The sequence below is a fragment of the Sinohyriopsis cumingii genome, unplaced genomic scaffold (assembly GCF_028554795.1).
Source record: "Sinohyriopsis cumingii isolate HCF-2022 unplaced genomic scaffold, ASM2855479v2 utg000273l, whole genome shotgun sequence".
In the NCBI taxonomy this organism is placed as follows: domain Eukaryota; kingdom Metazoa; phylum Mollusca; class Bivalvia; order Unionida; family Unionidae; genus Sinohyriopsis; species Sinohyriopsis cumingii.
Genome location: NW_028315884.1, coordinates 95,246 through 239,424, shown reverse-complemented (window position 1 = coordinate 239,424; position 144,179 = coordinate 95,246). Strand labels below are relative to the sequence as shown.

The window sequence follows — 144,179 nt, the reverse complement described above, 5'->3', positions numbered from 1 at the left end:
TCAAGCATTTGCATCACAGCTGAAATCAGTTATAAAATGTTGGAAATATAATACAGTAAAGACAAGCACTTTAGACCTTGGGCCCCACATGTGAATGTAATTATTGTACAGTGTTGATACCCAAATCATTCATACAATCTTACATTTACTTTAAGGACATAAAATGTACTACTTTCAGCATTGTCACTAATAGGTCTGTATTATTTTGGAAAAATACAAGTCCTTTTAAAACACCATCCATATCTAAAAATTGCCATAGGAATATTCAATTTAAATTTGTCCGAAATGTGTTTCTTTTATATGTATTCATACATGTGTATCATTTCTGTATTGTTTAATATATTTTTGGTTCCAGCCGCTTTGCTAAATACTTGTCTTCAGTTATCATCATATACATATTGCTCTATCCCATGAAATGGCCAATTATATGCCCACCCCGTCTTAATAGTTCTCTATGTAGATGACCTCAGTCTTAATAGTCCTCTATGTAAATAACCTCTGTCTTAAAATCATACATGTGGATAACCCGTCTTAATACTCCTCTATGTATATAACATCAGTCTTAATAGTCCTCTATGTGGAGAACCCTAGTCTTAACAGTCCTGTATGGGAATAACCACATTTTTGTGCAGAAATTATTGTTCTTCTTCAGCTACAATGACCATGACCACTGAGGTTTCGGCTCCAGAATAAATACTGATTTTGCTACCCACAATGTTTAATTTAGGTTTTTGATGTAGAACTAATGTTTTCCTCTTTCAGTCAAAGTGACCTTGACATCTGACTTCAAAATTCGCTAAGCGACCACTATATGTTCATAAAATAAGTTAAACTTTTCATATTAACGAGGACACCTTTGCATATTCATGATTAGATCTTGCATAAGATGACTATTTTTAATTTGCTTTTATGTGCTAAATAATTTCACAAAGATACAGGACATATATATATATATATATATATATATATATATATATATATATATATATGTATCAGATCCTAGAATATCACTGGCTGTATGATATAGCACATTTATGTGAGATCTTAGCATATCAAGTGACATATTAAATGAACTTAATTTCAGCAAGATATAAAATATATATGTAAGATCTTGGCATATCATTGACATGGTAAATAAAGTTCACAGAAATTATCCTTACATTCAATTGGCTTTGCTTTCAAAGAAACTTTATATATGATGTTATTTTGATGTAGCTTGTTAAGGAGTCTAACATCATGTGAATTTGACTTTGAACCAGATGTACCCATACTTACAAGGTTGTCTTTTGTCTGACTGACTGAACCTATAATCAATTTAGAAATCAACATGTGATATGCTCTGACTTGGTAAATAAGCTTTATATTATTAATGTATTTAATGGGTTCTTTCATAAGGTATGTGTATATTAATAAGGTAGCCTTGATATGCCCTAATAAGTACAAATAAATACATACCTTCACTCTAGTAAACCAGAAAGTAACGGTGAAATTATGAAAAGGCTAAATGAGAGATCAAAATGCAACAATTAAAATATCATACAAATAGGAGTGATTCATGCAGGTACAAGAGGCAGCAATACCACAAACTTCTTGGTTTTATGAAAAGTCCCTCTTTGGAAATGGTTGCTAATTAAATATTAAAGGAACATTTTTAGACAGAGAAGACAATTATTATGCATCCTTTTCCTGTAAGAAGAGGTCAAACTCATACCATAAGTGGGAAATTAAGCCAAGTTTCCTGATCGTCCACATCTGGGTTATGAATGAGAGTGAGAATTACAATAGGAACAGAAGCTACTGATTATTTTGGCAGAAACCAATGTTGGCAAAGATGAGAAAGCAAATCATAGCTCCTTTTCAACTGTAAATAAACCTCTTCTATTGACAAAGCTTAGTTCGAACATTCATAAGAGGGCTTTTGATAATACCCAAAGGAACACATGAAAGATTCCTTCTAGGCATCAATATGTGGGTCTGTGGTCTCTGAAGCTGAAAATACCTGATGAGATCAGAAACCGAAAGTGTTAGAAGAGGCTGCCCTGGAACCATTAATAGCAGAAGTAGACCATTCGTTCCTAACAAAAGAACATATGCATTAAAAAGGGAGACAACTATGTTCAAACTATTTCTAGCGGTATCAGTTACAGAAAATTAATCACTCTGCATTTTAAACTCCAGAAGTTGATTTATCTGCAATTCAGTAGGCAACCTGACTTGAAACTATCCTGGTAGATTGATCATTTGTAATAAGCCAAGGTGTAAAATATGTGTATTCCATAGGAAACACCTTGTATTGCAATGAAAGGTCCCTAGCTCAATGTTAAGCTCCCGGTCTCATCTACCAATACATCACGTAGATCATGATGCCATGGGAGCACATAGGAAGAGGGGGTACTAGGATGAAACAAAACTGACCTAGTGGAGAACCTGCAGATTTCTTTTTAAAGGTAGGAAGGTGTAAACATACAGGAAATCACAATTCAGACTGAAATTATCTGCAGTCCAGGTTCTCTGATCTGGTACTGGAGATACATAAAGAGAGAGCTAGTTGGTCATTCTTATAGCTAACACGTTCACTAGTGGTCTTTCCAGAACTGAATTTGTATGGACTATTATATGAGAACGACATGGCCCATTCTAGATAGTGTGTTCACCATGATTTTCATTTTGTATGTGTTGTGATGGACTTTGATAGTGATATTATCCAAGACTCCACATCCCAGACTTCTATGTCACTAGTTGTATACACACCTTCCTTAATTCATTGAGGCTGGTTACTACTGACAAGATAATCGTAATTTAACAGTGCCATATGAGGCTTGATACACCCCTGGAGGGCTCGAAACGCTGCCATCATTTCTAGGTTGTTAATAAGATTGATCACATCTTCCTAAGACCACAATCGCTAAAGGACTACCATGTGGACTCCAGATTTACACCCCAATATGAGTGTATTGAATATTAATGGAGAAATGAAATATGGGTTCAGGAGTGTGGAACTGGATTCTGCTACCATCATTAGGTAGCAACAAAGGGTACTCAGGGGATAAGAGATAAACAATAAATCTATGTGTAGTCAGTCTCCAGCTTGCTAGCAGCAATAACTATGAAGGGCATAAATTAAGTTTCCCAAGAAAATATATGGGGTAAAATGAAGAGAAGCATTGCTTCACTAAGCAATGTGCAAAATCCATACAAATTGGAAGAAAATTGCATTGAAACACTCAAATTATGAAGGGACTGGGAGAAAATAACTAAGTTAGTACCAAAAATGCGATGATTGAACAAAAATACATTGAGCAACATTGAAGTTCAATAGGTTGAAGTATGTTGACATGTGAAGTTTTACCTTCAATCCAATAACAAATACAATGGTATGTTGGATATGACTAAAGAGTTGGACTGGGATCATGTTCTGTTCAATATGGGTCTGCAATTACTAATTGGAGGGGGATATTAGTCTGGACTGAGGTCTTAATCCAGAAAAGAAATCAAAGCAATAGTATTGTCACACTCTATCTACACATCCTGTCTCTATGTGAAGATTACAGAAAAGAAAAGTATGATTTCATGATCTCTTTGCCTGAACAGATATGATATTTTTATGAAACTTTGGCCTTGTATTTATCCTGGTTTGATATCATCGTACATTTAACAGCCTGTAATTCAAGTTAACAAAATGGGATTATATAAGTTGGCAGCTTGTCATTTATCTAGACTGTCATGTTTTAACTCAAACCGTGGACCATTTTTAAGTGTAGATGTTGGAACTTTCACTGTAGGTACTGCAGTTCTTGACTTGATGCAGCAGTTGCTAAAGACGTTGTTGTAGATACAGCCTTGCTTGTCGAAGTAGTTGCTGAAACCTTAGTTTCTTAGCAGAAGAATTTAGAACATTTTCTGTAAGTGAGACACGAATTGCAGTCTGCCTTGTGAGTGCAGCACGTGTTGGAACCTTGGTTGTTGCCAGAGTAGTTGTTGGAACCTTGGTTGTTGGCAGAACAGTTGTTGTAACCTTGGTTTTTGCAGAGCAGTGGATGGGACCTTGGTTGTTGGCACATCATGTGTTGGAACCTACTTTCTTGGTACAGCATGTGTTGGAACCTTGGTTGTTGGCGCAGCACATGATGGAATCTTGGCTGTTGGCACAGGATATATTGGAACCTAGGTTGTCGGCGCAGTAGTTGTTTGAACATTATATGTATGAAGAGTAGTTGCATCATCAATTATTGGCAGTATAGTTGTTGTAGCAAATGCTTTTTGTGCAGTAGTTATTGAAGCCATGTTTGTTAGTACACTACATGTTACAGCATACCTTTTTAGTACTGCTGTTGTTGCAGTCTTGGTTGTGAATGCAGCATTTGTATAAACATTGGTTATAAACAAATTAATTATTGAAACCATGGTTATTGATACTGTGGCTGTTGAAGATTTACTTGTTTATGCAGAGATATTTTTTTACTCTGGTTGCTGGTGAGCAGATATTGAATCCTTGATTAGTGCAGCAGTTGTTGGAGTTCAAGGTTCATGTGCATCAATTGTTGCAGCCTTGTTCATAGGTGCAGCAGTTGTTCAAAATATGGTTGCTAGAACTGCCATTATCTTATCTTACATTATGAGTGCATCAGTTGTGAAAGCCTTGGTTTTATGTGCAGCAATTGTTGCAGCCATGATTTGTTGATAATGCAGTTGTTGAATTCTTATTTGTTGGTGTTACAGTTACTGAAACCTTGTCTGTAGGTGCAGCATATGTTGTTGCCATGGTTGAAAGTGTTCCATTTGTTGACCCATGTTTAAAGTGCAGTAGTCATTAAAGTCTTGGATGTTGGTGCTGCAGTGGTTGTTGGTGCCTTGGTTGAATACATGTTTCTATGTGTATATTTATCAGGTTGATGGAACATCGACATTGTAACGGCTATATTGAGCTGATTAAAAGTAAAATTATGAAAAACGTAAACATCTAGGTTTGAAGACAAACTTTGGAAAGATAACTCTTTCGCATTAATGAAAACATGAAATATTACATGAAAAATATAAACTTTACATATGTTCCAATTCTGTAAATTTTATATGAAGTAAAATATAATGATAAGAAAGGATGTAATCCTTCAAATATATGGTCACAATTTGTCAAATAAAGCACATTCCCTCAAAGTGTCCAAGTTTTGTTATGGTGCTAAGTCATCAAAACAATTCCGGCGTTCACATCAAATAACATGCCTTGGATTGTTGTGCATTGATAGCTGAATCCTTTATTGAGGGTGAAGCAGTTGCTTGTGATTTTATTCTTGATGCAACAGCTGTTGAAGCTTTGGTTGCTGAAGCCTGGGGTTTGGTAGACTGAATTGTTTGCACTGTAGTTGTGGCTGGAGCAGCTGCTGAAACTATGGGTGTTGATATCTGGACTTTTGGAGACTGAGACGTTTGTTCTATAGCTCTGAGCGCAGCGTTTTCTACTACCTTTGTCCCTGTTGCAGCAGTTAGTGAAGATTTAAATATGGATGCCTGGACATTTGGAGACTGGGATGTTTGTTCTGGAGTTGTGGGTGCAGCAACTGCTACTGCTTTTTTTGATACTTTGGTGGCTGATGTATATATTCTTGGTGAATGAGTTGTTTGTGCCACTGATGTGGGTGCAACTGGTGTTTGGGGTCCTGTTTTCTGTTCAAAAGTTGATGAAACTGAAAGAAAAAACATATTATGAAGATTATGTCAAAAAATAGCTATATTATTAAAATTAAAGTCCTAGAGTTGTATGATTATATAACTTGAACACAAATCAATTTTAGTTTATGGTGTAACTACTGTTATGTGAACATACTGCTGAAAGGTGTGGAGAAAGACCAATACTGATTACACAAAGATGCGTGTGATCAATATCAAACAAAAAATGATGCATGTGGCTACTAATGAGTACAAATTGATGTCTCTGATCAATAATGAGTATATATGTATGCATATGGTCAATTACTACATACGGATGCATGTAATCAATAATGTGTGTATATACGGATGTACGTAGTCAGTAAAGAGTACATATGGATCCGTAGTCAATAATGATTATATATGAATGCATGTAGTCAATAATGAGTACATATGGATTCACGTATTCAATGATGAGTACATATGGGTGCATGTAGTCGAATTTGAGTATATATGGATGCATGTAATCAATGATGGGTTTTGTATATGGATGTACATAGTCAATATAATGAGTACATATGGATCCATAATCAATAATGAATACATATGAACCCATAGTCAATAATGATTATATATGTATGCATGTAGTCAATATTAAGTGCATATAGATGCATGTAATCAATAATGGGTGCATATCGATGTACCTAGTTAATAATGAGTACATATGGATCCATAATCAATAATGAATATGTTCGAATGCATGTAGTCAATAATGAGTACATATAGATCCATAGTCAGTAATGAGTATATATGTACTCATGTAGTCAGTAATGAGTACATATGGATGTATTTAGTCAATAATGAGTACATATGGATGCATGTAATCAATGATGGGTGTGTATATGCATGTACATAGTCAATAATGACTACATATGTATCCATAGTCAGTAATGAGTATATATGTACTCATGTAGTCAGGAATGAGTACATATGGATGCATTTAGCCAATAATGAGTACATATGGATGCATGTAATCAATGATGGGTGTGTATATGGATGTACATAGTCAATAATGATTACATATGGATCCATAGTCAGTAGTAATTATATATGTACTCATGTAGTCAATAATGAGTGCATATCGATGCATTTACTCAATAATGAGTACATATGGATTATGTAGTTAATGAGTACATTTGGATGCATTTTGTCATTAATGAATACATATTGATGCATGTTGTTAATAACGGGTGCTTATTGGATATACGTAGTCATTATTGAGTATATCTCAATGCACATAGTCCTTATTGAATAAATAAAAATACTTTTAGTCTATAGTAACAATTCAATCTTCATATAATGCATCAAAATATGATGATGAAGGCATATTCAGTATCCAGTTTTATCTTGGATGATCAACATGCATTAAAACATGATAAAAGGAAACTCAGTATCCAGTTTTTCAAGGATGAACATTGTGCATTATACATGATCAATGTATATTCGTATCCAGTTTTATCAAGGATGAACATCATGCATTAAAACATGATAAAAGGAAACTCAGTATCCAGGTTTTCAAGGATGAACATCAAGCATCAAAACAACATGATCAATGAATACTCATTATCCAGTGTTATCAAGGGCAAACATCATGTATCAAACAACATGAGCTAACAAGAGGTACATATAGTCACCATATTATTGACTTGGATAGTTGACATGACAGTTTGTAAATGCAAAATCACACACGTACTGAAGCTGTCCAGTTCAAGGAAAAGTGTGGAGCACATAGCTGCTAGATCACATATATGGTATCACTTGTTCTACATAATCATAAAATTATTGTGGAAATCTCACTGTCCTGGTACATTGCCCTAATTCATAACCTATAAACTGCTCATAGTCCAACCCTTAAATATATACAGTCACTTAAAATTACAAGGTGAATTAGTGATGTCCAAAATTATGCCATATATACCTGTGTGCTTTCTGTCAAATTTGATCAAATGTCCGTTAAGCTATTTACATTTATCATACCTTTTTGCAATGTGGGTGGATTGCCATCATATTAGCAACAACGACTATATTGATGGATGGATTGGCATGATGCCTATACCTATACTTGTAGGTGGATTGGTATGATGTATATACTTGTGGGTATACTGGCATGATGACTATACTTATGTGTGGATTGGCATAATGACTACAGTTGTGCGTGGACCGGCATGACGACTATACTTGTGGATGGAATGGCAAGATGACAATACTTGTATGTGGACTGGCATCATTTTAAAAATGGCAGCTATACTTGAAGGTGGATTAGCATCATTTAACTATGGCGACTTTACTTCTTGGTCGACTGGCATCATTTTGAAAATGAGGACTTTACCTATGGGTGGAATGACATAATTTGAACAATGATGACTATTCTTGTGAGCAGATTCAATGACGAATATACCTCTGGGTGGTCTGGCATGATGACTATAAGTGTGGGTGGATTAGCATGATGACTATAAGTGTGGGTGGATTAGCATGATGACTATAAGTGTGGGTGGATTGGTATGACGACTATTCTTGTTGGTGGGATGGCATAATGACTATATTTGGGGTTGGATTGACAGGATGATTATATTTGTGAGTTGACTGGCATGATGACTATACAGGTAGATGGACTTGCATGATGACTATACAGGTAGATGGACTTGCATGATGACTATCCAAGTAGTTGGATTGGCATGATGACTATTCTTGTGGGTGGACCGGCATGGTGACTGCATTTGTGAGTGGACTGGCATGATGACTATAATTGTGGTTGGATTGGCATGATGACTATACATCTTGTCGGATTGACATGATGACTATAAATGTGGGTTGATTTGCATGATGACTATACAGGTGGGCGGACTGGCATGATGACTATACAAGTGGCTGAATTGGTATGACGACTATAATTGTGGTACAACTGTCATGATGACTATATTTATGGGTGGTTTGGCATGATCACTATGCAGGTGGGTGGACTAGTATGATGACTATAAAGGTGGGTTATTTGACATGATGACTATAAAGGTGGGTAGACTGGCATGATGCTTATATTTGTGGTTTGATTGGAATGATGACTATACTTTTGGTTGGATTGGCATGACTATACTTGTAGTTTGATTGGCAAGATGAATGTATTTGTGTTGGATTGGCATGATGACTACACTTGTAGGTGGACTGTCATGGTGACTATACTTGTAGTTGAACTGACATGATGACTATAATTGTGGGTTGACTGACATGATGAATATACTTGTGGCTGGATTGGCATGATGACTATACTTGTGGCTGGATTGCCATGATGACTATACTTGTGGGTGGATTGACATAATGGCTATATTTGTGGTTGGATTTGCATGAGCATTATACTTGTAGTTGGATAGGCATGATGACTATACTTGTGGTTGGATTTGCATGAAGATTATAATTGTGGTTGTATTGGCATGAAGACTATACTTGAGGGTGGTTTGGCATGATGACTATACAGGTGGCTGGACTGGCATGATGGCAATACTTGTGGTTTGATTGGCATGATGATTGTACTTGTGGTTGGATTGGCATGATGACTATACTTGTGGTTGGATTGGCAAGATGAATATACTTGTAGTTAGACTGTCATGATGACTATACTTGTAGCTGAACTGACATGATGACTATAATTGTGGGTTGACTGACATGATGGCTATACTTGCGGGTGGATTGACATAATGGCTATACTTGAGGTTGGATTTGCATGATGATTATAATTGTAGTTGGATTAACATGATGACTATACTTGTGGTTGGATTTGCATGAAGATTATAAGTGTGGTTGGATTGGCATGATGACTATACTTTAGGGTGTTTTGGCATGATGACTATACAAGTGGCTGGACTGGCATGATGACAATACTTGTGGTTTGATTGGCATGATGATTTTACTTGTGGGTGGACTGCCATTATGGCTATGCTTGTGGGTGGATTAGCACCACCATTATAGCAAATCTAATAAAACATCATACCAGTATGGTATCTGTCAAATTGAGTCAGATTGTTTTTAATGATTTTTTAGATGATGTCATTTCAAGGATTTTGCTTATTAAATTAATCACGTCCTAATTAGTATTTGTTTTTAGAAGCGCTTATGTGATCATTGTGTTACCATTAGTATTTGTGATGTTATCATTAGTATTTGTGTTATTATCATTAGTATTGTTATTATATTATCATCATTAGTATTTGTCATATTATAATTCGTATTTGTTTTGTTATCATTCGTATTGTTATCATCATTAGTATTTGTGTTATTATCGTTATTATTTGTGTTATTTTCATTAATATTTGTGTTATTAGCATTAGTATTTATGTTATTGTCATTAGTGTTTGTGTTATTAGCATTAGTATTTGTGTCATATCATTAGTGTTGCTATTATCATTAGTATTTTTGTTATTATAAACAGCATTTGTGTTATCATCATTAGTATTTATGTTATTGTTATTACTGTTATTATCACTATTATTTGTGTTATCATCATTATTATTGTTATTATCATCAGCATTTACGTTATTATTAGTATTGTTGGTATCATTAGTATTTGCATCATCATTATTAGTATTTGTGATAGTATCATTAGCATTGTTATTATCATTAGTATTTGTGTTATTATCATTGGTATTTGTGTTCTTATCATTAGTATTGTTATTTTCACTAGTATTTGTGTTATCATTAGTATTGTTGCTATCATTAATATTTGCGTTATTATCATTATTATTGTTATTAGCATTAGTATTTGAGTTATTATCATTATTGTTTGTTATTGTCATTACTATTATATAATTAGTATTGTTGTGATCATTTGCGTCTGTGTTATTATCATTAGTATATAGTATCATTAATATTTGTGTTATTATCGTTAGTATTTAAGTTATTATCATTAGTAATGTTATTTTCATTAGTATATATATATTATTATCAATATTAATTGTGCTCTTATCATTATAATAATAATACTAATGATGATAATAATAATGATAATGATAATAATAATAATAATATTAATGACTTTGTATAGCGCCTAATCTTTAGAAGCTCTAAGCGCTTTACAACATTAGACAACACCTATATAATAAGAAACATAATAATATTATTACAAAACAAACAACATGAAATTAGAAAAACATTAAAAAATAGAAAACATGCTGAGAATACTTCAGATAGCAAACATTATTAGGTCTTTAAATTTGTTCTTGCAGTCGAAATAAGTGAGTTTTGAGAGCCCTCTTGAATGTGATCACTGTGTATTTGTGTCTAAATTCAGTGGGCAATTCATTCCACGTTGTTGGGCCCTGGTATGCAAAAGAACGCTGTCCATATGACTTTGTTTTCATAATGGGAATAATGAGTGTACGATTGTCAGAAGAGGAGCGTAAGTATCTTGCTGATGTGTACTTATGGGTGAGGTCAGATAGGTATGTTGGACTAGAGTCCGACAGTGAAATGTAGCACAGAGAACAAATTTTATGTTTGATTCTGGATTGAATGGATAGCCAGTGTAGGGTACAGAGCAGCGGCTTGGTGTGCTCTGATCGTGGTACTCTAAGTATGATCCGAGCAGCTGTGTTTTGAACCTTTTGAAGTTTCTGGAGTAGATATTGAGATGAACCAGACAGAAATGAGTTACAATAGTCTAGTCTTGAAAGTACTAATGAACACACAAGTGTTTTAGTGGTATGAACTGAATGATATTTGCGAATTGAGCTGATGCTTCTCAGCTCAAGATACGCAGCCTTGCATACGCTTATGACATGTTAGTGCAATGTGAGAGTACTTTCCAGAGTAACACCTAGGTTTTGTACTGATTGTGTGAATTTAATGTTGCGTTGCTGATATTTATTGTTTGAGGTCAAGGATGTGAATGAGAAAGTATTTGTATTGTGATCAGAATGGCCTCAGTTTTATCATCATTCATCTGCAGCTTGTTACAAGTCATCCATGATTTCACATCAGAAATGCACCTCTCTACACCTTGGATGGTAGCATCAACTTCAGTTGGGTGGCTAGATTTGTATATTTGGGTGTTATCAGCGTACAATTGGCGAGACACTGGATGATGCTCTATGACACTTGAGAGCGACTGAGTGTACATAATTATTATTGCTAGTATCATTACCATTGTTATTATCATTAGTATTTGTGCCACTATCATTAATATTGTTTTCATCATTAGTATATGCGATATTATCATTAATATTTGTGTTATTATCATTAGAATTTGTGTTATTGTCATTAGGAATTTTGTTATTATCATTAGTATTTGTGTTAGTATCGTTAGCATTTGTGTTATTATCATTATTACTTGTGTTACTACCATTGGTATTAGTGTTATTATCATTATTATTGTTATCATTATTATTATTATTATTATCATCATGCGTATGGTTATTATCATCAGTAATTGTGTTATTATCATTATTATTTTATTGTTATCATTGATGTTGTTATTATCATTGATGTTGTTATTATCATTAGTTTTATTATTATCATTAGTATTAATGTGATTATCATTAGTATTGTTATTATACTTAGTATTTCTGTCATGATCATTAATATTTGTGTTATTATCATTATTATTTGTGTTATTATCATTAATATTGCTATTATCATTAGTATTTGTGTTATTATCTTTGTTATTTTTGTTATTTTCATTGGTATTGTTATTATCATTAGGACTGTTATTATTCTTAGTATTTATGTTTTGTGTCATTATCTTTATTATTTGTTTTATTATCATGATTGTTTTTATTATCTTTAGTATATGTGTTATCATCATTAGTATTTGTGCTATATCATTAGTATTTTTAATATCATCAGTATTTTTGATAGTATCATTAGTATTGTTATTATCATTATTATGCTGTTATTATCATTAGTATTTTTGTTATTATCATTAGTAGTTGTATTATTTTCATTACTATTCGTAGTATTATCATTAGTATCTGTGTTATTATAATTAGTATTGTTGTTATCATTATTATATGTGTTATTATCATTAGTAATTTTTGTTATTATCATTATATCATTTTTATTGTTATCAGCATCATAATTTGTGTTATTGTCATTAGTATTGTTATTATCATTAGTATATGTGATATTGCTATTAGTATTTGGGTTATTATCATTATTATATTTGTTATTATCATTAATATTTGTCTTAATATCATTAGTTTTTGTGTTATTGTCATTATTATTGTTATTCTCGTTAGTATACGTGTTATTATCATCAGTATATGTGCTATTATCATCACTATTTGTTTTATTATCATTAGTATATGTGTTACTATCATTAATATTTGTGTTATAATTATTATCAGTGTTATCATCATTAGCATATATGTTATTATCATTATTATTTGTGTTATTATCTTTAGTTTTATTATTATCATTATTTTTGTTATTATCATGGGTATTTGTGTTACTATCGTTAATATTTGTATTATTGTCATTGGTGTTGTTATTATCATTAATAATTGTGTTACTATCATTAGCATTTACGTTATTTTCATTAGTATATGTGTTATTATCATTAGTGTTTGTTTTTATCAATATTATTGCTACTATCATTAGTATTTGTGTTACTATGTTTAGCATTTGTGTTATTATCATTAGTATTGTTATTATCATTTGCATCTGTGTTATTATGATTAGTATTTGTGTTATTATCATTTGTATTTGCGATTGTGAATCAGAATCCATGAAACAAGTTTCTAAGAGGTTCATGACATAATGGTTTTCTTCAGATATGGTTGAAATCTTTAAAGTCGTTTTAGGAAGAAGCTGTAATCAGCAACTGTAAATTGATAACAGATTATGTGATCAAACATGCCATACAATCAGGAGAACTAAATAACTACCTGTGGTCTGATATTTTTCTTTGATTTCCGAAAGAAGGTTTGCCTCCTCTTCTTCTAGCATTTTTTTTAAATGATCTTGTTTTGACAGGTCCAGGCATTCCTTAAACTTTTCATAGACATCTTGTGTTCTTTGTTGGATCAGTTGTATGAGTTTGGAGATCATGTCATATGATGTTTTCTGCTCCTATGAAATTACACAAAGGAAATAGTGCTAAATGATTTTTTGAAAGTCATTAATTTGAAAAAGATAATGTAACAATGCAAATATGCAAAACAAGATCCACTTTTATGAACCAAAACTGAAAAATAGACTTCAACAATCTGATTCACTGAAATCTGCTTGACCTGATACAGACCAATCATATGTCCCATGTCTAGACTTTAATTTTCATGTATTGTCTGAATAAATATGATAAATCTAGTACCCATACTACCTTATGATGTATGAAATGTAGTTGCAGGTGTCATGGCACATCGGTTAAAAACTACGGAAGTCACATGTGCAAAAAGAAAGGCATGTGACCTGACTGTGTACGTTGCTTGAAGGATCGAAGGCCTTATTGATTAAAGAGATCAATGGATCCATGATGTGGCCACTGTTACTTTCAAGGTAGATGAAGCATGAATGCAGAAGCTAGAAACTTCATCGAAACTTCTCTGGACATCATCGGGTTAAAGACAATGCAAGTGATAGCAAATCTTCACAAATGAACCGGTGAGGTGATAGAATGGCCCCCTGTACTACCGTTAATCTCCAACCATTTGCTATGCTTATAACCTATTGTCTTGGTTCGAATAATAACGTGGTGTCAGACTTGTTTTAAACCCAGGGTCAATGATGAAAATATTCCATGCCTGTCCACTGTACTTCCACAATTCCTGTTAAATATACACCAGCTGCCAGTTCAAGATTTTGGTGCCAGATAAGCATTATATGGTATAACGGTACCAATTGCGCAAGTCCAGGTGGGCGGAGCTTAAGGTGTATGGAAAATTGCATTCAGAATTAAAGAACAACACTAGCTGTGATTGGTGCATTGTGTAAGAGTTGTACTTTCTGTTTGGCTTAAAAGAAAGTTGAGCCTCTTGGCAACATGTGAGTTTGTGTTAATTTCTATCTAGATCATATCTTGTATTTTTTATGATTTTTTAAAAATATGGTACACATGGCTGAAAATGTGCTTGTTGTGACTATATAACTCTTACCCTTCTCTAGTTCCAGTAGAGTTATCTCTCTTAAATGCAATGGAGTACCTGGTTATGTCATTGTCAAATTGACAATCTAGCATTGTTCTATATGACAGTGTGTGACATGCATGCCCAAATAGGACAGAAAGTATATTTATTTCACAAAACATTAGCATTGAGGTATATGGAAAAACAATTGGTACCGTGATACCTAAAGGAAAGGAATAGTCTCACAGTGTATCCATAGAAACGCATACATGTGGGCGGCATTTATGAACTATACTAGTTTGATGTAGGAAAACAAATGTGTGCTGAACACTTTTAGTCAAATATTGAAAGTTCTTTAAGAATAAAATGTATGAAATCTTCAGAAAATAGCACAAGATGGCTTTAGATGGGGACTTTTGATAACTATAGCTATGATAGATATAGGCTTGTGTTACCTGATGCCTTTATGTATGTGCTGTTACCTCCTAGATTGGAATGCATGCAATAAAATAAGTTATGTAAACATAATATAGTTGATTTTGGCCAAATATTGGCTATTTTACCTGCAAAAGATGAAAAATAATGCGCACAAAAACAGCTATCTTGTTCTTGTAAGGCATGCCATAAACCAGGATAGAGAACACTCTAAGTACATAGATCACTTGTACCATGTGGGATATTCTGGCATGAGTAATTTTTTAGGTAATTTATTAAGGATATGGTATTCCTTCCCATTTTGATTTGAATTGTCCTGCTCTAATTGTCCTTTTTCTTTTACACTCTCCTGCTTTGAAATTGTTCATGTAGTTAGTCCAGTTCTCTTGCATTCCCTTTTGTTGAAGAAGCAGTGAATACCAACAAACAAGAACAGTTTCCTTAAGTCAGCATTTGTATAAGCCCAATTATAATCTACTATTGACTTTCAATTAATCATATTTCTTTCTGTCAAGCTGCTCTTGTGGAATTTCCATGTTTGGTCCAACATTACAGAATGATAACCATTTTAGTCACACAGTGCGTATTCATTACATTCAAATCTACACTGTTCTTGAAACTTTGCATCCCATCGCAAGAATGCAAATTGGCATGAGATGATATCTGCATGGTTATGGAAGGCTGCACTTTACATGCCGGCATTGTAGAAAATATGAACTATGTGATATGAAAGAGCTGCGTCATCTTAGAAATTAAAATGACATGACTCTTGAGGTCTCCACTAAATATAGGAGTCTAAATGTTAGGTTCTCACTTTATCAGTAATGTATTTTGAGATAATTTAATTGCAATGAAGTTAATACAGGTTGTTGATGAACTCATCTATATTACATGGATAATGTATTAGAGGTTACCACAATTACATGGATAATGTATTAGAGGTTACCACACCTCATGTATGTCATTCAGTTATCTCCCTTACACCAGTCATAATATTTCAAGGAAATAAAATCTCACATTTTCAGTGACTGGTTATGAAAATAAAGAGAAGATTTGTGAAGTACTATATTAGCCCTCAATCTTGATGCAAATGTAAGTAGAAGCAACTTAATAATTTCTCACAGTAAAGTTTACAAGCTTAAAAACTGATAAGGTATGTTCTGCTTGGATCTGAGATAAGTTTCTCTCTATCTTATGCCAATTATTATTAAATTCTTATGTAGAAGAAATATACTTTATATGTATCTATATTATCTAAATTATTCACCCTTTTATACTAGATGGAAATGAACACAACTTCACTTGAAATTTGGGTACCTGTAAGGGATGTTATAGCACAGTTGCCTTTGGGCTGTCCTTGGACCTGTTGGGCCCTGCCCCATATATTTGTCCAAGGCAAGGTCATGAAACTTTCACTTCTCATTTTTCGCATTGCTGATTTTGCCTCATTTAATTCCTTTATCATAAGCTACCTCTCCCTTTTAGATAAAGACTTTCCTCCTATTTTTAACTCCATTTGATGTGCTCTACTTAGTGTTTATATTTGGTATTTTTCTGTATTTTATTCCCCTGATTTCAACCCCCAATCCAACATAACCACTTAGAAGCTGCGATTTACTATGTTTGGTGACTGATTGGCTTATTGAAACAATTTTATTCACATTACAAAGGAGGAAAGCTTACTATTTGTGTTACAAAGAGGATGGGTAGGTGGACCTTTGTGTGAGGACTGGTGGTTAGTGACCTCTTGTATCTGCAGATACTGTAAAGTGGTCAAAGCTTATACTTTATAATAAGATTGGGTCATGTCCACCTGTCTCTGATGTTAAGTTCTGTACCTACCAAACAAATATAAATTCCTTTCTTTTAGGTGAATTGTACATTTTGAAGTAGGACAGGTACATACTATTTGGTACATTGACCTTTGACCTAGTTATTACATAATATGATATAATGTGATTTATCCCATATCACCTATGTGAAGTTTAATAAGTGCTGATATGAATAAGATACAACTCATAGTTGAAAGAATTCATTTTATTTCAAAAGATGATTTTGATAGTGAAGCAAAAGTATGAAAACATTAGTTCAAACAGCTCAATGAGATTTCTATACACATTCATATAACACATAGCTTAGTACCTCATCAAACTGTTTTTCACAAGTGAGACTAAGTATATTTGTTTCTTATACAGTCCCGAACTATTTCACAGATTATTGGAAAAATTAAGGTTTGCTATAGGTATAACGGTACCAATTGCGCAAGTCCAGGTGGGCGGAGCTTAAGGTGTATGGAACATTGCATTCAGAATTAAAGAACAACACTAGCTGTGATTGGTGCATTATGTAAGAGTTGTACTTTCTGTTTGGCTTAAAAGAAAGTTGAGCCTCTTGGCAACATGTGAGTTTGTGTTAATTTCTATCTAGATCATATCTTGTATTTTTTATGATTTTTTAAAAATATGGTACACATGGCTGAAAATGTGCTTGTTGTGACTATATAACTCTTACCCTTCTCTAGTTCCAGTAGAGTTATCTCTCTTAAATGCAATGGAGTACCTGGTTATGTCATTGTCAAATTGACAATCTAGCATTGTTCTATATGACAGTGTGTGACATGCATGCCCAAATAGGACAGAAAGTATATTTATTTCACAAAACATTAGCATTGAGGTATATGGAAAAACAATTGGTACCGTGATACCTAAAGGAAAGGAATAGTCTCACAGTGTATCCATAGAAACGCATACATGTGGGCGGCATTTATGAACTATACTAGTTTGATGTAGGAAAACAAATGTGTGCTGAACACTTTTAGTCAAATATTGAAAGTTCTTTAAGAATAAAATGTATGAAATCTTCAGAAAATAGCACAAGATGGCTTTAGATGGGGACTTTTGATAACTATAGCTATGATAGATATAGGCTTGTGTTACCTGATGCCTTTATGTATGTGCTGTTACCTCCTAGATTGGAATGCATGCAATAAAATAAGTTATGTAAACATAATATAGTTGATTTTGGCCAAATATTGGCTATTTTACCTGCAAAAGATGAAAAATAATGCGCACAAAAACAGCTATCTTGTTCTTGTAAGGCATGCCATAAACCAGGATAGAGAACACTCTAAGTACATAGATCACTTGTACCATGTGGGATATTCTGGCATGAGTAATTTTTTAGGTAATTTATTAAGGATATGGTATTCCTTCCCATTTTGATTTGAATTGTCCTGCTCTAATTGTCCTTTTTTTTTTACACTCTCCTGCTTTGAAATTGTTCATGTGGTTAGTCCAGTTCTCTTGCATTCCCTTTTGTTGAAGAAGCAGTGAATACCAACAAACAAGAACAGTTTCCTTAAGTCAGCATTTGTATAAGCCCAATTATAATCTACTATTGACTTTCAATTAATCATATTTCTTTCTGTCAAGCTGCTCTTGTGGAATTTCCATGTTTGGTCCAACATTACAGAATGATAACCATTTTAGTCACACAGTGCGTATTCATTACATTCAAATCTACACTGTTCTTGAAACTTTGCATCCCATCGCAAGAATGCAAATTGGCATGAGATGATATCTGCATGGTTATGGAAGGCTGCACTTTACATGCCGGCATTGTAGAAAATATGAACTATGTGATATGAAAGAGCTGCGTCATCTTAGAAATTAAAATGACATGACTCTTGAGGTCTCCACTAAATATAGGAGTCTAAATGTTAGGTTCTCACTTTATCAGTAATGTATTTTGAGATAATTTAATTGCAATGAAGTTAATACAGGTTGTTGATGAACTCATCTATATTACATGGATAATGTATTAGAGGTTACCACAATTACATGGATAATGTATTAGAGGTTACCACACCTCATGTATGTCATTCAGTTATCTCCCTTACACCAGTCATAATATTTCAAGGAAATAAAATCTCACATTTTCAGTGACTGGTTATGAAAATAAAGAGAAGATTTGTGAAGTACTATATTAGCCCTCAATCTTGATGCAAATGTAAGTAGAAGCAACTTAATAATTTCTCACAGTAAAGTTTACAAGCTTAAAAACTGATAAGGTATGTTCTGCTTGGATCTGAGATAAGTTTCTCTCTATCTTATGCCAATTATTATTAAATTCTTATGTAGAAGAAATATACTTTATATGTATCTATATTATCTAAATTATTCACCCTTTTATACTAGATGGAAATGAACACAACTTCACTTGAAATTTGGGTACCTGTAAGGGATGTTATAGCACAGTTGCCTTTGGGCTGTCCTTGGACCTGTTGGGCCCTGCCCCATATATTTGTCCAAGGCAAGGTCATGAAACTTTCACTTCTCATTTTTCGCATTGCTGATTTTGCCTCATTTAATTCCTTTATCATAAGCTACCTCTCCCTTTTAGATAAAGACTTTCCTCCTATTTTTAACTCCATTTGATGTGCTCTACTTAGTGTTTATATTTGGTATTTTTCTGTATTTTATTCCCCTGATTTCAACCCCCAATCCAACATAACCACTTAGAAGCTGCGATTTACTATGTTTGGTGACTGATTGGCTTATTGAAACAATTTTATTCACATTACAAAGGAGGAAAGCTTACTATTTGTGTTACAAAGAGGATGGGTAGGTGGACCTTTGTGTGAGGACTGGTGGTTAGTGACCTCTTGTATCTGCAGATACTGTAAAGTGGTCAAAGCTTATACTTTATAATAAGATTGGGTCATGTCCACCTGTCTCTGATGTTAAGTTCTGTACCTACCAAACAAATATAAATTCCTTTCTTTTAGGTGAATTGTACATTTTGAAGTAGGACAGGTACATACTATTTGGTACATTGACCTTTGACCTAGTTATTACATAATATGATATAATGTGATTTATCCCATATCACCTATGTGAAGTTTAATAAGTGCTGATATGAATAAGATACAACTCATAGTTGAAAGAATTCATTTTATTTCAAAAGATGATTTTGATAGTGAAGCAAAAGTATGAAAACATTAGTTCAAACAGCTCAATGAGATTTCTATACACATTCATATAACACATAGCTTAGTACCTCATCAAACTGTTTTTCACAAGTGAGACTAAGTATATTTGTTTCTTATACAGTCCCGAACTATTTCACAGATTATTGGAAAAATTAAGGTTTGCTATAGGTATAACGGTACCAATTGCGCAAGTCCAGGTGGGCGGAGCTTAAGGTGTATGGAACATTGCATTCAGAATTAAAGAACAACACTAGCTGTGATTGGTGCATTATGTAAGAGTTGTACTTTCTGTTTGGCTTAAAAGAAAGTTGAGCCTCTTGGCAACATGTGAGTTTGTGTTAATTTCTATCTAGATCATATCTTGTATTTTTTATGATTTTTTAAAAATATGGTACACATGGCTGAAAATGTGCTTGTTGTGACTATATAACTCTTACCCCTCTCTAGTTCCAGTAGAGTTATCTCTCTTAAATGCAATGGAGTACCTGGTTATGTCATTGTCAAATTGACAATCTAGCATTGTTCTATATGACAGTGTGTGACATGCATGCCCAAGTAGGACAGAAAGTATATTTATTTCACAAAACATTAGCATTGAGGTATATGGAAAAACAATTGGTACCGTGATACCATATACTTGGCATCTAGTTGTCTGAACTGCAATGGCTGAGTGATAAGCACTATGTTCTGATGTCCGGATTGGCTATACCAGCAAAAGTAAAACAATATCAATTTAAAGGGCATGGAAAATATAAGCGAAAGAAAACACATAAACCAAACATTCAACACCAATTTTCCATATCAGTGATGCTTGCTCATAGGGGCAAGTGCGCATGTCACAGAGTGAATTGCCGTAGCTTCATAATGTGTGATTCCAAGTATGAAGAAAATACATAAAGGTGTTTTGGAAATACAACTTTCAAACACAAATTAATTAAACATAATCTTGTTTCTAATGTCATGTTGTGAAATGAATTGGCTTCTTTAATAATTATTATATCACGCATGATGAGACTCTGTGATGGGGTTTAACATGTGACAGTTATTAACAAATGAAGCAGCAAAAACAGAAATTAATAAATATTCTGTCACAGAAACCCAGCCCTCTCCATGCAAATAAAAGGAGGTGAACAAACATGTCAAGGAATGAAACGTCTTCATACCATAAACATATGTAGAATGAGAAAAAATGTATAGTATGGCACTGAACACAGGAAGAAGGAAACATTACATCTAGTGTGTCACTGAACACATGTAGGACACAACGTATAGTGTGGCACTGAACACAGGTAGGATGGAATATAATGTCTAGTGTAGAACTGAACACAGGTATAATGAAATATAGTATCTAGTGATAAGCTCAACACTAGTAGGATGAAAAATAAGGCTGGTGTGGCACTGAACTCATGATAAAATGAAAAATAAAGTCTGGTGAGACCACCAAAAGTACTGTTTTATAAAATCATTCAAAGAAAAATGAAGGTGCAAGATGCAGTAACATAACGACAATCATGGGCTTTGATTCTCATAACAACAAGATCTATTTTAGTGAGATATGGATTACATCTTTAATAGTCAAACCTTAAAACCACATAGAAATTGTTGCTGTCAAGATAGCAGAGGTACCAATAAATAAAGTTTTCTAGCCATTTTGTTCCCTTTGGATTTAGCAAGTAAAATAAAGAAAACAAGACCAAGTCCAATGCCTTAGTTCCGTTCTACACTTGCAATATTGTCCTTCTTTGACTTATAAGTAGAGTAATGGATAACTGTATTGGACGAAAGGAAAATCATTTTCCATTTTTATTTCGTAACAACAATGGTAGAAAAAATGATAACAGTCCCACACGTAAAAAGGATGCAACCAGTTTCATATCATATGTATTGGATCAACCAAATGTTTTCTAATTTTAATTTTTTTTTATGAGAGAATACATACAAGAAAAGAAACTAAAAATGTTAAAATCATATTCAATTTACAAATTCTGTATTCACTCTGATCAAGAAGCCTAAGGATTTTTAAGTATAAAATAATTTTTGTCAAATTCAATTTTGTATGATAATTCATTACATTAATGAAAATTATTGGGTCAGGTGATTTGGAAATGGACCTATTTCATTTTTTTTAAATTTAGTTAAAAATAGTCAAATTTGCAGGAACCAATATTAATAGAAATGTTATCAAGTTAAAATGGAAAAGTGTAAACTGTGGAAATTAACCTAAATTATAACTGTTATGCTAGATGAAAAGCAATACAATTCTATGATCAAGACACCTACACAAATAACACATCAGCATTATATTAATCTAACCCGTGCATCTCCTTGAATATGTGTCACACAAGAAAGAAATTGTTTTCATTTATAAAAGCAAAAGTTCAAGTAATTTTATTAAGAAAAAAAGAGACAGGCCTTTTTAGACAACACAACATAAGCTGATTACCTCTATATAACGTAAACGGTTGTGCTTATTGATCTTATTACATATTATTACTATATGTGAGATTATACAGCTGATTGCATCTGAAATAATTAAAAACTAAATGTGGTCAGAGATAACAACCATTACTATCTAGACTACTTAACTGGCAGTAGTTAGCATGACTTTGTGCTGTGTCATGTATGCACTGCTGTGGGTGACTTCACTTGGCTAATTTGCACAGAGTAAAGAAGGCAAATTGGAACAACCTAATTCATCTAAAGCTAGGTAAATCAAAGAGATGCATGATGCAGAAAGCAACGTTCCTACAGCTTGTTTCCTTAAATGATTAAATTGAACATTAATGATACACCACTCCCTCAAAAACACGCGCCCTGATAACTCGCAAACCTGCTTATAACGCAGGGTCAGGCATGGATCCCATTTTTTTTTAAACCAGAAAATTAAAACATTGATCCCAATTTCTTGAACTTGAAATCACAATCAAACTTGGAAACTAAAACGTTGATATATCGCTCATTTTATAGTCTATAACAGTATATAAGACCTGGAAAGTTTGTTCATCAGTTTGAAATTATCATTTTTTAATAAGGAGTCATATAATTGATTACATTTTCTTTTTAAACGGCATTCTTAGTATGCCATAATAAACGTTATGCAGGGAAATTTCAATCAATGAAAATGTCACTTACACCTAGTGAAGGCAGTACATTAGTATTTAAATGCCAAATAATTTTTATTAAGTGACATTTATGTTTTCATTTTATCTTTAAGTTCCCCATAAATGTTATTATCATAAATGCAATATTTATGTAAATGTAAAAAGTGCAAATCTACCTTAGCAGCTATCTCCAAAAGAGTTTCTCTGAGAACCTAGTTAAGTGCTGACCGTAATTTTATAAGTGACTTGCGGAAGTATTTGTTGTATTGTTGCACTGAATTGAAAGCTGGCTTAATCAGCAGTATCATGTTAATTGTATCTTTTGAATCAAATAGAGAAGGTGGAATAAAAGACAAATTAGAAGGCACGCAAATCCTACAAATTTAAAATCAAGCGGCCCCGGTTGTATGTTGGTTGAACTCTTTCTCTTCAGTTGAGACTTGAACACTTATAAATGCCACTGTTTATGTAACATAAACCAACTTAAATTAACCGAATACTTCATAACTGTGATCAAAGATAGCAAGATAACCAAGCGAAAGGAATACTTCGTGAAGTAAAGAACTTTGATATGGACAAGTGTGGTCAAGCACGTTTCATATAATTCCTGAACTGAAGGATGATAAGATGTTTCACTATTACTTCCGTTGAAATCACATAATCAATATTATACTGATTGATTGAACAATACAAAAATTGAGTTTCTCACGAAATAATTGTTGCTAGTTTTTGGAAAAAAAGGAATCTTGTTTGATAGTTTATCAACTGTTTAATTCCCTGCTAGTTTGACTCCCAACTTGGCACGAAACTGTTCAAAACCACTATAGCAACCATACTAATCAACAAACCAAAAAGCTGGGATTTAATACAAAGATTATTTCGCGTACATGTGATGGTTGTTGAAACCAGATGGAACAATCTTTCACATGTTGGACGTTTTGAATAATAAATGTTATTTATACATAATACCAAACCACTACATAAAAAACGTACCATTAACAATTATTATCGATGTGATTGTAAAAAGAGGATTCAGTCATTAAACAACCCAGTTCCATACGTCTCCGCTGTTTTCTCGAGGTCGAATCAGATTTTTTCACTTTTTGGAGGTTCCTCAATAATTCTAGCCCTCGCTTATAATGCGGTCTATGTTTGTGGACCCCACTGTGTGCAAGTTATCGAGGTTATGTGTACTTCGAGTGAAGTATTAAGAACAACCACATCAGCTGTATTCCATTGTCCAATGAATTTTAAAGACAAACACAATTTTTAAAATTGAACGTTAGTGTGATTGTAATTATGAGTGTATGCATACACACCTACATAGTGTGCGTGATGATATATGGCATATGACAATGCTAGGAGTCTACAACATATTGTTATTCAAATTTTGTTTAATTGCTATAAATATAAAACATTTAGTTTCTTTTATAACAATCTTATTTAATTATTTCCATTTGCTTTAAGATGATTTCCTATACATCATGTACCCTGATCATGCTAGATACCTCAATACACATATAAGCGTCAACAGCCTTCCCCCATGTCTGGACGACTGGCAGGTTGAAGCCTATACAAATACGTTATATCTTATGTGTTTTCATACAACATTACGTAACACCATTTTTACCAAGATATCAAGTACTGTCACATCATGAAAACATAATGACATATTTTCCATGTATTTTCATACAACATTTAAATGTCACTCTCCTTATCAAGATATAAATTCTTGTTAAATATTTAAAAAGTAATATGGTATATTCACCATGTATTTATATACAACAGTTCGGTATCACTCTCCTTACCATGATGTCACCTCTTGTCGCATCATCAAAAAGTTCTTTCTGCTGAATGTATATCATCACAGCCTTAACATTTAGATTCTTCATCAACTCTGGAAAGCATTGATTCAGAACAGTCCGATGCCATGATCCTGAAAAGAGAAACAACTCATTTAGTATGTAATTGCACATATCTCATTTATACTTGTCTAATTAATTGTGACAAATAGGAGGCTTAAAAGACTCGCCGGTGGCCTAGTGATCAGAGAGTCCGCCTCAGATGCGGGAGGTCCTGGGTTCGATCCTCGGCCGAGTCATACCAAAGACTACAAAAATGGTATTAACATCTGCCACGCTTGACGCACAGCATTAAGCGGTTAGTGTTATGACTGGTCGGTCTAGTGTCATGATATCGTGACTGGATGTGACATGATGCTACATCTCTACAGCATGATGCACCAGTGCTTGACATGACTATAAACGACCACACTGCAGACATAATAGTCGTACGACTGACTTAAAAATTAAAAATCCAAATCACACACACACACACACGTCTCTCGTTTTTTTCTTGTTTCTATTTATGAGCAATGGGGGTTACACTTGTCTCATTCCTGCTTTTATAATTAGCAAAGACCAATGGCAAGGCTACAGTTATATGATTCATACTTTGATAAATATATATGACCAATGGCAGGGCAATCAGATGAGGTCTAATGTAAGCATGTGCATTTTCCCCTTTTATATGCAAATGAAGCTCTAGTTGTCTGTTGAAAAGTAAAATGAAGGCACAGAAGGTTGATTTTGTCCTCCGGCTGTAAGCCCAGTTGCGCTTGCCCAGTTAGTTCTGAATTTAGCTGTAATAGTATTCTGTTGGAAATGAATTGATATATTATACATATCCTATTTGTTTATATTACGACCTACCATTTTGATATCAACAGTACGACAAAAAACATAAATTTTCAACTCCATGTTGAAAATATTTTGGGAATTTTGTGATAGTGATAAAAAAGTCAATCACCCTTGATAGTAAATTTTTGAAGTATCAAAAATGTGTAATGGCCACAAGCAACTAAACATATTATGAGCTAAGGAAATAACCTATGTCTGGTGGTTAATAAATATCAGATGTAAAAAAAATGAATGTTGTTTGACTAATATAATAGAAGAATTAACATAATTTTTGTATTGGTATATTATAAATAAAGGTTTGAAACTTATACCATGTTAATTTAATTGCTGTTACTACTGGTACTACTAAATATAAACTGGTACATATCATGAAATCAAGGTTTTGTGATGGGTGCCTGTACAATAATTTTCTTATCAGTGATTTTTCATTTCAAAAGTCTCCTTTTTGATAAATCATTTACATAATGCATGTGTTTTGCCACTCTAATCCTTCACGTATAGTAACATCTACACACATTGTCATCGCCGGGGGCGGATGTGGGAGATAAGCACCCACTTCCCTTGGATATCTCCCAAGGGCTTGCGTCTGATAGAGCCTCTAAAAACTAAATTCAGCTCCAGGTCTTCACAAGTGGCTGAGCCTGTTTAAACTGATTGCATAAGAGATAACAGGCGAGTTTCTGGCGCCCCAAAACCAAACCCTTCGGGCAGATGGGGCTCGTTAACCTTGGGTGGTCGCCAATCTAGGAGAAGGTAAACTCCGATTTCAAACCTTCGCTGCCTTGCGACTATACCCTCTCATGGGGAAGGCTAAGGAAGTAAACTCCAACAAAAATCCGGAGACGGAGTCCCTAATGCGACTTGGCATTGATTTCAGCGTCATCTGGGCAACTCCAGCGACGCAGCTGGTGCCATGACGTATCGGCTTGTCCCTTCCCTTGGATCCATCAACTGCGTGGAGAGGGGGATCAGCTACATGGGCAACATATGATTCTCCATATAACACTGCCCAGGCTTGCGCCCTGGAGAGGATACTCCAGCTTCGTTCCACAGCGTCGAGACAACACGGGAAGCAGTAGTTTACCAGTTATAAGTCACCGCTCGATTGGCGTAGAGACATAAGCCAGGGGTTGCTTCTGACTATGGGAGAAACCAACAGGTTTCACTGGACAAACTGGGTAAACCTCAGCCAATAAGGGGCCGTCCCACAGTTCGCCTGCCTTGCTGGGTGCATAAGGCTTACCTGGAATGTCCGGACCATGCTGACCAGGCTTTCAGATGATCTCCATACAACCAGTGCTGTTCGAAAGACTTCAGTCATCAACGACGAACTTGCAAGGCTCAGGTTGACATCGCCTCGCTACAGGATACACGACTACCATATTCCGGATCCTTAAGGGAAAAGAACTACACATTTGTCTGGCGAGGAAAGAGCGCGGACGAAGCGATAGAGTTTGGTGTTGGATTCGCTGTTAGAAACACTCTGCTGGTGATGATAGAACCCTGCCAACAAGGAAATGGAAGACTGCTATCCATCCGCCTCCACACCACAACGGGCATGTCAACCTGATTAGGGGTGCAGGTCTTCCGGAAGCAAACTGCAGAGATTAGCAAGGTAGTGTACTAATGAATACTGGCTCAAGTTCTGTCAGAGGAATGTACGATGGCATAAAGAAAGCAATGGGTCCCACGAAGAAACTGACAGCACCACTGAGCGTTGGATGGAATACTACTCCGAACTGTACTCCAATGAGAACCACGTGACCAATGCTGCCATTAACGCCATTGAAAACATCCCTCTCATTGCCGAACTGGACGAGAAACCTACAGTAGATGAACTGAAGAAGGCATTATATAAACTGTCCCTAAGTAAAGCCCTAGGGAAGGATGGCATCACAGCAGAACTCATCAAGATTGGATGTAGCTTGTTGCTCACACACCTGCACGACCTCCTCTGCCAGTGCTGAGACGAGGGTGCAGTGCCTCAGGACATGAGAGACGCTAACCCTGTGAAAGAACAAGAGCGACAGAAGCGACTGCAACAACTACAGTGGCATATCACTTCACAGCATCGTGAGTAAAGTTTTCTCACGCGTCATCCTGAACAGACTGCAGTCGCTTGCTGACAGAGTTTACCCAGAGTCGCAGTGCGGGTTCCGCGCAGAAAGGTCCACAATCGACATGATCTCCTATGTCAGGCAACTGCAGGAAAACTGCAGAGAACTACGCAGACCCCTCTTCCTGTCCTTTATATACATCACCAAAGCATTCGATCTGGCAAAAATTGGTTGTCCACCAAAGCTGCTAAGCATGATATAGTCATTCCACGATTACATGAAAGGCACAGTGCAGTACGATGGCTCAACATTCGACCCCTTTGACATCCGCAGTGGAGTTAAACAGGGCTGAGTCCTTGCCCCCACGCTCTTTGGCATTTTCTTCGCAGTCCACTCAAGTACGCCGTTGGGACGTCCACAGAAGGGACTTACTAGCACACGCGATCAGAAGGCAGACTGTTCAACCTGGCACGACAGAAGGCAAAGAGCAAAGAGCAAAGTGCGTGAAATAACCATCAGGGACATGCTCTTCGCAGATGATGCTGCTCTAGCCGCCCATACAGAAGCTGAGCTTCAGCGCCTGATGACCCACTTTGTTAAGGCATGCGATGATTTTGGGTTAGCCGTATACCTCAAGAAAACCGACGTGATAGTTGAGGACGCGAACCCCCAAAGCATCATCATCAACAGCAACGAACTTGAGGTGGTGAGTCAATTTATGTACCTCGGCTCTACCATCACCATCATCCACTCGCTCGATGCTGAGCTCATGAAGCGGATCGGAAAGGTATCACTAACACTCTCCAGGTTGTCGCAAAGAGTGTGGAACAACAGCATCCTGACCCTGAACACTAAGATCACATTGAACCGTGCCTGCTTGCTAGGCACTCTCATGTACACCAGTGAAACCTGGACTCTGTACGCCCCATAAGAGAAAAGACTGAGCGCCGCCTTTGACATGAGATGCCTCCGACGCATACTCGGCGCATGTTCGGGATCACCTGGAGCGATCGAGTAACAAACAATGAGGTAGTCGAGCGCGCCAAGATTCCCAGCATGATCACACTCCTCCGCCAAAGTCGCATCAGATCACTGGGCCATGTACGTCGGATTGATAACGTACGGATCCCCAAAGACATTCTTTATTCGGAAATCGCCTCTGGCAAAAGGTCAATCGAACGGACACATCTCCTCTTCAATGTTTCTGCAAGCACGACGCGAAAGCACTTGATATCGATGTCAACACCTGGGAAAAGCTCGCTCTAGACAGATCAAGCTAGCGAAATGCACTGATCACTGGTCTGAAAGCCGGCGAGGACAAGCTACACTTGTTAGCTGATGCAAACGATTGTAGAAGAAGAAGTAACAGAACCAACCAATACCAGACGCAACCTTCATGTGCAGCAAGTACAGTAGGGCCTGCCACTTCCGCATTGTATTACATAGGCACAGCAGACGCTGAACAACCACCAACCGGGACATCTGTCATGGGCAAAGTTCCATCGTCTCTCGAGACCAACGGATGCCATCAATAACTGGGTATTTTATATGTCATTTTCAGAACAAGTTATAGTTGCAATGTCAATTGTATCATGATTTAAGTAAAATAACGAACACTGTATCCAGTGAAAGTCATTTAGAAGATCACATCATTGATATGCAACGATCTCACTCACAATCATACCCATATGTGATTTTTATTATATTGACCATTATTTTAAGTTTTATTGAAACTGGATCAGAACTATGGAATTCAGACTGGTAGCAAATAATGGTTAATGGTTGGATGATGGATGATGCATAACACATCATACACAATGGACACTGGGATAAGGCCTTACAGTCAGGTAAGTTACAAATGCAAGAGTAGTAGCATTAACAAATGTGTTAGTTCAACACTGCATTCAGTAAGGGCAGTAACTCTTGGAATAAGTGGTTCCAAGTGGACCTGATATTGCTCACCTGGACAACGTATAATTAACACATTTATCCAATACAATCCCATCTATACGGATTTGACCACGAATTTCAAATGGAAAGGAATATATTAGCAAAGTATGAGTCTTCAGAATACTTTCCCGATCACCTCTATAATATATAGGTCTCAAAACAAACATTCGTCTTTCTATCTATAACGTATAATATATATAATATACCGACAAAGGGAAATAACTCCTGCATATTATCACCCCTTGCCACCTACATTTGGATCAAGTTTAAAGCTGAGTGAAACATCATGCAATTCCAGGCTGGGAGGCTATCAAAGTATTGTGACTATGTACGTATTCCAGGATAAACAAAATGTATTAAAGAAAATTGATTACTCCTTGAGATATATTTCAAGTTAATTCTAGGAGACTATGTAGTGATTCCAAATTCAACAAGCCCTGACATGGCATGCATAACTTTTATTTATCTTTTTGTTAAGTAGGCAAAATCAAATTGACAATGGTATATGTTTTGTCTAATGCTGAGATATATGTACAAAGAGGCGTTGGAATGCGTTCTGTACCTGAAAGCTATAAAGGACGCTGGTATCTGAGTATCAGAAACGCTTTGAAATTGCCTGGAATGTCCATCTGCAATTTCCTTGAATGTCACGTGACTGGAGGGTAAGATTTAAAGAGGGACTGTCTTTCTTATCATCAATATTGACTGAGGCCTTGATCCTGTATTCCAGTGTAGAAGATGGAGGTGGTGGCCATTTTGAGTTTGATAATACTCGATAAATTGCCTGTATAGGCACTATAAACCAATACTCAGTTCTCTCTATGGTGGTATTTGAGTGTGAGCTAGAATAAGATTATATCCACACAGTGTGAGTGTATTGTACTGGTCGTGATCAAGACATACACCTGTATAATACATACATTTAGGTAAAGGCAAGGCTTGGTCGTCTTCTTAAAGGCTGTCATGATATTTTTCTGGAGGGTAAGCTGTGAGTAAATATCTAGCTGTATTTGTATGATGTAGTTGTTGGAAAGGTAAGAACAGCTTGTCGAAATCAAAATATGTTGGTACAGGAGTAGATTGTATGGCCAGTAGTGTAGACGGCAGCATTACTAGCGAAGTGGTAATGACGGATGAACAGACAGATCAATCAATATCATCACTGGAAAATTACAGGCCTGACTTTATGTGGTATGGTATGCTATACAATTAATAAAAAGTATGGATCATGGTCCAGATAGCTAGATGGTATGGTCAGTAACCGTGTCGGAAACATGCTGAGGTCAGCTAGATGGGATGGTTCATTAAATTCATTGTTTAATCTCATGCCCTTAGACTTAAATGTCCTAACACCATGCTCCAACATGTGGAGGTAAATTTGCCCATGGGGCTACATAGCATTGGGTTGTATTCCCCGATAGTGTTGAAATTTTGGGCAGGGACAGAAGAAAACGGAAGGAGGGGAAAAAGTTGGATTGAACTTAACAATATTGTCATCACCTGCTGTACCAAATTACAAACGTATAGTTCCAATGATGGTATGGATGGATAAGTCGGAGCCCCCTCAAAATGGGGGATGGAGGTCAACATTTAACTGCTCATAGACTCTGTATTATGATAAATACTCAATACATCAGTACTCTCACATTTTTTAAACTTTTTCAGCACTGTCAACTACACAGTGTCAGACCAATTATAGCATACGTGCTGCTTTTTATGTTCTCAAATGACAAGGAATAAAGAGAGAAAAAATACTGTTCAATGTTAACAGTTACTGAGGTACCCATTATGCTAAGGGTATTAAACATATAGACAACTTGCTGAAACATGAACTACAGATACATTTTTATATTCCAATATACCAATAAGATCCATTCAGTCAGAGAATGCAGAGAAGAACATTCAAACAAATATGGCCAAACGAGTAGTAGCGAGTTGATTGTTGGATGATGGATGATGTGTAACGTATGATGCACAATTGACACAGGGGGGCACTGTAAGGCCTTACAGTCATGTCTTACAGTCAGGCGTTACAATCAGAACTTGCAGTCACACCTTACAGTTAGGCCTTACAGTCAGGTGAGCTACACAGTCAGAATATTTTATATTAAACACTGCATCTAGCGTAAAGTCACTAAGGACATGAAGTCTTAAATAAGTGGTCCCAAATGGACCTGATATTTCTCACTAAAATACAATAGAATTATCAGCTAAAGCATGAGACGTTGACCAATCAACCTGGGTGCTTTTTTGTTGAGGTTTCTCCAATTCAATAATAGTACCATATAACGATTGGACAACTATTTAAATTTCCCATACAAGTTAAATTAGCGAATTTTTGTCAAAATGTGCATCTTTTGATATTTTTATATAACCAGTATAATTATCTATTTATCAACTTTCATAGCAAATCATCAAATAACATCTGCCATAAATATAAAATCAGACGCATGACTTTCAGAACATGACAAATCTTAGATAATAAGATACAATATAACCTCTTTTGTTTTGTATTGATATCACTCATTGTCAAACTTGTCCATGATCTGAGTGAGGTAAGCATACAAATGGCAAACAATATGGTAGCCAATTACATGGTAACGTCATTAAAATGCAATGATCTCACTCGTTATTAAACTCGTCTCAGATTGTTATGGCATAAACCTTTATTGCAAGTTTTCTCAAAATTGGATCGTATTAACTCCAGAGTGATAAGCCATTCTTGATGGTTGGCCAGTCAGTAATACGTTACACAACTGACACAGACACATGCCATCAACTCATAAATAATTGTTGTCTTAACGAAATTTTAGATAGGCACTGTATCCATCTGAGAGTCCAGAATACCATTAACTTAAATCCCGAACGACCCGATATTGCTTACCTGGCTAACGTCTAATTAACAGATAAATGCATGTGTGGTTGGTCAAGAAATATGGGTCAATAGGATGCATTCTATGGAAAATAATCCAATATAGTTACTCTATAGGTAATTTTATTTAAATTTCCAATATAATTACTCTATAGGGTAATTTTATTTAAATGTCCGGTATAATTACTCAATAGAGTAAATTTATTTAAATTTCCCATAGAACTTACTAACTCAAACATAATATAAAGGAGATAGTTGATTTGTTAAATGCATATCATTAGTTGATGACCAGTATATTTACCAACTTTGACAGCAATCCTTCAAGTACAATATGACTAGTTGTGCTAATAATATTGGATGCCACACAGATATACCAGAGAACACAAAATATCCTTATCTCAATAAAATCTTTTTTGACTTACCTTTATTGCTGTATTTGGAGGGTACTTGTTCTGTTGAGGCAACCTCGCCTTTCTCTAATATGCTAGATGTTTCTCCTGCATCTCTGACTTTAACAACAGTCTTTCCCTGATCAAGAAAATATTTGTTACCAGGAAATGTAAGGATTCAGATCATAATAATGACTAAACAAAGCAATTAGTATGACCATTTTAACAAGGGTTACCCTACCGTACATTCAAACAACATCTGATATACCCATTCTCTTCATTTCCATTTCTGGGAAATAGGAATCATACAACAAAAATGTAATGGCTTGCAGGTGGAAGCAGTGGAAGCAATGCTTAACACATTGTTGTAAGTTTTACCATGAAATTGTATGCAATAATGGATTTCCATTAAAGCATATATCTATGCGTTTCATATGCAAAATATGCTGTATGTACATCGCTAATAATATATATGCACGTGTACATATACAAATAAATGCTACATCAAGTAATTAAGGTTTGATGTCATCTTTAGAGGGAAGAAAGACCTTTTCCAAACATGTTTATGAGGTTCATTCACTGAAGTTGCGTAATGATGTACTCAGCAAATAGTCGGTCTAAGTGAATCACTCCTATTTTGTGATTTTATCTTAACAGTTTGTTTCTATCTAAAGTCACCATAAATTTGAATTATATACTTATGACTGAAAAATACCACACCAATGTTTACCATATGGCTTGCAAGGTACTCGAACCCACTTCTGTTCACTAAAAGGCATTGTACCCCACTGTTGTATATTACAAGCTACTGTACCCCATTTCTATACAAGTCACTGTATCCGACTACGGTACATTAAACTTATAAACTATTTGCAGAATTTACTAACTGTGCCTCATAAAAACACATACCATACATGAAAAGATGACAAGAATCCATGATAGTGATAAAGCAAATGTGCACAAAATGGGTAAAGTACATAAACCTAATCAAACTGTTCTAGGTTACAATAACAACAATGACAAATTAATTACCGATCATTTGCCTTTACACCATGTATACAACGCATTATATACTGGCCACTCCCTGAATTTTCGCGATTCAATCCTGATACAATTATAGTAATAATTTGATATACCAGTCTGTGGATTTCCAAAAACATTGTTTACATTCAGCACTGTTAACTCTGTAGACTGTCATGTTCCATGCATGTAGTGGATGTTCACTATTACATACTTATATTTCTATGACTTTTGAGTGAGTCGATACAATTTAATCTTCCCACCTCACGTCATGACATTGAATTCGGTGACGACATATAGTGCTAGGCTCATGACAGACAACAGTTTACTGATTCGTTTTCAGTGCAATGATTATGCGAAATGGAAAAGTCTAAACCATTCGCTGGAATAACTCCAAAAATTACAATGTGGAATTAAGAAGTCTAATTTATTCACTGGCATAACATCACTAATGATTACGTGAAATGAGGAAGTCTAATATAGTTCAATTCAAAATGTTGGTTCATCAAACACACCTTTGCAAAGTGTTGCTGCATAGACCAAAAGTCTGGAGGAATGGCAATCAGTGGGACTAGCTCCTATTAAGACTGTTGGAAAACAGTTGAAATCAAAACTCATTCATGATCCTGTAAACAATGTTATTAAACACTAGAATACAAAACTCAATAAATGTCTCATGAACGTAAAGATGCATAATAAATTGTATTAAAATTCTGCAAACCAGTCAGCAAGATGGTGATAAGAGCGAATAAATCTTGTAAATGTCATCAAGCATTAAATCACATCTCCTTCAAAATCTCATCAAAATAGGTTAGGTCAAAATATGTTAGCAAATTTGATTTAGGTCAAACAGTTCGGGGTAAAAAAAGGTTGCAGAAACAAAAGGTTGTGGGTAGGTAATCAGGGGCTATAACTCTTATAAACACTGACAGAGAAGATTGGAAATTTAAACTTTTGGAGGTCTCAGCGATATAAAGCATACACCATTTGGCTAAAATTCAACACTTTTGATTTAAACTATCTTGCAGACAACAAAAATATTGACAAACAGACAAACCAATGAAAAATGGATTAATGAGCAGAAAATATGGTAACCAAGTACTCCATCAAAATTATCAAGTAGGGTTGTAATAATTGTTTTATCTTGCATTAAAAAAACATAGAAATTATGGTGCACTTGAGTATTACCTCTTACTACTAGTTCTTAAAAAATAGCTTGATACCAGAACAATACATTTAGCGTTAGTATGGAAGGTGAAGGGAGATGAAATGCAAGAGAGATTGGTATATCTATACCTGACTACTGATCTTAACCAGTTCCAGGAAATCAGCTTATTGAATGTGAGTATTTCATCTCAATAATGCGAGAATTCAATAAATATTTGCAGAATATAAAGATATTTGTTGTTTTTAAGCTTTAAAACTAAAATTCTACAAGCAAACACACATCCGCACATATGCTAGTTATTCTAATAGACACCCTATTGGCAGTGCAATTTCTAGAGGGTGGATGATGAATACAGTACATCACTGTTTTACTGAAAACACAACATTGTTTTGCTTTTATCTAACAGTCGTTTTATTAGTTATGCATTGTTTTAATTATTTGGATACACCATAATGGATATATATATATATATATATATATATATATATATATATATATATATATATATATATATATATACATAATATATATGTATGGTTTACGTCATTATATTTACTACCCTTAATTCATTTTCGAAGCTAAGTTTATAAACTCTAGTACAATTTTATGTTAATGTTAAAAGCTATTTGCCAGTTATCGAACATAATTCTGTTTTGACAAATATTTAAGCAACATACTTGCTACAGGGATTAAAAAAGCCTCTAAACAATAACCCGAAAGTTTGATTGCATCTCCAGGGCACGTGTAAAGTGCAGAATTTCACAAGTAAGCTTGAATATGAAAACATGCTCAACACCTTCAAAATCATTAAAAACGGAAGAAAAGATTAACTATTATTGTCATGTATTAACCTGAATAGGCTTATCTTTTGTCAAGTCGCATGTGAAAAATTTTTGATACCCTTTCAGACAACTTCTATTAAACTATTTTCCAAACGTCTTGGGTTTCCTGCTGTGAGGTAAAAATGTGTTTTGTATTGGACTGGTTTTAAAATTAGGGTAGGTAGAATTTTTAAAGCATATATTATTATGATTAGTATATATAATGTACTAAGCATTGCAAGTACGGGTCTAAGCCCCCTCAATTAGATGCACATTTCAGGAGTTTTGTTTGAAATGCATTTTTTACTAAAGGGTGGAAAAGGTGCTAGGGTTGGCAACAAAAAATGGGATGGTTGGCTGACCGGAAACAATTTTGTTTGGCCTGGAGCAGTCACTGCTATTTTCAAAGATGACGGTGACTGAGAAACGACTGGAAGCTTTTGTGAATTTAAACCTGATCTTCCCACTCTTTGCATTTTTCGTTCTAGCATGGGGCCATCTTTTAGCAAGCTGATCCAGAATTACTTTTGTCTTGGCAGCTCTAGCCAAGTCTATTTATCTCAAATTTCTCAATATATTCTGAAAACATTATTATGACCTTTTTCTCCTAGCCAGCTCCACCGGAACGGATTTTTGTATTGACTTGTCATGGTTACTTGTATCAATACATTTCCCACTTTCAGCAAATTTCAATCCCGAAGAAGCCATGAAAAGATCTGAGTGTGCGAGACATTACTCGAAACTGCGTAATGAACGAGCCAAGCACTGAATAAGTCCCACCTTCACGGTTATCTTCTGGTATAATGTATTTTTTTTGTGTTTCATTACTTTCTTTCCTATTCGAATTACATCCAGGAACAAATATTCCAATTAAAAAATACGAGAATATAGTAAAACTATGAATTTTCCATCCCTGTTGCTACTTTCCATCCCTGTTGCTACTCAAACCATGATTATTAAATGAAAGAAGTTATATATGGATAGATCTTTAGAGCACTACTCTTCTTTCCTCAAACCAGATTTGTTTTTGTATAAAAGACATTACTTTTGAACTGATCATTAGAAGACTATTCTCCCTTCACCCTTCGTCAAACCAGATATTCGTGGCTAAAGGGCATTTAATATATTTTAGTAAACTAATCTAGTCATACTCACCTCATCCTCAAACCAAAATGCAAGCAGTTGTTGAGACACAAGTGTATGACTCTCATCATGGGCATGGCATACTACTTCTTCATACTCTTTGAGCAGCGGTACAGCAATCAGGCCATCAAGACTGTCCACATCACAATCAGGGCACTGTATATGTAGTTCAAACTCTAGACTCTGACCTAGTTGCCGGGATATGTTTGACAGGTTCACAAAAATGAACTGACTTGCTCCAGTGCACAACTTTGAAGATTGACCGATATCTGTGACTCCCATCCTAGTGACTCTGGCACATATGACATGGCCAATATAGTGTAGGGTCAGCCTGTGATAATGGTCAAGGGAAAACACACAAAAACCACAGTAGATTAGATTCTCAGTCTTCTTTTTGGCAATCGGCCATTGAGTTAAGCATGCACCAACAATCCTATGGAAAATTGGTGGTGGTAGAAACTTCCCTTTACTCACATAGCACAGAACGGATGTACTTTCCTTCTTAGGATATGGTTTAGGGGAGATAACTTCTTTTGGCGTCACATCACGGAGCATACATGGGGTAAGGTAGTAACCCTTTTTCTAAAAAAACAAGAAGGGTGGCATCCTTTCAGTACAACGAATCAAATGTAATTACATTTCCTTAACATAAATTTGCATGAAAGTTATTTGCGAATATATTGATCTTAAAAGTGCATGCCATGTAAAAGGAACAAAATAATCGGTATGACAATGCAAATATCAACCAGTACGGCTCTCCTATTTTATAACACCTTTTTATTCAACACGTTTTCAACATCAGCCAATCTATTCTCATAAATATCTACTGCACTTGATTTGGATATTACCAGAACATGTTTCTACAGCTAGAGTTTAATGCTAATTAGCCATTGTTAAACTCAAGCACTGAAACGGAAGATTATATATCGATCATTAGGTAGTATGATTTGCTATTGAGCGGCCAGAAGGACATGCCATGAACACTCGACGATGTTTCCAAAGTCATATTTTGCATTCAAGACCGATTGATGTAGCTAGAAAGACAATTATGCAGATGAGAAATATAGACTTTGCCACACAAAAATAAAACAGATAAAGATACGATCTCAAACAACACAAACTCATTAAATACTGTCAATAGTAAATGCTCATCATGTGAGTAAATAGTGTTTATTCTACTTGAATTGGTTAATTTATGAACAATTGTGTTTGTTTCAGACATCTTTGGATTTATGTCGATTACATACATGTTGTAGGCTTGATTTTCCTTCTTATTATACTATGTTCTGGGATTGCTAAAAGTGTGCTGCACATAATGTCGCATAAGTTAGTCGCTAATCATCATACGTAACTGATAATTTGAACAGAAAAAAATAATTATTGAATTGATTATAAAATCTCTTGACTACGCAATACATCTGTTCTGTTATATGTTTATTTCATTTCAAATTGGTACAGAATTGGTAAATATTTGACTGTGAGCCCCTAGGAAAAAATACAATTTTATCATCAGGCTGCATTGCCCGAAATAGCAATCTACAGTTATCGGGAATTGTTTGCGAGTGATTAACTTGATTCACATGTAGATATAAATTTTACCTGGCAAATATGTTTATTAAAATTAGATGCTTCTGTCATTTGTTTCATTGTTACTTACAATCTGATCTCATGTATAAGGCAATATGGGTTAAAATAAATCAGTCGAAAGCTCGGTGCATTGCAAGAGTGAGTAAGATGCATGGATATTACCTAAAGAGCACGAAAAAGCTCACCAGTTTACCTGTTCTAACCTGGCAGTAGAACTAAATCTTTGGAGAACTGTGGATGGTGTAGTCTTTCTGTATTGGAACAATTACTTTGTTCACATTTTGTCAGCAGCAGTGGTGTTCCATTCATCTATGTATATGTTACTCACAAACTGCCATAGTCATTTAAGATGTCACTCTGTCATTTATTGACTGTTAAATTCATTCGTAATACCAGATGCATGCAGCTATTTGGCAGCATTACCAATAATGTATAGAGAACAATTCTGTGTGATGTGAATATCTATTTACTTTCATCCTACATATTGTGTCACTCATTTGCTTCGTGTTCATTCGTAGAGCGTAGTCGATATTTTGTTCATGGTTGGTAAAAAAAATATACGTTTGCGTTTTATGATGGAAGTTAGTGATTGTAGAATAATCACCATTTCTTACGGAAAGGGTTAAATCTGAACATAGGTCATTCATTATCCTTGTCGTGACTTGTTGAGTGCATCTGCAAGTAAATGGTCATGTGAATTAACATCTTTTTCTGCATTTTATCAGAAAGACGTGTCCCCGTTGCTTGTTAATTCAGACTCAAACAGTAAGAAACTGATCCTTAGGGATATCTATTCAGGGTTTTACCTTCCCCCAGATTAGGCAAAAGCTGGTATGGACCCGACTATAGCATTATAACGCGGAAGAGCTGTACCAGGCAGTCTATAAGTGTTTTGCTGACCTCATTTATGGAATTATATGAGTTGACCCTCATTATTTGTTTTTAGCATTATAAGCATGCAGTACGTGTGTGCTAATTATTCATTATATTCACCAACAATCTCACAATTTGAATGAATTTAGTCGTCTAAACAGAGAGTATATACACTCAAGAATTGAAAGATGAACATCCAATTAGGTACCAGACCAGCGTATTCATATAATAACTAGTTATCTGTGATATAGATTATATGCTTATTAGTAAGTTTCAGAATAAAATTTTCTGAAACAATCAATGTCTGGTTGTAACAATCATAAATGATATCATGCCCAATTTCTCCAGAATATAACAGAAACAGAAATAATTTGTTCATTATTTGTTAAAACAGTTAAGCTCAAACCATTGTGATTATCAGGCACTGCGGTTGAAACCCTAGCCATAATGTCATCTGCAAATTTCCAGAGTTGCCACAATGGCAAGTGAAATAGTGCGTTGTACACCACATATACTTCGCTAGCCAAGCAGTCGGACTGTGGTGCAGAGGGCTAACTTTTGCAAAGTATGTGATAGAGTTAATAATAAAAAGTATCTGATGCAAACAGCATATTAAACTATTTTTAAAAAGGGCACATATTCCAAGTTTCAGTAACCTATATTTGCCAACTACGATTTGATCATTGTTTATGTTATAGCTCTTTAGTACCTTGTGGAAATCATTCTTATTTTTTCGTGTCCATATGAGCGAGACCTTTTAGTCTCAAAATAAGTATTTCATCTTCCAAAATACCAACTATATACCTTGCTTGAAAAGGTGCTAATATTTACAGTGACGGATTTATTGGCTCAGATACACAGAACTGTTCATGTTTTCTTTAAAAGTGCCCATTAAACGATCAATACGCAAAATTTGTGTGGCAAGTTTTAAGTATTTGACTAGCTGCTGAGCGGTATAATTTGCTGATAATTACAATGACTGAATTAGGACGCAGAAACACACAAAGATGAACACGTGATCATTATAATAATATATCAAATGATAAACTATCAACAAAACAGCAACTGAGGTTGCAGCTGCGTTGAACTAATGGATCAACGTGGATCCCGGCCGCATGGCGGCTTGCAATGACCACCGTTGCTACATGTTGATTCTGGCAAAGTAACTTTCTTACTGCAGTATTATCGCTGATGAAAATCAGACGAGGACACACCGAGTTACAACGTGATAAGACAATCGTTGAACAATTTAATCGAACACCTGCTGAGAGATTGTTCGGATATCAGCATGATTAAGACATTTCAACGGACACGAGATCTCATTGAAACCATCAATGCAATTTTGAAGAAACACATATCATTTGAGCGAATTTAATCTTTGTCACCGGTACTTGGTGATTGACGGTCAGGCGTTTATTTGAACCCACTGATGTTGAAAGCGGTACAAAGAGCAACCGATCCTATTTAGAGTGTAATGACATATACATTTTCCAATGTGGTAAGATGTATTGGCAGGCAGCAATGTACAGACCCGAGTCAGCGGCTCTTCAGCGTAGATTTGTACGTGAATAATTACAAGTAATCCCTGAAGATACCCAAATACCAGCAGCATGGATTAGCTAGTAAATGAAAGCACCAGCTCCAGGAACTAGTTCCAAGAGGCATGCGACCTGACGTCGATTACCTTTAAGATAGTTAAGCATCACATTCACACGAGTGTGGCCAAGACTACTATTGACTATGTCCACGTTAAATTGTCGTGGGTCATTGTACGAACACTGCCACAACATTATTGTGTTACAGCAGTCACAGTGATTGTTTTGTAACCCTTGATACTGCTAAGTATGCTAAATTTGACCATTGACATGATCCTGGACTATCCAGACATTGGTACCTGAGATTGTAAGACCCTAAGTTGAACAAATGGTTATTGCATATCCCAGAGTCCATGGGGATTTGCAATCACTCGTTGGCTCGGCAAGCGATTTCTGAACATCTACAGGGACAACAACTATATCGTTCAGAACAAGCTTTTGTTTCATCGACAATTTATCGCTTGACAATCAGTAGGAATCTCAACATTAATATTCTGTATTTGATGGTAACACAATGGCACACGTAGATCTCAAAATCTTTCTCTGTGAAGTGATATTAATTCACGTTGAAGTGAATCAGGATCTATTTCTCTAGATGCGTCGGTGAGATCGCTAGTCCGCCTTAGGTTCCAGACATCATAAGCCGTAGTCTCTGGAATTACAGCGAGCATTATCTCGCATTTAAACTTGTCAGGTTGTAGACTTATTAGCACTTTAAGCTCTCAGCGATTCATTGATGGCCTTGTGGTCGTAAATCATTTATTTGTGATACTCTACGGATTTTATTAGCCAACTACTTGGTGATTCTCCGACAAATCGAGGTGATTGACCATAATGGTCTCACATGATATCCGCCGTGGTTCATCCGTGAACAGATCACGTTCATTACCAATCACTACACATTTGTAATGTATTCTTGGTTACTGTGCATATCTCATCCCAGCTGATGATTCTAGAAACAAGGCTCTCACCAATGCGCTCGGTTATCATCGGCAGAGTGTTAAGTGCTATAGTTTAGGATCAAAACCGTATGTGAAATGTGGAATTGGTGTACAAGGACAAACGCAACTTTCCGTAGCGTGTGGTGGCAGAAAATACAGAGCGCTGAAACGGTAGGATGATTACAAAAATCATTTCTAGACTACTAATGGTCAGATCGATGGCGATCCGGTTGCTAGCAGTAGCCCTGGCCAAATACAGAACTTTAAAGTCTATCTTAAGTAGATTCTGAGTCTGTTTATTTTTCTCCAAAATCTGTGGCATACTTAACATGGACGGCATCACAAACGAGGTTCACATATACCGTCGATGTAATATTGAGGATACCTGGATACATGTGTCGCCCTGAATCATCAACGCTGTTGTAGTGTTTGGAAATCACTGGTGTTGACGCGTCTTTGATTCTTTTTACACGCCACGATGAACTTTGGAAAATGCTCCTCGATGATATAATTGAGGGATTTTTCCAACGTTTTGTTGTTAAATCATGCTGGCCTAAATTTCGGCAAATGATCTCATGTGATTTTAAAATGATTAATACATAAGTTCCAGTACTGTTATTCCCCGAGGACGTTATCGTAAAGTGATGTTGTTATAATAACCTTGAGCACATACTCGGAATCAGCTCTCACCTGGTTTAGAAGTAGTATGGTCGCAATGATCTCTGACTGCGTAGACAATCATTGGTGTGCTCATTTAAACAACAGATCGTCTGTAAATATCTATCATTACAAACTAAGGGCTCTTTAAAACGACGACTAGTATAACGTTCATTAGTGACCGCGTATACGACTGTATTGGTGGTGGGCCGCCAGTGATTCATGACCTTGATATAGCATCTAGACTCATTAGCGGTTCACGTCCGTATATAGGTGGATCCATTAGTGTATGTTATCAATGTTGAACACAAGAGCGGAACGCTAGCAGATCCTCTGATATATTCCTTTGAAGACACGAGTCCATATGAATCAAAATAAAAAAAAAAAACACCACGTTGACCAATAGCGTTAGCAACCCAGTGAGTGCCTGAAACAGAATGGCCAACGATATAAATGATGCCAATTCCAACACGATTTGGTTGTTTAAGTAATTTATCGCCCATGAAAACGTCTCTAAACTGCTTGATATCGAGTCGACAAGCAGGATAACGCAAATCAAAAATAGGCATTGGAAAGGCTTGTGCTCTCAGCTTGCTTAGGGAAACGTTCCTGGTTTTCTCAGACCTCGACCTTACCATGAGGCTTGAGACCCTGGTAGTCGTCGACCTGAGTCTCGTATTCTCGTGTTTTGTGCATATACCATGTCCTGTCGCTTTCGTCAATGCCATACCGACAGCAGTTCTAACAACATTATTTTCAGCTGATTTTGCCATATCTGGAGCTACAGCGACAATCAGCTCCGGTATAGCTGCAGAACTGGCAATATACCTCCCTTTGTTCTAAGACTTGAATGGCACCCGTAGAAAGGTGATGTCGCACACCAGTCTTTGATCGTTTGGCATCGTTAAAGTGTTTGAGATGACGCCAAGGCAGGATAATTTACTTGGGCCTTGCAACGCCGTTGATTTATGCGATATAATTGTGCCATCGCGGATGCCAACTGAAGCTTTCTAGTCTGACCAGAGTGTCAGAGGAGCATTGAAGTGATTGTGACAATATGTCGTGCTCGGCTAAATCATGTCATAATACTATTATTAAAAAATCCACTTTGCTGTTCACAATATGGATTGTCATCGGTTTTTACAAGTCAACAATGAACGTGAATGAATGCCTCAGGAGACAGGAGATCCCCTAATGTGTATTGGACTTGTAATTTGATTCGTGCACCTTGGCTTGGTTCTCGTGCTTCATTAGAATAATATTGATAATCACACACCGACACGTCATTGAGTATTGGTGCGCCCATGTCAAATGCGGAATAAGATAGGCGCATAAACATTATTATATTGTCTAAAATGATGTGCCATGGACGCAAACGTCGGCGACTACGAGCTAAACCCCTACCCGTTACCAGGATTGCAGTTATATTTCGAGCTTGTTCACCAGTGTTAACGCCGGTTATTTTCCTTCGATTGTTAATTTGCATATTGATGTATTTTTTTTACTGACGCATACTGACATCACTGTGGTGTTTGACAATTTTACTGGCTGCAGTGGGACCGCGGACGAGCTGCTTATTAACCGTTTGATATTTCCTAAAATGAATTGCTAGCAACATAACTGACTGTGCCAAGCGCTTTGTCACGAGCAACGTTGATGGCTTTAATTCCAAGTTGCTTTGAAAACGGGATCACCATTGGGGCTTCCTTTCTAAATAGACCTTGAACAACCTCGCCAAATCCATCCCCGTAGGTAACTCTGTATCATAGTGCTCTTGAATTTATCACCCTGACTATTTCAAAACCATGTTGAGCATTTTGTATGATTGTTATTTTCCTGTTACTGATCTAATTGCATAATTTAACGCTGTGTCGATTAGTCAGTTTGGTAATCATCTGTAATTTCATGACAAGTGCCTGAAAAACACTGATATCCATGATACCACCAGTGAATAATCCTGGTGCAGCTGCTTGATTGATGATTTCCGGGGAATTATTGCGGGCTCGTCGCCCAGCAATAATAATTTCTAGTTTTTCAACATCGGCAAGAACGTTATTGGAGCAGAATTTGTCGAGACTCTATGGAAGGGTTTGTTTTTTATGAAGTTGAGATAACCCACGAGTGAAAACAAACACTTCCCGTTGTAGTCTTCATCAATACCAGGAGGTCTAAATAGTATGTTTGGGAAGAGAATAGCTTATATATATTTAACGGCGCTCGTTTAACTTTTTCGACTTGTTTCGGAAACTTTGCACATTTATTAATATGCTCATCAGAGATTCTAGCATACAACGGGACTGTCGAAATAAAAAAGGAACCAAATTATTTTGTTGAAACACTAGCGGTGCTTGGATGTAATAAGTTATCACAGTTTGAATATCCAGATGCTTGAACCGCTATAGCTCTCTTTACAAGTCTGTATCGTCTTCCTCGGTAAATCGTTCTGGTGGTTTTGGTTTTGGTTTTGGTTTGCTGAAGCAGTATTCTACACTTCGCCGGTCTCCTCATGAACTAGTTGCATTAATTCTTGTATTTGTGGTTGAACAGCAGCTATCTCAGCTGGGGATTCTCGTCAAATCTGTTTAATAAGTCTGTTTTTTCTGCTATTTCCCCAGTTCTTTTAACGGTTTGCTCTAACGTGAGCAGAAGACATTTAGCATCTGTGACCAGTTTAAACAACTCTGCTAAACTTTATGCAAATCGCTCTCTGCCCTCCTCACGCTGTTGCAGCTGCTGTTTGAAGGAATCACGGACCGCGACATTTTTCATTAATCGCCTCTAGTCGTCGATCAAATTTACCTGTACGAAATTTCATGGTTAGCGCAGAATTACTCATCATTATTATTACAACGTCGATTTAATAACAGGCATGTCGCGGGCTTATTTTTATCCCCATGGTCCAACATAATGCCGCAAACACCCATTGCAAACAAAGACGCAAACAATCAACTACGATCAACCGCAAACACCCATTAAAGACGCAGACAATCAACTACGATCAACCACCAGACATTTCCCGTTCATCTACATCAGCAGGGAGGTACAGCACTGGGGTATACGAACCTCCAAACGCATCGCATTAGAGGCCTCACTTTATCATTCAAGTCCTTGTATTACCATTTTTGCTTCGTTCTCTAACTGGGTCCTCTAATTTCTAGACCTAATGGTCTCTACAGCCTCCCTGCTGATGTATGTATGTATGTTTAGATATACGATAAAAGCGTAACAAAGATAAATGTAAGCAAGTATAAAATTCACAAAATATTCATTTTTCTGCACTCTTTACAAGTTCACGATTTTTGTATCTGGAATCTCACCATGTGACCCATCCCAGCGCAAAAGGTTGTCTTCATTAGTTGTCATGCACAACATACAGAAGGCGCATCGTGAATAATCTATATTCACGAGATTGCAGGGGAATTGACAGTGGAAAGATAGTGAGGAAACCAGCTAGGGAACAGATGGACAAACAGTTGGACAACATCACAAGATAATATGTTCAATTTGATGGCAGGTGTATAAAACGGACAAATACTGCAAAAACAAAATCTGAAGTATAGCCAAATTATTTTAAATTGAATATTATATCATTTTGGAAGTTTCTATCATGACTAGACATACTTATAAAAGTATACTTATCATGCAAACTGACTGAAAAATTGAGCTACCCTTCAAAGATCCAATGTAGCCCAGAACATCAACAACACAGTGTTACAAAGGGACTAACATTAGCATGGCAAAGAAAAAATCCAGGAATTTAAGATTATTTATTATTTTGTAATTGCTGAGTGCTACTTCCGATACAATATTTTGAAACTGGCTGTTTTTGTGGACATAATAGATGTTAAGATTCTCACTGTGTTTGTTTAGGACCATCAAGGCAATACCAGAGTCTTTTGGTGGACAACCCATGTTAATATGACTTTCAATTTTGCAGATGTAATGCTAACAAATTAGATATCATTTTGCATCATTTTAATTAATAATACGAATTATCTTCCTATTTTACCAAAAGTCGTTTAGTTAAAGCACAATACTGATTTGAAAATCACATAAGTGGAGACAACAGGTGGATAAAAATAAGCATTAAAATAAAAAACAAAATCAAATCTAACCAATTTGCCGATTATTGTCTACTTGTCCATGAAGTTACAGTAACGTATATCAGATAGCAATAAAGTGAATAAAACCTGAGCAATTTCATCCTGATAATTATGTGGCAATATTTTCTGACGTATTTAGTAGTTCATGGATAGACAAATGTCCATTCAGCCATGTGAAAATGACTTGGAACTTTCATCCATCCCGGATGCATTACACAACCTTATGAGTCCTATATATTCACAAGAAAAATAAGATTATTTTAGTATTGATATGAATGTATATATGTCTATTTAAATATCATTGCTTTTAGCTTCTTTCAAAAACATATCTTGGCTTAGGAAAGATAAAACATACATTGAATCTGATCCTATAAAAAAGATTGTCCGTTGCAAATAGGTTCTTACATATTTAGTAGCTAATGGCAAGACAAACGTATGTGTCAAAGATAATTCCCGTTGGAATATCATATTCATAACTACTCAAATGCTTGTCAAAATGGTTTCCAGTGAGTGCACATAATGCAACGATACAATTAGATCCAATAAACAAAGACTTCCACGTGGTGTTCGTCAACATTCCAATATACACAGACATCCATTGTGTTAGACAACAATCCAATATACACAGACATCCATTGTGTTAGGCAACAATCCAATATACACAGACATCCATTGTGTTAGGCAACAATCCAATAAACAAAATCCAACACATGGTGTTAGTCAACAGTCAGATATACAAAGAACTCCGCATGGTGTCAGTCAACAATCCAATTAAAAATGTATCCGCTTGTAGTTAGGCAACATTGGCATGATGAAGGTAAATAGCCTATGCTTTAGGAACAAGAAAATTACGACACATAATCATAACAAACGTTGAAATTAATTCAAGCATGTAAACGACTGTTTATGTACACAAGGAATGAAACATGGCATTTTGCAACCATTAAAAAAGCCTGACATATAGTAAAGAAAGGTCCAGCACAAAAGTAAAGAAATAACCTGAAATAGGAAAAAAAATCTGGCACAAGAATGAAGAACCTTACAGAGGGAAAATACAGCATCGTGCAGTACCATCAAAGAAAGACATGCGTCTAACACATGAAAGTCCATATGTTTTACAAAATAAAATGTATGATGTAATGAAGGGCATAGGTACTGAACAAGATGAATGGCTTCTATAAACACTATATGCGTATGCCAAAGAATATTTCAGGTTGAAATAATGCAGAACTTATCATCAGACTGTCTTTTAACATACCTTATCCTCTCTGCCATCATCGGTATATGACATTGGCCTGGTAATGATATTCAGCTTTTCCATAACAAGTAATATATGCTCCTTATTGTCATAGAAATCCGGCTTTTCCTTCTTGGTCCATATGGCATCTATAAATCAAACGCTTGAATGCATTAACAGCAGTAATAACAATCAAGTAGGAATACGATTATTCATTTGAGTTTCACCTGAAAAGAATTCTTTATTGTTTTGTTTTTAGCAATTGTTTCTGCCTGTGAGTTCGACAAAAACTGAAACGTAACATAACAAGTGATATCAAAATGTTTGACCATAATCCAAGACCTTACTAGTATTTTATATCAAATCAAGCTTAAAGCTGATGGTACATTAAAATTAATTTCCAGCACATCCACATAATAAAGCAATAACTATGTCAACTGTTGCCATAATCAACATCCATGAAATCTGACAAAACAATAGTTCATGCACCAGTTGATTGGACTCCAATTAGTCATTGGTTCATTGTTTTGTTTAACAGCACTTGGCACACCTTAATGGCTATAATAATCAGTAAAAAATGGAATAACACGAAGAAGCAGCTGACCCAAGCTGTGCATATCAAATCAGGAACTATTGGAGTACGATCCTGATGTTCAATACGCTCTAGAATGTTACAAATGAAATGTTGACACCAACATGCCAGCCGTAAATACCAGTCAACAGACTAGGTAGTCCGTTATCGAACAAACATCCAAGTATCAATTGACTGGTTGTCACTGATCAATCAAACATCCAAGTCCCAACTGATTAACAGCAAGAGATCTTAAAGACCCTTCCTATGTCGCAACTGTATGTTAACAGTATTTCTCTCGTACAATTACTGTACAAATTTAAAAACTTCGTTGTTTACCTACTTCTTTTGAGTCATCACCATCATTTTCATGCCAGAACATATTTTATTTGCTACACCAGTTATAGTGTTACTCTTTTTCAACACTGTCATTCTCCTTTGAAGCGCTATCATAAAATAAATCTAGTGAATAAACATAATGTAAGGAAAATACAAAAGGTGTCCTCTTTTTCGTGCTAAAATAATTGTTTGAAATAATAAATCCTCCAACAAAGTGGAGAATTGTCGCCAAAATATGGTCCTCCTGTGCAGGTAATATTTATGTCTTTCTCATAGCCGAAAGTTACACCAGGTTATCAAAGTAGCGTGGGGATAGGTAAACATGGCAACTAAGTCTTAATTAACATTAAAGAGGTGACGGTCATGAAATATTGGTCCGTTTTGCACGACTGTGATGCAAAGCATTTTCACTGTAAATAGCAAGTTGCACTTGTTGAGATGACTCTTACGGTAGAGGGACCAAGTTGCAAACAAGAATACTGGATGCAAAGTAATAATCATGGTAAATATTGACTGGGTAATTGATGGCCTTTGGGTATTTAGAGGGTGGAGGGGATCCGTAGTTATTTCAAGACAAAATTAAAATATTTTTGACTGGCTTGCTTGTTTATTTCTGTCCATTCTTTTCTCTTTCACACTTTAAAACATGTTGGAGATTTGATTATATATCGTATATTCATGGCAGCTTCGGTATGTCCTTGAGAACAAACAAATTGCTCATATTTCCTCAGTCTGATATAGCAAGTATTGTACAAACTGGCATTAATTAGAACAAACCACACTTCACATCTTCTCATCATTTACAGTTAGACATTCCAATGCTACCTAAGCTGGTGTTATTGCATGTTTAAACATCAATATCATGTTGTTTTTTTTTCTCAACCACTATCTTTTACGATGTTAAACAACAGTTTCTTCAAATGTTAATGCAGATATGTTTTCTTTTCTTATCCAGTGTTAATGAAGTTATGGTTGGTCCATAGCACAAATTTAAAAACACAGTGAAATATTTTGATTGATGCTGAAATTCGTTTCCCCATTCTTAGTTATTTAGTCAACATGATTACCATAATCAAATATGACCAATATTTTAATCCTTTCTCCGGTGAAAAATATTATAAAAAGAATATTTAGCATTTTGTATTTTTGCAGTATGTCTGTCTGCCTGCCTGCCTGCCTGCCTGCCTGCCTGTCTGTCTGTCTGTCTGTCTGTCTGTCTGTATGTATGCATGCATGCATGCATGCATGCATGTATGTATGTATGTATGTATGTATGTATGTATGTATGTATGTATGTATGTATGTATGTATGTATGAATGTATGTATGCAGGTATGTGTGTGTGTGTTTTTGTCCTTGGTAAATGTTGATTCCACCTATTTCAGAAATCGAGGTGTTGTGGGATCAGAAAGGTTATAGTATATGACACCAGTTGATTCCATACACTTCCTAAATCAACGTGTTTTGGGATTAGTATTTTATATATTGATGTATTGTGGAATCAGTAAGGTCGAAGACAAATTAGAAGGAGTGTACATGTACATAATAATCAGTATTATAATTAAACTTTAAAAAATAATATTAAACCAGTATTAAATTATTCATTTATTCTGTTAAAACTACTATGAAACATATATTTGGATAAAAAGTGCACCTATTTTATGTAAACATTTTTACCCGGAAGTTCGGACATAACACTTTACTGGTAAACTTTTATGTCTGCTAAAAGCATATAATTTTGTCAACACCTATTTAATCCAAAAGGAGCAACAAGACTGTACTTGCAATGAATACAATAAGATGAGAATTATCATATATATAAACATGATAAATATATCTTTGTTCCGGCGATAAAGTCGTACATTAAACAGTGCTATTTTGAATCAATGTGAATATATTTGAGCCTGGTGAAGAATTTACATCTACCATACTACATTTACGAACCATACAATTCCTAATACCGATAGTAGACTATTTGCTATCAGATTATATTTTTTGCTGCGAACTATCTAAACGTTTTATATGGTCATAGCTTCAGAGCATTAAGTACAAATTGGTGGTGTTTATTCATGTTTTGCCGTTTCGGTCCTTATTAGCAGATTCCAAATGGTCATTTGGCCAAAAATGTGTGTGTGTGTGTCCAGTGTGTCAAGCGTCCCTATTTACCACTGGCGGTTCTAGCACTTCATTTTCATCCATCAAAACAAAATTCCTGAAACTGTGCATCTACTTAAACCGATTTTCCAAAACACTGAAGTACCTAGTGTATTATATACACTAATAATTATAATATGTATATATCACCAGTGAACACCTATTAATATATATATATATATATATATATATATATATATATATATATATATATATATATATATATATATTTGTTAACAATAACAAAAAGCCAGATATGAACTGCATTTAATGATTAAAATGTCAGACATATATTGATAAATTGAAATGTCAGACATATAACTTCCATTGAAACCTATCTATATCTTTAAACTTTTAACTTTATCAGTTTAATAAATTATTCAAAATACAATTGGAATCTGAAAATTTTACACACTTGATTTAACATATTTTTTAATGTTACTAATGTTATTACAATTACAACAACATCATCTGCTACTGCTACTATTACTGCTACTGCCAAGAATAATAATACCAATTGTGCTCCTCATGGGAATGCTCATTTATATTTCATTATAATGTAAATAGGCAACTCATTATTACTTATGAATGCCTTCCAGATTATATGGTAATAGACAACAGCAGTGATTATTGACATAACGAGACAGACACATTATTCAAACACACGTTACAACCAACATATACACACATGTTCCGCCACACCAATACTTAACTCGAAAATTAACTCCAAGACTCCACTATGAAGTTTACACTGTGCCAGAAAATATCATTGTATGTTAAGAATTATTTGAATAATTCAAAAATGTATATGACCCATCTTGGGATTTAAATTATTTGAAGCACAAATTAATTTTTTTACTGTATATTTATTAATCTGCAAGAGTATGTACAGATGTAATAGTTTCGTAAATTCCGTCTACGTTTGAATGCTTTATTATCAGAAGTCTTCAGCATAACAAGGACATTTTAAAATAAAGTATATTGAACCAAATGGTGTGAACATGGTCCTTACCATCAGTTTCTCATAGTGAAGTAAGGTATATCAGCATACTGAGAAAAATGGCATGAACATGATCAGAGCCATCTACTTTAGCATTCATTGGTTAGGATTTTAAGATTCACTGGGTCCACACAGTATCTGGATCACGAGGTGAACGAATAAGGGCATGATGATGGAATGCATACTTCCTGTGTCTTTAGAATACAAGTATCATGATGGGATGTCTTTATTTGTGTTATAATAAAAAGATGTGATGATGGGATACATATGTCTGAGTCATAAAAGTAAAGGCCAAACGATGGGGTACGCATGTCTGTGCCATACGATTAAAGGCGTGATGATACCTATCTTCTCTGTAATAAATATGAAAGTGAGATGATGGAATACTTATTGTAAGTGTCATAAGAATACAAGTGTGATGATTGTATACTACTACCTTTGTAATAAGGATAAAAGTGTGCTCATGGGACGTCAATGTCTATTATTATGAAATAAAGGTGTGATGACGTGATATATATATATATATATATATATATATATATATATATATATATATATATATATATATATGAATGTGTCATAATAATAAAGGTGTATTTGTTTGTGTGAATGTGTGTGATTTTGATGTGTAACGTTACCTTTGACAAATGTTAAGTCATATCGCGACGATGTCTGCAGTGTGTCAGTTTATAGTGATGCCCCGCACTGGGGTAGCATGCCGCAGACATGTAGTAAAATGTCCTACCTAGTCAAAGTATTCTGACATCAGGCCGATCAGTCCTAGCACTAGTATCATAATGTGATGAAGCTGTTAGTACCATTTATTAAAGTCGCGGCTGAGATTCGATCTCGATATCTTGCTTATTTTAGAGGACGTTCTAAATCTAACCACTAGGCCACCAAATCGGTTAGAATAAATATGTGATTATCGATACCTATGTTTGTGTCATAACACTAAAGGTGTAATGATTGGATACCTATGTCTCTGTCATAATAATAAAAGGTGGATGATGAGATGTTTATAGCTGTGTCAAAATTATAAAGGTATGGTGATGGAATGTCTATGTCCGTGTTAGACATTATTTCTTGAAGTTAAATAAAACAATAACACACAACATCATATGGAAGCAAATTTAAATGATATGAATGATGTTTTGATAAAACAGTTGCACGAAATATATTAAAAGGATTAAACTGTACCAACCTATGAGTTGATGAGTAAGTTTCCCTTTTTCTTTGAAAGCGTACCACTTTTTAGTGACAGTGGGGTTTTGCATAACGAAAGTCTCGGCAGTAATAAGGGACTTGAGGGCATCAATCATCCATTGTGGGTCCAGAACAACCTTCTCCCTCAATCCATCGGTACTGAAAATTAAAAGCAATCATACTGCATTACAGATACATAACACATCATTTAATACTAATGTTGTAAATGTCCCCACAGATACAGGTAAATGATACTATTTGTACAACCTGATTTCAGCAAGCAATAGAGTTAAAGTGTACTAAGGTATTTTGTAGTACAGTAGAGCTCATCTATATTTTCGGAAGCCCACGTAACGGGGTTGTGGAGGAGAGAGAGTAGAGATGATTAAGAAACAAAATTCCTCCATTATCCACGAGTCCTGATGGAGTTGCTACGCAGGCTAGCGTATAATTGCTCTGCGCAACACGTTTTCATGCCAAGTAGTTGAAGATGACCACTGCGGAGTGGACATGGTCTCAATAAAATGAGAGTGATTTACTCTATATGGCCCAAGCAAGTTTGGTCTTCAGAGGTTGAGAGTGATGCCAAATTGTCTACATCTTTATCAGATGCACCATACATTGATCTACATTGTTATCTTATGCACTATACACATTTCCTAATTCTAATAAAGATTATGCAAATAGATATGATGAAAATAAAATTTCAGATAATATTAACATAGTCGCAATGCCTCGAAAACTGTAATAATAATAATGTTTCGTTTTGTTCTTTTTAATTCACGAAAGGCGGATTAACACGTTTATAATAAGTACAAATATATGTAACTGCTTAAACATGAAAAGTAATCCTCTCCTTATATTCTCGATGGCAGCCGCTTCTGTTTAAAGCAAAATAAAAGTTTGAAAAATCAAAGTAAGATCTCGGAAATTGTGAATTTACCCTTAAATGCGAACCACGTGTTTAGTCCTTGGAAAGTAATATCCCTGTCACAAAGCTGAATATACATGTACACATCTATCAAATTTAGTTCAATTCTGACTGCATGTATACTTTGTGAGGTAGATCATTTAATCTATGGTTGTTTCCCACTGGGGTAATTTTCACTTCCTTCTGTTATCAAAAGATATAAATGTTTCAAATAATGTAACCCTTTGAAAACTAAAATAGTGAATTAGCTTGAGTAGATATTCAACGGAAATAAAGATAGTGACCATTTTAAAACACCCTCTTTCATCAGAAGACGATGCCATTTCAGCCTCAGAAAGAAACATTTCCAACACGAAGAATCTCACTTGGCGCATTGTAGTTTTCAGCTAAAATTATGGTCACGCCATTAAAAGCGGAAGTTTGTTAATTGTTTCCAATTAATTCGACATCATGTATTGTTGAAATGATAATGTGGAAAATCGTCCAGTCTTAAATGATCAACAAATTTAAGGCATTGTTACTGGTTGTATCAATATGTTTCATATTATTTAACCATTCTTGTAATGAAAATTAGAAAAACAAACTTTTGTCATGATAGAAAAAGAATAATTAGTCATATGAGAATGATTCTTCAATAACATATTGTGTAATATAGATCTAAGACGTTGCATTAGTTCAATGCATTTTCCTGTTGGTGACAATTTGAACATTTGGCTATTGAGACAAAATATAGTACATTCAAACCCATTTCTTGCAATGTTATTTAACCGATTTCTGAATTTGGCATAATGTCATGCAGCTAAGATGAATTTAGTGAAGGACATGAAATGTACTCCTCATCTCTCTCTCTCTCTCTCTCTCTCTCTCTCTCGACCGATTGATCGAAACAATGAGAGGTAGGTGTCACATTTACGCTTAATAAACATATTTTTACATACATGAATGACCTATCAGTAGCGGTAATACCAAGTGTAATATCTACATGTATATCACATTGGTTCGGGATTTTATATTGCTTTATTTGGAATCGTAAAAGCTTCATAAAGTAGTAATGGATATATTGTTAGTAGATTTTTGGCTCAAACAATCCTTGTTGTTAAAAACAATCCATCAATACTATGTTATATAGAAAATTCGATGTTGTTGCACTCTGCAGTGAGAAAAGGGCTAAGGAACGATAGACGTCAAACAATTTACAAACGCAATCGCATTTGTATTTGACTATTGTGAAACAAAATAAGGCCTGATAGTTATCGCATGCACGAGCACGGCCATATCAGGTCAGTGTTAGGGGTGTTTCGAAAATTACAAAAGGGCCCCAACTTTCCTCAAAAGGACATCAAATAAAAAATATAGGTATCTATTTATTCAAGGTGCTCATAACACTGAAAAAACATTCACAGGAATAAAACTATAGTCAAATTTCATGTGACAAATTCTGCGTTTGTGTGTGTGCACGTTTTTTGCTTTGCGGGGGGATAGAGGCCCTTATCCAGCCCTGACGAATTCTTAGTAATACCTTGTACTATTTCTTTGGACATCCGAAACAGATGTGATGTGACTTGAGACTTCTATTATGAAAGGAGTCATGCCATTCCTGTTCTGGTCTGTGATGCATCTTGTGATGAATAAAATAACAAAAATATTCCAGTCGTAAATAAAAATCTAGTCAAATAAATTAAAAGACCAGCCCTTGCACTAAATGTGTAGTTAAAATTTAAAAGATACCGTGGTTGAGATATTACCTGATTTGTAAATCAGAATTTGCTCATTGTTTTGTTTTTGTTTTGAATTGTTTTTGTTTCTTTTAAATAAAGTGCTTGTCAACTTGAATTAAATTATCTAACTTTTAGAAAACTATTTATCATAGACAGTGTAATGAATTTACATTGTTCAAGAGAAGATCAATACGTTAAGTCAGTACGACTTTGGTTCCGATTTCTTTGAGTTAAGTAAAAGTGTAATACTACTGCAAAATAAGTCGATGTACTTCCCTAAATGTATAGAATTGACAATACACCATTTATTTTGTATCGAAAATGAGTTCAACTGATTCTTGAAATTGTATCTGATAGTAAATCATGCGATTATCATCCATCGAATATTCAAATTTCAATCAGTAAATCATATGTTGTTATTGACGGAGCCATACTTTGAGCCACATGTTTCTAAAGGAGATGCAGGTAAATTCTTGAATAATATTGCTTTTTTTAAATTGTGGTATATAAAGAACACTGCCCCATTCGCTGCTTTACTTAAAACAAACCTATTTTGTGGTGAAGGAAATAAAAACATACCACAGTCGGAATAATACATTTGCCCCAGCAAATTAATCGCCAATCACATCCAGTACACGTGCATTCAGAATTGAAGTAGTTAGTAGTTGCTGCTTGTGTAAATGTATTTGCAATCTCGTAACAGGACCGTCACTGCTTAATGACGAAACATGTGGTTCTCATTCAAGTGTAAATTAAGCGTTTTCCTTTTTGCTGTTTGTGTTTTTAAAAGAGAAGCTGCTGCTATGTGCAATTAAATTGCCCATATCTTAGAGGTTTATTTCTTCACATTTACACAGTATAATAAATGTTTACTGTTCAAAAGAAGCTAAACAAGGTGGACCTCTAGTTAAATCAGAGTGTTAGTTTTCTAAATGCACAACATATTTAAGACTTTTTTCAAATCAATTTGTATTATATATATATATATATATATATATATATATATATATATATATATATATATATATATATATATATATATATATATATATATATGGTTCAAGTAAAGATTGGTGAAATAAATTTTATTATTAATCACTCCTGACATGTCGATCTTTTCTTGGGTGGTCTTCAGTGGTTGGCTGTTAAATGAAATTCAATTATATCGATCAGCCTGTCTACGGTAGAGATGCCAGCTGAGGTGAGGTGGCAATTTGTTAGTAATGTATTGCTCCGTTGAGGAGCGAAAGTAGATGGGTGAAGTCCCCCACCGCGATACGTTGGGTTTTCCGAAAATACACATGACCTGTACTGCACCATATTATCAATCATCCCGGACTTAAATAAGCAATATAGCTACAATGTATTGACCACGTTATTTGTAGCAACTTAGTATCAAAATCTCAGACTTGGATACAAAAATACATAATGAAGGAACAAAATGAGCCTGAAACAGCAATAAATCAATTTCCCTCAGTTTTAAAAATATGTTGTTCAGATTAATGGCTATAATTGGGATGGGTCTAAAATACTTTTTAATGCAGACCAGGTATTCATTATGGATTCAAAATAGTCTAATTTATAGTGTTCGCACAGGTTTATATAAAAATAAAAATCAATTCAAGTGCACTTCAATGCCATAACCCGGATTCTCAAGGAGTAACATACGATCATGACATAGGCTAAAATTCCTTTAAAATAATTAAAGTAAAATAATAGTAATACAAAATAACTATCCTAATTGGCATGTTCTAAAACTACCACTTGCACCGAAAAGACTAAATTAAATAAGAAACTAAAGCCGTAAAGTCCTCACAGAATAATCAGACATGGGTTGGGTTGAGTGGGAGGAAGAAACTTCTTACATGGAAATAAGTATGCTTTTGTGAGAGCTTTTTTTCCCTTTTAATCTCTATTCTATATTCCTTTGTTTCATCAAATGTTTCCTGAAAGCAGCACGGACCCCGTTTATAGTGACGACTCATGATTGGTCTGTCACTGGCTTTACTTCCTGGACCTTTAGAAACAATTAGTGAGCACAAGGTACGCAATTTACGAGGTAAAACAAAAGTTAAAAAATTCTTCCAGAGTGCATGTTCCAGGAAACTGCACAGGTTAGACCACTCACACACAAAGAGCAGACGAGGTGTCCATTTGCTGTCAACAAAAACTGTTGAACTCTGATCATGTGTTCAAAAGATGAACAATAAATGCACCGTCATATGGTAAAATACGTTATTTTGTTCTCATGTTTATAAAAAAATATAATTACATCTATATTCGAAGACACTTAACATTTGGGCATAATTCAAATATGTTCAAGGACATTTAAAGCCATTTTAAAACACAAGTGCATTCAAGGATATTAAAGGTGAGTACGAACCCTGTTATACAAAGAAATGGATCGTGTGCTAATTCTACTTTCTGCACTACCGCATACGTTAGTTTTGGATTGGCTATCTTCATTTTGGCTGATTTTGTTTAAACAAATACTTTCATGCGGCAGACAGTTGTGGGTATTAATTTAGCATGGGACGAATTTGTTTCCTAGTTTTTTATATCTAATCTCTCATTATGAGATTATGATCATTTGACACAGATAACAGAATAATGTCATCTAAAGTACAGGTCACTGTGAAATAATTTATTATTTCACTCCGTATAAGATAGGGTTAATCTAAACTGTTGTTTATTAAACTCTTGGTTAATAAAGAGTGGATTCAAAGACATTTCGAGATCAATGGACAAAATAATCCTTGTCTAACCTGAAGTAGAGGACTGTGCCCATCTCGTGTTGGAAACTAAGGAACACTTCCAGTTCTTTTCTGTCTTCAATCCTAATAGATTCTGACATAGTTTGATCTTCTATGAGGCTGAGTGCTGCAACCTGATAAGAAGAAAATTAGCCATTACATTAATAAAATCTAGGAACATAGGCGATAAATACATGAGTGCCAGTGCTATGAATATAGTTGGAATTTACTATCAACACGTTCAATTTGAACAAGTGGAACAATATTTGTAGACGTACAAATGTTGATGGCAAATATCATATTATGTGTTGGACAATATATATTTTCCAACTAATTTTAATCTTAGCTGTGATTCTGTATGGCAGTGTAGAACAGGAATAATAAAAGTAATAATATAAAAGAACTTTAGTTTTTTTAAACTTAATTGTCACGAAAACATTTATCCTTATTTAATGCGAGACTTTCCTTCCTCATTGTACCTTATGACCAGAAACTTTTAGTGTCATGATCGCGTTTTCCAAGGGGAACCATCTGGCTGATTTGTCCTCCCCCCAATGGGGCTGATGTGATGCCAGCTCATAAATTCTTTTTTTCAGGTCTTGTAGCCTGGGGTCACACTGGGTGTTATCAATGGCAATATTATCCATCAGGTGATATACAATCGGCTTGTTTTTGAGCATTTGGCGAATTTTCATGAAGAAGTCGTCAATGATCTTCTTTCGAAATTTCTGTGGAATCAATTGAAGTTTGTGACATTGGTACATCATAAAACAATATTGCATTATACATCCAAGACAGCTTTAAATCCACACAAATTAGATAATAAGAATCATGCACTTTTGAAACAATATAATGAAAACACTTGGTTAGAGCAGTTACACATTTAACATAATGAAATCAAGATTTTTCGTAACACACTAATACAATACAAACATGCATAGAAAAACCCCCACATGTGCGTTGATTATATTCAACAATTGTCAAGCGATGATCGGAATCGTAATACAGTAATAATCTACTCAAAGTTACCATTGACTAGTGTTTGATTCCTTTGCATGTTAATATGACAATAATCCCTTGAAAGTGACCAATTACCAGAGTTTGGTTACTTTGCATGTTAACATACGAATATTCCATTCAAATTGGCCAATGACCAGAGTTTGATTTCTTCAGATGAAAGTACTGTGTCTCTACATAGTCACAAGGCCTTTAGCCTGACATGTGTAGTGAAGACAATAATAATCGACACGCTTTCAGTATGCATATATCAATAAGTCTAAAACAGATACATTTTTTCATATCTTAATTTCATTTGCATCCCATTAACATTTTGAGTTTATCATTCAGCTTTCATACAATCATTTTCGTTAACATGTAGGATGTATCACTTTTAAATTGTTTTTTTAATTACCAAAGTCAGGATTTCAATAGTGACCATAATGAATGGATAGAACAACTGCTTTGGTATCTTCTTCAGTAAAGGTCTGCTTCGATAAAATACGAAGATTACTGCATTAAATTCAAAAGACATAAAAACTAACAATATAATTAGAATTGTGGTTAATGTAACAGTACTGCACTAAAACATTTGTTTCTAATTTCACTTTCATTTTCTTCATATAAGAAGAATCACAAGTGGGACGGATCTATCTCATATGAGTCAATGACACATATTAGCTTCTGAATTGTATTGCAACTGTGAATATGTTTGAACACTAAGCTGCTACAGGTTATATTTACACTTGTGCTGTATAGCTCTTCTTTTAGAGCGTGTTTACAAACAAGTATATATCAGTTCTTAAATGTAAAATGAGACTTGTTGCTGTATGTTTGGTCAATAGAAATTCCTTTTGACCTTGTATTGTTTGTGCGCAGGCACTGAATGAAATATATTGTTGCTCCGAAAATCAATTTTATATTTATTTTGACATCCCTACACATGCTGAAAATGTGACATACACTTTCTTGTCAGGAAATGGCCATCATTTATGAGAACATCATTAGCCTATGTCACTTAATCAACCCTTTACTACCTAGATCCAGATTGATAACACAGAAACCTTTAAAATATAATAACATCTACTTGACATTACCGTAGTAGTTACTTTATAGTAATCACAGACTCCTCACCCTCATCGACACCTACATGGAAACCAAATTAAATCCTACTTTTATAAAGGGTTTCTATTTTTGTTCAATGGCGAATTAATTGGACCCATGACTAGGAACTGTGTGTTCAGTTTTGCGAGGAGATTGTCCTTAATGAGCTACTGAATTTGTTCGAATTCTTTGCAAAGCCCAAAATGTGCTTGCTTCTCGTAATTAAGTTGAAAGTGTTGCAGCAGAAAATGGATGGCTTTCATTTCATTGCTAGATAAAAATGACATATATCAATTAAAAAAATTATGTGTATCTATTTTATTATTTTGAAAAGCTTTTCTGATTGTTTTTATATTGTTTATGTTTTTTATGCCCTTTTGTAGCCCACGTTTGGCCACATTGCATGACTGTGTCTGCCATATTTCTTTACATGTACACAATGAAGTTGGTCGAAGATATATGAAAGCTAACAACATAGGAGTCAAAACAATTTGGCATTAAACAATTTGCTACATGGGGACTGTGGTTCTGTTTATATTCATGAGATACTGTAGAAAGTGATGAACTGAGTTCTGATAGTAATGAATTCACCTTCTCAAATCTGAACAGTACAGTTGTAGACAGCTGGATCCACTGTATCCAAAAGAAACCCATGTAATCAGCGATACAGTTCTAACGGGCCTGCACGCCTTATGCCTAGTTCAACTGATTTAATTTCGTTTGGTTGCAAGGGGCCATAAAAGCCCAGGAGTGTTCACGGTTATGAAATACCCGATGTCATTACTATCATTGAAATATTTGATCTCGCTTGATCAGCTGGTTGTTAGATGGGGGTGGGATTGGAAACCAAAAATGCCTAAAGAATATAAGTATATCACATTTCATCAAAATGTAGCTAATCTTAGGTCTGCATATAATTTGATTATGCCACGATAGGAAAATAAAACCAGGTAGACAACATTGTACTATCTTTCGTCTCCCGTTTATTTCTGACACTCTATCCTCCAAATGTACTAGACATTGTGCTTATTATAATGTATTTAATATACACTTGAATTATTAGCTCTGTATCTGTGTCATGTATTATATATACCATCTACATATACCTCTGGAATCTTGTCCACATGTGTTCCCACTAGAATCACAGGAGGGATGCCATGTTGAAAGGATGATGCGCAGGAATATATGGAGTTCAGCCAGATTTCAATCAGGTCTGAAGACAGAACATAGTGTTACTTTACAAATGTATGTGTATAATAATAATAATAATAATAATAATAATAATAATAATAATAATAATAATAATAATAATAAATATATAATTATAATAATGAATATATAATTTACAGAGGCTAATTGTTCCTTCAGAATGATGGATTTTAACCAAGGTATGGAAGGTTCATGAAAAAACGAGCTGATAATAATCATCGTTGCTCTCGTCAAACAGGTAAGAACTTCTGCAGTAATATTTGCAGCATATTTATCCTTAAATTGAAAATGTTGGTAGGTCAGACGTAATGGATAAGGAAACTGAATTAAGCAATGTTATTTTCTTTCTCAAAAGGGTCAGATAGAATACTGGTAAGTACAATTATTTTTAAAGCACATATATTCAAACAAAGTACAAATATATAATTCGGAAATATATGATGTAGCTTGTTTGGGAATTCTTTCTTTTACTTTAAGATATATTGTTCAAATAGTTGTTGTCGGGTTTAACGACATGTTTCATTACAAGATATTATCATCATGGCGGGCAGTACAACTGGAGAGGACAATCCTGGTAAGCACCACTGACCCACGGGAATCTGATGGCAAGCTTAATTATATACCCACGCCCACATGGACAGGTTTGAGACTGCAGTAGTTGGTAAAGGTGAGTAATGTAGACCTCAGAACAAATAATACAACAGTTCAAGATCTACTCATGATATTGGTCTTGTTCATGAAATTAATGTTATTCATGAAAATAAACTATCTATCTTGATGATATGTGAACCTATATATTTACAAAGTTCGAAAAAGATAGGATCAGAAGTATAGAGACAGCTTGCTCGCCTTACTTAACTGGTGTAAAAGTTCGATGATCTATGCTCTAATTCCAAATCTGATCAAGATCAAATCAGAATTATGGCTTCCAAAGTTGCAACATTCTCATCCAATCAAATCCAAGATCCAAACTGGAACTAAAGTCTGTCAATCAGATGAAATACTATCTCATCGATATGTATAGATCTTGCTCATTATCAGGCCCCTTCTATATCTTGAGGATATAAACTCATGTCTTAGTTCTGATCAAAATCAAATCATGAATATGGCCTGCGCAGTGGTGGCAAAGTCTTTCATGCTAAAGTCAACCTTCAGAACTGTAATAATGGTAGTCTTCAGAAGCAAAAGCACTTCATTATGTCATGAAACTCGCTCATTATGGAAATTATCCATGATATTTTGATGATACAATCACATACTGTAAATCTGATTAAAACTGGATCAGAAATATCGATTACAGTTTGGACCCGATTTGTTATTGTCTGACGATAGACAACTAACAACAGACAATATAAGAGGGTGCACGGTGATAGGTTTACATATCCTTAAACTGACAACAGACAGCATACAATGACACTTGGCTTCCTATAATTACACCTATAAGCTTCCTCGGCCTGACACCAAGCAACAGAAAAAGACTGGATGCAAGGTCAAACTATAAGCTTATTTGGAATTACAACTGATGACAGAAAGATACAGAAGTCGCTTGTATATCCTTATCCTTTCTCTGATAAACTATTTTATATGACAGTGGTCTACAATTATATAGAAGTCATCTTCTTCAGACATAAAATATGCTATTTATTATGGATTTTGATGTGATGAACTCAAAACAGGACAATTAAAACAGTTTATTAGCTGCTGTTTCCAAGATATTTACGTTTTGAGATTTTTTGGTCTATGTATATTGTGTAGATATCAGAGTTTTGATCATAAATTGTAAACCATGGGCTTCTCATGTGCTTATGCAAGCTTTACGTCATAATATTTCACCCGTCCTGTTTATATAAAACTTTCAAAAAGAGCAAAAGGGTTATGTAAATGAAATTTATTATGAAACAAAAGGCAAAAATCTATTATGTATATATAAATATACAGTGTAGTCCTTATTCAGTATCAACACGGCGCTTCTTGGCTTGTGTATTGTGTTCAGTAAATGGAGCATCTCTTTTCACTGTCCAGCAATAGTCAACACGCAATAATGGGCTCAATTTGCCCTTATAGCTTTTCTCCGTTGTTACGATGTCCACGTGAAATAGCTTGCCGTGCTCCGCGGTTTGGTGAAAAATAATTTAGACGAGAGTCCAGAAAATGTATCTTTAGTGACATGTTGCAACCAAGACTTTTGTATGTCTTGAGGAGGTTTACCACCAACTCCCTGTGGTTGTCTGCCTTGTTGTTTCTGAGAAAATGTGTTCCCATTAACTTGAAGGCTTTCCAGTCCGTATTTTCCTTGCCAAGCAGTGTACTGTCAAATGCATCATCTCGAAGACGTTCACGAATCTGAGAACCAACAAAGACAGTTTCCTTTATCTTAGCGTCACTTAAACTTTGAATTTTTTCCATGGAGGGACTTGAAAGCTGTTTGTGTTTTGTCCACGGCCTTGTCCAGATTATTCATTAGACCCAGCTTGATATGCAAGGGTAATAACACAATCCTCCTTGATTTAAGAAGTGGTTGATGCTGAAATCTTTTCCTCCCAGGATCCAAATACTGTCGGAGTGGTCAATCTCTCCTGATGCAGTTGGAATCTCTCGCACGTATATCACATTCACAGTATTTGTGTATCAAGTCCGCAAACCAAACAAGAATCTTCAAATCGCCACGAAGCTGCCACTGAGTGTGGTCATTGTTTATGCACCATAAAAGTTGTTTCATGTTTTCATACGTTTCCATCACATGGACTACAAGAATAACTGAAAGTGATGGCAAAACATTGTAATTGTGCAGACAAACAGATTTAAGACTCGTCTTCGATGAAGCAATGAACTGTTTCTACTCATCTGTATCATGAACGATGTTGAGTGCTGCCATCGATGTTGTTGTTGGCTCCAAGATCATTTTCCATGAAGAAGATTTTGACAAGATCCTTTTGACAGTCTCAAGGAACATGAACACCCTAACATCACCTACCAGAAGAGTTAGTTGTTGTAGTCTGGAACCCAACAGATCTGCCTTACTCTTAGATAGTTCAAAATCCTTGACAAGGTCATTTACTTCACCTAGTGCTATGATGTGTGGTTCGTAGGAGGAGGATTGGAGACAATGTGGGTCATGTGACATTGATGGCTCAGGCCTAGATACTTCATCTTCTTCGCCTTCCTCGTCTGACTCAAGTTAGAACGATTCTGGTGCAAAAGGAATCTGATATCCTTCTCCTTTCGGTACTGGGCTTATAGCTGATGTAATGTTTGGATACTGCTAAGTCCACTTTTTATTCTTTAACACACCTTTCCTACCTGGAGGCAAGATGTAGAAGTAACAAATGCTGACATGCTCTGTTGGCTCTCTTCAAATCATTTACACTGCAAAAGGCATAGATATTCTTGTCCTGTTCAACCACTGGCAAAGATTTTTTTGCACAAGTATTGCGTCACTTGGGTGGAACCACATCTTGTCCTGATCTCCAAGTTTGCAACCAAACTAAAGGTCATATACTTTCCTAACCATAGTGGCTATTTAGCACCTTGTAATGCTAAAGTCATTTCATCAAAAACATAGCCAAAGATATCTGCATTGTTCACACAATTACAATGGATCTCTGCTCACATTGGCTGAACAGAAGTGTGTCTCTTTTGCAAAATATAATACTGGTACATAAGCGAGCATGCCGCCGTATGATTCCTAAAGCAGCTGATATATGGCAATTTGTTCAGTAGAGTGACGTAAGCTTAGCTGTGATTGCATCATTCATGAATTATGGGAATAACATGATGCAATCCATATTAAGCAATGCCAGATACAGATTGCATCATTCATTGTTTTGCCTAAAACTCAAGTACTGTTCACAGCCAGTCATAGGTTTATTCATAGATCCAGCTACAGGTGTATTTTAGTCATTTCTGGTTTAAATCGAGATCCCTCCGCCAATCCTAAATCAAGACAAAGGTCTTATATAGTTACCCAGTATGATATCTTTCAAACTAGAGCCACTAAACACTTTTAAGGATGATTTGCTTTCTCAGTGACACATAATTAGTAACGTTTGACTGCATTTTTTTCGGAAACGTTTGTACTGTAGACCAGGAATATGCCGAAAGGCAGTTAAGCCTAATCAGAATATAACTCAGCAAGAACTCACACATATGGGATTAATATCAAATCAATACACTCATTTCGAATAAGGCTTAATATCAAATCAATACACTCATTTTAAATAAGACCAACTATCAAATCCACACACTCATTTTAAATACGATATCCTTCAAAAATAACGCATGTCCCACTTTTTCAATGCAGAACCTGATTGTTCCTATTTCGAAAACGATTATTTTTAATATTTGCTTGCTGATCGATTAACTCCTTCTTTCAGGCAGGTACTGTACCTCGGTCAAACCCACTCCTGTATTTTTCCAAAAGCTCATCTCTGAACAATAGTAACATCAATAATCTGTACGATAAAGGCATTTTTAAAACCTGTGGACCTATGGAATTCAATGGATCTTATTGACTATGATACATCAATAAATTGTTGTATTTTGGATATATCTAAGTCTATGGACTCTACTCTCCACAATGCGTCAACGCCTTCACTTGTTGACGTTGGTACCTATGAAATTAAAGCGATACTATCGACTGCAATACCTCTCTACATCCACGTGTTGTCCATTGGACCAATATGATTCAAGGGATACTATTGCCTACGATACCTCAATACCGCTAAATGTTCATGTTGGGAAATATGGAAGTCAAATGATACAATTGACTACAAGCCCTAAATAACACCACTTGTTGACGTTGGGGCCTCTGTTATTCACTGAATGCTATTGACTATGATTCACTTGGAAGTATTTTTTGTATCTGAGCTTCAAGCTTCAGCTGCACAAAAACAAAACCCACGTCATTTCCTTTCTCGTCTCATCTAGCACATTAAATTGCTATTATCCTGTTCTACAATTTTGATCTTTGCATAGGTTTACAGTTACAATAATAAATCAAAGAAAGAGGATGTTATGTTTTCCTCATTGGTTATCCTGCTTATTTATAAAAAATATTGTATGTCATACCTTGCTATTAAATTTATTTGTGGATAATTTATGTTAATTTCTAATTCTAAAGCAAAATAGAAACAATAAAAATAAATAGCCAATACAATAGCTTTACTTTTTTAAGTTTTATAATTAATGTATTGCACTTCCACTTCAGACGACTGACCCTTCTACAGTGGAGATGCCATCAGTGTGCAAGCCGAGTCAAGGTATTGATTTGTAAGATTTGTATTGCTCCATCGCAGAACATTAATGCGCAATGAAAGTGGAAGGTATCACGTTACACACCAAGATGTATGATTTTCCGAAAATGAAAGTGATCTATTCTATATCAAATTCTAATTTAAAGCAAAATATTTTTTTAGGATACTTTGGCGAATTCAGTTTTAAGTTGGATTCTAGCACATCCTCAAAAACCAGTTGGGCGCTGGAACCCTGCATTACAGAACATGACATTTACCAATATGATCACTATTTGTTTCACATAGTGCATAGTTTCCATATTCATGCTTGACAACCCATGCAATGCCTTCTTAGCAAATTGTATGACATTAAATGTTGTTCCTTTATGTTGTACCAGTTTTCAGTAAGGTCTAACAAAATAGCATGTACTCCTATTGTCAAGCTAACAAACATGAATTATCATGTTCAGAAGTGTGAATCAAGTCTGGTGCAGTGACAGTAAACACTGCATTCAAATAAAACTTTTGCAAAGTATACTTGAACCTTAATTACTTCCAGTACAGTTTCAAAATATGGCATTCATCGTTTCTGCCATGTGACATGCTCCAATAAGCATATGATATCCACTAAACGTAATTGTTGCCCTTCCTGTCCCCCTCACACAAGAATTTGAATGTTCCATTTATTTCTTCTGTACTACTGAAATGCTTTAAGAGGTTTAATTTCCATTTCGTCAAGAAATGTCTCTAAGCGGACGCCATTTTAGAGAAAGCATTAAGCAAGAACTTATTAATGCAGAGAGTTTGCTTCATTACATACGTGCAGTTTACATCATATGAGGTACTCAGGTAATGTTAGTCTGGTTTTGTGACCTGTTCAACTGAATCTAATAAGAAATCCGGACCTGAATTAAACATGGTTAAGGCAACAAACATATTTTACCGTATTTTAAGGGCAATTATTTAACACTTACGGTAAATTACATGGGTTGACAGTATGCATATTTATCAATTTCAAGCGAATATCAGTAAGTGTACATGATAGTATCAAAAAGGTGGCAGCTTTCTTCTCCTTCTATATTTTGCTAGTGCATACAAGTCCGCCTGATAATTGTCCGTTTCTCTGAAGTGCATAAGAAATGCAGCACAGACCTGATGCTCTATTGATGCGAGTGGTCAACAAGCAGCAGAGAGGGTGAACAGACCACTTGCTAGAAGGTCCATGTTTGAAATATAAAGCTTCCTACCAAAATGAAAACTATAATGTCAATAAAGTCAAACCGAAGTGTCTCACCACAATTAAGAGTTTTTCTAATTGGGTGCGTTTATTTGTGTTACTTCATTTTTCTTCGTTCTTGTTTTTCAAATTTGCATAATGTTTTTGTTGATCATATACGGATGGTGCAACTAAATATAATTTATCCCACTAGGTCTATCTCATGATCAAATTAAGTAATAATTGCGTCTTACCAGACCTAGATGGGCCTTTGATAATTGCTCTGATATAATTTGGTAACACTGAATTGCGTTTGACTGGTTCTTGTTTTCGTGTCTCTGTGAAATCAGCGACATCAATGTTGTACAAACATAATAAATAATATAAATTTATATTGTGTTTGATGTAGAGCATCCACCCCTTCAAATGCATTAGCAATAATAATAACAAAAAAGGATCGCTTACAGGCAAGTGAAAAAAAAAATGAGGTACAAAAATATAAATGTATTTATCTCGTATGAAAACAGGTGGTGGGAAAATTAACAGGAACTCCATGAGCTAAGTATCCAGGAGAAAAACACCCTCCATGATATAACTGTTGTGCTCCTGGAACCCGACTTGATATCCGACTTCACCAGAGAGATCATCCAAGACGTGGAGATTATCCAAGAAACGCTCTTGATCAAGCATGTCAGGTTCATGATATCGCGTATAAAAATAAAGATTTACAACAATGACATATTGTAGATGTGAAGTTGATTCACTTGTTAAATTCCATAAAAAATATATCTCTCAGAGAAAAACTTCCTAGTAAAATCTGCGACAAAAAGTAGACTAGTATTAAAAGGCTGTAATTAATCAACCGATTATTAAAATAATGGAATCGATTTATTATAGTCCAAGAGGAATTTGGAGAGGCACATCAGTGATTAGTAAACATTCTGATGCAGAACTTGTCACACGTTCTGATGCTGCAAATTGGTTAGCACTACAGGCAATATGACAAGTTTGACTACCTCCAACTAAGCAAATTCAGTATGCACACATTGATAATTTTCATCAGACGGATATTTGGTTTTGCCACATGATGCTATTCAGATTGGTAGAGGTCAATCACGCACATACAAATACACATTAACTGTCGCTGACGTTGTAAGTATAAAGAAGCTGAACCTTTAACAACTAAAACAGCAGCTAAAGTTGTATCTGCTTTCGAACGTATTTCTCAACAAGAACCTTTGCGATGGCCACAATTGCTACAGTTTGATCCTGGCAATGAATGTATCTCTGATGAAAAAACATAACGTCGAAATCAGACGAGGACATATCGCATTTCGTCGTGATCAGATACTTGCTGAGCGATTTAATCGAATACTTACTATTTGGATATCAGTATGCAAAGGAAGTAATTCAGAAAGACAAGAGATCTCACGAATGGGTTGCAATATTATAAAGTATAAATGCTGCATTAAATAATGAAACTACTCGTGCGATTTCTATGAAACATTAATGCGACTGATGTTGTTTTAATGTCATGATAAATTCAGCGTTATGATTAATAGACGCGCTTATTGTCTTTTGTCACATTTTTTATAATAAACCAATTTTTTCTTACTATATCATCACTTTTGTCAGCGGTAGTATGATTATTATTTTCTGTAAAGTCTATGATAACACTCCGCGAGATAAACTAAGTTTGGCCATTTGCTACGATCATCAACCATCCAAACAACTTTATCAGAAATGGTCAGTCTTCATGATGAACGAATCGTCATTGCTCATCCTAGCGTCCATGGAGTTTTGTCCGTAGTTAACGCGTCTTATAGCAACACCAACAGGAACTAAAAGCAATAACATTTGAAACAAAAATTTGTTTCTCTGACGATCCTGGTATATCAACGTCCATATCTTGTCGTCGCGTATCTGCTGGTCGATAACACAATGGTATGGGTAGATTTGAATATTTTTCTTGATGTAACATAAATAAATGTTGTTGAAGTGTATCAGGAACTATCTTTCCACTTGTAACGTTAAAATCATTTGGTCTCTTTAAATTCCAAAAATTGTTTATAGGAGTTTCTGAAATTATCTCACACATTATTTCACAATGAACTTTATTATGTTGTAGTCTGATTAATTTCGTATACTCTCTTAATTCTGGATCAAGTGCTTTATGATCATCAGTTGCTTTTTCATAATAACCAAAAAAAAACTTTTTTTGCCATTTATGTGGGATCAATCCAACAAAACGAGGTGGTTGACCATGGTCACCGTACATTATTACAGCAATATGCTTGTCAATAACCAGTCAAGAAATATTTTTAACGTTCCTAATGAAACGTTGCATATTTCATCCCAAGCAATAATTATTGGAATATAGTTTTCGTCCATCCTTTCTTGAGTCGATTTATCTCCTTTCCATCGAAAGAATTTGTGATAAGTATATGATTTAACATTTCTTTCCAAGCAGATGAACTGTTTTATGTTTAGTTACAGGAACATATACCGATGTCGCAGATGATAATTTTAATATTTGATTATTTTTGTAATACATATCAATGAATCTGTAGCGACTCTAACTGCGGTATGAGGAAATCTATTTATCATCGATAATAAATTTATCGAAACATACGCTAACATTGAAGATCTTAAATGAGTAAAGTGCGGTGATTCGCAATCAATATAACTCAAAATTTAGCTAATTTTGTTCCGTCTGATAAGTTAACATTACATTTACCTATAAACGCATTTCTTTTCGTTGCATCAGTAATTATAAAATCTAGTTCAGCATCATCTATAATTAAAGTTGCATAATATTGTTTATGATCATACAATCCTCCTTGGATAAATTTGCCGATCTTGTGCGATTTTAGTCTCAAAATCAGTCATATCCGGTTTTCATCATAATTATGTTTATTCTGTTGTGATAACCAAACTTGTTTCTGTGGACAATGTGATATAATTGCTTCACTTATAACCAATATTTTTACATCGAGCATAGACCGTAATAAAACTATTGGAGCCCAATGTTTTTCTGAAAAATGTTTTCCTAACCAAATATAACAAACTGAAGGAAGACTTTTGGAAAATTTGAATGATTCGTTACAAGCGAATTCAGGCAAGTGCAAATCCAGTAATGGTCCATTTATCGATAGCCCGGATGTCTGTTGGATGCTTAAATCTTTTAAAATATACAGAACACTCTTCCATTCCATTCTGGATAACATTTAACCATATCAACCGAGAAAACATCCTTATAATCATATTTACTGTTCCACAATCTGACGGAAAGGTAAAACAACTAATTAGTATTTGTTAAGTATCAATGGTATATTTCAAAGCAAGATTTTTCATTTATTCGTGAAGAGATTCTGTACGATAAATATCTCCATTAAGTCTTACAGATTGATCATAATTTCCATCATCGGAACATTGAACAGCCACATGGATACAGGATCCTTTTTACTGATATTTCTGATAAAATCAAACAAACCATCATAGAAAATTTAACAGTTCAATTTTTCGTGGAGATATTTGATACAGCATTAGTCCCCGCCTGCGCATTATGATCAATAATTTCAATCAAAATTCCTTTCGATTTATATTTCGATTCGTACAAATCTCCCCTGGTACCGTTTGTACCAATATTGGAAATTTTAGTTTGTTTTCCTAATTCAGCGACGTCTTTGACAGACGCTCAGCTATCTTTAGCTATTTCTGCCTAATCATTTATTATTTTATGTCTGTTATCCGTTAAACCATTTTCACGAGTCGAAATGGTAAATTCGGCGACACAATTTAGCTTTGACAATTTCACTGGTTTTAGATCACAAACGCTGGGTTTATCATGTATATGAAAATATTGCATAAATAACAGCAGTTACAGGATATGGTCGTTCGTAATACGGTTGGTCAATACAAGTCTACATTCCTGGTTTGGAAGTTTTACTCAGTAAGGCGATTTTTTCATTATGAAGGACAGGGTCATGTTTGTCACGGATAATCCAAGTATTATTGTCCGTTTATGCTAATACAATAAACTTTACTCTGAAAGAAATATATTTGATCGCTGAGATAATTAATAATCGTCGCCGCTTGTTGGTCGTTCATTGTACCATCGGCAACACCTTCGATGTCGCGCATGATTTTGAATGTTGACCACACATGACATTCACCATCGTTGCGAAATTCTTCCATGGCGCCACAAATACTTTTAATCAGAGTTTTATTCGTCGGATCCACCAGACATTTTAATTTGCAAAACAAAAATTTTTATGATTAAAAATTGTTAAACCTCTACGTATATATTTATATTCAAAATTTCTTTTATTAAATTAAGCAAGTGTTCAGAATGGTCAGTAAGTTTGAAATAAATCCGTGATAATAGCAGATTATGACATTGTACATAATTCGGATTAATGGGCTCTTGTGCAATCAAATATCCAGGAGGAACTTGAGGTGCAAATGTAATTAAAATATATCCTTTCTTATCCTGACAGAATTTCTCGAAATCTACTTGATAGCTGCCGTCAATTACAGCACAAACAAGATTAACTTCGATCGTTGATATTATCTTAACAATTCCTGGTGAAATATGACCTCCACCGTACGGATCATTCATATGTTTGAGAATAATTGCAGCTTGAGGTGCTTTTCTTCATGCTTGAAGTATCTTAGGAAAATATTCATTGATAAGATCGTTGAGTGATACTATTAGTTCGACGGTTTTAAACACCACAAATTTTAATAGATCTTTTTCAGCTATTTTATACTGATGGAGAATTAATTGCTAAATGCACGGTATAAGTACTAACATTTATTACATCATAAATAGTTTGATTAGCACACTCAAGGTCTGACACAATTTGAGTTAAATGATGTTTTGTTTCAATGATTTGTTATTTTACGTCGTTATTGTAGTATTGTGGGATACTAGAAAATAAATTCCGTAGATCTTGAATACAGGTTTACGTTCATTTTTAATTTTATTGGCAAATGATTTAAGATCATCTTCATAAAATATGGAATAGGAGTTCTTGAATAGGCCTATATTTATTTATTGACATTGAACTCGGTACTATAGGAAATGTTGTATCACCAGGATGAATAGTGACTTTGTGACTTTTTTTGGCCCATGGATAACCATCTCGTTATTTGTTGATATTTATGAATTATTTTATTTAATAAAAAATCACGTCGTTGTGGTTCTGGTGGTCATTGATAATCTGGTGGAATTTCAGACCATCCCAACACACTTCTGATTAATGATTGACATATATCCACGGCATAATTTGTTGAGTTTTTTCTATCGCCGCTGATAATGTTGGTTCATAAACAGTGATAGCTATTTTAGAGTCTTTTTGTTTCTGTGCTGAACTTCATCATTTATTTGTTCAGTTTGTTAGTACTGCTGGTAATACTGACAAACTTCAAATCGGGAGTTCCATCCTGTTTATTTTTACAAGAAAATACCCGCGAACGTTTCGCCTGCAATACACCGAATGATTTTGATCTAATATTTTTTCAGCTATGTTATACTCGTAAATGCAATTTATTTTACTGGAATATCAGCTGGACAATTAACGCTAAATTCGGGATTGGTCGAGTTGCTGATATCATTGTTGTTTTTGATGGAGTTGTATTAGGTACGATCTGTTGCAGTAATTCCTTTGGCGTCATTATTATTATTATTATTATTATTATTATTATTATTATTATTATTATTACTGTTATTATCATTATTATTATTATTATTATTATTATTATTATTATTATTATTATTATTATTATTTTCTAAATCCCGATTTTCTAAATCAGACGTAGATTGAAATATAGTCATTTTCTCGTTGTAAATCTGAATCATTTCTGTAAACTCGCTATCTGATATTATTCAATCACTAAAGCTTGATGATATCAGTGATGAAAATTTAGCGTATGCTAGGGTTGCTGTACGTAATTATATTATATACTCATGCAATTGTGTATTTGTGCACGTGGATATTTGTTTTTGCGATGATATTGAGAACACCAGCAATTGTTTTGCAGCAGAAACACAAAATTGTTGCAACTGCTGGCGATGTCATTGTTATTGTTGATAGCAATACACCTGTTCCAGCGATAACAGTAGACGCCGAATACACAATGTCAACAAGAAAAACACGTCTGTGATATTCTGTTACTTTTAATGTATACTCGTCAACGATATTGTTTAGTTTGGCATGCCACTCACGTGCCTGATTGTATCTAAAACATTGAACGTTGATCAGAAAGTTCATTATTTTTTAAATGGGTGGGAATTTATAATTAATTCAAGACACCAATAATAAATCAAGCCGATTTATTTTTCTTTGGGTTCCACTGCAAATTTTTCTTCGTCTTTTTGCACCAACTTCACTAACAGAGATCCAGTCAGGAGTGGATATTGTAAACGTTGTAATGCGAAGTACTGCGAACCTGTATATACCGGTAACTTCTGCGCGATGTTTCAAAGATTTATTGAGCGGTGTCCTTAATTCTTGTCCAAACGCTACTGTCGGTATTTTTATATGTCAGCGAGTTTAATACCAATACATGCTGGCTTTCCAAAAACATCATCAACATATATTCTTTTGCGATATTTAAGAAATGTATTCACATGAGTAGTATAATCCTATTAAAGTGTTGTCATTTTATTGAAAATTGAAGCTGACGTGTTCATCATTGGGAGGTTTATATAATCGATATATTTGTTCGTTAGTGCCTCGTTGTGTGATTTTTGTTCTCCATGACCAGTAATTTTATTATTAAACATCTTGAAAGAACCAGTCATTATATCACCGGACTTTCGTACTGGACCAAGAATATTATCTAATATCGTTGACCTAACAACACCAGGCTTAATTTGTTTCATTACTATCAAACACAGCTATGATATTTTCAGTTGCTCTATTAATCCTAACGATACTATCTTGCAATGATAGATTACTTGTTTTTAATTGTCCATGCTTATCTTGAAATACAACTACTTCGTTGGGATCGACATTTGCAAGATTTAATAGTTCAGCTATTTCAACACTGGTCCGTTTACTCACATTTTCATGAATTATTCGTAGATTTTTGTTTTTGTTTAGAAGAATATATTCCGTTAATATTAACCATTATACATTAAGATCTGTTTAAAACAATTAGAGGCTCAAGTATACTCGTGCACGACTTTATGAGGTGTCGCAGTTGATGCATAAACAGAATCGATTACAGCAATTACTTCACGGCCACATATTGGCGGATTGGTTATTGTCAGTGTTGAAAATGTTGAATGCCAGATTAGAGTTTGAAGTCAGCCGTTGTATTTTAAAAATTATTTTGGCGACGCCAGTCAATACGAATCAAAATAAACAATTCTACGTGGATCAATCGCGCATGCAAAAACTTTATCACGAACAACGGCAATAGCTTTCATTTATAATTGTTTTGCAATTGGTATTGCGTTTGGAGCTCTCCTTCGAAATAAACCGTGAACAAAATTATCGATTGTAATACCGTAGAATGCTTGAAGAGTAGGTAATCGCGAATTCATCACTATGACCATAATCGGGCTACGTTAAGCATTATGTATACTCATCTTATCTTAGTCATTGTCTTTAATTGCTTACCCTTAATCACTGATTATAACCAACGATTTCATCAACGAGAGATCGATAAACATTAATGTCCATGATACCGCCTGTAAATAATCGTTGACAAATATGAGCTGCTTCATAAATGGGGAATTATTACCAGCTCGTTTTCCCCCAATCAAACTTTCTAATCTATCTACGTAAGAAAGAACACTGTTAGGACAAGAAATAAGACCACTTCCTTGAGTAGAAAAAACACTTCCAGTAGGTCCGAGGGGGGAGAGGGGTCAGCTTATACGTCATGAAATTCTTCTTCTTCTCGTTTTTGTCTAGCCATACATCATGTTTAAATGAACGAAAATTCCAGTCATCATCTCTGATAAGTTTACTCCTAAATATGAAATATATATCTTTAACCCAATCATCTTCACTCCAAAAATCAACATATCTAGGTTTTACATACTGTGATATTTGATAGTATCTAGCGGCCATATTTAATGTTTTGTCATATCTTGAATTTCTGATGATATTAAAAACTTGAGCCTCAAATCTATTCTAAATATCCGCTATTTTTGATTGTTCTTGGTTTTGTTGTAAAGTTTGAGGAACGGGTATTTGTCAAAGACTTTGTGGGGAAAGTTATGGTTTTTGTTTAGGAGATTGTGATTTTCGTTGTTGAGATGGCCGTGAATTTTGTGATTTTCGTTGCGGAGATTGTGTTTCCTGTTGTTGGGGTTGTAGTTGTTGTGGAGACGTTTTCTGAAAATTGATTATAATTTGAATAAAAGATAATTGTTGAGTGTATGGTTTGTGATCGTGTAAATCCTTAACATATCTTTTCAGTTTCTTGAGATATTCGTCATATCTTGCATCATCTTCGTAGATAGGGCTTTCAACTACTTTTATTCGAAATATCCTTTTATGCCAGTCTTTTGAAACCACATATTTGTTAGCGTATATGGGTTTCAACCGTTTATTTCTGATAGCCAAATAGACCGCAGCAAACGCAGCCAAATGATCTATATTTCTATTGTTGTATTCTATGAAAGCAATACATTGTTTATTAAATTTATTAATCATTTCAACTCTTTCTTTTGATGTTGATATTGGTTTTGGTTTTGCTATTTCACTCTTTATTTCCCCCTATTTAGTACAACATTTACTAATGTTTTCAAGCATTTCTTCTTCTCTGCCAGGAGGTTGAGCAGCAGCTATTACAGTTGGAAGTTCTCGTAGAAGTTCTCGTAGAATCCATTTTGGTTCTTTAGTTCTTTCTGCTATTTGTCCAGTTTCTCTAGAGGTCTGTTCTAACGTGGGAAGAAGACCTTCTGTACACTCTAAAACTTTTTCGGTTGCCTTCGCTGGCGGCAGTTTCACACGTTGGATCTCTTGCAGATTAAATTCTACTATAGAAACGTTATCCTTTTCTTTTAACATATTCCACCATGCCATTTCGAAAGAGGGCAGACTAACTCATCATAATCAAAGGGACTTTCTTTTCTACAAATGAAGTTTAATATATTTTGACCCTGATATTTTAGATATACGATTAATTGCCCAAGCCCTGTACCATTCCCCTTTGTGTCTAAATATGCTTTACTTACCGTGACCTTTACACAGTTTTATTCCCTCTGTATCAAGGACACACTTATCATCTTTTATGAGATACGAAACTTGTTGACTGAGATCTATGACCAGGAGATATATAGCACTTCTGGTCAAGAATGTCTGGTGAGTAGTGTAGAATACATTTGCGCCTGAAAAATCCCACAACTCCAACGAAGCGTGTTCCACAATACTCTTCTCAAGTTTGCTTGAATTTTTATCTGAAAGGAGGAAAATAAACTACAACAGTCTAAAAAAGTCCTTTCGAAATGTTGATTGTAAAGAGACTAAATGGGACTTCCTGGAGTTCATATTTGTCTGAGTAAACATCTGCACAAGATACTTTAAGCACTGCGTGAAGTTCTTTGCCATGACCGCTGACCTTGAAGCTGCTATCACGGATACATAATACCTTCAATTCCTTCAATCTCAAACTAAACCGATATATTCTGCTCTATAATTAGTATTTTGGAATTTAGCCAAAAAAATAAATCATTTAAGTAGCGTCACCTAATGCATCCTTCCAAAATATTCAAAAAGTGACTTAATACAAATTGATTCCGACTTGTTAGATTATGTTCACAAGCTACAAACCTGACTCAAGACCTTTGCCAGAAAAGTCAACATCAGATTGCTATCAAACAGTTCATATCATTAGGTATAATATCATGGTTATTTTTGCGATGTTTTAACCCACTGACGTGATTTTTAATCATTTTCATCACCTCTGTACTTTTTTATAGCAATTTTCCCTTTTTTAGGCAGACTAAAACAATAACAGTTAAATAAAATATAAAAAATAGCCATGTAAGGTCGTTCTTGTTTGTGATGATAAACTAGCAGTAGTTGTTTCGGTGATGAAGTTGGCCTTCTGAACTAGAATTAGTAGTAGTTGTTAATGTGATATTTTTTGTAGTAGAAGTAGTAATTGTTCAACCTTTTGAGTACAAGTCCATAACATAATATCATGAATGAAGTCAGTAATTGTGTTTTATATTCAGATTTTGCAGCATAATTTAGGGTTTTGTCTGATATTCATAAAATATAATACAACTTTAGGATGCACAATATTACTTTCTTGTCACTTACACATGCTTTTCGGAGTAAATTTGCTTTTTAATAATACAGAATCATTCAAATTAAAATTGTGTTCTATTTTAAATGATATGAACCTTCCACAGCGAATTTACACATCTGTCCAAGTTCACCAGATTAGAACACTGACAAGGTGACACAATCTAATATATTAGAGAATCAGAATAATCACAGAACGTTTTCAAGCTATGTCCCAAGGGTAATATTCCTTCAACCTTTACAATACACTTTGATTACTCTTTAGCCTTGGCCTTGTGAAAGGTAAGCACCAATTTTCCAATCGTCACAATGGTTTAAAAATAGACGTTTAACAAAGGAAATAATAATTTACCCTTAACAGCATCAGCGAGAACAAACAGACTACACAGATGGGTGCCGCGCAAATACACACTTTCCATAGACCAACATCTAATGTCAATGGCCAACATTAAGTTTATCAAATGGCTCACCACAGCAACTAGGAAAAACAAAACACAGAATTGCATAGAGAAATACTTCTCTTATTGCAAATGCCATAGGCACGCGCGTCTCTTCACCAGCCTGGGTGGCAAGTGATGTCGGGCTATTCTGTATGATCCACCGCATATGCAGTGAGCAGTATGCCAATGAAAACATGTTTGGTCTTGGATCACATTAGGAAGCATTTAGAGGTGTAACGAAAACTGCATAAACAATTATTGTCAAATACATACGCACGTGCATTGTACGGGTGGTTGGACCCATTTTTGGAGAGGTGTGGTCTAGGTGTTGAGGAACACTACATACTTTGCTAGGGTACTGCAAATTATTATAGCTTGAAGTTACTGACAAAGGTTTATCGTCTGAGTTATACAAACAGCACATACACAATGAGTAAGACAAGTATGAAGTTTCAGTCATTACTAAGAGAAAAGAGGCTGTCGTGTCAAATAGCCAGCCAGACGACTGATGCGCTTGGAGCCATCCATCTTGTAGCTATTCTGAAAGGCGATACGTTTCTCATTCACAACAAGTTTATCATTCAGAATGCGGAGATGATGACGAAACTTGGGGATGTACTGTTGTAAAGAAGACTCACCCAGGGAAGACAGAAGAGCTCAAGGGCTCAATATGGCTGGGATACGTAACGTAAAATTCTCAATGATATTGATAATGCTTATTCAGTGGCTGCAGTAGTATACAGCCTCTACCTCAATCATGAATCAAATCCTCATATCTTGAAAAGTTTGATGGACATAAATTGGAACTGTATTGGTCAGCATGTAGTAGAACACTTAATTAGGGATGTGGGTGATGCGAGTCTATGGTGCAGCAATCAGTAACTTGCTCGATCTGGTAAAGATCTCAAAAGTAAAACTTACCTGAAAGAAAAGTGCTGAAAGTAACATTAAAACTGCGCAAAAATTAAGATCGTATATAGATGAGCGCAATGTCGAACACCTTTTCCTGCACCTAGGCATAGTTAGATCAACATAATGATGTCCAATAAACATAATTGTTGTCTTTGCTGTTTTTCCCTACGCATCTCAATATTCATTTATTTCCGTACGTGTTGATTATTTAATATTAGTTTTTAAGAGGAGTATCGTCGTTTTAATGTGTAACGTGTGTTTGTTTATTTGATTGCTTATTAGATGCAATTGCCAGAAAATGTTTTACAAGCAACAGCTTGATAATGAAGGCATTTTGCATGAAAAGTTGTCAAAGGTTCGCTACTATTCTCCCAATCTATTACTGAGGGTTCATTTCAGCAAAATGTATGGTCAAGGTTGACAGAAATATCACTCACCACACATGATTTACACTGCCCTTCTGGACCGTTTTTTCTGAAAGCCACAAAGTTATCTCCATGTGGTTTGCATGTTGCTTCATCAAGCACTGCTTTGCTGTGATTTTTTAGTCAAAAGAGGCTTGTTTAAGCACCATGAGGTGACCGAAGCCTTTATATTGCAGGAAACATATAAAATCATAGAAATATACCAAAGCAATGAAATTGTCATCATAAGCAAATTCATAGCTGGTATTACAAACAGTTGTAAGAGCGTGATGTACTGGCTAGTTACTAACAAGAATGAGCTTGTCATTATTTTGTCTTGTGTTAATTTTGACAATGAATTCCACGACTATGTCATAATTGTACCTACAAAACAGCTCTTAGATAAATTACATGCACGTCCAGTGTTGAGAACGAGAAACCACTGCTCCCCCCCCACTATGAAACATGTCTAAGCCCTCGTACTTCCTATGATTAACGGGCAAATCTGACGTGCCAGGCTAAACAGCCCCTGAACCAATAATACACTGGCAATGCACCACCAATCCCGCATCAATCACAGACGATTGTCTGGCTGACAACATGTGCAATTTCTGTCTGACCCGTTATTATCATAACCCACCAACTTGCAAATTGATGTATCATCCATACTTTATTGATACCACACTCAAACCCATTTCAGCTTATTTCGCTGAAATGGACAAACAGAATGTATACCAAAATGTATCGGTCAGAAGTATATTTTGGGGGTTTTCATTTTGGACATGATTTGATTATAAGAGTAACTGTGCCTCTTTTGGGTGGATAGTACCAGTTCAGACTGTTATACAACAAGGATGCACAGCAGACATACATCTTGCACTGACGTTATGTAGATCGTGTGTAGCCAATATGTGGGCAGGTAAAGTTAATTGTGATTAAGGCAACACACACAAGTACTGCAATATTTATGAGTCAGGATATTCAGATTGCCACAACAAATAAGTGCTGAAATGCCCCTGGCGATCATATTTCCCTGCTAAAATTAAGTGGTGAAAGGACCTTGTTCATAACCTTTCTTACTACAGTTAAATGATGAAATGCCCCTACCGGTTACCTTTCCTTCGGGTCAAGTAGTATCATACGTCTTACAGCTTGCCGGAGGCAAAAAAGGTTATATATGAAAATGATGCATTCTGCTACATGACACTTATCAATCAGAAAATCAAACAGTATGTGGACGTGCCAACATAGGGAACGTTTTTTCTATCAGTTGGTAAGTGTGCCGGAGGGCTTGTTGAAGCATATTATTTATGGATCTATTGTTCTTAATCAAACTGAAGCCAACAATGAAGTTGATCTCTCCAGATCTCATAAAACCTCGTATCACATTCCTTACAGAAGAACTATAATGTTGATATAACTAAAACTGTAAGGCCCACATAGTTTTACATGAAATGATCTGAAACGCTGAATTCACGTTCTTACAATTACAGAATTAACAAAAATTACATGCATCAAGTAAATGTGGTTAATGGTATTTACACTACAGTGATGGTGATCTCCATAGGCAATGGTAGGGTAGGGATTGTCATACTGTCAACCATCATTCCTGCCTCTATAGTCGTTCTTACAGTTTAAGTATACTTTATATGACAGCCAAGTATGCTACGAAGTGTCTGTCATCAAGAGATGAACAGTCTACTGGCTAAAACAAAATCCCAGGAATCAAGTGGAGATCTTTTGAATCGTCATTTACATACATTCGCTCCAAGATACCTTATATATATATATATATATATATATATATATATATATATATATATATATATATATATATATATATATATATATATATATATATATATATATATATATATATATACTTTTAAATAAGACATGTTTTACATATTATTATATTAATATTTAACATGGATGTCTTTTATTGCTTAAATGGATTGTTCACTTGCATTTTCTTTTTTAGACCATATATTTTCTCTGCATCAAAATTGACATGTCATTTTATACAAAAAGCAAGAACCATTCAGTATAACCCTATCACTTGTGACTAAGCTATAATTAATAACTTAGAAACTGTCCCATAACCTTGGAACTTTGTTACTAAAGTCAGAACTTGGAAAACACAGGAAGCTCCATCTATTAAACTGAAGTGGCTAAGTTAAGGCCCTAAACGCATGATAAAAATGTTTTGGATTTGATTCACACCATTGTTCAGCTTGAATCGTCAGAAGTATGCATGGATCATGCACATGATCAAATTCTTATCAGATCTTGATGATAGAAGCTTATATACCAGATGTAAACTTAACAAAAATATGTCCTCAGTAGCGTTCAAAAGCTAAGGCAATATTATGCAAGATGACATCATGCTATTTGTGGACATTTCTCATAATCAAACTAGTCACCTCACTAAAACACATAGATCCTGGGAATGATCAAACAATTCCATGATATTGATGATAGCAAATTATAATCAGCAACATAGTCGCTATATGTTGGTTTTCAAGCTCATTGATTTAAATGCAAGATCACTTCATTAATATGTGTGAAGTCTGGTTAAAATTAAATTCATGTAAGATCTTGACTGTTATTCGTACATATAAAATCTGACATAAAAATTATACGGCAATATAAAAATGATGGACAAAGTACAAAGGACAAAATTTCATAAAAATAATGAATTTGCATTACAATCACTGAAGATTTAGCCGCCTCTGTGAATACAATGTTATATAATTAACGTATGTATTAAATTTCCTGATCATTTATCAGTGACATGGAATGGAGGATGATCCAACTAACTTCTCCTTCCCATCCCATTCTGGTATTTGGAGATTGTCACTACAACCAAGAATAAATATCGCACTATCAAACATGCAGTGAGCTGGGTCAAGTGGCACATGGATTTGGGTGGGGACAAGGTCTGTCAAGGTATATCAGAATTTTTATTTGTTGGTCAACTACGTTTAAAAAGCTTAGATATCCTACCCAAGTCATTTTAACTTTTAAACAAAACCATTACTGAGTGCATATTCGGGATTTATAGTCATTGATCTCTTTCAAACGTCCAGAAAATAAGATAATTATGCTTATCGTGCTTTACTTTCATAATATGCCTTGTTGCAGAAATGTGTCTGTAATGACCTTAATTATGGTATATTATAAATTACAATACAGGAGTGAAAATTAAATGTGAAACTATTGCATTAAGCGAAAGAAAGATATAGTCAAAATGTTTCATTTATTTCCATATTCCTGTGTTAGAAGAATATGCAGGTATTTTACCCTTGACATTTGACATGCAAGAACAGAACGTCATCCGTTCCATCCGTTATCAAACTGTAGTATTTATTGATAATATCACACGAATGGTTGTCCGATTTTTCATGCTCCTGTCATTCAGCATTTTTCTTGAGAGAATGCAACGTGCATTTTACATTAGTTCGCTTGTCATGACTCGGATTGGCCTGGCTTCTGTGGGATTTCGCTACTAATGAACGTTACTCTGTGGGGAATACATGAGATGTATTCAGAATGACTGCCTTAATGCTTTCGACTTAACTATTTCAGCTGTACAACCGCAATTTAATCACACAATAATTTGTACATGTGTGGGCCGTAAAACAAATTTGCATGAGGTTTTGTTTTGTACATTATAAAGAAAATGTGTTCAGCCTGAGGTAATTATTATTTAATGTAAATTTATTAACTTACTGTAATAAATACAATGTTCGTTCTTGAATATTTTTGTACTTGAATTAATTCCATGGTATTCCGCATAAATCCGTAAGCCTGAAATGACTTTATACGGTATTTAAACCTGAAATTTGGCAGAAATGATATGATGGTCAATCAATTTTCTTAGGGAAGCATCCCTATTTTGTGTCAGCAATCAAGCTCAAAATAGTATATACTAACATTTTCAGTGCTTCATCTTGTAGTAAATACTACTGATTAGATTATAGTTATCTCAGACAAGAGATGAAAGAGGTTTTGAACGTATACATATGTATATGTATTTTATTAAATCAGCATATCGCGTATACATTATTTGTGTCATTATCATCATGCAACCTAAATTTATTTGTGATAGAGTTGAAATGATAACCTACTGCAAATATGAAGATTTTAAATACTAAAGTGCTGATCAAACTTTTTAGAATTCAGTAACTGAATGATACAAATAATTAGAAACTGGATGAAATCACTCATAATTGCAGATAATAATAATTCCAGTTGTGGTACTCGAGGAAATTATTGTATTGATGCTTGATTTAGTTTCATTCGTTGGACCTGTACAAAACTATTTCATTAAACTAATTATCTTACAACACGAAGAAACGTTGGTTGAGCAGCATACTATTCCACATATATTGATTTAAATTAAACAATTTTGGAAGGTTAGTGACTATCTCCGGATTCTAAGTTGAAATATAAGAAAGTAATTTGAATAATTTGCTGAAATATGCTGAATATATTTGCTTTTATTGAGAATAGCTTAAAGACAAATGTAAGCCTGAAAGACTGGTATATGGCTTATCAGCAAACCAAGGTGAAAATGTAAAAATAAGTTTGTTATTTAAGAATGTATGTATGTATGTATGTATGTTTGAATGTATGTATGTATGTATGTATGTATGTATGTATGTATGTATGTATGTATGTATGTTATGGCACTTTAGAATAATAGTGGTTACATGGCGTCAATTAAAGAAAGAAACTGAAAACTGTAAAACTGAATTGCAAATATTTAGGAAGTTAAATTTTGTCACAGTGGCCTAAATAAAGGATATGCACAACATGTTTGAAAGAATGTTTAAAAATAACAAATAATTAGAGATAAAAGCAAATCCCTAACAAACACATTGTACATTCCAATAAAAGAACTTATTCTGGCATCGGAACTATGTGGTAAAGGAAAACACAAAATCGTGCATGTAAATAATATAACATATACTGATACAGAATCGGAAATTTAAAAGATGTAAAAATCAATTTAAGTATGTAATACTGAGTATAGTTCCCATTTAATAAGGTATATTGACCATCTATTTATATCAACTGGATGTTCGAAATTATAATATAAACGTTGCAAAATCAAAATACTGGACTAAACTAAAACTGTTGATTGCCAAGAAATATTCTTCTAACAATAAAATAATATTTAGAGTTGTCATGGTAATGTACCTGTTTCTGTTATATTCTTATGATCCTTATTTGAGTAACTCTTATACTTAACTAAAATGTTATATTCTTGGATTTTATGTCAAAGAATAAAAAAAGCTTGAAACTACCACCGCTAACGCCATTAATTTTACAATACTGAAGGTTAATACATATTGGGTTCACATGGATGGCATATATTTTATGCTGGTACTGAAACTGCATCAACTGGACAAATTTTAATGGTCTTCCTACCTGGAAGATATTTGACAAGTTTAGCTGAAATTGGTTGTAGGCTTTGTATCAATAACAAATACATATGCAGTTGTTCATAGATATGGGTAAATGCCTTCCTATGACTTCCAGGTTCTAAATTTATATCAATATCAAACGAGAAATTCACTCACTGTTATAAACCTATGGCACCAATTATGAAATTGGTGGAAGGGGAATGTAAATTTCCTTTCAGCAATATTTTGTTTTTCTTTGATATCATTATCATTTTTTGCAACTAAGCTGATTAATATAATTTAATCGTTCTTATGTACAAGCCAGTGAAAGAATCAATTTAAGACTATTTGTGGAAAGGAAGATTTTTATGAAATAAACTCCAGGGCCCACTACCTTTTCAACTGTAAATAGTTGATTCCTGATAGATAAATTATAAACTCTTTCCACCAGCTGTATAAAGACTGAGGAACTTCAGAAAATGAATGAATAAGCCATTTTTCCTGAATGATTTTTATAAATGTTTGTGTACGAGACAAATCATCAGACAAGAATATGACCTACTTGTTTCGTGTGTTTTCCACTCTCCAGTTGCCAAGGAAACTTTACAGCATTGCACATGAACATCTATCCCATCAGTGCTATGTCTCTCAGATATGTTTACATTGTTTCCCAAAAGGCGCTGGGTCAACGTTGTTTTTCCCGCCCCATATTGACCTACCACCATCACCCTGATATTGTAAGCCTTTTCCATTCCGTCATTAAGATCCTCCATGTATGTCTGAGGGGATTTTGAATCCATTTTCTGGACCTCTTTGGAGATGACGATATCTGAAATCAAACGATTATAACGGTTTTCATGATGACAATGAATGACCAATTCAAAATCAAAAATGTGTTACAAGATATTTTAAAGAGGAATTTTTATCCTGGAACTTAGTGGAGGAGTGTAATATTGGTTCAAGTCTCAGCTTAAGCATAATCACTAAGTATTTATTGAAAACATATGATCACAACTGGTAGAGGAGGAAACCTGGAAAACCCCGGGAAGAACCACTGACCCACGAGAATATACTGGCAGGCTTTCTCACGTACCCACGGTAGCCAAGTCTAAGACTCGAACTCACACAGAAATCCACGCAGACAGAAGTCTATAGACCACTCGGCTACTCGCGGCCCTGATGAACTATTTTGAGTTTTATGTGCGCATCCAAAGTTTGGCTTACTATCATATATTTTGTTTTAGTTTAATTACATGTATCTTTAAATGGTGATTGATCAATTGATTTTGTTTACTCGTCAACAACTATCGCTTCTAAAATCATAAAACCTTTATAGAACCGCTCCAAGAAATAATAAATAACGTGAGCATTTCAAGAAACTGATAATCAAGGTGCGATCCAAGAACTTACAACAAAATCAGTATTAAATATTCACAGACAGCTTTAGAGGTTAAAAAGTAAGTGATGTGATCTAGTGTAAACAGGATAGATAAAGTGCTATCAAGTGCTATGACGTCAGTAAGAAAGAATATCCCACTGAGTCACGATTTGTAGCTATGGGTTTCAGCTTGGAGATTTTGATTTTGATAATACATGCTTTTAAATGGTGGTTGTTGCATTTATTTCGCACCTTTGTCCAAAATCTTTGTAGCAAATTCAATGATGACGTCCTTCGACAATTCCTGCACTGTCAAGAAATCGAGGTGATCGCATTTAAGCCGGTTTTTGTCGCGTGTTATGATATAAGAGGGTTAAGAAGATGTTTAACTACAAACAAAAACCTAGACGGGACAATGTCGTCATCTATACACAATACTGGGAAACCACCGACAGGGCAAAAATGGCACAGTAGTCAAATGTATGGAAAGAAATTATGTAACTTCGAATATATCTTTTGTATTTTATTTCGATTTGTAAAAACACATATTTTCCCTTACAAATATGTTTTTTCATACACCTTAAAGACAGTAGAGTCATTGCTCTCAATTCAAATTATTTGAGTTAAATTTTACATAACGCTAAATTATAATTTTGAAGAAATGTTACATGCACAAGTTAAGAATAAAGTCTGTTACTCCTCCCTCCCATTTATAGTTCAATATCCATATAAGCGATGAATGCAAATGTGTGCGACGTCTTGTTCACACGATTGCACCTTGACTCCCCCTCCACTAGTAACAGTTCAATCCAACATCATCTGCCTTGATTTAGTGTAAATTCAAACAACCATTATAAAAGTTCAAAGTGATCAATACGTTTCGTCAGAAAATGTTGTTATGACAATTAAAGTGTAGACCACTCAAAAATTACGATTTCATAAACTTTGTTAAAATTATATTATGAATACATTTTTAAATATAATATGTTTTTACATATATATGAATAAATACCTTTGCGTGACCATTGTGACTTGTATTATAAAATGTAAATCACTTACCGATCATTAATAAATCAACTTGGGTACAACTATATAAGTGTTAAATATTGAAATATATCAGTATTCAATCTTAAAATAGAAAGTAGTATTTAAGACCAATACAGGACGAATACGACGTTAACACATAAATAAATATTTAGTTATTTCTTCCACTTTGATTTTATTTTGATTTACGTATCTGGTTTTATTTGACATATTTTATATTTGCTTGACTTCATCATAATGTTTTATTTTTAACATTTATAATTCACATCTGTTCCCAAAGGTGAATCTTAATCAATGAGAATTGTAAAAAAATAATATAGTTTTCCTTGTGGTCTGATGTAAAAGTTGATGTCAAACAAAATCGAATTACCTGGTTGTTGTAACCAATCCAGTTTATATCCATTGACCAAATTACTCCTCCAGCATGTGGTGTACAGAACTTCGTGCTGGTCATCATAGAATATGGCATAGGGCCTTGGTGAAACTTTGTGTATAGTCACTAGTTGACCGCTGTCTGTCAGCTGATGAATTATGTTAGAATTCCTATCACACACATAAATAAAATTCCATTTGTCAGTAGTTATTATCCACGGTGTCGTCAATTCATGATGTTGATACAAAAACTTTTGTTGGTGTGGATCGAAAATATCATATGCATATACGCCATCAGCAGTGGAGTCATCAGTCCAACACGAGATGTAAACTGTTTTATATTTTATGGCCAAGTGACTACTACTCCAATTGCCCCCTTTGCAAATCTTGCGATTTAAGTTTACATGTCCATCTGCAAGGGATACAAGACACCAGTTTAATATGTCGCCGTGTTCCCAACCGCTAACAATGACGCTGTTCTCTGAATTCACTTTTGCCACTGAATGACATGAATAAAACTGTGTCCTTACATCTAATATTTTGACTAGTTTTATGTCATTTAACGATTTCAATGACATGATTACAATCTTACAGACGGACAGACACAAAGCGACTTCCGTCTTGTTAATAAGACAGACACACATGGGACCGGACTCCAGTTCGCGTGTTGTAGACAGCAGTTTGCCATTACGACGACTGTAAAGCTGGAGATTCTTCGCATTGAAGTCTACGACCATTAAGGTATCTTCATGAACAGCAAGACCTACGTAGTCAGGTATACGGCCGGCTGTGGAGAAAGATCGACTTACATCAGGATCCGGAATATACAATATACAGATATAAATACTTTTAGTAAAACATTTTAACCGTTATCGTTATGTAATTAGAATTTGCAATATTATTAGCAGTATTATTATTATTGTTAGTATAGTTCGTTCCACAAAGTACCTAACTCATGTCACAGGAAGTATTCAAAATGAATTAGGTACTTTTTGCTGTATCTAATGACATTCAACTTAAAATTTAAATAGTAACATATTTGAAAAATTTGTTAATTTGTGTGGAATGAACTATAGCCAATACGTTTGAGCATAGAATGAAACGTATTGCCTTGCTTATGGTAAAGTAGGACCAAAATGAGTAGCGGTGATTTTACATAAATTTCAAGTAACTTCTGATAATTATCGTTTGATGTATGACAATTGTCAAGTTATATGCGGCACAGTTATCAATATAAACCACACGAGGTGATTTCCCCAGAGACTATTCTCACCCATAAGGAAATATTGTCAAGAGTCATATCATAGAAACTACTAAGATGCCTATCCTGTAATCATAAAACACACTTTCTCGGCATGTTAAAAACAAATATATAAGTTGCATTTACAATGACGGTGAGTCATGACATTTAGATATTAACATGGACGTATATCAACTTGACTCATACAAAGATACATAGTACTTTCTGCCCTTAACTTTCAACTAAGCATCCATCCATGAAGCAGCTCCATTTTTCACAGATTAAAAACTGTTGAGATTCCATGCCCTTTTTGATCGCAGCGTCCATTCCTCCCACCATTGACGTTGCCTCTGTATCACAACAGTGAAACACTTGAGATCAGCACCCAGTAGCCTTATGAATAATTAGTTGGTATGAATAAAAAAAAAAGATTCATGAATGCAATATGTTTTACCGCAGGGAGTACACTTAATCTAATGAAGACTTTCCTTGCATTAAAACTTCGTAAATGTTGGGATCCTCACAATATAATCATATATACTTATGCTAATCATACATTAATATTTACAACCAAAATAGCGCTTATTCCTATAGATTTATACCATAAGCATTGTTTAGAAATTACCATGATTCCTGGGCTGATAACCACATACAACTGACATATATGTTGGTTATGAAATGACAAATGCACATACACAACTGATATTTGCCTCTAAGGCAGTCATTATCAACACGATCGTGGACCTACTCACATTAGGTTTAAACTGAGGGCTTTTATTCCTAACGGGAAGACAAGGAGATAGATGTTTAACATACACAAAATTCAAGCTGTTGATTGAAGCTATATTAATTGCATACCTTTCCGTTTGTGTGTACCCCTATACTAATTTAAGAAAACACACGTCATTAAGGATATACAAATTATACAAAACTGAGTCATTTCATTCATCAGTTTATAATTTCTAACCTGATTGTCGCCATGAGGTCCCGTATACTATTAATTGTTGGTTTTTGGAAACAAACGGGATTTTTGATGCAGGTCTAAGTATTCAAGTGTCGACGTATTTAATAACAGAAACACTTCCATACATTTTGTAGATACATCTCTTTGGAGACACGTTTCCATAAGTTTCTCCTTATCATCTGGGCAGTTCGTTTTAGAAATATACAAACGAGTCATAGTAAATAACTGACGCAGACAACATTATTTTTAGTCAGTTAATGCTAAGGTCTTCTTGAAGTCAATCAGGCTAGGAAGTATAATCTGATGAGTAAAGTCACTACCAAGTGATACACAAATTTTGTACATTTTGCATATCATTGATGCTTTCTTTTTTTCAATCGGTAGGAGCTACAAGCAAAAGGACGGGTGTGCATAACAAATTAGTTACAAATTATAACAATATTTTTAAATTCAATTTTCAATTTTAAACCCAGTGACAAATTGCACAGGGGATAGAATGCCTGGCTAATGATGAACTAATTTTACGTAAAAGTGCAAAAATCTGTATGCAAATATTTTCTTTGAAAATGTAAAGCATTTAACATCAAATAGGCAAAATAAAATATATTAGAAAACATTGCAATGGCGATGCAAACGGAGGCAAACAATCAGCGATTAGTACAGACACTCGTTTATCTCAGTAAAAAAAAATACAGTTATTTAAAAAGTCACAACATGCACAAATTATTACAGAAAATATTAAATTCTGTTTTACAACCAGTGAAAAGATAGTGAGAATATAATGCCTGCTTATTGACGCATTATTTCCAAGAAAATAGAAATAAATTCGTAAATATTTCCTTTGAAAATATAAACCATGTAACGTTAACAATGTTTAGACAAAAGAAAAATGCAACATTACAGTTTCGACACAAACCAGAGTTAAACAATTAGTTCTCAGTACAGGCACTCGTGTATGTGAGTAAATAGATAACAGTTATTGAAAACACACACTAGTTTTCAAAAACTTAATACAATGGGAGTGGTTATTGCCCATAGTCCTTTTTACTTTCGGAAAAAAAGAAGCCCTACTAATAGCCATGGAACATTAACCAATATCTTAGAAACTTAATGTTAAATATATGGACTAAGTCTTCTTGCAATATTTGCCAATGAAGTTCAATATTAAATGTATGTACTACACACACTCCGTCAAGGAAAACTCATGTTGCAAGTAAACGTCTTCATTCTTTTTTCCTGTATGTCGTCTGCTAGAAAATCCAGTTAAACGATCCTGCTTTTGGCGCAACGACACGCTGTAAAGTTCCTTTGAACCTCCGATCCTTTAGTTCTATCTGATCAATAACCAATAGCACAACTATGCTGGCGGCTTAGCCTGAATCCGGACAGGTATATAGCTACCGCACATTGTACGCATAAGTATCATTGCATGCCAGTATATGTAGCTACCGACGCTATTTAAGAAATGGTGCAAACTGGTTTGTATTCAATTTCCATTATTCAGTAAATTGAATATGTAAAGAAGGGTACCATTAATGTATGATTGCATATATTTGCGTTTAAAATAAACATTTTTTGATAACAGATTCAACACAAGTTAAATTTACCTTTCATCTTTTTCTCCCCTTCAGATTGTGAATTATTCATTAAATGTATGCATAGAATGCTCACATTGCACCAAGAGTAGAAAAGGAACAGTGAACGTTACTTCATTGGTCTTATATTTCGAATCTGCTTGCTGCGTAGACAGGGTTATTAGTTTCTTATAACCTTTGGACGTTTTTGCATGTATTAAGCACCTTTACCAACTTAGTGTCTATGTTGAATGCAACGATGGCGAAAGATTATCACCAGGTACTATGCTCTGATAAATGCATGCGCTCAAGACCTGGTTACGTGTTGCCTTTATACAACTCTTACAGATATTACACCGTAAATTCTCTAGGTTTTTGTTGTAGAGAAGCCATTCAATCTTTCCCGGATGAAACCAATTAAAATATTGTATAGGTTTTGAATTTCTCTCACATATGTATACATTTTAATTACTACCAAACCAATGAGCAGCACACTATCGACAATTACCTCCACCCAGCTGAACTGTCATATGAATTAAATTCACATTCAACCATGTGCTTTAATTCATGTGTTCAACACATTCCGTCATACCCAATTTCATTTTACGAAAGTAAACATATCGACATTGTTCATTTGTATTTCAATCTCAGGTTCAACCATTGTGTTATGCGAGAAAGCATATAATTAGTTTTCAGTAAGTTGATGGTTCTTATATCACCAATCTTCAGACCATATGATTTTTAAAATAACTTGCAGTTCCATATAACATGTTTTAAATAAAATTCCATTGCCAGAAACACATTAACATGCTGCTTTGATACATGCTTTTTATTATCCTTCCACTAGTATATACAATGTTTTCCCCACTTCCCTTGATCCAATTAAAGATGGTCATTGAACGTATTATCATTTACCATCACCACCCTTCCCTTCCCTTAAATATGTAACACGCTTGTTATAAGTACCATTTATTCCTATCTAATGGAAATAACATTTCGCCATTTATGGAAAATTGACACTGGGGAATTGAGCATGAGCTTTTTGCGTTACATTATTATTTTTCCATGACATGAACATATTTGTTTACTGCGGAATACAGCAGTCCTATCTGTAAAAATCAGGTTAGCAGTTAAGAAACTTGAAAACCATTAAAGAACTTTCATCATACTATATCTCTTATTACCTTAGTTTAGAACATAAAGTAATGTATGCATACCTAAAGAGGTTTACCATATATAGTTTTTTCAAATTTTATATGTCATTTTATAAGTTTTGACTCTGAGTAATAAGAGGAACATTACGGTAGTTTAGCCATATTAAACCATTTATATTTCTGTTTCAGCCACAATCGTATTTACCTTTAATTGCAAGTGAGATATCAAACAAACCATACAAATCAAAATATGTAGGTAAACCAGGTAAAATCAGATGATTATATATATTGAACAGGTATTAAAAATCTGTTTAAGGCCAAGTGTCTCTGTTCTTATGATTTAATTTTATGCCAATTTATAATTTAGAATGAGACTGTTTTAGAACAAAAATTGTCAGTGTAATCGAGTAATTAATTAAAGTGACACTGTAATTGTAACTGAACATTGACGATATCATACAATTGCAATTGAAATTGAAGGTCTATATTTCAGTATTTGCTCATTTGCAAATCAATTACAAAAGTAAAGATAAATGTGTTTTTCAATTATAAACAAATTAGAGAAGGTGAAGATATACACATTATCTCATATGCTGTGTAAAAGGCTAATGCTGTGTGAATTAATATAGAACAATGAAATTAAACTTTAGAAATTAAATCTGTGCAGATAAATGATTTTAATTAGTCTACTATATGATTCAGACTTGGGTTCACTTACAACTTTATTTGTCATAGTATTTATACATGAAAATTACCAACATGGGCAATTGTAATTGTGATTGAACAGTCATATCTTTGACATATACATGCACATTAAAAATGTATTTGTAAATGATGAAGGTAATTGAAACCAAGACTCTTAAACACATTTAGTAACATTTTGTTTTAAACCGAAAACTATTTGCCCACGTATACAAACTGCCGTACTTGACGTAAATGTTGATATGCATATGCATGTTACTTTACATTTCATGTTATTAGAAGTGTTTTATATATAGGCACAAAATGCTTCCCTTTCACCTGCAAAATCAGGGACTTGTGTGTCACAATGTTAATAGTTTTCCCTTTGCTTTGCAAAATATTCTCACTTCCAGTATTAAGTACCAATATATCCAAATGACATTAATACCCTGTCAGATGACTGCATTCCAAAACATACCAAGGTATGGTTTGGTTCATTTAAAACCACACTCATGTATATATACATATATGCATGCAGCTGGCTTTTTCTCCTTTACCCGAAACAGGTAACAGTAACCCCCTTTTGCTATGTTTAGCAAACTTAAGATTGCATTGTCTCCTAATGCCTATCTGACTTTGCGATCTAAACTGAGTGTGCCGCATATATCAAAGGATGTGACTTATTCAGTAGCATTTTACTGACAACTTTACTGTACTGCTGAACCATGAGGAGGATACTCAGTGCAAGCGAAAGTCAAGGTCATCGGTTTATCACGTGTAAAGTGCAATGTGTATTCATAGGATGAATTCTAATCTGTAATAAGTATAGAGAAATGAAACTATAGATTTACTAGTGGGTATCAAATTAACTTTAGAGAAACGTTTGAGATAAAAGTTATCAACTTTGTTACCATATTCATCATCATCATCATTATTGTTAATGAGGCCAATATTCATAAATTGTATTAATACTGCAAAGGTTTTGAATTGATTACGGTAATGTGGGGGAATATTACTGTTGATTTTCTAACCTATGTTATTGTTTTTTGTTGTTAATCTTATATTTCCTGTTGTTTTCTTTATTTCATTCGCGAAGGGTTTTTCTTCTGTAAATGGAAGCTTTATTTATGAAACAGTTGGAAAGTATTTTGAGGAATGTCTCATGAGCAGGATCAGTGATTTGTAATCTTTCTTGTTTAAAATATCAAGTATTTGTTTTAAAAGAAATGTGATAATTATATGTCTTAGTCTCAGAAGATGATGTTTTGTAGCAAATTAAAGGCCACCTTCTAACTGACAAATGTGTCTAAAGGGATATAAATGTGACAAAAGAAAGGTTTCCTTGGCATCCGTCCGTCTACGGGAGACGATGGCGTAGCTCCAAAGTAAGTTTTTGTTTATCTTTCTTTCTAGCTCTCTGTTGAGCTTGTTTTATTTTTCTCTCTTCCTCTGCGTTTTGAACTCCATGCGTGACAGCTAGAAGCTAGCTGGAACGGTTGTTTGCACAGCTGTCCCAGTCGTTGACATTGATGTTTGCAGTCATCATATCCTTCTTGCAAACATCTTTGTAGCGCAGATGTGGTCGTCCAGTTGGTCGTGCACCTTCTGCTAAATCTCCATATAACACGTCCTTTGGAATGCTGCCTGGGTCCATTCTCTTGATATGGCCAAGCCAGCGAAGGCGCCTCTCGCCTCTCTCATGTTGGCGCGTTCTAGAACCTCTGTGGTGGGTACTTTGTCCTGCCACTGGATGTGCAGAATGCGCCACAAACATCTCAGGTGGAAGCTGTTGAGTTTCCTCTCGTGTCTTGCATAGGTGGTCCATGTTTCGCTGCTGTAGAGAAGTGAACTGAGCACGCAGGCTTAGTAGACACGCATTTTGGTTTTTTTCGGTGAGGTTGGGGTTGTTTCAGACTCTCTGGTTAGGTCTGGCCATCACTGCTGCTGCCTTGGCAATCCGGCCATTCACTTCCGAATCAATGGAGAGTGAGCTGGAGATGTTAGACCCGAGGTGTGAAGTTCTCGACAACTTCTAAGTTGTACCCATCAATGGTGACAGAGGGAGGGGAGTCTGCGTCCTGCGCCATGACGTTCGTTTTCTTCAAACTGATGGTCAGTATAAATTCCTTACAAGCATGGGAGAGGTGGCATAGCAGCTGCTGAGGTCCATCTTCCGTGTGTGATATCAAAGCTGCATAGTCGGCGAAGAGCAATTCACAGATGAGTACCTCTGTGACTTTAGTCTTAGCACGGAGACGGGCGATGTTGAACAGCTTGCCGTCAGCCCTGGTATGGATGTATACTCCCTCGCTGCAGTCCTTGAATGCGTACTGGAGAAGCATGGAGAAGAAGATGGCAAAGAGCGTCGGCGCAAGGACACATCCTTGTTTGACTCCGCTGATGACTGGGAATGCTTCAGATGTTGCGCCATTGAAGCACACTGTGCTGTACTTGTTTTCGTGGAACGACATGATGACAGCAAGCAGACGTGGGGGGCAGCCGATTTTCTGCAGGAGTCCGAAGAGTCCAGTCCGACTAACGCCTTCGTTATGTCTATGAAAGCAATGTAGAGGGGCATTTGCTGCTCGCGACACTTCTCCTGCAGCTGACGTAGTGAGAAGATCATGTCTACAGTTGACCTGCCGGCTCGAAATCCACACTGGGACTCTGGGGATACGCGGGAAGCTAGGATCTGCCAGCGCGTCAAGGCAACTCGGGATAAAGCCTTTCCGACCATGCTGAGGAGAGTGACGCCCCGGTATGTGTTGTAGTCGCTACGGTCTCATTTGTTTTTGTACAAAGTGACGATGTTTGCGTCACTTATGTCTTGTGGGATGTACCCCTGTTCCCAGCAAAGGCAGAAGAGTATGTGTAGGGACTGGAGCAGTGCCGATTTTCCGCTCTTGAGGACTTCAGGCGATATGTCGGCGCTTCCAGGAGCCTTCCCACAGGCAAGGCAATCGATGGCTTTCCGAACTCTTCCAAGGCGGGCTGTGTATCTAGCTCCTCCATGACAGGCAGGTCTGGAATGGAGACCAGGGCAGTTCCAGTGACATTGTTTTGGGTTGCATATAGCTCGAGAGAGTGCTCAACCCATCGCTACAGTTGTTTCCCCTGGTCTGTGATGACTTCGCCCGTCTTGGACTTGAGGGGGGGGGGGGCGGTCTTGTAGCGGGGGGGAGGAGCCTGTCGCCTTTTTGATACCCATATACATTCTTCTTGCATCCCAGGTGTCGGCAGCTGTCTGTATAATGTTGCAAAGGTTCAGGTCGTAGGTGTTGGCACAGCGGCGGGCGGTCTTCTGGGCGTTGTTCCTTGCAGTTCTGAGGGCTTGTAGTGTTATCGGGCTAGGTTCAGCCTTGTATGACATGAGGGCTTTCCTCTTTGCCTCAGTCATGGGCTCCATCTCCTCCCAGTTTGCCTCATACCAGTCGACATTCTTTCGCTCCTTCTTCCAATAAGCTGTGATGGCTGAATTGTACACAGAGTCACGGATATGGGACCACTTGGAGTCAATGGTGTCGTCAGGTGTCACTTTGGTGAAGGCTTCCTTCAGTTTGCTGATGAACTGCTGTGTTTTCTCTGGGTTGCTTGTACAGTAGGTGTTGATGCGTGGGTGACCCCTCTTCTTGGCGTTGTGCAGCTTCTTGGGTAATATTCGCACCTTGCTGGCCACGAGGAAATGGTCCGTGTCACAATCGGAACTGCGGTAGTTGAGGGTGAGGAGGACACTGGCCAGTTCTGCAGGCCTGGTGATGACGAGGTCTAGCTGGTGCCAGTGGCGTGAACGTGGGTGTCTCCACGAAACATAGTGGATCTCCTTACATTTGAAGAAAGTGTTGGTCACACATAGGCTGGGGGAGCAGCACATCTGCAGCAGTAGCTGACCATTCTCGTTGATCTTGCCCCTACCGCAAAAGACGAGACAGGTGGACCAGGCCTCATGGTCAGCTCCCACTCTAGCATTGCAGTCTCCTAGCAAGTAAAGGCTTTCATTGTTGGGGATACTGGATATTGCCTGATCCAGAGCCTCATAAAACTTGTCTTTCTCCTCATGGGTGGAGCAGAGGGTTGGGGTGTACACGCTGGAGATGTTGACCGATCCTAAGGATGTTGACAGTCGGAGGACAAGGATTCTCTCAGTACCTGGTGATGGAGGTTCAATGAAGGCGATTAGCGTGTTCTTTACAGCAAAGCCTACATCATGCTTCCTAGGTTCATCAGAGGGCTTCCCCTGCCAAAAGAACGTGTAATTGGCTTCCCTGATTTGTGCCGCTGTCAGCTAGTCGGGTCTCCTGGAGGCAGGCAATGTCGATATTCAGTCGGGACAGTTCTCTGTCAGTGACGGCAGTCTTATGTGCATCGTCGATCTGTTGTAGGTCAGCTGTCAATCCAGGACACATGGTCCTGATATTCCAGGTTGCAAAACGAAGAGATGGAGTCTTCTTATTTCTTCATTTAGTCTTTCCTGGTACGGAGTTTTGTGGCCTACTTGTCGAGATGGTTCTCTAAGCTTCACGCATCCAGTGAAGCAGGCAGGCCATGGCGGGCAGTACCTTGCTTACTGGGGGCTGCCCAGCTTGAGGCGGGCGGTAGCTGTCCAGTGAGACCTGGTGATCTCTCCCACGCTCAGAAGTAACCCCTGACGCCAAGCTCTACACCAATCAAGCTTTTACTTAGAACCGGTAAACTGCTACTTCTCGTGTTGTGCCGACGCCGTACGACGACGCTGGAGTGTCCTCTCCAGTGGAGCTATGAAGCCTGGGCAGGGTGGTATGGAGAATCAGCTGTTGTCCATGCAACAGATCCCCCTCTCCACGCAGCTGGTGGGCCCAAGGGAACGACGAATGCCGATACAGCTTTGCATCAACGGGGTCGGAGGAGTTCCCGGAATGACATTGAAGTCAATGTCAGACCGCCTTAGGGACTCCGTCTCCGGATTTTCTGTCGGGGTTTACTCCCTTAGCCTTTCCCATGAGTGGCTATAGCCACAAGGCAGCAGAGGTTTGGAATTGGAGTTTTCCTTCTCCTAGATGAGCTACCATCCACGGTTTACGAGTTACATCTACCCGAAGCACCTGGTTTTAAAGCGACAGTGGCCAGCCTTCACCCCTTCTCCTGTTAGTGTTAAACGTAGTCAGCCGGACTTCAAATCTAAGCCACTCGCGAAGTCCAGGAGCTGGATTTTAGTTGACAGAGGCAATCAGAGACGCAAGCCATATGAGGCATTTTTGGAGAATTGGGGCGCTTGTCTCCCACTCCCACCCCGGGCAATGCCAACCTTAGACCACAAGGTTAGACAAAAGACAAAAGAAAGGTTTACTAACTCTTAAAATGTATAACATCGTTATTTTTCACCCAACTCTGTGTCATTTAGTTACATATAAGAATGTTGATATATAAATACACACACATATACCTATCTATCTATCTAATATATATATATATATATATATATATATATATATATATATATTATTTTATATCAAATATTTTATGTCATACTGATAGGTGGAAATTGAGTAACTGCACCTAACCCTGCAATAATAGGTTCACTTATTTTTCTTACGACCTATGTAACGATGGCCGTGCTGTATGCTGAAAGAGTACAGTAACATGTTACATTGATTTAAAGGTGATACACACCATGATATGCATTTTGATATTGAGCCGATGGTCAACGGAATCTCTATAGAGACTGCAGGTCCCAAAATATATGCATCTAATTCTTTTTCCTCACCAAGCACCACACTTGGATACTAATCATCGATTGGGAAGGAGGAAGTATGCAATTGAAAATGAGTGCCATTTTAAGAATTTAAAATACAAATTAGTCTCTTTCATGTGAATTTCAATCCATCGGTCAAATTTAAAATGCATCGAAAAGTGCTTAGAATTTCTCAACTGAAACTGTGCACGTTTCCTAAGATAACAATACTTTAAAATTAAAGACGCGAGTTCCTAGATAACTTGAAATTTATAAAACGCGGTAGGGCTTCTTTATTCCTTATGCTCCCTTCCGAATCCCTTATATTTCAATGAATAAATAAATCTTAAGAATAAATAAATGAATAAACCGATACGCAATTCCCTAACGCGTCCTTTCATTATTGCTCTGTTTCAGGTATTGACCAATCATACTTTAAAATAGATGCACTCCTTAAACCCAAATAATAGTTTTCACTTTTCATTTAACAGAGATAAATCTGAAATGAAAACTAATGCTCATTATTTGGTATATATCCAATTTTTGCGACATGTGATAAATGTATTTAACGAGATTAAAATAAAAATAAGAATCTGATTAACAAGTGATACTGCATATTTCTTTCAAGCTTTGGACGGATTAGAGCATGGAAAACGTTCTTTGTTACGAACTAACTTTGGGGAGATAAAATGTTGAATGTCAATTTCTAACAAAGCCTAAACTGCAATTCTTAGAAAACATGAAGATTTGCATCATTGAAAAAGTCAGCGTCAACCCTAAAAGCAAGACTTGTTAATGATGCAATTAGCAGCGCACATGTACATGTTTATGTACGTCAGCGTACCCTGATATAGTTGTCATTGTGCCCTTTTGTTTTGCCTTTTTGCCGTTTTGTGTCTCTGATGACACTTCACAGACTCTACCCACCCCCCATGAGTTTCCAAGCGGGCTATATACTATATGCAAACCGTACGAAGTTTAAACATGAATAAATCCACGTTCTTGAGGTTGTGTATGGTATCGTAATACATCAGTGGCAGGCAGCTAATGAAGCTTGATGAACGATAGTCCCAGGATAAATAAATACTTTGTTTAATACATGATCTGGTTACAACAGATGCAGTTTTTGTTAAAACAGTTTATTTTTCGTGTTTTAAATTCAGAGAGCGATAAGCTATTCTGATTTGCAGCTGCTCTGCCGTTATCAACAAATAAGTGAAATAGTCCTAACGGGAGAGCAGGAAGTATCTGGTTGGTTGAATTACTATATATGCTTACAATTACACGAAGCTGTACACAGGCATACACAATAAAGGCGTATATTTCAATATTAATCAATAAGTATTTACTCCTTTGTTATCAGTTAACTTTTTCAGTGTCAGAATAGTGCAGCATTTTACGATATTGCATGCATATGCGCGACACGTGTGCTTCAAGGAATTACTTTCTAAACAAAACATGCACTCTCATGTAGTAGACATTAGGTTTCAGTCTATTAGATTTGTTTGTAGAGGAACTAAACAACTGTTTCGTGTATTTCAAAGTAAAATTGATTACCTGATGTGGAGTTTAATGAGTCACAAATCAAATTTAAAACAAGCACGCGAAAGAACGTGATACTCACAATGTCCACAACAAACGTGATAGACGCAGTATTGAAAATTATATCCTGATGATTTAACGTGAGAGATTCATTATTCAAATTGCCATTCTGATCATGTAAACAGTTATATAGGAGAAATGTTCCTAACATTTCGTTCATGGCACTGTTCAGACTATGACCAGTGATATATGTGGCATATAAAAATAGCACACCAAGACATGTTGAGGGTAAGGGCTATAGCATATCTGTCACATACGTACCATTTTCTAAGTACATTTGTGGGGGAAAGAGATTAAGGTCTTGTTTGAAAAGTAATAGCCTCAGAATCAATAAGCAGAGACGACGAAAAATTCTTATTTCAGCTTGGTGAATTATTATGATACGCCAGACGCTTTGCAATTTTCTGCGTTAACTTTGTTGATAAAATAATTCGAATTAAGGCTAGGGATAGACGCAATGAAACTGAATACAGTTCATAACATAAATAGGGAAACATGCAAGTGACCACTCAAAAACACTTGTGTTTTAGCTGGTAATAAGAATGGCAACATTATACTTTATTTTTGCATCTTGAATTTCGTCAAAACGTACTTTCTTCGTTCTGCAAATTCGTAATTACATGAACTATATCACGGGTTCTAAAGCTTGCTTACACATTTATAGAAACTGTACTGTACTTTTGACTACGTTCCAAGTGAATTTGACTTACTGCAATGAAAATGAAATGAACGTGAAATTTCACAGCGTCTTTTTGATAATTGCAATTGAAAGAGTTCATGATTTCCCACAATATGATTCCAAACATTCAATGACAGAACGAAAAAACATGCAACGGAGTCAGATTGTGCCCCAGGCATACTACTTAAATCACAGACATATGTATTTTGTATATAATTGAAATAACTAATGAATTCAGCGGAAATCGACAAAACATATTAAAATAAATTCATTCCAGATCAAGTGGAAAAAATATTGCAATGCACATTCATTCACAATATGTCTCTAAATTTCAAGTTCAAGTAGAGTAAAAGCGAGAATTCGTTTTGAAAGTGATGTCGAGCGCTCGACTTAGGAAGAGTTATGTGCGCATTAGTATTGTTGTTGTGCAATTATTTTGAAATACAGCCTAAATTCAATTACTTTGTTTCTTGTAGTATAGCTTTATAACTAAGCCATAGATGGCATAATAAAATGAATATAACAAATAAAGGATACAACATCTGCATGGAAAAAATTGAACTCTTCTGTCGGATGGTATGGCAAAATATACTTACACTTTTGCATCTTGAATTTCGTCAATATGTATTTTCTACGTTCTTCAAAGTTCGTGCAGTGTATATATATTGAAAAAGATTCGTTCATATTTTCCCGTACAAATGCAATAACATAAAACTATTGGATAGCCAACTCACACGTGCTATCCGAAGAGCATTGATAGTTCGAAATCAAGTTTTAGAGAAAATTTGTCTTTAATAAGTAGGAGACTATCTTGTCTGGTAATATCTGAGACATGAATGTAAATTTAATGTTTGTAAAATCGAGGTCAGTGATGGATACGTGGCACGCGTATTCTTTAATAGTGTCTGAAACTTATACCGACTGCCTATAATCATTGACTGTAAAACCTCACATTAATCATTCTTACAATTAGTCGCATGTCATTTGATGTTCCATACGGTTGCATGCGAGCAGTACTCAGGGATGGATCATTTCAACTTAGTTGGATAGAAATGAATTCAAGACACATTCTCCGTGAACTTATGGAATTATTTGTTAAGACGTATTAAAATTAGGCGCCTGAATATGTACACGATCATCGTGTTGTATTTCAAATCAAAATAAAAGACAATCTGTCTATATTGTTTTTACACGCGGTTATATAACTTTAACATAACTAAAAGTCAATGATACTTTGACACAACAAACGCAAAGGTGGCTGCCTTGGAAAATAATAACTCTGAGGTTGATATTGGCGTTATGTATACTGTACAACACATAAGTTAGTGTTACGTAACGGACCCAGTTCTCGACCTTGTCTTCAATGCGCATTTTAATCAAATCATGTAATTATCTTTGCCTATTACCGTTGATATTGAATAATACCATGCGCGTAAAAAATCGATAACTGCAAGGAGACATTTAAACAAACCAGATAGAGATAACGAAATAATAGCTAGGATTGAAGTGATTGCAGTTTCTGATCCTGGGAGAATACTAGAAACAAAAACAAACCATTGCCGGACTTTTTAATTAGAGAAGTTTTCCCGACAAATAAGAGTGCCTACTAAAGGCGAAAAGGGATCACACGACAACATAAATAAAATAGCTAAGTCGTGTGCGAAAAACGTGAGGTATTGAGACCCATATCTGCACTTAATCAACTTGCTCTGCCAGTTGCAATTGCAATGATACAACAATTAAAGCAACTTACTCGTGAGTGTATTATTCTAATACGAAGAGGTGTATGAAAAGCCGACTTGGTTTTGACTTTGAACAACAATTCATCCCACACCAGTCCCAAAGGCAAGAGGTAATATACGTGATCGAGTTTGTACACGTGCATGACACTATCAAGAAATTTCTCAAATATATCAGCGATAAAGAAGACTTTAGATCATGATAGTCACTTATGTTTTTGCATTCGAGTGTGAGCCAAATTTTGTTTGAGTACGCGTAATCATTTTTTGAGATACCTACGCGTGACAGCGATGAATTAAACATTTATATCGGTGGTAAATGTGTTTCAGCAAATTTGACCCAGTTACTTACTTACTCGCACGGGTAGACACGTTTTATAAAGTCAGTATATGAGACTTTACTGTCTTGTTCTTTCTGGTTTTGGTCAAACGCGTCTAATACTGGAAGTATGTCGGAATTGATGAGTGATATTGATTAACATCTGTTTCTTGAGGGATCACCCGTGCCGGGATTACTATGGCAATCACATATATGCGAGCGCAAACGAATTTGAAATGTGGGCGGATATGACCCAACCGCCCATAAAAGTGACATCATATATATATATATATATATATATATATATATATATATATATATATATATATATATATATATATATATATATATATATATATATATATCAGTGGTTCCTAAACCTTTTATAACCATAGCACCTTTATTTATCCTCAGCGCCCCCTATATTACCCTGCAAAAAGCGTTATTAAGCATTAACATTCCCCCGTAGTTAGCTACACCGTCCCACAGGGGGTGGTACTGCCGACTTTGGGAACCACAGATATATATATATATATATATATATATATATATATATATAATTATAATTATCAATAATATCTTTGAATTACAAATGAAGAAACCGTTGTAGGTTGGTGGTTTCAGTAGATTGAAACTATAGTAGCTTCGTAAACACATAAACCAAGACAACATCAAAAGTGACCACAAATAAGTCATTGAAGTTTAATTAAAATACCCTGAATATTTCCATGATGCAGTTTTCTAGTTGCTATGTTCCTGGTTATCCCTGGATCAGTGCGCGATCGTGAATTAATCCGGACTTAAATACAATGAATGCAGCAAACTAATACCAAGACTTAGGACCAAATACAAGTATGTACTGCACGTACTATACCTCCAGTTGATTGCTTGGATTTCGCCAGCATATATCAAACATATCCAGATGAATATAGATCTGAAAACAGCGCCAGATGAGTTTGATGAGGACTTTGTTAAGCTCATGAGCAATGCTCTGTTAGGAAAAACTACGGAGAATCTGCACCAACGATTTAGAGTCGACCCTGTCCGTGGCAGTGAACAATACTAACTTGTGGTGATTATCAATGTTGTACTTTGATAAGACACTGAAAAGACACTTGATGGAGGTTGGTAGTGGCCGAATCTATGGACCTGTTGAGAATTCATAGTTAAGTACTTTTCACATTAAAAAAATAATGTCCTATCAGCAAGAGACGTTCGGCCTCATTGAAAATCAGTATGGAAAATATGCATTAAAGCACAATTGTGGGCTCACTCTAAAACTTTCCAGCACAAATTTGCCATTGAAATGTCTCCATGTGATTGATTCCAACACAATTCACTCATCTAAATACGGCTAAACTCATGACCAGCTCTGTGACATTACAGTTATCAAAGTTAAATGCGCCACCAATGCAAACGACCGATGGAATATTTACATTCTTAGCAGAGATTCTATCGTTGTTATCTATAGCGGTTATAACTGTTTCAAAGCTGCAGAGTTAGGTGGTTCTCGCGAAGGTGAAAATCAAGCTGTTTGGTGCTGTCTTTGAGAGAAATGAACTAGAAACCTTAGCAAATGGTCGACTTCGTTTGTTATGTTAACGGAACATGTTTTCATACAGCTACAAGTTACATCTTAAAAATGAGCGAGTCTGCATCGTACTTCCTTATTATAACTGCAAGTAAAGGTAAGTGGTGGGGCTGAATGCTAATAAATGATAAGCGGCTTCAGTGGTTTAGTCATTAGCCAGCAATATAATGTATCGATTGAAAGGACGATGATGAATTATATACACTTGCCATATCATCATCATTATCTGTTGAAAATGAAATCAGATGGAGGGACGCAACATTTATCCGGACGGATACTTAACCTCTTTGCAAACCAGATACTTATAAAAATGGTACTAGCAACTGTCTCGCTTGACGCTCAACATTAGGAGGTTAGTGTCAGGACTAGTGGGCCTGGTGTCAGGAAAATTTAACTAAATTGGATATGATGCTACGTGTGTGCAGCGTGATGACCCCAGTGCTAGACATCACTATAAATTGCCGCATTGAAGACATAGTAGCGATATGTCTGGAAAACTGTTGTTGTTGTTGTGGGGCTTAACGCCATTTTTCAGCACACGATAGGCTGTACATGACGGCCAGTATTAATGGTGGAGGAAGAAACCGGGAAAATCCCGGTAAGAACCACCGACCTACGAGAAGCTACTGGCAAGCTTTCTCACATACCCACATTGGCAGTGATCCGTAACGGAAAGCGCTTTAGACCACTCGGCCACTAGGGGCCCCGACTGGAAAACTGTTAAAGCTACATTAAAAATTCCAAAACACACACACTTAACCTCTTTGGTGTTTGTGTTTATGATTTGTTTTATTATTATTATTATTGTAATCGATTTTGACCGTGGTGATGCGGTTGTGGATGCTATCATCGACAATAATTTTGCTGCACTTCTCCATGAATATCTGCTTCAAAGTGGTGTTACCAAGCCTTCTTATTGCAGATAATTTTTTCAAGATCAAGTATTAATTGACCGTTGGCACCACCTAAATGGACCAATGACAACTAGTGGTCAGCTTGGAATAATTAGTCTGCACGTAAAAACACTCAATCTCTTGAGGTACTAACAGATCCAAAAAACATTCCAGGAGTGGTATTCGCCGCTGTGACCACCCCAGTTACGCTCATCAGTGCATAGTTTAAACTAACATTGATTGCACTAAGATAACAAAAATCTCGACCGTTATTCAACAAAGGCATACTTGTTTATGCAACAGTTATTGAGCAAAAACAATCGTTAACTGCGAAATATGCAGTCCCAACTCTCGTGTTTTAAGTGAAAATGGTGACAATCCACATGTATGTACAATAGCCAGAGATATAAATTCCTATGAAATTTTCTCTAATTGTGTGACAGTTGCATCAGCAAAAAGGGCTAGAGCTGTGCATGCATAATTGCAGCTGCACGTGATAAGTCTGGACAGGGTATATGGGTCATGCAGTTAAATTACGATTATATTATTACTATGATGTCCAATATGAACATACCAGTGACCATTAAAAAAAAATGTATCATTGGTCCTGAATGCAAATAGTTTCATCTTGAAAAGATTATATTCTGGATTTCATGTATAATTAGTAATGCATTCTGCTCTTCTACTCTATAGTTACATTAAAGCAGTAAGTTGTACTTTTATATATGACATGTGTTTGATATTGTAAGTCTCTATTATATTGTCACAACTGGATTGTGAAGACACGCGTGAAATTATTTATATCTATCATTATGCAAGGAATTTTGTTCAATATTTGATACTATCTAGGGTCAGATTATGAGAAACAATACTCTTTCTAAATGCAACATTTTTGTCTAACCACTAATATTGTTAATGTAATATGATCTTACCCATTAGAGTGGCTCCTTAATTTCATGGTTAGTATTATCTGTGCCTAACTAATAATATGGATCATGTTTTCCGTATCTGGGTTGATTATTATGATCTCCGCCTACCCATTAGTGTGGATCATGTTATTAATTCTAGCAATTAAGGTGGGCCATGTTATATGTGTCTGGTCATTATGATAGATGAATCATATTATATGTACTAACCAAAACGTATATCATGTAATCCTAGGGAAGCTAGGAATGCTGGACAAAATTCTGCAAGGCTACACATATGAATACATGTTCAGCAGTCATAGACTTGTGTCATGTGACGTCACGCCAATAAACTGTATTGACGGCAATGTGTGGACAGTATGGGGAGGTAAAATACGCCATAATTCACTAAAGGGTAAAATAAACAGACTTGAGGCTTTTCAGCACCGATATAATGTGCACACATGTCTGCGATTTAATCGATAGTTTTATAATATTAAACAAACGATACACAACAATTCTGACAGAAGACGATATCGCTTTCCTGAAGAATATACTCACAATTTCTCGCTTCTCAAATGAATTATTATTGAAACTTATCTTTTTTGTTGTACATAATGCAAACTTTTAAAAGTTCATATAAATTCATTTAACTTATCATCATTTGAAAGAAAAATAATACTTATGAGTATTGATTAAAACCAGGTTAAGTAGAGACAACATGTGCTGCAAATTAAATCATTGTTATTTTATTTCCAAAAACAAATTGTATTTAACTTTATGTGACACCTTTCGATCATGATATTTAGCATAAGACATCTCAAGCAATATTCAAGGTATCAACTGGCATGCCTATTTCTGTAGATTATCATTTTACATACAGCTGTTGTGAAGGGACATTGCTGTAAGACTACCTCCCTCTCACTATACAGGCTTACATCGGTGACGTCATTATACAATATTTAGATATCAATTCATTTAAAGATTTCTTTAGATATCAGTTTACTAAAATAGTTAATTATGTATCTGAGCCCTTAGTTACCAAATCAAACTGAACTACGTCGTCTAGATTCAGACTCATTCACATGGTGAGGATATTATATAATTTATACCTGCATTTAATATATGTAGAACGCAATATATGTTATTGGCATGTTTGAAACATAATAAGGTTGACATATTCAATTTATCTATCACATACCTTCCGGTTTTAGTTGCAGATTCCCAGCTGCAGCTAAGCTGAAAATACCTTTGTGTGATCTTGATGTGGCCATCGTATTATTTTAATTCACTTTGGATATATATATCTATTGACTCTAGGAGAGACGATCCATCAGACTAATAGTTTAAATATTAGGCCTGGGCTGCAATAGACAAAGCATACATTTACAACGAAATCTTTGTACATAACAACTGATTACGATAATTTCTAAGTTCGTGTACATATAACAGCTTTTATATGAACGAATACTGTCTATGGTACCAATAGTAAATATGTAATATTAAGCCTGACAAAAGAAAATCTAATCTATAATATTGTCTTGAGAACTATGTGGGAAGGTATATTCAACCACCATTAATTACGCAATAGTTATGATAAGCTCCTACATACGTAGTGCAGTTCAGTGACTGATACTTGAAAGAAAGGTGAAGATTTAGAAGTATACTAGCATATTAAACATGTATATCACGCCCTTGTTTTAGTTCACTTGGCCGAAGACTAACTTCACAGTATGGCATTACGTCTGTCATCAGCCGTACTCGTTGTTGTTTGTCAATCAATCAATGTGAACTTTAAAGGAAATATTTATAATAAATCATCCCGTAAACCTAAGATTAACTCATTTAAGATAATAATTTCTCCGATTATAAATGAAGTTCAAGATTAAAACTAAATTCATGAAATATAAAAGTAAAAATGAATTAATAAATTGTTGTTATATTGCGTCTAACGCATGTTCTTCATTAATAAGTAATCGTATGAATTTTATTTTAATAGATCCATATCTTGTGTAAGTTGTGTTCGATTAATACCGCCAGGCATTTCTTTCCAAATATAGTAAGCGCAGAACGGAAATGATAAATTAAGCATTCTCAGAGTCATATCGAATAAGGATCAGCTAGTAAATTGTTTTAGTCCATACTAGATGAAGACGTAATAAGGATCAGCTTTAATTTTAATGAGCATGTATTATGTCTTCATCTAGTATGGACTAAAACATGATATTTTACTAGCTACTTTATTTAATAGATGCGTATAGCAACCTGAAACGCTGTGTCCGATCACATTCAAATTTAATTCCGAATGTGTGTGTGTGCGTGTGATTAGGATTGTTAACGTAGTTTTAACAATTGTTGAGTCATATCACTACACTGTCTGCAGTGAGGCAGTTTATAGTGATGTCTAGCACTGGGGCATCATGCCGCAGACATGTAGCATGATGTCCCACTCACTCATATTATCATGACACCAGCCCGACCAATCTTAACATTAACCTCTTATCCCTGAGCGCCAATCGAGGTAGCTGTTAGTACCATTTATGTAAGTCTTTGGTATGACTCGGCTGGGGTTCGAACCCACGACCTCCCGCATCCGAGGCGGACGCTCTAACCCCTTGGCCACCTAACCGCATCACTACGAATGTTCATTAGGTACAATGCAAGGTTGTGTTTGGACTTCTATCATGTTTTCCCTGTTTTAATTTAATTGCACAGCTGAAGCGCGAATGCATCAGAACTGTATTGATCGCAGAGGGTATTGATGATAATTTTTATTTATGTTAAACTGCCTGCTAATTTTACTAATTTTGTTATTACAGGAAAGCTCCATCAGAACTAAATACATATTATTGAACCTTTCAGTGACAAAACTTGTAAGACGGTCTATTTGGATAAAGCAAATGCAAGATATTTCAAGCAAAAGGAGGTTTGGTTTTTCACAGACGTATTGAGTGTTTGCCTTGCTACAAGCACATCAGAATATTTTCGCCGCAATGCTGATTTGGACAAAACCCAAGCATATACTAGCGGTTCGGGCAAAGAAAGTATATTCGAGGATTTTGAATTACCAAAAGCGGTTTTGATATAACAGTGTAAAAAATGCTTTTAACGTGTTTGTAATAAAATCAAATGATTGATGTGAGTCAGAAATTCGGGGATATTAATATGGTAGAGATATTGAAATTGCGCGATACAAATTTTGCAAACATTATTTACGTGTTCCTAAAACTGTTGATAATGCGATTATGTTCGGGAAGTGTGCATGATAATCAGGTTCTACCTCGTATTATATGCGGTATATTAAATACTGACAGAAAGTTGTAAATATGCCTTTAATTTTCTATCCACATTAATGCTATTTAATGTTTGAATATCAAATGAAACCAGCGGTGTTCCCTGGACTACACAAGTTAAAGACATGTTATATTGCTTCAGTTTTGCGTACGTCTAGTTAAACCAAGATGCTGGAGACGATAAACAAGATTATAGACTATTTTCGCAAAGAATTAAAGGTTTGACATTCCATAATGATATTATCAATTCACATAAATATGATTATTATAGCACATAAAAAATAAATTAGAAGCGGTATATTCACCTTGTGTGGATTATGGTATGTTCTTAGGAAATTATTTGCAAAGTTTATATGCTCAGTGCATATGCTTAAGATAGGCAAGTAGGCATATCAGGATTGATTCTGTTTGTGTTTGTCTTGCTTACGAACATTTAAAGAGATGCATTATCCGTCTCTAGGAATATTTATATAACACTTGATGAATATTAATATGTATACCATAATAAATATTTCTTACTATATCAAATTGGCTTTCCTTCTTGGAAAATGTTTGACAACTCATACTAATGGTATACTAATGTACATTGAGGTAGTAACATCTTTATAATATGCACTGATTATAGGTAATTATGTTTGTATTCTCCCATGAACAACACATTTAATTTCTTTACGCTATGGCGCACATTATCTAATAGAGCCTCTGGCCCAACTTAATAACTAAAGTAAATTTTAATTATTATTATTAATGTTAATAATAATAATAATATGTAAAATTGCTTTTCATAATTGACACAATTAAGCGTTGTGAATGGATGTATGCATGACGTTATGTAAATGTGTACAAGCATTAACAAGTTCCTTTGAAAGCGAACACGAGTAACTGAAATACTTATAGATGCATACATACTTTGATGTCAATGTTCACAAACACGTAAACACTTCTTTTAAAAGTGAACATGATCAATTATTATTGGATGATACATACAGCGATGTAAATGAGTAAAAACACAACATACAGTGAGGATAACATCTTTAGAAAATAATCTATACGCTTTTGTGTCCCAAATATAACCTCACCCCATCGCTGTTCACTACTGTCTACATATGAATCAGCCTCTGAATTACTGCTTGCAAGCAGTGGTTCGTAATATGCCTGACACGAGAATGAATAGCATAGGAAACACCGAAAAACAGTCCCATTATATAAATCAATCTTTGAATATGCACTCTCAAATGCAAGAGTAAACATTTACATCAAAATTTAAGTAAACAAAGAAAAGAAAACAAATAACACAAACAACATCAAGACATACACATTAAACAGGACATTTTTGTTCACGAAAGTAAAGACCTTCGTTCACAAAAGTTATTTGTGAGCAAATTGGAATATTAACGTTAATTGAATTTAAACGAAGAAAGACACTTTACTTAAAAGATACATTTTAACTTATTCTTGGAAACTGACAAATTATCTTTAACATTAAAAAATAGAATGAAATGTCAAAGTAGGCGAAAAATGACATATTTCATATAGTTGATGGTTGTGTTGCCTCTTTGGCCATGACAGATCAATCCCACTGATTCCATTTTGGTGCCACTCCAGCCAAAATAGCAGTAATCAAACCTTTACATAACTGTCACATGACCTCTTTAATAAATCCCGATATTTCATTAATAATTGAATAAACTGGGATTTCACATTACATATCAACTCCACTGATTCCATTGTGTGTTACCTCAGCCCAAAAAAATATAATAATGACACCTTTATACAACTGTCGTGTGGATCACTTTCTCAAGTCCTGAAATTTTTAATAAGAATTAAATAAGTCATGATTTAGAAATGTTGGATTGATAATTAAAATTGCACCCTATAATTGCATGTGTAAGGAACTTCAACATTGTATTAGACTATGATCGCAGTGATTACCATGCACTAACTTCGGATTATTTATTATTTTTTGTTGTATAGTGTGTACCCTTTTTATTAATTGGCTTTTCATTTTTAGAAGAATTAGTAAATCAATGGTAAATGCATTGATAATACATTTCAACTAATTTGTGTGCAATAATATTGAGAAATTCTGCATTGAGCGTCACATCAAAACAAGATAGGCGATTAAGATGCGCAATGGATGCAATCCAAACTTAGTCTGGGAAGAGAGAAACTTATCTAGATCATTCACCATCATTAACTCTCCCGATTCTGCCGCAGATAGTATTCTTATGCAAAATCAGCATGACATTTTAATATGCAATAAATATGATATAAGTAAACATGCCTTTTTCATAAGCAATCCAGGTAATATTATGTAGATATATTCTTTTAATATAAAATGTAGATAATACAAAACAAAGATGCCCTTAAAGAGGAAATCCAAAAGAAAACAACATAAATTTCCCCACGTCCGCTTAATTTAATATGCAGTTTTGGTTGCACCTACTAAATGTAACGTACGGTCGGTTTAAATTCATATACGGACTTCACAGAAATTCACAACATATGCGGACAGATATTATTAATGGTATTTGGTGTAGTAGTACATATACCATATAACAACACGTACTTTGTAAATGATATATCTATACATGATACTTACAAACTTTCAATAAATTCTTTATGAAGTCAACTATTTGAAATTTATTGTCCGCTCTCTTTGGTGTTGAGAAACATGTCTATATTCCCCAGATAAATTCGTATTGCTATAAACTAAACGACACAACACTGCATAAAAATTTTCAAGTATATAGCAACGGACTTTGTCATAAATTTACGTCACACATAGCTTCTTTTTTTTCCGGTAGAGGCATTTTAGTGCAACCTTAAAGTGTTATCTTGAAAAATGTGTATCTTGTTCAAGTTGATTAGTTTGTACATGATACGACGTACTTGTATCCAGGTATAATAAATATCTTGCTAATTTTGGATATGTTAATAAATATCTTGCTAATTTTGGATATGTTGGTCCGTCTCTGGATGTAGACGCACAGATCTAACATGATCGACTAGGTACTTGTACTTCAACGTTTGCTAATAATGCTACTCGAATTACTTTAACTCTTCTGGTCTAGAATAATGCCTAAATTTGACACTAATGTTCCTGTGCTTGATCTAAATTGCCGCATTCCATTTCCTTCCTATACTTGCGTGCATTTATATATGTTATATTAATTTAATTAAAGTACTGGGTAAATATAACACAGGCATAAATACAAATCTTATAATGATACTAAGTTTTGTTCTGCTATGTTGTCTTTAACTAAATCTTCACTTTACAAATTGCCTCGAAATCTAAATAAGAATTAAATAAATCAGGTGGTAAGTGTCGCCAACTGTGCAAATGAACTTTTGTCGTGTCATCTTACTTAGTGGGGATATGTTAATATATTATTCTAGTAACCGAAATATCAGCAGTGTTGTTTGGTATATTGTATATAATGCATTCACCATTTTTAGACTATTTAAATAGAATATTCGTTCGGCGCTTACAAAAGAAAGCAAACCAAGAACCTGCATTTAATTTCACGTGTGTGTGTGTGTGTGTGTGTGTGTGTGTGTGTGTCTGTGCCTGAGTGTCAGTCATATCGCTACAATGTCTGCAGTGTGGCAGTTTAGAGTGCTATCTAGCACTGTGGAATTATGCTGCAGACACCTATTTACGTTATCCTGACACCAGGCAGATCAGTCCTAACACTAACCTCATAATGCTGAGCGCCAAGCAAGGCAGATAAGTTGTACCATTTTTACAAGTCTTGGTATGACATTGCCGGGGATCGAACCGACGATGTCCCGTATCAGAGGCGGACGCTATGTATGTATGTATGGATGGATGAATGTATGTATGTATGTGTGTACGTATTTATAAACGTAGGTTTGTTCGAATGGATGGATGGATGCATACGTGCTTGTTGTTGTGGTTGTGGGGTTTAACGCCATTTTTTCAGCACACGATAGGCTATACATGGCGGCCAGTATTAATGGTGGAGGAAGAACCCGGGAAAAACCCGACAAGAACCGAGACTCGAATCCATGCAGCCAGAGGTGAAATGGCAGTGATCCGTAACGGAGAGCGCTTTAGGCCACTCGACCACTCGGGGCCCCACGTATGTGTGCATGGACGTATGCATGTATGTATGTATGTATGTATGTATGTATGTAGGTATGTATATATGTATGTATGTATGTATGTATGTATGCATGTATGTATGTATGTATATATGTATGCATGTATGGGTGGATGGATGGATGCATGAATGTATGGATGCATGCATGCATGCAAACATGGATGGATGGATGCATGAACTTACGTACGTACGTACATACGCATGCACCCACGCACGCCTGAGCAGACAATATAACACTTTAGACTTCATGCGATGCTATTGTAAAATGACCCTCAACACCTATTTATCAGATAAAACTCTGAATATCAAATGATCTTTGTTCGCTTTGTGATCACGACGGTAGTCAAAATAAGCTTACTGCTTCACTTAATAAAATTCCTTTGTAACTTATATCCGGGTGTTGGGCATATATCGTCAATACCGTGGGACAAGGACCATGAAGCATAAGTGCGAACAATATATATATATATATATATATATATATATATATATATATATATATATATATATATATATATATATATATATATATATATATATATATGACTGTTTGAAAATCTTCAACACCGTGAGTCATTGACCTAAAGTGTACGATAGTAGTAGTATATGGGGCCACCCTAGTGACATTGGGAATTAGCATTACAGAACCTCTTGGGCCACTCTAGCGACAAGGGAAATTTAACATGGAGAAAAACCCTGGGTCACTCTAGCGACAAGGGGAATTGAACATGGAAATTGAACATGGGAATGTCACCTGGGGATCAGTGGGAATTAAACATTGGTAACGTCATAGGTTTATAGGGTCAAAACCTTTTATAGGGTGAAATGTATTTGTAGGGACAAAGGGTTGATAGGGACAAACATAGACATACAGAAACAAACAAATACACATTCAAACACACAGAAAAGAGGACAGAAATATTCTAAAGAAAGACTCACAGATAGAATAGAGACTCGATAAAGAAAAGTCTGTTGTACGGGTTCAAAACATTTATTCAGGTACATATATATGCATGGGCTCTCTGGCCTGTGCTTTGGTCTAAGCACTATCCATTAAATACATAAACATTTGAACATAAAACAAACATATTTACGAGTTGTTTAGTTATTGACTCTAGTAAACTAATGTTTAAAATTAACGTTCACTCCTTTCTAAAATCACTTCATATGCAACGAATTTACATTAAATGTTCGTTTATAAGAAAAAGTTAAAACAAAACAAGTAACAAACAATCAAATAAGAGAAAGTTCGTGTTTGTCTCTCTATCCGTTACACACGTTGTTTAAAATCTGGTCAGCTACCACTTGTGTCCCAGCATAGATGTTTCCGATCTCGTATTCCCTGTCAGTCGTAAATCTGCTGTTACGTCCATCGTGCTAGGTACACTTATCGGTAAGCAGATCAAGAGCAGTGATCGTCTTCTTCCCATGGAGGTACAACATATGCCATATGAATAGTCACTTTTCCATCGGTGATGTCAAATTTTTCTCTCACCGACCGCACGTCTTCAATAGCCCTCAAAAGTTTGGAAGAAGTTATTTCTGCAGGTGTGCTAAATCCGAGACATACAGGCGAGTTCAAACTGTCGTGATACATAGATAGGCTCAAACGACCTTCATCTTTGACTTGACAATGACATTTGAGTTCCTCTAACAGTGAGTCAAGTAGATCCGTAATGAAACCTGATACTTCCTCGGCTGGAACGTCAGACGCGAAGTCTTTAAATTTCACCGTGTCGGTGTAAGTTGTCGTTCTAAATTTTCTCGAGGTCGCTGTCTGGGTCATTTGGATGCTAAAATACTCCTTTAGGTCTATTGAATCCTTTCCCTTCTTGAACGCACTTTGCTGTGACGGTATGGTGGTGAAAGAGGTCAATGATGTTTGTTCCTTCTCTTTTTTCTTCTGCGTAGAGTTATTCATCTTTCTCGTCGTTTGTCCTCGCAATGAAGTATCGTTCTTGAAAGTCGTCCCTTTTTATACTGGGTGATATCATCATGTCCATAAGGTAAAGTTTTGTGGTCTGGAAGTTTCACTGGTTGCACGTAGTTTGTCATGGCATTAGTACATAACAACTAAGATGTGGTATTGCATTGGTGATGTGATCGTGAGGCATAGAATCACACCCGAGTTTCTCGTTGGACTTGAGTCTTACGCTCTATACTTTCTGTTTGAAAGGATTCATTTTTGTCGATTGGTCTTGGTGGTGACAATGAACTATTGGTCTTGGACGTTGTCCCTTTTTATATGCTGACCAATATCGATGTTACCGTACGGCAACGTAAAGTGATTGGGAAGTCTCACTCGCTTCTGGTACACGATTTGATAGATTTTTTCCAGGGGTCGACTGACGATGTGGTGAGTGGGTAAACGTACAATCTTGTTCGGTTGGTGAGTGGTCACTTTAAAGTTTCCATCCTCTCCCGATTGCAAGGCTTCTTTCAATACCCCAAAGTTGACCACTCGACTGGTACGATAATTCAGAGTCAGTCCTTTCACTTTGCATTCCGTGTGCACTTCTCCTTGTTTGTCCCGGTATTGGTAGCCGTAATTTTTAGGACCGCCACTCGCGAAACTTAGAATCTTGTCGTCGGGGTGTTCCTCTGTCCAGGCTCCTAAACGGTTTTCTTCGATGTTAGGGTGTTGCTGACCCGGTCGATCGATGTAGATGCAACTGTCCGTGCCAAAGTACAGGACGCGTTCCCCTAACAGTTCTAAAGCTTCGTACAATTTTAAGCGAGCATGAGCTGTCACGTAAGCCGCAATGATGACATTTCCAAAAGGGTCGTATTGTACAAAGTCCAGATCTTCTTCGTAATTGACCAAGATCAAATTCTCTCGAACGACGTCCACGTGTTTCATGTATTTGGTTTTGTCGTGAATCATCTGGAAGTAGCGGGAAGGTTCTGTCAAATATTCCGTCTTGGGTAAACACGGTCGTTGTGCCATTTTACCCCACAAGCAATTTAACATCACTTTGGCAAACGATCGCCTGCCTTCGTTTTTCTCGATGTGGTCTAAAGAGATGCCTTCTTGTTCATAGTATTTCTCTTTGAATTGTATTTGGTCTTCGGGAGTGTGACACCAGGAAGGATAGCCGCTGGCTTCTTGTTTCAGTTTCAAAAAGGCATCCAGGTAGTCAGCGAAAATGCCTTTCTGGCTGGGATGACCCTTGTGGTATTGTTGTGTCTTGGGAAAGTGGCAAATTTCGTACACTTCTAACAGTTGGTATCCCATGTAAAGAGCTTTGAACAATTCTACGCTGACCCAGGTTCCCGTCAAGGCACGTTCTTCCTGGGTGTGCTGACAAGGTTGGTCTTGGTTGCACGTTTCGACACAAGTACGGCACAATGGAAACATCCGTTTGCCTTGACAATGGTGAGGTAAGACGGGATGGTATAGGTTCGTGGGAGGCAAAACTTTACACTTGATCAAGCCTTCGTATTTTCGAATACTTTTCAGGTCGATGTGTTCCGTTAACAATTGCGGGTGCCCTACAGGAAAGCGACAATATTTGCACACGTAGGGATACAGCGAACACACGTCCAAGTATTTGATTTCTTCTCCTTTCTCTTCGTCGGCTCGGTACAGCAAACAGGTGGCATTGGTCCTTCCTCCGTACAAACTATCCCTCGGGTTCAGCGGGTCCATGAACTGGTAACTTTCAACGAGGCATTTAAACTCGGCATCGGTTTTCATACGGTGATCGTACTCGTGTTCCCACATTTCCACCACTTGGTATCCTTGCTGTTCCAACTTTAGGCGCCGCTGACAAGTGTCCTGGTACAAGTCTTCCATGGGTCGTTGTAAAAACTGATTTTTAGTGCTACGATCAGGGTAACAGACGGGACATCCGTGAAATAAGCAACCGTTAAACTCGTACACGATCTTTGGGTTTTCTAAGTCCCAACCATCTACCGAATACGTTCCGGTGGTCTTTTCACCCCCTCCGTTGCGGGCATGCTGAATCCATTTGTTTTCCTTGTCGCACAAGTAATGTAACCAGCGTAGGGCTTTGACCGAGTATTGACGTTTGACAAAGTTGGTCGTTTGAGGGCTCATGACAGCCACGGTGTTTTCAGGCATGAATCGTTGTCGATACACTAAGGAACACGCTTTGGTAATGGTGCAAGCTTCTTTCAAAGGATCGACCCCTCCGTGTTCCATGAACAGTTCTCGAAATTTTCAACAGCAACGCCGTAAAATGTCCACGTCGGAACGACAATACTTTAGCATTTCTTCCTGAAAGTCGAAAGGGTCCGAGGCGTGAGCCTGGTACCAAGCGTAGAAAGTTTCTCGTTGTTCGGTACGCATGTTGTCGGGGTCGTAATAGTGAGCCTCAGGTAAATGGGGTAGAACGGCGTGTTGATTGGCTTCCGTATTGAAAAAGTGTGGAAAGTACTCTTTAGCCATTTCTGTCATTCCAAACGTTTTAGGCATTCGACTCAAAGGCATGGCCAAATAGCTCATCGAATCTTTAAACTGTACTTGTCCCACTTGCATGAAAATGATTTTGGCTCCGTTCAAAGTCACTTTAGGACGTTCGGTGCCATGTTCTGTATAGTATCTGAGAAGAAACTGTCCATCGTATCCGGAGAAATTGTGAGCCATCACCGTGGCATGACGATGACAATCTCCGTAACGTTCGATGTCCTCTTGGCTCCATGTCTTGTCGATGGGGTCTAAGACCCATCGAGCGAAATCGGCTAGCGTGTTCGGTCTCCGAAAGATTTTTTCACGTCCTCCAGGAATCTTGCTGCAGTGAGGGCAATGACTGAAGATAGGTTCTTGAATGCACTTCTCGCACGCTCGATGAGCCACGCAGAAATTAGGAATGTGAATGCCAGTCTCTTGCATGCATTCGAAATCGAAAAAGATGAAATTGCTTTTCTTCTTGTGACCATCCTCTTTCTCTGGTTGGGGTTGGTACTTTTGCACGTAGCATTGGGGTTTCAAGTCCACGATGTGATGACAAATGTGACATTTTTTTTTCCTGAACATACGTGTGCCTTGGTACTATTGGTACGTATGCCTTGTCCACACGTAGGGCTCAATCTCAAGAGTTGACAAGCACATTTCTGCTGTGAACCTTGCGTCTTCAGATGTAGTTGGTAACAGGCAGGGCTGACAAACGTGCGCAGACAAGCAGGACAATGCAATGGTTTTTTGCCCTTCCCTCAGACAGGGTGGAGTGGCCAAACATCCTGGGCATTTCGATCCACAATGTTTGTGTTGCTCTCGATTATTATAACCACGGTCACATTTCTCACAGTAATATCTGTATCCCAGGAATCCGGGGATGGCGGTAATGGTATCGAAATGTTCATCGTGATAATAGACATGAATGTATTTTCCGTCCTTAAAGTTTTGGCCTCGAAACAACAGAGGTCCGCGCACTTCTTGAGGGTGCACTTTCAAGGTGTAGCGTGGAGCTAGGGCATCTTGCAATTTTTGCATCTCAGGAATGCCACAGGGTGTGTCTTTGGACAGTCCGGCTTGTTGTAACAGGAGTTCTGCTTCATTTCGTTGTTTGGCTCGATCGGATCGTTGAATAGTTTTCCAGGTTCTTTTCCATTCTACCGTGTCGTTCTTGATGGCATAGGTTCGTCCCACCACGATGGCACGGGCTAAACACATCTGGTCTTGAGGGTTGTTAATTCGGACGAGACATGTTTTGGTGTTGCGAAGGTCGTCCACCAATAAGACCTTTTTGCGTCCAGTCCCTTGAGGAGGAGATACGTGGGCCATTTTCAGTGTGGCTTTACCATCGGTGATGTCAAACTGATCATTAGATTGTTGTACGTGTTGAATCTTGTCCATGACTTTGGAAGGGGTTAGTTCTGCGGATCTGCTAAACTCGATCCAAACAGGGGATTTCAAGCTGTCGTGATCTATGGATAGTGTCAAGAAATCGTCTTCTTTGGGTTGACATTGTCGCTTTAGTGTGGTGAGCAAAGAATCCCACATCTCGGTGATAAACCCTTCTGCTTTCTCCAATGGTACTTCGGACTTGAAATCTTTAAACTTCACCTTGTAGGTGTAAGTCGTGGTTCTAAGTTTTCTAGAGGGTCGCTTTTCCGTCTCTCGAATGTGATAGTACTTTTCAGGGTTAACTGGCGGACTTTGGTTTGGAGTGGGCTCTCTATGTCTGGTCGCAGACGTGGAAGGTGTTGGTTCAGGTTTGCTCATGTCTTCGTTTTGAGCGAACACTTCTTTTCGTGTGTGAGGCGATACGTCACTTCGCTGCCTCTTACGTTCTTCTTCTCTCTCACTGAAATCGTGCGATCGTTTCATCTCGATTGCTGATTCAGAAATGATTTAACCGAGTTCATTCTCTCCATATATACCCTCTCTACCTCTTGTTGTCACAATGACTTAGTATATTTCACAAGGGCAAGTGAAAGCCATGCATATAGGAGCCCAACGACAGCGGTGCGTCTTAAACACCTCATGCATCTTGATGACCCTTCGATTCAAACCCTACCACGAAAGAAAAAAGTTGCAAGAAAAAAACCCAGACAGTTGGTGTCTTCAAGAGAGCTAGAGACGCCGGCACTGTGTCGCTGAGACACGTACGTACTCCAGAAAACGACGCCACTCGACAACGTTGTCTCCTTCTCTCAGTCACTTCTACTTTGTCGCTGAATACATTCTACCAACCCTGTTTTAACACACGTTTCTTCATCTGATATTTTTAAAAAATATACTAAACGCATTTTTAAAAGAACTACCCTTTTTCGACAGCAGTGACGGCGTCTCCTCCTGCTGTAACCACTGTTGATGCACAAAGATGATCTTTCCTTAAGATCAAAATATGAGACAGAGCAAGTAAGTTGTGAAGTTGAGCGGAGGTGTCTAAACAACAACTGTCAAGCCCCTATGTTCCATTTCTGTTTGTGATAACAACTTGTGATACTTCACATTTTCTAAAGTGGAAATCTTTACAAACCGTACAAAAGTTATATGACTTTGGCTTCTGACAGTTGTACAGACTCTTCACTTTATAAGTGTCACGAGAAAATAGTGAATCCAAGTTTTACCATTTTCCAAAACCCCCACACACTTGCAACGTGACCAGAATCTGTACTGCTTTATTTGTGGATATCCAACAGACCCGTCCCAGCATATATAGCTAGTTAAGAACTGTAGGAATATCACCTCATTTTTTCAGAAATATCGAAGCTTTTATGTGTATCTTCCCTGTTCCACCCGTTATTAGTGCTTAGGTATATTCCCTAAAACCACAAACAATTTGGAACAAAATTAAATTTTGAATTAAGGTTTCTCTCTGTTTATACATTTTTTTCAAGTTGTTGGTACATGGCATATGACATCCAAATACTTTCTCAAACTGAGAGGCATTTCTACACGTTATTGCCTTTCTTAAATTCGGTTTTGTTGGTTAGTCATCGTTAATCTTTAATTCTATTTTTATGATGTATTTCTTTTTTGCTAGAAGATTTAATTTATTTATGTTGTTTAGTCTGTTGCTGCAAAAACGAAAATGCATGTATCTTGGTCAATTACGAAGAAGATCTGGACTTTGTACAAGATGACCCTTTTGGAAATGTCATCATTGCGGCTTACGTGACAGCTCATGCTCGCTTAAAATTGTACGAAGCTTTAGAACTGTTACGGCTACCAATACCGGGACAAACAAGGAGAAGTGCACACGGAGTGCAAAGTGAAAGGACTGACTCTGAATTATCGTACCAGTCGAGTGGTCAACTTTGGGGTATTGAAAGAAGCCTTGCAATCGGGAGAGGATGGAAACTTTAAAGTGACCACTCACCAACCGAACAAGATTGTACGTTTACCCACTCACCACATCGTCAGTCGACCCCTGGAAAAAATCTATCAAATCGTGTACCAGAAGCGAGTGAGACTTCCCAATCACTTTACGTTGCCGTACGGTAACATCGATATTGGCCAGCGTATAAAAAGGGACAACGTCCAAGACCAATAGTTCATTGTCACTACCAAGACCAATCGACAAAAATGAATCCTTTCAAACAGAAAGTATAGAGCGTAAGACTCAAGTCCAACGAGAAACTCGGGTGTGATTCTATGCCTCACGATCACATCACCAATGCAATACCACATCTTAGTTGTTATGTACTAATGCCATGACAAACTACGTGCAACCAGTGAAACTTCCAGACCACAAAACTTTACCTTATGGACATGCTGATATCACCCAGTATAAAAAGGGACGACTTTCAAGAACGATACTTCATTGCGAGGACAAACGACGAGAAAGATGAATAACTCTATGCAGAAGAAAAAAGAGAAGGAACAAACATCATTGACCTCTTTCACCACCATACCGTCACAGCAAAGTGCGTTCAAGAAGGGAAAGGATTCAATAGACCTAAAGGAGTATTTTAGCATCCAAAAGACCCAGAGAGCGACCTCGAGAAAATTTAGAACGACAACTTACACCTACACGGTGAAATTTAAAGACTTCGCGCTTGACGTTCCAGCCGAGGAAGTATCAGGTTTCATTACGGATCTACTTGACTCACTGTTAGAGGAACTCAAATGTCATTGTCAAGTCAAAGATGAAGGTCGTTTGAGCCTATCTATGTATCACGTCAGTTTGAACTCGCCTGTATGTCTCGGATTTAGCACACCTGCAGAAATAACTTCTTCCAAACTTTTGAGGGCTATTGAAGACGTGCGGTCGGTGAGAGAAAAATTTGACATCACCGATGGAAAAGTGACTATTCATATGGCATATGTTGTACCTCCATGGGAAGAAGACGATCACTGCTCTTGATCTGCTTACCGATAAGTGTACCTAGCACGATGGACGTAACAGCAGATTTACGACTGACAGGGAATACGAGATCAGAAACATCTATGCTGAGACACAAGTGGTAGCTGACCAGATTTTAAACAACGTGTGTAACGGATAGAGAGACAAACACGAACTTTCTCTTATTTGATTGTTTGTTACTTGTTTTGTTTTAACTTTTTCTTATAAACGAACATTTAATGTAAATTCGTTGCATATGAAGTGATTTTAGAAAGGAGTGAACGTTAATTTTAAACATTAGTTTACTAGAGTCAATAACTAAACAACTCGTAAATATGTTTGTTTTATGTTCAAATGTTTATGTATTTAATGGATAGTGCTTAGACCAAAGCACAGGCCAGAGAGCCCATGCATATATATGTACCTGAATAAATGTTTTGAACCCGTACAACAGACTTTTCTTTATCGAGTCTCTATTCTATCTGTGAGTCTTTCTTTAGAATATTTCTGTCCTCTTTTCTGTGTGTTTGAATGTGTATTTGTTTGTTTCTGTATGTCTATGTTTGTCCCTATCAACCCTTTGTCCCTACAAATACATTTCACCCTATAAAAGGTTTTGACCCCATAAACCTATGACGTTACCAATGTTTAATTCCCACTGATCCCCAGGTGACGTTCCCATGTTCAATTTCCATGTTCAATTCCCCTTGTCGCTAGAGTGACCCAGGGTTTTTCTCCATGTTAAATTTCCCTTGTCGCTAGAGTGGCCCAAGAGGTTCTGTAATGCTAATTCCCATTGTCGCTAGGGTGGCCCCATATACTACTGATAGTGTGTGTGTGTGTGTGTGTGTGTGTGTGTGTGTGTGTGTGTGTGTGAGAGAGAGAGAGAGAGAGAGTGAGAGAGAGAGAGACGGACTTATTATTCCAGCGCGGCTACCAAATAATGGACCGTATTTAATTAAAAGGAATCGTGTTTCTCCACATGGTATACTTTTACAGCTTTTAGACGTGCATCGGCAACCTACCTCAACCTCATGCTATGAAAATCAATATTGATTTATGATTATCAAAATTATATCGTGTCTAAATGCTATCAAATCAACAATAGCATTAGCTAACAGGTAAAAACACCTACTAAGTTGTCTGTTTTCTTTCGAAAACAAAGATATCTTATTTTTCATAGGTCAAATGTTGTAGAAAATATATAACTTGTTTCAGATTTGCAGATTAAAGGATTGTGAGAAAGGTCTTTTAATGGATAGTGAATGACAAAAGCTAGTCTTATCCAAATATAAAATTGATATCGTAAAGTAACGCTCTACATAGAAGTGACGTAAGGAATGTCACCTTAGAGCGCATAGTAACACTTTATGTAGACCTAATGTAGGAAATTTCAGCTTATAGTGTGTGGTAAAGATTTATTAAGATCTTACGTACGGAATGCACAGTAACGCTTTAGATAGATATGGCACAAGCATATTATAGCAAAAAGTAGCATTATTCCATTTTAAATTAAAGCCATGGCCTTGTAAGAACGCCAAAATACAGTCAGCTGTATGTAGTAGAACGTGTTGGGCGCACGTGAACGTGTATCTACGTATACCCATTTCCCCAAAGAGTCTACTATTTTAACTTTTCGCTGGATTTTATTTATGGATTATGTCAGACATATATATATATATATATATATATATATATATATATATATATATATATATATATATATATATATATATATATATCTGTCTAAGACGAAATCTGGATAAACATACAAGTAGATAAAATTTAGTTCGCCTTTCGATACATGGTATGTGCAAAACGAACAGTCATAGCTGTATACGGTACATTTAAAGGATGGGGGTGTGAAATTCCCTTATATATAAAACCACTATAGCATGTTTTAGTAGAGATAAAACAGTTATATATATATATATATATATATATATATATATATATATATATATATATATATATATATATATATATATATATATATATATATATATAATTTGCTAATAATCCCATGGCTCAGTTAGATCACTTCATATTCATACATTACTCTATGTAGTGTTTATAATTCGTTACCACATTTTACAAAAATAACGAAGCATATTTGGTGTATAATACATCATACCAAAGAAATGTCAGACACATTACATAACAGTAGCATAGAAGTAAGCCAACATACTCTCCACTGTGTATGTTTTAGATGCAAACAACTTAACCTTACGTACGTCACTTTCTCAAAAGTACATAATAACAGGTGAGCCCCCCCCCCCCATTACAGTGTCCGTGAACATTTGTTTTCGGAAAGGTCAAACTTGACAAATACTCGTAGTGGTCGTAAGAGTACAACAGAGTACCAGTCTACTTCTCTGCTCAGACGCTCTTTATTGTGACGTAATCAGTATGCAGTAACGTGTGCTGCTGCATTCAGCCTTTTAACATCGACATAGCTGTGCTCCACCGCCGTAAGAAAAGAATTCTTGGCTTATTCAACCACTGAATTTTGAAAAAGCTTGCCATTCTGTAGTAAAGCCACCGCATAAAACAAATGCGATCTAAACTGAGTGTGCTGCAATTATCAAAGGATGTGATTTATATTCAGTGGTATTTTACTAAGTTACAGCACTGCTGTACTATGAGGTGTATACTCAGTGCAATCGAAGGTCAAGGTCATGTGTTTATCAAGGGTAACTTGTACTGTTTATTCTAATGATGAATTCGAAACTTCACTAAGAACAAATAAATGGAAGTATAGATTTACTAGTGAGTATTGAAATAATGGTAGAGGAAAGTTTCAAATAAACTGTATCATCATGGTCATCTTCATTAAATTATTTATCAGCATAACCATTCCAAGCAGCCCTACCGAAAGGTTATCATCATCATCATTGTTAAAATTGTCGTCTACAAAACTTGTTAATTTTATTAATTCTGTAATGTTGTTTTGTTAATTATGGTAATGCTGAAGATTATTCTTATTGATTTTATATTCGATGTTGTTGTTGTTGTTAAGCTTATCCTTCCTGTGTTTTCTTTTTTCCTTTGTTTGGGGTGGCTGTCTTATCTTCTATTAATTTAAGCTATATTTGTACTTTACAGTTGGAAAGTGTTTTGAATGATGTCTTATGAACAAAAGACATGCTTTTTATCTATGTTGTCTGAACTGTCAAGAATATGTGTGAAAAGTAATGTTCTATTTCTTTTTTTCATTATTTCGATCGTATTTGTCTGTCTCCAGTAAATGATGCTTTGTAGCACATTAAAGGCCAATACGCTTTTTAACGTACTAACTTTTATGAAGGGATATGTTTGTCAAACGCGAAAGATTTACTTACGCTTCAAACATTTTGTGTATAAGCTTGGCTTGATTTGTGAAATGGGGGAAGATTGCATCATTTTATGCGGGTATATAAAGCAGTGGCGGATTAAACCCTGTGGAGACCCTCAGGCAGTCGAAATATTGAACCCACCCACTCCCTGCAAATTATCTCTTAATACATTTTATCAATATTATTTTGATCTGCTGTCGCTAGGCCCCTAAAAGGCGTGGGCCTATAGGCCGGTGCCTACTCTGCCTATTTGGTAATAAGGCACTAATAGAAAATAATGAATCGTATGGGACAACACTTGGATACCATATGCAACAAGTTTCCATAATAATGACGATTTTGCTGCTGAGTACTTTTTTGTGATTTTCTCTCATATTTAAAAAATAATTATTCAATAGAATGTAAAATGTAAATGATCTATGTTTCCTGATTAGTATTTCCTTGTTTTCCGGTGGGTGGTGGGAGGGTTCTTTTTCCTCAGTCGATTTTAATGTACCACTGATATCATATACCTGACATTGCTGTTTATTTACTTTTGCATCTATGAGAATATACAAGAGGCCACAAAAGAATGATATATGTGAAGTATAAATTAATAAATAAATTTAAAACATTAAATAAATTAAAATAAATTTTTAAAAAATCATGTTTTTTTATTATTGGCCTCATGATTAAAATAATATCGTGCTGTTTAAGTACTTTTCTAAAATATAGATTGATCAGTTTAAATGTAATTAGTTACGCTAGTATGGTCATTCGGTTTACTTTTCCATTTTTGATTATGCCAATTAAGCGAATGTATCATCATATTATTGTACGATATCATAAAATGAATGTATATCAAATATTAGAATTTGTGATATCGCACAGTGAAATCAATATGAATTATGATGCCACAAATTGGAATATATATATATATATATATATATATTAATCTATGATATTATAAACATAATATAATATATTAGGAAAAAAAGTATTATAAATTCCTCGGCATTATATTATATCAAATATTTTCTGTAGTAATGAGAGGTGGAATTTTCATAACTATATCTATCCTACCAATACTAATTGCACTTATTTATTTTTGATGTATATAACCATAGCTGTGTTTTATACAGAAAGAGCACAATAACCTGTTACATTGATTTCAAGGTGGTAAACGTCCTCATTTGAAAATTCATATTGAACGGATCGTATGGAAATTGTAGTTCCCCAAACATATTCATCTAAATAGTTGTCCTCACCCAGCACCTCACTGGGCATTAAGCACGGTTTGGGAAGGATTATGTATGAAACTAACAACCCATGCTATGATAACACAATAACCCCTGGAGGTGTTAGTCATTTTCACCTGAAAATCGAGTAGGAAACACATTTTGAAAGCTATTCCTGAAAAGATCCGAAAACACCAAATCCCTTGTGATCTTTCAATAACATACTGCCCAGTTGAGTTAGAAACATCGTTTTTCATTGGCTCTTTGTCTCGCGGATGAGCAGAAGGGTAAAAGTTTGGGTCATGCATTACCATGACGCGACAGAGCTCGGCAGTAGGCTACTACCTCCTGCCACGTTGATTCGTCGCTAGGGGTTCATGTTTTAACAAAGATATTGATTTTTTTACAAATCGTCAAAGAACTGGTAAATTTGTAATTTATGTGCAATGTCGATGCACAAATGATTAATTACACAAGGAATATTAGAATTTGGTGACGTCTTCAAAATGCACTGTTTAACACATTAACCCCTGGAGGTTTTTGTCATTTTCGCCTGAAAATCAAGTAGGAAACACATTTTCAAAGCTATTTTTGAATCGATCCGAAAACACCAAATCCCCGGTGATCTTTAAATAACATATTGCCTGGTTTGTGCTAGAAACATCGTTTTTCATTGGCTATTTCACTCGCGCATGAGCAGAAGGGTAAAAGTTAGAGCTATTTTTTTTTTACTAAACGGAACTATTACTCTTGTATCAAGACCACGTTTTATTCCAAATGCCCATCTTATCCTACTTTTTGTGACCGCGGGCGAATTTTGGGTAGAAAAAAGTAGGGTCGAAAAAGTGAGTCTTTTTATCTGTATTTTGTAGTGCAACTAGATATTCCAGATTATTTGGTGTCATTGTAGAGCTACATCTATCTACCTTTATATAATACCACCCACTTTAGTGTATCATGCATTACTATACGCTACATAGCTCGGAATTATGTTACTACCTTCTGCCACGTTAACTCGTCGCTAGGGGTTAATGTGTTAAGAGTTTTAAATATACAGTCTTATTGTCGTGAGTTTTAATCCATAGGTAAATCTACAATGCATATAGAAATGTCTAGAATTTCTCAACTCAAAATACGCTAGGATCATTAGCAAACCAATGTTTTAAAAGAGACGACTCGATTTCCTAGATGACTTGAAATTTTTAAAAACTTGTAAAACATCATTTCTTTAGTGGCTTTTCCGAATCACTCATATTTCTTTTTAAAAAATCCATACTCATGTCCCTTGACCATAGGTCAGTTTCAGATATTGACCAATAATACTTTAATAAAAGATGCACTTCTTCTTAGACCCAAATGATAATAATCATTTTGAATTTAGTATAGTGAAAAAGAAGTGAAAACTCATGCACGTTATTTTGTGATAAATTCAAGTAGCTTTTTGTGTTTGTATGCAATTTCTTTTATTTTTAACCAAGCTTTTAAAACATTTCCAGTCAAATCGCTACGCTATCTACAGTGTGAAATGGTATAGTGAAGTCTAGCACTGTGGCATCACACCCCAGACATGTAGCATCCTGTACCAACCAGTTACATTATCCCAGTCCTAACGCTAACCTCTTAATGCTGGGCGCCAAGCGAGGCAGATGCTAGTCCCATTTTTAAAAGTATGACTACTCCGGTGTTCAAATCCGCATCCGAAGCTGACGCTCTAACCACTTAGGCCACCGGAGCAGTCCAAATAATTCTTGGGAGACGTTCTGTAAGTGTCGAGTTTGACATAAAACAAGAATCTGAGTATCAAGTTATGCTGTGCATTTTGTTCACAAGTTCGGATGGGATAGGAAAGTGGCTGGAAATAGAGATGTTACGAATAATATTCAAGATAATAGCAATGTTGATTTGTCAGTTTTAAACAAAAAGGATGTAACGCAAAGTTTTAGAAAATACGAAAGATTTACAATTTACATTCAGCGATGATAACATTGAAAACAATCAGCATGAACCCTGATAGAAAGATTGCTATCATTGAAAGAAGCAGCGTCAGCCCTTATTGCAAGAATGTTAACATGGAAATAATGCAGTGTCAACGCTGATGGTAAGATTGTTAACACTGAAATAAGGTATACTAGGCGAAAGTCTGCAATGTACACACATTGTCAGTGAAAACATTTTCCAGCAGCCAATAGACCTGTCGCATCTGACGTCACGCCAACAAACCCAATTGGAAACGTTGCATGATTGGATAGAAAGGGTGTGGTTAACTACGCCACTGTATTTGGTAGAATCAAGAAACGATAACACATGCAAAATTGTGCTTTTGAGAGCTGAAATGAAGCGCATACCTATCTGGTTTTGACTATCTATTTCTAGTGATGGGAACCAAGCGATAAGCATAATTACGTTTCTGTCGTAATAAAGACCACACTATGACAGTGACATTATCATAGCTAGAAAAAAAGATGATGAAATTTTGACGTAGTAGAGGATACAAAATGCCGTCATTTAAAGCATTGTTGTTGTCCTGTTGTAGTTGTTTTATTTTCTTCTTGAAACAATTTATTTTGTAATTAAAGGGAGCTTCTTGCGATATCACGGTATTTTTGTATCCCGGTATTAGAGGTTTTGCTAATTTTCTGCATATTGTCTGCTTTTCTTATGTACACTGGATGGCCATAAGTTAATAGTTCTGAATTACCAGTTTCGGTAAAACATCGGTGCTGATGGCGAGTACACTTTTAGAAAGCACTCATGAATTGTAATTCTTGAAAACATCGCAATGTCCTATGTTCTCCAATAATCTACATCTTGTTAAAATCATCTCACTATAATGAATCGGTAAACCAGTTTGTCGCCAGATAATGTCCAATAATTTTATGCAAGAGTCAGATCACATGATTAACATAATTCTCTAGAAGCAAGAGATCGAATCTGTGGTAGCAAACAAGACTCAAAATAAGAAGGATGTTACTGTTGTTTTTTGGTGTCTTTCACAATGATTGGTGTTGACTTAAAACCTTTGTTGTTATACAAGATTTATTAATTATTATTATAACATCTGGTTATGTTTAAACAGCCTGGGATCCTTGTGTATTTTCATGTTGGTGTACAAATTCTCAACAATAATCCTGGCGCCCACCCACCCTCCATGGTGCCAACGGAAAAGGGTATCGAGTGATATTGATTTGTTCTTTTTTGGATCCATCATGTGTTTATGCATAACAAAATCTCTCGTCTCTAACATTTTTAGATCGCATAACATGCATCAGTCACATCGATTATGCCCGTTCATTACGATAGTTGGAGCGATTTATTTTAAATTTAGATTGGTCTGTTACGTATGTGGTATCAAATATGATCAATCTGAGACAATGTGGTTTCACATTCGGGAAACCCATCTGTTTTCTTTGAACTGTTTCATGTACAAATTAAAAATAGAAAATAAGGAAATTCCACAGAGGGGCTATTATTGTTCTTTCCAATGGAATGATCAGCCACACACACACACACACACACAGATATATATATATATATATATATATATATATATATATATATATATATATACTAAAGCAAAAAATAAATAATAAATTGGAAATAGATGCAGTACGTCATTTTCCTTTGACCAATGAGATGGAAGTTTTCCATTCAGCGAGTCGCTCTTGTGTGTTCAGCGAGCGCGATCATGACAATGTCGAGCATTAGAATGGGATAATGCTCTGGCATTCCTTAAAGTTATGTTAGTAAGCCAGACTTAGATGTGATGTGATTTTGATTTTTAACGTAGCTTTAACAATTTTTCAGTCATATCGCTACGATGTCTGCAATGTGGCAGTTTATAGTGATGTCTAGCACTGGGGCATCATGCCCCAGACATGTAGCATGATGTCCCACCCAGTCACATTATCCTGACACCGGGCCGACCAGTCCTAACACTGACCTCTTAATGCTGAGCGCCAAACGAGGCAGCTGTAAGTACCATTTTTGTAAGTCTTTGGTATGACTCGGCCGGGGATCGAACCCACGACCTCCCGCATCCGAGGCGGACGCTCTAACCACTAGGCCACCGGAGCGGTTGCCAGACTTCGAACAGGCATACAAAGTCGAATGCCCGAGTTAAGTGTCAGTACCAAATTTATTACACTGCGTGAAACGCGAAATCTTGCTTGAAATATCATCTTTGATTCTTTAATAGGTATGGATGGAAAGGAGTTAAGTATCATGTATTATATAGTACATGTATGACAACTAAATTGAAACAACGATACGAGCTCCTGTGATGATGCATACATGCGCTGACGACACGATCCTCGAACTGTAATCGTTATTTATGCCTCGATCTGAACTCGGAATATTTTATTAAGAGGAACCCTGTAGATTATTTTCTTGCCCTGGTCATTATTTACTTATTCGTCGAATGATGTATTATTTCATACAGTCCCAATTAACGCTGTACTCTCTTAAACTTGTATAGTTCATTTCAATCTGTTCATATATTCAATTTATATAAAGCAGATGATCAAATAGGTTTTTAAACACAAGCCCTGCATTTCATACTGCCTTGTAAATTGGTGTTGTGCCAATTTGTTGGAAAAAATGGTTGAGCTTAGAATATCCGCATCAACATCAATTATTTACTCTGACTCTATTACACTACATTTGGTACCTCAAAGGTTAACTCAGTATTATCATTATATATACCGGCTAGAGTTTATTATAAATAAAAATGAAACATCTAGAATTTTTACAGTTGCAATACACCCATTCGGGTATATATCGGTCTATTCAACATTATTTTTGTACGATATTTGACAACAATGCATTGTGCAAACATGTGCAAAACAAGTCTGACTGATGAAGTATTTAATTATTTGGGCTACTGTAATGTTCTGAATAACCAAACCTGAAACATCTACAGTTTTAATGATAACATGATAACATCTTCATTCTTTCATATCGTGGTTCAGCGAGATGAAAAGAGTAGAAACATGAATAACTACGTCCTTTACCATGTCATTCCTTGTGGTGTCACACTTTCTAAACCTTGCAAAATTATTGACATTTCAGGAAATATATGCACCAGATTGCTTATTAGTGTGAAGTCTAAACTCAGCCATACTATGCATGTGTGTGAAGTCTGAAGTCAGTCATGGGACTCCCACACATAGGGACAAATGGATGCAATCCACCCCCACCCTCCGATTTCACCTCGAAACATATTTTGGCCTACATCCGTAAAACTTAATAGCTGACCACTAGATGTTTTCACGAAAAAAATTCTGCCGGCGCCCCTGTTTTGCATCTGTATCAATTCTTTATGTGCATCTACATGATATCCGAACTAAACCAATCAATGTGTGCCCAGTCTAAACTCAACTGTTCTATGAATCTGTATGAAGTCCCAACTAAATCATGATATTTGTGTGTGTTCAGTCTAAACTCAACCATTCTATGAATCTGTATCAAGTCTGAGGTCAACCATGATATTCATCTGTGTAATTACTGAGCAATGAATACCTTCGACAGTTATGCCATTCCAATAGTATTGCATACAATGACTAAATACAAATTTTTAGTAATTGTGAAAACAGGTGATGTGAATGTATCTTTAGACAAATAGCTGCAAAATGTATTGGCTACCTAGTAGCACCCACACTCCCCTTGTGAACACAGGTAACATGAACGTGTAGTATTGCCATTTTATAATCATATAAAAAAGACTGATATATACACATCTTTAAACAAATTTATTAAACTCTAATCTTCTTGAATGTACACGATGTATATCTTCTTCGCTACCTGGAAATAATCCTTAGCTATAAACAAGCCAGTCAAACACTGCAGATAATTTCTTTAGCACATTGCGACTATATACGTCATGCATAGATAACCTTACCTGGAGGTCTAGCCAGCTAGATTAGGAATAGGATATCTGTAACTGTACACAAACTATATACAGACGAACCATAGTCACTAAGGTAGTTTTCTGAATAACTAGATCGTAGACATGTAGAGTTTTAATGATAACATAATGGACATCTTCATTCCTTCATATCGTGGTTCAGACGTAGTAGAAACCTGTATAACAACGTTCTTTACCCTTTTGCTCCTTGTCGTACCACAATTTTTATACCATAAAAATTATTGACATTTAAACAGATATATGCACCAGATTGTTTATTGGTGTGAAGTCTATACTCAGCCATACGATGCATGCGTGTGAAGCCTGATTTCAATAATGGAACGCCACACACATAGGGACAAAGAGATGCGACCCACCCACATCCACCTTCCGATTTCATCTCTAAAATTATTTTGGCCTACATCCGCAAGAGCAAATAGCTGACCACTACATGTTTGCCCACCATAATAATTCTGCGGGCACCTCTGCTATGCACATGTATCAAGTCTTTCTCTGTATCTGTATGAAGTCCGACAATGTATATATAATGAAGAAAATAATGTCTAATTTATTTCGTAGGTTCCTATTTAATGCTTACTCTTGCAGATTTGGATAGGTCATTTCAGTCTGTTCAAATACTGAATTTGTATAAGGCACATTATCTAACTGGTTTCAAACACAGGCCCTGCAATTCATTGTGCTTTGTAAATTGGTGTTGTGTCAATTTAGTTCGAAACAATTTTCGACCTTAGACTAGCATGTTCCTCGTATAGTTTCCACTTAGTCCACTAACTGGTTTTCACACACAGGCCATGTCATTTATTTCTCCTTGTAAATCGGTGTTGTGCCAATTTAGTTCGACCAAACTCTCGACTTTAGACTAGATGTTCCTCATTAAGTTTCCATTTAGTCCATCTTTAGATCTGTAATATTGTTTCTTTTTTTATTTCATAGGGTATGGCATGTTCTTTTTAATAATCATACAGTGTAAGGCATGATCGTTTGGATAATAAGACAGTGTAAGGCATGGTCGTTTGGTCGTTTGGATAATCAGACAGTGTAAGGAATGATCGTTTGGATAATCAGACAGTGTAAGGTATGGTCGTTCCTGTAATCAGACAGTGTAAGGCAATGTCGTTTGGATAATCAGACAGTTCAAGGCATGGTCCTTTGGATGATCAGTGTAAGTCATGGTCGTTTGGATAATTGGACAGTGTAAGTATGGTCGTTTGGATAATCAGATTATAAAACCAATCAAGATGCTTCTTCATATCCTCATCAACATCAAGTGTTTACTCTGACACTATTAAAATAAAATTGGTATCGGATCAGTTAGCTCAGTATTATCTTTATATATAATGTTTGTGGTTAGTAGTAAATGGGGTGAGATTAGCGTCCATGGGAATTAGCATTACAGAGACCCCTAGGTCAGATTAGCGTCAAGGGAAATTTAACATGGAGAAAAATCGTGGGTCAGATTAGCGTCAAGGGAAATTAACATGGAGAAAAATCGTGGGACGGTTTAGCGTCAAAGGAATTTAAACAGGGTGGGACTTTATAGCGTCAAGGGAAATTGAACATGGGATTTTTTTTTTTTTTAAATTTTTTTAAAAAAGGGGTAGGCAATGGAAAGGCTATCTCTTTTCGAGAAATATGGCTGGCCCTGAAAAGGGCCTTTGGGTTTTCTTCTTCTTCTTCTGCTTCTGGTTTCTTCTTTTTCTCCACCAAGTTCTTATTTTATCTCCAACACTCTTTCTCTTCTTTTCTTTCTTTTTTTCTCCTGCTCTTCTTTCTTCTTCTCTTCCTCCTCTTCTTTCTTTCTCTTTTCATTTTCTTCTTCTTTTTCAATTTTTTCATTCCATGCTCTCATCCTTATCCTTTCCTCTTCATCCTCCTTCTCCTCCTTTATTTCTTTCAACAGATCACTGATGATTACCTTCATTTTTCGTAAATTGTTTATCTCCATCTTCACTCGATGGGGACTATAAGAATAGTGATCCTCGTTTAGGTTAACCAACATTTGCTCTATCATTCCTAAATTGTCGAGGACGTTTTGCAATTTTTCCATTTTGTCCATTTGGTTAGAAGCCATCTTCTTTTTTTATTCTTTGCAGAATGGTTTGAACGACGAATACTGTGGGTTCTTATACGAAAAGCGCGGACGTGAAGGAAAACATCCCCCTACTTTTTCATTTCATATAATAAAACCCAAACTATACTCTCCACATACGCTAAGAAACAATAAACAAAATCCATAATCTACTATCTACACAATCTTACGTGAGCGCTTACAAAACCCCAACTATACTCTCCACATACGCTAAGAAACAATTAACAAAATCCATAATCTACTATCCACACAATCGTACGTGAGCGCTTACAAAACCCAAACTATACTCTCCACATACGCTAAGAAACAATAAACAAAATCCATAATCTACTATCCACACAATCGTACGTGAGCGCTTACAAAACCCTAACTATACTCTTCACCTACGCTAAGAAACAATAAAGAAACCCATAATCTACTATTCACATACCTTAGCTCTTACAAGCACCAACACACAAACACATACCCTCACACTATCTTAAAAAAAGAGTTAGTGTTTATATTCACACTACTCTACCTACACATTGGCAAATTGATGGTTATTTCTTTTCTAGAGTATTGGGTAGCCCTGAAAAGGGCTGTTTATTTGTTTGGAACTTCATGGACACCTGGTTAATGGGGTGGCACCTTCCAGGCCTGGCGCCGCATACACATCTTATCCCCCAGTTACTTTTTACCTTTTGGGGGGAGAGAGCAGAGGCAGGATATGTCGCTTCAGAATCCCAATTTTCGCTCTCTGGGATTCTGAAATTTCTTCTTCTTCTTCTCTCCTTTTCCTCCTCCTCCTCTTCTTTGTATCTTCTCTCCTCCTCTTTGTATCTTCTTTCCTCTTCTTCTTTATATCTTCTCTCCTCCTCTTCTTTGTTTCTTCTTTCCTCCTCCTCTCTTATCCTTCCCTCCTCCACAATGGCTTCCGCGGCCAGTTCATTTAATATGCGCCTGGCATATTCCAGATGCACATGAAGTTCCAACAGTTTCTCCAGTCTCGTGTTCATTTTTGGTGTTGATCAATCAACAAGGGTAGTTGGACTGCCGAACGAGTTTCAATTTATAGTGAAAGCGCGTACGTGAAGGAAAACATCCCCCTAAAAACATAAAATTGATCTTACCTAGATCATGACCAAAAAAAAATAACAACAACGCGCGGACCTTAAAGAAACACTCACTCACTTTTTTATTCTACCCATCATTATTTTAAATTTTTTTATAAATCACTTCAATTGACTATCCACATACTCAAAGCAATCCAATCTAACCCCTAAATCTACACCTCAAACACCAAATAAAGACATCATTTTAATCTACTATCCACACCAACGTACTTGATCACTTACAAACACACAAACTCACAAACACATACCCTCACATTTTTTAAAAAGAGTTAGTGTTTATTTTCACACTACTCTACATACACACATTGGCAAATCGATCGTTATTTCTTTTCTAGAGTATTTGGGTAGCCCTGAAAAGGGCTGTTTTTTTTGTTTGCTATGGCATTCCTTTTAGTTTCTAAGAATGCGATGTCCTCTGAGGATAGACTTTCTGGCGATAGGTCTGCTTCTTCGAAAAGAGAAGAAGAACTCTTTGGTGTCGATACGACAATCGACAAAGCCTCTGTCAGCTTCAGGTTGATGCTGCTGTTGTTGTTGTTGCTGTTGTTGCTGCTGTCTCTGAAGTCTGTACTTCTCTGTCCATTCTTCTTTTTCCCTGTTCATTTCTTCTCTGAAGAGCTCTTCTATCAGGTCTTCAGTGATTTTTAACATTCTCACATTCTCTATTTCTTCTGGCTTCGGTATCAGACTGTGTCTGACCCTATGCAAATTCACGTAGGCTTCGTTGAACTTAGCTAGTTTGGAGCACATCTTCGTAGGAGGATGAGTCGACAATGGATGGTTAGACTGGAAACAACCCCGGTTCTTAAAGTCAAAGCGCGGACGTGAAGGAAAACATCCCCCACACGGTTTTTGAGTCGCCACGTTTAGTGAGTGTCATGAGAGGGATAGTAAGAAATGAAAGAACATCAATCCAACATTCTTATAGCTAAACAAAAGACAAAGGCATTTTTTTCAAAACACAACATTTTTTATTCAAAAATCACTTAACACTAAACAACAACTCTAACATTTTTAACAATAATCCAACAGTATAACATCAAACAATTTTTTCAAAACACAACATTTTTTATTCAAAAATCACTTAACACTAAACAACAACTCTAACATTTTTAACAATAATCCAACAGTATAACATCAAACAATTTTTTCAAAACACAACATTTTTTTATTCAAAAATCACTTAACACTAAACAACAACAACTCTAACATTTTTTAACAATAATCCAACACTAAAAGTTTCTCCACTAGGTAAAGAGGGATAACAGTCTTCCATGGTTTCTAGTAATCTAGGATGACTTCTCTCAAACTGTTGATTTCTATCGTATTATCGAATTCTGCATACAGGATGATGTTCACCATTTCATCAGGGTCTCGGTCTTTAAACTGAATTTCCACACGAATCTGGCCGGATTTTATAGGGTGGAAATGTCCCTCGTCGCTGCCTTGGTCTGGAGTGAAATCGAAAGCCCACAAAGCGTAGCCTCCTGCATAATCCTCGTACGTAATACCGTGACTGGTATTGGTTCCTAACTGTCCGGTGGCTTCGTACAAGGACAAGTACGATCTCAAGTATTTCTTCTTTTTAAAGTCAGGTTCGAAAGGTCGGGTACACAAGGTCTTGCCATCGCGACTGACGTCGATTTTGGACACGCCAAAGTGTTGAAAGTAGAAAGGATTTCTTTTCGGCAGCTCCGTTGAAGGCTGTATTCTCGACGATACCAACGATCAAACGTTTGGGTAACTGTCCTTGGAACAGATGATCTTCGATCATGGATCGCTGTCCCTTGGGAATGGTGAAGGTTTTCACTTCCACGCGTCGTATGGGATACTTGGCGGTCGTTCTGCTCAACGTCTGACTGATGTCGTTTCCCACTTTAGGTAACACTTCCACACGGCGTACGTAGAGTCTGGCTTCTAGGATTTTGGTTTTGTAACCGTCACTATCAGCCATCAAATGGAAAGCGGCACTGCTGAGATTCAGTCTCAGGCGGACATCCACCCCGTTCAGCAAATACTTTTCTTGCAACCACATGTCCAAATGCAAACGATCCATCAGTTCTAAACTTGTGTCGGCTCCCGTGATTCTCTTTCTTCGTTCTACAAATCCATCATTGTTGTCTCTCTTTTCATCAGTTTCCAATATTTCAAACTTGGTAGGTTCGTCAGCTTCCCATACCACACAGGCATTGAGATGAGTGTTCTTGGAATCTATTCCGTACGTCAAGAGATTTTCCAGGTAGGCACGATAAGGGTGTCCATGCTGCTACTGACCAGTTTGTTATTCAAGTACAAGTCCACTCCACTGAACAAGGAATGCATGAAATTGTTGACGGGAGCTACTGCTTCATCGTCTATAGCACCTCCAGTCTTATCTAGAATTTTGACTTTCAGGTACAAGTAACTGCTATTCAGATCGATGTAATCTTCGGGCTGTCCTTTGATTTCAAACTCGATGGGAGCGGAATCGGTCAGTGAGGAGACGGGGTGAAATTCCACCCACTGGGATTCTTGCATCGTCATCATCGTGGGGGGCATGACAAACAGATCCAGTTCCGTCTTGGAACAAACGCAAGATTCTCGGTGCATCATTTTTTTTGTCTCTTTTCTCAATAATCGAAAACGTCTAAGTCTCGAACGGTTCTTCTTTTCTTGGCCTTTCTCGCTTGAAGTCTGGTGAAAGGGTGTTTTCTTCGTCGTCTCTTTCTGCCTTGTCCTTGTTGAATGCCTGACTCGGTAGCGTGCAGGGCATTTATAGGTGTTTCTCGTTGGCCTAAAATGTCTTTGCCCGTTTGCAGCAAGACATTTTTACCTGCCCTCATGAAGGCTTCTTTAGGGTTTTGTTTGTCGATGATGACATTTTGGAGAAATTCTTTGCCTTGCGTCAGTGCCGCATCTTTCAAGGCGTGCAATCCGCGTGTCACCATCGGTTTCAAGACTGGGGCCACCGAACGAAAGGCCGATTTTAACATATCTCCTAAGCCGTGTCCTCGCTGTCGAGCAACCCCTCGGTATACTGGATACATGACTTACGAATCGTGAGAAAACCGTTTTCGAAAATGGAGTTTCACCGTGACTTTTCCTTTGGTGAATGGAATATTTTGTCCCAAATCTCCTTTTATAGTAATGTTGACCGTGTCCAAATACGACTTACTGACAGGCAAATAGTAAGGATGTACAAATTCGCGGTGGACGTGGTAAGTGTTTCCACCTTCCTCGTCAGTGTTCGTGGCAGAATCCACTTTGAAAGGAATGACACGCAGTAACGGTACGGAGGTGTGTCCCACCACGTTATACTCCACCACATCGGAGTACACAAACATCAATTTCAGTCCTTGGTTCAGTTCTACCGGGGCACGAAATAACTTGCTAAAAGACTCGTTGTCGTAAACGATGGGTAATTCGCTTTTCTTCATCATGCTCATTCTCAGGTTCGTGTCTCCGCCCAACATGTCATACAATTCAAGACAAAATAAAATGGACAGGATTTTACTCCGTTCAAATTTCATCAAGAAGCGACGAGCTGTTTTGTGGTACTCCATGGTGACACTTTTGTTAACATGCTCCAAAGCTTTCAGAAACACGGCATTAAACCTAGAGGCTATGGTGCTGACCAAATGTTGACCACTAAAATAATAGCCTGGGGAAATGAACAAGTGATAGGTGGTGTACTTTTGTGTACGGGTTTTCTTGTCATATTTGACATTGCTATCCATCCACTGTTGCAATTGTTCGTCATGAACTTCCACATCAAAAAAATTTTGATTGGGAAGGACATTGAGGACTTGGGTCGGGTGAATCATTTCTACTAAAGCCACTTCCCAATGGGCTTCGTGATCTAAGGGGATGGCTTGAGGTATTTTGGCCGTGTAACAGCACAACGTGTTCTTGGGAAACACCTCCATGGAATTGTCACTGGGTAAGGTTAAGTAAAATTGGTTTTGGTGACTCATAATTCCAGAGTTCTGTGGCTGTCCGAGGGGTTAGTGGACGTCAGAGGCGTGTCTCCGCCCAAAATGGGGTTCTGGTTGTGGTAGGAGTGGTGACTGGCACTGGCACTGGACACAAGGTTCCCGTGGTTCCCGTTCGAGGTGAATTTCAGGGAGGGAATGGGAAGCAGGTAACCGATGCAACTGCTCAATAAAATGGTCCACAATTGTTTGTCTCCTTGTTGCAAACTCAAATTGGCGATGGCTGCCCCGATGACACAATACACCACGAAGATTTGGCAGAAAAAGACGATTTGCGTTTTAGGCACACGTTCTCCACACCACACCCACAAGGGTTGTTTTTGTAAATCTTGCACAGAAGAACTGGGTGAAGGAGGAGTGGTCGACGTAGCTGCGTCTGTGTGAAAGGGCATGATGGTCACTTCTTTTTATAGTCGATGACTTGCGAAGCGTCGATCCAAGAATCAAAACTGGCTGGATATCCTTTCCAACGTACTTTGACTTCTTTGACACGTCGTTTGCCCACTTTACGGGTTCTGCGTTCGAGAATGCTTTCGATGTCGTACACGTCGTCTTCTTTTTTGGTGACACGTTGTAACTCGGGCAATTAAAACGTTCCTTTGAGCAGTTCTCCGTTCATGTCTTCCAATTTATAGACGGCAGGATGACGGCCATGCACTCGTCCAGTGACGCGAAACAATTCGGTCGTCCAGTTAGGTAAGTAACCTTTGTCGAAAGTGCGTTTGGTTTTGCCAATGCGCACCCAATCTCCTACGGCCAACATTCCACTTTTCTCGGGGACAGCCCTCGTCGGGGACGTACCAAACAGACGCTCAAACACCAACACTTCGTTGTCGGGAGTCACGTCTTGCGGGGCACGTCCGATGCTTCGATGGTAAGATTGGTTGTACGCTTGCACCAGGTGCGGTAAGATGTCGATGTACTTCAGAGTGTGGTGATGCGTAAAATATTTCCACATGCGTTCTTTCAAAGTGCGTTGAAAACGTTCCACGATACTGGCTTTGGTTTCGGGATTCTCGGTGGTAAAAAAATGAATGTCACGTTTCTTTAATTCTTTTTGGAAAGCTTGGTTCAGAAATTCGGTGCCTTTGTCCGTTTGCCATCGAAGAGGGTGACGACCGCTTTGTTTCAACACCCGTTGCAGGGCTCGCACTAACTCGCTGCTCGATTTGGAAGTCAAGGGCACGACCCAGGCAAATTTGGAAAAGACGTCGATGACACAAAACAAATATTTGTAGCCACGATTGTAGCTGGCCAAATGAGAGACATCGGCTAAATCGGCTTGCCATTGATAATCGATGCCTTCCACTCGGGTGCGACTTCTGGCAAACTTGCGTCGAATGGGTTTGTGTAAAGTGTAGGTAGCTTGTTCTTGTAACCATCGTTGGACTTGAGGTAAACGGAGACTTTTCAGTCGACTTTTGGCAGCACGATACAATTTTTGAACTCCTGCGTAACCTGCAGGATGGGAGGGATCGTAGTAAATGCTGGCTAAGACTTTTTGCATTTTTTGTGTTGGTTGGTGTGTTAATAAGACACCCACTCTTGGAGGATGCTACTCTTTTTCTCTTGGGGTATTTTCTTGGATTGCAATGCTTCGCGTTTGCGACCGGCAATAGGTGTTGAAGAGGAGGATGTCTGAGCGGGGGATATCGGTTCTTGTTTCACTTCTGTCTTCACTTCTGTCTTCACTTTCTTTTTCTCTTGTGAGGAAGAATGGGTGGCCATCATCTTTTTAATCCATCCAATTTTGGAGGTAGGTGGTGTTGTTAACTTGCGTACTTTTTCTGGTGGAGTTTGAAACCCTTCCTCTTCTTCTCCTTTTTCTGTCTTGGTCACGGGTACTGGTGGTACTGGTACTGGTACTGGTACTGGTGATGGTGCTGGACTTTTCATCAAGGTCTTAAAATCTTTCAGAGTGGGTAGAGCTGTTTCGTCTAAAGCTTTCTGGTGAAAGAGTTGCAGTCGTTGCAAGAGTTGACCGTACTTTTGCGATTTTTCTGTTTCGGACAAATCTTGGCGATCCATCAAGGACTGCAATTCGTGTTGTAACTGGGACATCTCGCTCAAATGGGGATTGGGAGGTAAATGCGGGGTGTGTTGTTCTTGCCACCGATGGTATTCCATCCATCGTTTGTAAGGCACTAAAGCTAGTTTTCGTCCTTCCATGGGGTTGTCAGGGGTCGATTCTGAGATCTTGGAACTTCCGAGGCCTTTTTATCTTGCTCCCACCAGTCCTCCCAACATGGTTCCCAAGA

General features: G+C 36.1%; 1 protein-coding gene across 1 annotated transcript; it reads right to left on the bottom strand.

Annotated features, from left to right (window-relative positions):
* Nucleotides 1–24,751: 24,751 nt before the first annotated feature.
* LOC149774374 (leucine-rich repeat serine/threonine-protein kinase 2-like) lies at nucleotides 24,752–97,675 on the bottom strand. The gene is made up of 12 exons (XM_089945358.1): nucleotides 97,504–97,675; nucleotides 86,819–87,085; nucleotides 78,015–78,236; nucleotides 62,266–62,372; nucleotides 59,539–59,787; nucleotides 59,072–59,193; nucleotides 53,656–53,816; nucleotides 48,410–48,537; nucleotides 37,408–37,977; nucleotides 33,277–33,382; nucleotides 25,096–25,212; nucleotides 24,752–24,846 (listed from the first exon to the last, which is right to left on the bottom strand). The coding sequence occupies exons 1-12, from the start codon at nucleotides 97,673–97,675 to the stop codon at nucleotides 24,752–24,754; spliced, it is 2,316 nt and encodes a 771-aa protein (XP_089801484.1).
* Between the last annotated feature and the right edge of the window lie 46,504 nt (nucleotides 97,676–144,179).

Bases quoted from the DNA above. Each gene is read 5' to 3' on its own strand.
- LOC149774374 (XM_089945358.1), bottom strand. From the start codon at position 97,675: ATGGAGGAGCTAGATACACAGCCCGCCTTGGAAGAGTTCGGAAAGCCA. The intron at 62,373-78,014 runs GTAAGTAAAGCA...TTCTGTCTTCAG, and splicing joins AAAACTGTGTAAAGGTCACG to ACCTGATTGAAATCTGGCTG. The intron at 48,538-53,655 runs GTTGGTACAGTT...TTTGATTTATAG, and splicing joins ACTTACTCATCAACTCATAG to ATGCCATATGGACCAAGAAG.